This window comes from Ziziphus jujuba, chromosome 8 (assembly GCF_031755915.1).
Source record: "Ziziphus jujuba cultivar Dongzao chromosome 8, ASM3175591v1".
Taxonomy (NCBI): Eukaryota; Viridiplantae; Streptophyta; class Magnoliopsida; order Rosales; family Rhamnaceae; genus Ziziphus; species Ziziphus jujuba.
Window position 1 is genome coordinate 23356058 of NC_083386.1, and position 144179 is coordinate 23500236.

General features: G+C 33.2%; 2 protein-coding genes and 1 long non-coding RNA gene across 6 annotated transcripts; all 3 read left to right on the forward strand.

Annotated features, from left to right (window-relative positions):
• The first annotated feature begins 18696 nt into the window (after positions 1 to 18696).
• On the forward strand, positions 18697 to 92311 carry LOC112491241 (ankyrin repeat-containing protein NPR4). The gene is made up of 4 exons (XM_060820036.1): positions 18697 to 18777; positions 89698 to 89859; positions 90108 to 90547; positions 91674 to 92311. Exons 1-4 carry the CDS (start codon positions 18765 to 18767, stop codon positions 92283 to 92285), a joined length of 1227 nt encoding a protein of 408 aa, XP_060676019.1. The 5' UTR covers positions 18697 to 18764; the 3' UTR covers positions 92286 to 92311.
• Positions 67706 to 72164, forward strand: LOC125421254 (uncharacterized). Of its 4 annotated transcripts, XR_009640198.1 has the most exons (6): positions 67706 to 68233; positions 68560 to 68633; positions 70055 to 70232; positions 70514 to 70750; positions 71145 to 71216; positions 71525 to 72164. It is a non-coding gene; the product is annotated as an uncharacterized LOC125421254 (long non-coding RNA). The 4 variants fall into 4 exon arrangements; XR_009640200.1 differs by lacking the exon at positions 71145 to 71216 and having other exon boundaries at positions 67709 to 68233; positions 70028 to 70232; XR_009640199.1 differs by lacking the exon at positions 71145 to 71216 and having other exon boundaries at positions 67710 to 68233; positions 70034 to 70232.
• A 20858-nt stretch (positions 92312 to 113169) lies between the features above and the next one.
• Positions 113170 to 123123, forward strand: LOC107414105 (ankyrin repeat-containing protein NPR4). Its single transcript, XM_060819865.1, has 5 exons — positions 113170 to 113398; positions 119409 to 119714; positions 120552 to 120713; positions 120962 to 121401; positions 122512 to 123123. The coding sequence occupies exons 1-5, from the start codon at positions 113170 to 113172 to the stop codon at positions 123121 to 123123; spliced, it is 1749 nt and encodes a 582-aa protein (XP_060675848.1).
• Positions 123124 to 144179: the final 21056 nt, after the last annotated feature.

Genomic DNA, 144179 nt, shown 5'->3' on the forward strand with positions numbered 1-144179 from the left:
CTATTCACTCCGTTGGAAATGTTCCCATTTTAAAACATTTTCACAAAACCCGATATTCGTACCTCCCGAAAACCAAGGGATCAAACCATTTGATAAACAATAACTAATACCCCAATATATAATTAAAATGTAATAAATTATAATAAATAATTTTTGAACACCTTTGGGGTTTGAAACTTTATCTGAAAATTACACCTGACGCACCACACCATATACCAGTGATGCCCTTCGATACCCAGCGTCCCGAGCACCGACTGGCGGGGAGATTAAAGAGAGAAACTTGCAAACGGCACTTCGGCGTCCCGACAGTACCGCTGCTGAAACCATCATCCCGGCCAAGGGAGGGGCAGCTGTGGCCAATATCAAACTTGCCTGCCCAGTCCAATGGCAACCACGGGAGAAATAATACTTGCGTGCTAAACCACATAATACTTGCGCGCTACCACGTGTCCATACACCAGAACACCAATACTGTATGAGTGCGTCTAAAATAATTATTATTAATCAACCGTACCGTTTTCCAAAATTACTGTGGGAAATATATCAAAATTTCACACTTACTATCCCACATATTTTTATTTAACAAATCGGTACGAAAACATCGATAACAAATAAAACCATACCTTTTCTCGTAATACGAGATTCAACAATTGAAATACTGCGAGCAAAATTTATAAAATTAAACCACCAACTTAAACAAATATTTTCATAAAGTACTTAACCCAATTATGCCCGAAAATAATACTTAAAACCACGTACGATTATTACCGAAATATACTTTGCTCATGCATAATAAATAAATTAAACCACAATAAAACCATAACCAAATTGTACCACATGAGCATAATTTAAATACCAATTAAACATAATTAATTGCCCAAAAATGATATAAAATCCAGACACAATCAATTACTGAAAATACTTGCTCATGTGTAATAAATACCATTTAATCACAATAAAATAATAATCGGGAATTTCTTAATGACCCCAAAATTTCATTTAGCACTAATGGGTAAATATATATATAAAATAATATTTTTCCCGATTATATTTAAAATACTCCACATGAGCACCAATTACAAATATCAATTTAATACCACATAAATACAATTAATTACCCCAAAAACATTTTCAAAGGTGGGTCACTCACTTGGAGTACGCAATTAAACCATGATCCACCATGGGATCAATTCCACGACTCACCGATGCTCCTAGAACACAATTCACACACAGTTAAATAAATTAATATTTTAATCGGGTAAATAATACCCCGTACCCGGGGGATCAAACACAAACGTTATCCAAACTTGACAAATTATATACCGAATCGAAGCTTGAGCGACGAGGATTACCAATCCGGTCTCCATCGACCCCAATTCCGCCGGAGGTGGCCGGAAAGTTTTGGCCGGTTTTCAATTCCTCGTATCTCGCAAACCGCTTCGAATTTTCGAGATTGGAGGCCATATTTGGACTCAAAGGGGTCGAAAATGGTGGAATAGAGGTATGAGTCGGGCTGGGTTGGTCGGAAATGGCGGGAATCGCCGGAAAAACGTAACCGGCCGCCGCCGACTTCACCGGCCCGATCTGGGCGCGTTCGGCGGCGACTGGCCGGGAAATTTGAAGGCTGAGGTTGCGAGGAGATGGACTACACCGGTGGCCGGCGCGTGTGGCATTCCGGCGACTGAAATCCGGCCAATGGTCGGTCAAACAGAGAGAGGGAGAGAGTCAAAGGAGAGAGAGAGAGGGAACAGTCTGTGCGTGTTTCTTTTTGTCTCTGTCGGGCTCGGGGAAGAAGAAGGGAAGGAAAGGAAAAGGAAAAGAGGAGGGTGTTTTCCCACGTGGGGAAAAGAAAAGAAAAAGAAAAAGAAAAGAAAAAGGAAAAGAAAAAGAAAAAGGAAAAAGGAAAAGGAAAAAGGAAAAATAAAAATAATTAAATAAATAAATAAAAAATTATTATTTAAAATAATAATAAAAATAATTTGATATTACACATGGTTGACATGTGGCTTCTCAACATGGTGACACATGGTCACCTTCATTAAGTCACACGTGGCACATCGTTACGCGTTTAAAAATAATATTAAAATAATATGGTGTTTGAAAAACTTTACAGGTCCATAACTTTCAAACCACATGTCCAAATCGGACGTGCCGCTAGTCTACAGACTCATATCGACGAGCACTTCACAACCATGCATGAGTCAACGCTCAACCTTGCATGAATAAAAAGTCAACTCCAGCACCCCTTGGACAGTTTTGACCTCAACTTGTTTTGCTCATAACTTTCAAACCGTAGCTCAGTTTTGAACGTGCTACTAGTCTACGAACTCGTGCCAACGTGTACTTCGTAATGGTACCTCAGTCAACCTAGAATTCCAATTGGGTCAAAAAGTCAAATTTTGACTCCTTCGGTCAACGGTCAATAGTCAACCTCGGTCGAAGTGCAAAAATTCCGACATGGTACGAGACGGGGTGTTACAGGGGGGGGAAGAGAGAGAAAGAGGGGAGGAGAGAGAGAGAGAGAGAGAGAGAGAGAGAGAGAGAGAGGAGAGACCACCACCACGGGCCACCGTTGTTTCTTCCATTTCGGCCACCATTTTTGTACACGCACCACCCCACCACCTATGCATAATCATTTTCGGCCAGCCCACCAAATCCCACGGCCAGCCGACCACTGACGCGCTCGGATCGAGGCTTTTTCGGGCGGCGGCCCCGATTGCTTCAAACCCAGATTTCTTCCTATCCCGGTATCCATTTGCCTCATTGCTGGTCCCATCCGTTCACCCATCCTCCGATCTACATTTCCTCCAAAAATCACAGTCAGTGGCCACCGGATGCACCGCCGGCAGTGATGGTTTCCGGTGACCACGGCGGCTCGTCGGGAAACTGATTTTCGGCGAGTTTCCAGTTGCACCACCCATCTTCTCCCACTAATTTTGACCTCCTGAATCCAAATCTAGTGTCCAATTTCCCAAATTCTTAACAGATTGTGAGAATCGAGGGCCTAAAATCTGAGAGCTTTCCTGCGAGATTCCGGCCGCCATGGGTCCGATCAGTAAGACCAGATCCATGGGTTCGATTCGGTATATCATTCATAAATTTTTGTTGTCGTTTGTGTTAGCTTTCCCGGGTACCCGTTTGTCAATTATCCGATTAAAATATTAATATATTTGTTTTGATGTAATGTTGATATTTTAGGTGCACATGTGGGTAGTGGAGTTAATCCTGTGGAGAATTTTGATTGACACGCATGCTCGAGGTGAGTGATCCACCTTCAAACTTAATTTTCGGGTGTTAAATTATATTTATTTTGTGATAATTAAATGTTTGGATTTAATATTTTATATGTTAAATATTTACCAAAATTATATTTGAAATTTTGAAGGCACAATTTGAATAAACTGAAATGTATATGTGCATTTAAGTATATTTTGAATTTTGAGGAATTGAAGGAATATTTATTTTAGATTATTGTTGATTTCATTGATGGATTTATTATGTATTTGAAAGTGTATATTTATGAGAAATTTGATTATTATGGATTTTATGAGGTTTAAATGACATATATGATTCAAATTGGTTTTTAAAGATTTGAGGAAGAAATATTGATTTAAATTATTATGTTTCAAAAATATTTATGCCATTGGAAAATTTGTATATTTAAATTGGTGGAATTAAGAGTTGATGGAATTTATGCGATGGATTTATGATGATAATTTTAAAAGGAATGTGAAAATTTATGGGTTTAAATGGATAAAATAAATCCGGTAGTATTTCATACATATATTAATTTTATGATTTATGAGTTTTTAAATACACCCACACGTACTGGTGTTCTGTATATATGGATATGATTAGTGCGCACATGGATATGATTAGCTCGCAAGTGGGTGTGAGGAGCGCACAGGTGATTTATGGGTTGGCCTGTAGTTGCTATCGGACCGAGGGTCGGCAAGTTAATATCGGCCATAGCCATCCCCCCCCCCAATGATCAGGATGCCTGTTTGCAGCGGTGGGTGGGATGCCACGTGATTGTATGCCAGTTTCTCTCTTTAACCTCCTGTCTGACGGTGCTTGGGACGCTGGGTACCGTTGGCGCCATTGGTATATAATGTATGCATCAAATAGTTTTCACAACATGATTTTCAAATATGAAATATTTTAAAATATTATTTTAATAAAAATGTATTTAATATTGTTTTATTAATTATTTAAATTTAAAGCTTTACACAATTTTTATGAAAATATTTTTTTCGAATTTATTATTCAAATTGTTTTGGTATTTTGAAATCAATTCTAATATATCATATTTTCTTTCATTTAATTTTATTCTTACCATTTATTTTGATTTAATTATTCCTTTACTTAATTGTTCAATTAATTGATTTATTCTAATTAATTAATTATTTCCTAAATTGTCTTAATATAAGTTTCATTGATAATTTTGCATTATTTGTTATGATATGTTATTAATCTTTTAGTAATTGTTATAAAAGTTTATTTTCATTTCTATTATTATTTCCATTTTAATTTTGAATTCTTAATTTGTTGTGTTTTATTTGTAAATTATTTGATTAATTATTTTCTGAATCTTGGGGCATAAAATATCGGGTTTTGTGAAAACATTTTAAAAATAGAACATTTCCAACTGAGTGACTGTGAGGGTTTTGAGAGAAATTTTTTTTTCAACTATTATTACTAAACCATTTATGTATTTATTTATTTAATCATTATTTGTTTATTTACTTATTACTAAATTACTTAATTATTAGTAATTAGTAGACTAGATCGTTCACTGATATGATTAGCATATGATATTTTTAAATTTCATTCTCTTAGGCTTAGGTGGTAGACATTGTTCGATCAGGGCGAGCTCAATAGTTTGATCGTTCCTGGAAATCCGAGAAGTCTTCTTTTATTGATTTCTTGTTATGTAATTTTCTTTCTACTCTGTTGTATTAATTATCATATTTAGAACTTTATTAACGCTCTGTGTACTATGTTGGATGTATTATTTAATTGATTATGCACTGATTCCCTGTTATTCATTTGAAGTGCTGCAAATTTATGAAATTAAATTGTAATAAGGTGGTGTATATAAAAGTGTGTTTTCAGTGTAGGGAATTTGTGGTAAGTCCAACCCTTAGGGGAGGTTCTGTTAGATTTTCCATTGAAAGATCCGGTAGGGTTTCCCTGGGATCAGGACTTGTCTAGGGTTCCGGTGAAGGATCTTGGACGGGTCTTAACATATATATTATACAATATACCCAAAATATTTTAAAATGATATAACCACTCATAGTACTATAGATGCTCACTCCTGCTCCCCTGCAGGACCGGCTTCAGACTCAACATGAGTATTTGTAATATAATAAAATATTTTTTATACTCCAATAACTAAAATAAAGACATTTTTATGAACCAAATGTCTTAAAATAATTTATACCACTCTAAAATTACATAAATTAGACACCGAGCGGTCCAATTATACTGTGTATTCTTGGAACCCGATACCCAAAATTGGGGCTTTTCACCTAAAAACTAATCTTTCAAAATTGAACCATCTAATGGATCCTAATAATTTCTAATTTTACTAATCCAACTTCAATTTTGTCCAAACACAGTTTGAATTTATCCGGTATTTAACTAATTGATCCAAAAATAGAAAAATTATCAAACGACCTCCAAAATTCACAAACTTTATATCAATGGAAAGCCCAAGAGATAAGCAATGCAATGGTGTACTCACCTCGGTTCTCGAAGTGTCACTGATGGCTGAAAAACTTATTGCAATACTCGGTCAAAGTCCACATTGATGTATATCTCAAACGATGAGGAATCTTGGTAAATGGACCACGGAAATGAGTTCCAATGGTCCAAAAATGGTGGGCAAAGTGTATGGATTGATTTGAAATGGCTGAAAAAGGGGCAGATGGCAGGAAAATGTCAAACGACCACTGCCGGCTTCAAATGGTCGATTTCGGCCCGTCGGCCAGTTGTTTGGCTTGAAACTTGGCTTGCGACGTCTTCTCGAGGTGGATAACAAGGATGGCTAGTGTGCGCATCAAGATGGTGGTTGGATTTGGACAAAATGGCGATGACCCAATTGGGTTTAAAACAGGTTTGAAACGATCCGATTCGACTCCATGGATCTAAAGAGAAATTTCTTGAGTTTGGGGGACAAAATGGATATTTTGTAACTTTTTTTTTCTATTGGGCACGCTTTCCAATATTTATATAGAGCCTTGGGTCACTAACAGATGAAAATCTGAAACTAGTTTGGACATTGATATAAAACTGATATTTTGAAACTTCACAGAACCATAACTCAGAATTTGGTGTGTTGCCAGTTTATGAACTCTGATCGACGAGCTCTACACAATAGTATATCGGTCAAACAAAAAATTTTAACCATAGAAAAAGTCAAATTTGGACCCACATACTATTTACTTGGTCAAACTTAGTCAAACTTGTACGACAGGGATATTTTGGTACGGGTTGTTACATTAAGCCACATCAGATCTTCTAACCAAATACCTTAAATTTAATGAACTAAATATGCAAAAGACCATATTGGGTGTATGGATAAAACTGTAAATTTATGTTGGATTTTTTTTAATCATATACTAAAAGGTTTAATTAGACATGAAATTGTAAATTTAGTACTACATTAGTTTTTTTGTTTTTTTTTTTTTTGGATGGCAAGGAATTCCAAATCAGTTTATTGTTTGAAGAAACAATGGTTTTACTACTAAACCAAGGACTACCATATTGGATTTTGTAACAAATTATCCATGTAGAATATGATTAATTTAAATTATTTTATAGGGATAAATGCATTTTAATACCCTTTATAATCACAAATATTTCAATTGAGCCTTCTAAAATCAATTTTGACACATTGATACCTTCTATTTGAAAAATTATTTCAATGTGATCTAATTGCATTAAATTTAATGGATTCCGTCAAACTGGGATCACGTGCACCTCACGTGACCCCTCAAAAATCATTTTTTATTGTTTTTTAAATTTCATTTGTTTGTTTTGTGGGAGTAAAAGATAAAAGAGACTTTAATACCATCTAAAATCACTAATTTCATTTTTGGTCTCTAAAATCAATTTTCTCACATTGATAAACAATATTAGATATTTAATAAAATTTAAGAGTTAAAAAAAAAATAGATGCTGATAAAATTTTAAAAACACGATAAAAAGACAAGATAGTAAAAAACAATTTGATAGCATCAAAAAAATACAAAAGGCTCAAAAAAAAAATAAGAGTCCAAAAAAATACTAGATGGCAAAAAATTTTTGAAAGCATGATAAGAAATATTAGATATTAAAAGAAATTTCAAAAGTCTAATTAAAATATCAGATGTTCAAGTATCCAATATTTTTTTACTATACGATTTTTTCCATACTTTTAGATTTTGTTTTAACATCTAATTTATTTAGTTTGGGTTCTTGGTACTTTTTTTTTTTTTTAATATCTAGTATTCTTTGTAATTTTTTTGGCTTTCAAAATTGTTTAGATAACTGATACTTTTATGAAGCTCTTGAAATTTTTTGAATATGTGATATTTTTTTATTTTACTCTTTTTTTTTTACTCTTAAATTTTTTTAAATATCTGGTTTTTTTTTTTTTTAAGACTGTCAATTTTTTTTTTTTTTACTATCTATATTTCTGTCGTGTTCTTAAAATTTTTTTAGCATCTAAATTTTTTTAGCTCTTAAATTTTGTAAAATCTAATATTTTTTATCAATGTGAAAAAATCGATTTTAGAGATCCAAAATGAAATTCGGTGATTTTAGAAGGTACTAAAGTGTTTTTTTCTTTTACTCCTACAAAATAAACAAATGAAATTTAAAAAATAATAAAAAATAATTTTTGAGGGGTCACGTGAGGTGCACGTGACCTCAATTTGACGGAATCTGTTAAATTTAATGCAATTGGATTACATTGAAATAATTTTTCAAATAGAAAGTATGAATGTGTCAAAATTGATTTTAGAAGACTCAATTGAAACATTTGTTATTATAAAGGGTATTGAAATGCATTTATCCCTATTTTATATGTCCAAACTTCGTAGAAATCAAAGTAGTTTTAGGGGTATTGATGCCTTAGTTCCTCCTCATCCTCAGCCAGAATTGAATTGAAGCTCTATATTTCCGCTCTTTAATATGATGGAGCAAAAGCAAATGATAGCCATATACCTAATGGACTGACCACATGTTGCGCGTGCTCATAAAGATATATATGATTTTGGTCTGGTGAATAATATTACTAGTCTTATCTTAAGCAACATTGACTTGGTGGAATATTAAATGGGTAAAAGGAGAAAATGCATAAAACCGTTCCGCATATAGTATACACAATTTATTATTTACTTATTTAATTCTAATTGAAATATGTTGCAAAAAAAAAAAAATGAAATAAATTGAACAGAGATAAGCAAATATGAGGGAAGAAAAAGAAACATAAAGATATAAAAATAGCGCTAAAAAAAAAACTCACAGAAAATGATAGTTCCCAAATTCAGTCCTTGAAAGCTTCATTAATTAATGTTTAATGTTCGACAATAGTCTAAACCCATTTTAGTTGAAAGGTTAAAGCCCTAAACTTTGTTTCCTGCCAACATGTTAAAAAGGTGGAAAGTGGCAATTTAGTAACAAACATAAAAACGATGGGGAACAGTTTTGAGTGATGACGTCTTGGTTTTTACAAAGTAGTGGGATACATGTAGCTTATTTAATGGAAACAGCTATTGTGCAACAGAACGTAAAACTAGAGTTTATTTAGCACTCCTCAAAAACTTTACCCCTTTTTTTTTTTTTCCCTCTTTCTTATAAATATCATATTTCCACGGGTTCACGGCGTGAATTGCTGATTCTAGCTACTACTATTACTCATGATCAGGTTAGCAATTCTAGCAAATATCTAAAAAAATCTAAAATGATAGGTAGCAATATTTCACATATGCTATAAATTTTATATAAAATTTAAGAAAGTTATATACAAAGGACAGTGATTCTTACATACAAAGGACAGTGATTCTCTAAGTCCATTATTAAATAAAGATTCAAAAGAAAAGAAATATACAAGATTTTAATCTATCAATATAAAGCGTTTCTATTTACACGAATAAAATATCTTTTTTCATTCCAAAATTATTAAAAAGTCCCTTAACCTTTTTTTTTTTTCTTTTCAGGGTTTTATGATGGTTGACGTGTTCTTCACTGTGTAGTAGGAGGAAAGGAGCAAAATTCCGATTAAAATCCACATAACTGGTCTTTATTAGTGGAATAGGTGCATTGATTAGGTTATGTTTGCAGGAAGTTTCTTTGTTCTTCATTTTTATTTATTTATTATTATAATTATTATCTTCCAAAAGAAAGTCTTTCTTTCCCTTAGTCCACACTCACCTTATCATGGTGTGGAGCCAGCCTTACCTTCCGGTATGGGGGACACAAATGGGGCAGTGGATTTGAATATTTGTGAATTTTGAATTTGGGAACTCTTACTTGTTGAATAAATTAATATTTGTGGGCTTGGCATAATCAATTACTTACTTACAGGGTTTATTTATGCCATTAATGAGACTGGCTTATTTTATTATTTTGTAGTAGGGCCCTTGGTCACACACTCTCTATAAGACTCCAGTTGGCCCATTGGACTGGAGGACCAACTCTCTTTATAAGCCCATTGACTTATCCATATTTTTCCTAGTATAATTATATAATCAAATTATTATTATTTTATGTGTGTCAAAAATTAATGGATAAGTGTGACTTGCAGAGACTATAAAAGGTCTAGGGCAAGCAAACAAACATATGCCATACGGTATTTTGATATTAGGGTTTTCAGAAAGCTGAGAGTGGTTTGAGAGTAGTGTGTCCATAGGCATTACTTTACGTTGTTTCTATTTTGCAGGATTAAAGATATAATTTATCAATGGCTACGTTTGGAGGTTAGTAATTTATGATTTATGGAATTTACTATGCATATTTAGATCCATAAAATTTCTAACAATTGGTATCAGAGCATGGTTAATATGCATAATAAATTTCATTGAGATTAGTCTTTGTTGTATCTACGATGATCGAATTGAACTGTATATGGCCATTGAATGATATGTGGGATTCAAATATATGTTCTTTATTTTATTTTATTTTTTTTTCTTTCTGCGTGCATGGATCTGAGAAGCTATGATCTTGATGTGTGAAGAAACATAATACATGTCTGATTGTTATTTGTAAAACAACAAAAAAAAAAAAAACAAGAAATTGTGATGCGAAACTAGAGGTAATCGGGTTTTGAATCAAATTTGTGCAAAGTATATAAACCTTGTTTTAGTTCGAATTAAGACCTGGGCATGGTGGAAAATTGTTTTTCGATGTGTTTTGTATTGTTTAAAAAACTCGAATTGGACCTGAAAAGCCTTAAAAAAAAAATTATAATAATAATAAAAAAAATGAAAAAAAAAATAAAAATTGGAGAAACCGTGGCCGAAACATTGGGTGTTTATTTTTCTGCGTTTTGAGCCAAATTGATATGGGGCAAAACTTTCTCAAGAGGAGAGGAATCAAAAGGCATCTATTTTACTCAAAAATTTTTTGGAATTTCTTGTGATTACACGGTTGTTTATTTTTGAGTTTTGGCCGATTATAATCTTAAGTTTGGGTGTTTGTTTTAAGCTCTCCTTTAGTCAAATTGATACTTTAAAATTGTTGCCCATACCGAAAGGAGAAGAATGGCACCGGTATTGTATAAAATGCTGGTCGGAATGGTATTTTACAGGCGGGTTTGTCAACCGGGTCATGTGACCCGTTAACCAGGAAACCGGGTCGTCCTTGACCCGGCTGAAGGAAGAAGAAGGCTGACGTCAGCAGCCATCTTGCTGACGTCAGCAACCCGAAATTAAAAAAAAAAAATTTATTTGTTTTGTTTTTTATTTATTTATTTGTTGATGATTTATTTATTTATCTATTGTTTATTGTTAATAATTAAAAAAAAAACCTTTATTTTATTTTATTTGATATATCTTTATATCATTTTATCACTTATTTATTGTTGATTATTTATTCATCTATTGTTTTATTATTATTTTAAAAAAAATGTTATTTCTTTATTTATTTATTTGTTTATTGGTAATTAGTTCATTTGTTTATTTGTTTAATTATTTTATTCTAAATTTATTGAATCAAATTAAATATCTATATTTGGAGAATTGGATTGTGTTAGCTTTCCCTAAAGAGGCTTTGTGCCTAGTTGGTATAGTAGTGTGGAATTTTAAGTACTCACCTGTCGTGAGATTTATTTTGTCTGCATTATGTATACCAATATAATGTATGTTGGCATAGTAGATGGGATGTTTTATATTTGCCTATTTCATGAAATTGCCAATATGTTATTTTTCTCCCACTTATTAACCAGGGTCTATACGGGTAACTAGGCTACCCTGTCGGTAGTTTTAGTTGCTTAGTATGACGCCTGGAATGGCAGTGGAAGTTAATTAAATGCCATGTATTGCAGGTTCTGAGTTGCCCTGTCGGTGATTCAGTTCAATGCATTTGATTGTGGTTATTTGGTTGACTGTCCCTGGCCCGCATAAGGGTATCTTTAGTGCTACAAAGACCCTAGCGATATTGATATTTTATGGTTTGTGTTAAGGAGCTGGAAAATAGTTGTTGTTTTATATATATTAAATGCTTTGTTGTATTTACTATTTTTACGGTTAGTAGCACCCTGAATGTTCTGCCTATAACTGTCATGATGAAATTGGATGTGATAAATTATTAGAAGTGAAAAAAAAAAGGGCCTTGGTTATGAATTTGACATTTATGAAGTTGGATTTGCCTTTGGAGATAGATTCACCCAAGATACCAACTAATGATAGTAGTGCAGTAATTAGGAAACTTTATGAGGATTGGAAGCATTTTAATAAGTGCTGCATGATGATGATGGAGAATCATATGGATGAATTAATTTATACAAGTGTTCCAAAAAAGTGGAAACTGCAAAGGAACTTCTTGAAAAGATAGAAAAGAAATTTATCAAGTTTGATATGAATAAGAAAGTATTATTATTTGGACCTTTTAAATAATACTTAGTATGATGATGCTTATCAGATAGGAGAAATAAAATAGTACTTCAATGGAATGTGCAATGAAGTTGGACACAAGAAGATAGAGTGTTGGAATTTAAAGGGAAAGCAAGAGAAGAAAGATAATATTTTAATGATTGTTGCTTCTAAACGTCCAAGAGTTAATGATAATTCCTCAATGTTGTGGCATAACCATTTGGGACATATTTCTAGGCACAGAATGGAAAGGTTAGTAAAGGATGGAATACTTCCTAATCTTGATTTCTCTGATCTATCGACTTGTGTTGAATGTGTGAAAGGAAAATTAACTTCTAAGGTTAGAAAAGATAAGATAGCTAGATGTGGAGATGTTTTGGAGTTAATCCATACTGACATATATGGACCTTTTACACCAACTGCTTTGGGTGGTTATAGATATTTTATTACCTTCATTGACGATTACTCTCGTTATGGACATGTTGAGCTTATTCGTGAGAAGTCAGATTCTTTAGTTGCCTTTAAAGAGTTTAAGGTAAAGATGGAGCTTCAAAAGACTAAGAAGATAAAAGTTGTAAGGTCTGATAGAGGTGGTGAGTTTTATGGTAGATATGATGAGACTGGAAGGAACCCAGGGCCTTTTGCTATTTATTTGGGTGAGTGTGGCATTGATGCTCAATATACAATGCCTGGTAATGGTATAGCTGAGAGAAGGAATATGACTTTGTTGGATATGGTGCGGTCTATGTTGGCAAATTCTAGGTTGCCAGATTATTTGTGGGAAGAGGCTTTAAGGATGGCTGCTTATATTTTGAATCAAGTTCCAACTAAATCTGTTCCTAAGACTTCTTTTTGAGTTGTGGTCAGGGAGAAAGCCTAATTTGTACCATTTTCGAATATGGGATTGCAAAGCTAAAGTAAGGATTTATAATCCCCAAGTTAAGAAGTTGGATCCTAAAACCATTAGTGGATATTTTGTTGGCTATTGTATAGGATCTAGGGGTTCCAGATTTTTTTGTCCATCTCACACCACCAGAATTGTGGAATCAGATAGAGGTGTTTATTTTGAAGATGATTTTGGGTTTGATGATAGTAATGGTCCAATGGAGTCTCAATTTAAAGAAGAAAATATATACATTCCCAGTATAGTTGTTCCTGATAGAGATATTGTTGATCCAGTAGTTGATCAGAATGAACTCATTGTTGAAGAGCAGGATATTCCAGCTATTGTAGATGCTGATGTGCCTTTGAGGAGGTCACAAAGGACTAGGAGATAAGCTATTCCTGATGACTATGAGGTTTACTTGCAGGAGCATGAGTTTGACATAAGTGATGATTCAGATCCAGTAACTTATGAGGAGGCCACAAGCAGTTCAAACTCAAATTTTTTGTTGGATGCAATGGAAGATGAAATGGAATCCATGGCATCAAATGGTGTTTGGGATTTGATTGAGTTACCAAAGAGTAGCAAGTCTATAGGATGCAAATGGGTTTTTTTAAGACTAAAAAAAGGACTCCAATGGTCAAGTGGAGAGGTATAAGGCTAGACTTGTAGCTAAAGGGTTTAGCCAGAAGGAAGGAATTGATTATACAGAGACTTTCTCTCCTGTATCCACGAAGGATTCTTTTAGAATCATTATGGCGATTGTGGCGTATTATGATCTGAAGGATTCTTTTAGAATCATTATGGCGATTGTGGTGCATTATGATCTGGAGTTGCATCAGATGGATGTCAAAACTGCTTTTCTGAATGGTGATTTATATGAAGATATATATATATGGTTCAACCAGTTGGTTTCCAACAAACGGGGAATGGTAATTTGGTTTGTAAGCTTAAGAAATCTATTTATGGTCTTAAATAAGCTTCAAGACAATGGTATCTTAAGTTTGAAGAGGTTGTCATCCAAAATGGCTTTAAGGAGAATATTGTTGATAGATGCATATATAAAAAAGGTCAGTGGGAGCAGTTTTATATTTCTGGTGCTGTATGTTGATGACATACTTTTGGCTACTAATGACACTGACCTGTTGGCTGAGACAAAGCAGATGTTGTGCAACCATTTTGATATGAAAGATCTTGGAGATGCTTCTTTTGTTTTGGGCATCAAGATTGTTCGAGATAGAACTAATTATGTGTTGCAATTGTCTCAAAGAGCCTATATTGATAGAATCCTTAAGAGATTTGATATGTATAATTGTTCTCCTGGAAGTGTGCTGGTCACAAAGGGTGAAAGATTTTCTAAGGATCAATGTCCCAAGAATGATAGAGAAAGGATGGCAATGAAGAATGTTCGCTATTCTTCAGCAGTAGGTAGTTTGATATATGCTCAAGTATGTACACGGCCTGATATAGCTTTTGCTGTGGGTGTGCTTGGTAGATTTATGAGCAATCCTGGTCCTATTCATTACCAAGCAGTTAAGAAGGTCTTTAGGTATCTTCAGGGTACTAAAGATCATATGTTGACATATCGTCGCACCAACTCTCTTGAAGTAGTAGGTTATAGTGATGCAGACTATAAAGGTTGTGTGGATGATAAGAAATCTACCACTGGTTATATATTTATCATAGCAGGAGGTGCTGTGTCTTGGCGGAGTGCCAAGCAGTCAGTGACAGCATCCTCGACTATGGAGGCAGAATATGTGGCGTGTTATGAGGCAACCCGTCATGCAGTTTGGCTACGGAATTTTATCCGTGATTTAGGAGTAGTTGACTCCATTGAGAGGCCTATTATGATGTATTGTAATAATACTGCAGCGGTGTCTTTCTCCAATAATTTAAAAGGTACTCCTGGTGTGAAGTACATTGATGTGAAATATTTTGTAGTAAAGGAGAAAGTTGAAGAGGGCCTCATTACTGTTGTTCACACGCCGACTTATAGCATGGTGGCAGATCCACTGACCAAGGTTTTACCGGTAGGCATATTTGAGGAGCATGTGTCCCGTATGGGATTGTTAGGTAGTTGAGACTGCTGTGGGTCATTGGGAGTTTGTTATGTTTTCTGTAGTAATATCCATGTTGAGAATTATTTATTTCTTTGAATATTTTAATACATTGATGTATGTGGATCATTATTTATTTATGAGATGATTTATTATACATATTATTGCTCCTTGTATTTACAGGCCTGTTGAGACTATTAGTCTATGTATATGTGTATGTTGATCCACAGGTGCCATGGTGAATCCCTACTACCTAGTTTAGGTATATTGATGTATCCTGTCGATACACAATGTGCTCAAATGAAATGGTATTTGTGTGTTGGGGGATTGCACATGGTTAGGTAAATCTCTACTACCTAGACTGAGTTTATGGCATGCAAAGTACTCGGTTGAAATGGTATAATGTTTTGGGAGATTTACTGAGAGAATCTCTACTGCCTAGTCTAGTATATTGTTGTGCCCTGTCGGTATACTATATATTTGGATGAAATGGCATTATGGTTCGGGAGATTCTATAGTAAGTGAGTTTGGATTTTATATGATGATGATTATGCAGTCCAAGTGGGAGAATGTTGAATAAATTAATATTTGTGGACTTGGCATAATCAATTACTCACTTACAGGGCCTATTTATGCCATTAATGGGACTGGCTTATTTTATTATTTTGTAGTAGGGCCCTTGGTCACACACTCTCTATAAGACTCCAGTTGGCCCATTGGACTGGAGGACCAACTCTCTTTATAAGCCCATTGACTTATCCATATTTTTCCTAGTATAATTATATTATCAAATTATTATTATTTTATGTGTGTCAAAAATTAATGGATAAGTGTGACTTGCAGAGACTATAAAAGGTCTAGGGCAAGCAAACAAACATGTGCCATACGGTATTTTGATATTAGGGTTTTCAGAAAGCTAAGAGTGGTTTGAGAGTAGTGAGTCCATAGGCACTACTTTACGTTGTTTCTATTTTGCAGGATTAAAGATCTAATTTATCAATGGCTGCGTTTGGAAGTTAGTAATTTATGATTTATGGAATTTACTATGCATATTTAGATCCATAAAATTTCTAACACTACTACCCCACCTCTCCAATGAAAATTTTCAATTACTGGTGTTCTGAGATTCTCACAAAGAGGTGCGGCCCTATTATTTTTTATTTTTTTGTAAATTAAAAGGGGGTAGTGCTTCGAAAGTATCAAAAATTTGCTTCCACTCCTATTCCAAAAGTAGCCACCATGGCCATAAGGAAAGAGAGCTTATAGCAATATGTAATTTTTTAAATAATAATAATAATAATAAAGGAAATCTTAATAATTTAATAACAAAAGCAGTGGGAATAAATTCGTACCCTTCAGAAAGAATCTTCCATGGAAAAATTGTAACCTCGCTTAAGAAAATATATTGGAATTCTATTTTTTTTTAATTTTAATTTTAATTTGATTGAATAGTGTGCCTATGCTATGCGATATGCTATGTTTCGGAATATATGCGAACCTGAATGAATACGATGGGATAGAAACATTTAAAAAAAAAAAATGTACTTCAATTTGTGGGTAAGTGAAGACCGATGAAGCAAGACAGTATCATTACCTCACAATTTCTTGGATTTAATATTCATTTAATATTTTATCAACATACAAGTTAAAAAAAGCCAAAAATTCATCAACATATATATCTCTTGACAACGATCTTTTTTCAGATTATGATCGTTGTGATACGAACCTAGTACGATCTGCTCCTAAATCCGTAATAAAGATTGATTTAGACCTTCTAATTACAAGTTATCAATGGAAGACCTTGATCCGTGACCAATCTTTGAGGTAAGAACATTGGTATGGTGAAAACGCCATAATAAGATGCAGAATAACGTATTGATAAGTCAAATTTGAACTCCATAAGCAAAGCTTGAAAAAGTTTGATATAGTTATTAAAGAATCAAGAGAATCACTCTCACTTTGAATCAAAATTGTAATCTGATTTTTATTCATGACTTTTGTGCCTTTAAATAAGCAAAATAAATTACAAAGCTTTCCTAAATTTGCTAAAAATAATGATGAACTAATAATGGACGAAAATTAGGATTAGAAAACCTAATTTTAATAGGTTTAGGAAATCTAATTTGGTTAGATTTAGGAAACCTAATTTAGCTTCTAGTTTCCTAATTTGAATGGCCTTTAATTCTTTGACCAATTCAACTCTAATAAAATTACAACAGTAAATTAAAATCCTAATAAACTAAAATAGGAAAGTATATAGGCAACATGTCAAAATCAAATCAAGACATAAATAAAAATTAATGTTTTCCTAATCATAACCATATGATGCTACGTCATCATCCATGTCATCAAAATGTGCCACATCACAGTGTTGTAGAAGTCCATGCATTAAGCTCTCTTTCACGTCGGCATCCACCATTCCAATTATATGGACAAATTTTAGTTCATTTTCAGTAATGAACTTGCTTTCTTGGGTTGTAAACACCTTCTGGATTAAACCATTTAGTGCCTTTTTAAATCTCTTTGCTCGTGCTCTGGTTATGGGTCTTGTAGAGATTTGAAGTGGATCTGGACTCCATCTTGGGATGCTCCTAGTCATGTCCTCATCACGTTGTGAAGGTAATAATAGTGCAAGAACATTAGCTATCCCCGTTATATGTTCGTGTCATTATTTACAGATCTAGTAGTTAATTAACTTAAATTTGTCATCCCATTTACAGCTATATATATATATATATATATCAGTAGACAATATTGTTATTTTCTTTTTCTTTTTTTAATAAATTTTTTGCTAGAGATGAATTTTCATAAATAATATTCCATTGCTCTGTGTGTGTATGATTTATTTTTTCCCCTGTACTAACAGTTGCAGGATGAAAACAATTACTAGCTCAAAAGTTTGAAGAATCCAAGACTTTTCGACAAATAAACAATTAGCAATTATGAAATCTCTTGCTCTTATACTAACATTTAACAAATTGATTTTTGCATCTATGTTTTTCATTTTCTATTCTCAAAAGGAATATTACACATATTAATTAATAATTTTAGACTTTCATTTCAGGGGTACATAAAACAAGGAAAATCAAAGGAAGCCGCAAAAGGTAAGTTGCGTGAATATTTTATACCGCTAAAGTTGCATTCTTGTTTTCATGGTTAGGTTTATCTATTTTTTTTTCCCCCCAGCTATCTTCAGCAAGCTATAGCTACCTAGTAGAAATATATTGGCGCAAATATACAATTTTGATATGTTGGAAAATAGATACATCTTAATTATGTTGAAACCTATTTATACATATGCATATACAGCCGCTGATACTCGTATCGAGCTCTACGTGGCAGCACTGAAAGGCGATTGGAAAGCAGCTGAGAAGATTGAAAATGATATTAACAGAGTGATTACAGAGAAAGGGGAAACAACTCTTCATATTGCTGCTCTAGCAAGAAAAGAGCAGTTTGTGAGAAAGTTGGTCAGTAAGCTGAACAAAGAAGAATTGGAAAAGAATAATAAAATTGGTAACAGTGCTTTATGCTATGCTGCTGCCTCTGGAAATGTGGAAATTGCCAAGCTTATGGTCAAAGCTGGGAATGAAAAGTTGCTCACTCCAGATAGTGGAAAAAACCCCTTGCCATGGCTGCTACCATCGAACACAGTCAAATCGTGAGGTATGTTTTTGACAAAACCAATAATATTCAATATTGGGAAGAAGAAGAACAAGCTGAGCTGTTCACCACTTGTATCGGCATGGGTTTATATGGTAAAATTTATTTTTTAGTTTACTTTTTCCAACTTTACTTTCCTCATTTGTCTTTGAATGTTTTTACTGTATACATCTTTTGTTAACTTTTACATCCTTTATATAAAATATGAAACAAGGAAGTAATTAAAACAGGTTGACACACAATAGCATGTTCTGTTTTCTGGCATATGGAAAAAGTATAACTAGTGCAAGACTAGTGTTTCTTGAATATAAAATTTAAAAAGAAAAAAAACAAATGGGTCTCCATATTGAATTTATGGAAGAACATATTGAGGATGCTTCCAAAATATATATATATATATATATTCATGTGTATTGATTTTTAGCTGTCAGGTTGGCCTCCCAGGCCAACCAATTGCTTGTACTTTGTTTTGTATCGCTCTATGCCTTCTTTGAATTAATTTCTTCCTTCTCCCAAAAAAAACAAAAAAATCGTTGTTGTGAACTTGTGATTGTCATGACCCATCCAAAATTTTTCATCGGAACCCTAGACAAACTCTGATCCTAGGAAAATCCTACCGGATCTTCCAATGGAAAATCCGGCAAAACCTTCCCCAAGGGTTGGACTTAGCACAAACTTCCTGCACTGAAAACACACTTCTATATACACCACCTTATTCCTCCCACCTTACTACAATTTAATTCTATAAATTTGCAGCACTTCAAATGAATAACAGGAAATCAGTGCATAATTAATAAATAAATGTCCAAGACAGTATATAGAGCTCTATCGAGATACAATTAAATATGAAATTTAATACAACAAAGGATAAAAGGAACAATACAAGATAGTGAAGAAAAGTAAGTAAGGCTCCTTGAACTTTTAGCAACAAACAAGACATCAAACTCGCCTCCGGACGATTAACGTCTACTAACCTAGGTCTAGAGGAACGGAATTTAAAAACATGAGATGCTAATTATCTCAGTAAGTGACCCTAACTACAACACAATCATGATGATAATAATAATAATAATAATAATAATAATAATAATAATAATAATACGATAAAATGAACTTGATTCATTAATAATAATAAATAATCAAATAAATAATAAATAATTGAAATATTATTTTCTTTCAAAACCCTCACAGTTCACTCAGTTGGAAAAGTTTTCCTTTTAAAATATTATCACAAAATCCAATAATTGTACCCCAAAAATCAAAGAATAATTAATTAAATAAATTATAAATAAAATACATTAAATTAAAGATCTAGAATGTATAATAAGAAACAAGAATAATTTTAATAAAAGTTATTAAATTGTACACAAAATGTCATAAATAAAATAAGCAAAATCACAATAAAATTTACATTAAAAATAATTAAAGAAATATCAAACTAAACGGAATGCAATAATTTAGAATGCACATAAATACAAATATTAATTTAGAACTCAATATATATATTGAAAACATTTTAAAAATTCAATAATTAAATTTAGAATAAGACATCACTAGATAAAATAAATAAAATCATAAATAAACTTGTATTAAAGAAATTTGGCATAAAACAAAAATAAATTCAATATATAAAATCATGATACACAGCGTCCCGAGCACCATCTGGCGGGGGATTAAAAACAAAAACTTGCATACGGTTGCTTCGGCATCCCGACAACACCGCTGCTTAAACCGTCATCCCGGCCATGGAGGGAGGCAGCTTATGTGCACTATATAAAACTTGCCTGCCCTCGGTCCGATGGCAACTCACGGGAGATATTACAACTTGCGCGTTCATCAGTACTGTATGAGTGCGTCTAAAATCAATTACTAAATTTATTAAAATACCAAGTTTTTCCAAAATTCACCGTGGGAATTATACAATTTTTCAAATTCACAATCCCATATTTTTCTTTAATCCTCATCATAAATCCATCACTTTAAAATCCATCAATTTCAAATCCATCCATTTAAATATAACAATTTTCAACACCATGAAAACCTGATCCATAAATAATCAAACGTTTAAATACGGATTTTGAACTCAATACTTTAATACAATTATTTTTCTCAAAATCTTAAAATCAATTTATATCAAAATCACATAAATTTCATATTTGCTTAAATCCACATAAGTACATTTATTATACACAATTAATTCCATAATATAAATTTAACAATAATCGGTCATAATTTAAATCCATAACTTCTTTAAAACCAAATATATGAATTCCATGCAATATATGCTTAAATCAATAAACTTTTGGCATCATAAATTCAAAAATAAATTTAATAACAACTTAAAACATAATTTATTTAAAAACCCAAAATATAATTTTTGATGCAATACATGCACTAAGTCAACATAAATCATCATCATCATCAGCTCAAATAACAATCTCTTCAATAGTAAACATATATAGCACATTTTTCATAAATTCAATTAGCACCATATATATATATATATATATATATTTATCTATATATATATACATATATATATATATATATATTTTCACAATCCCAAAATATAGTTCGATGACATTACATATATTAATTAATCATAATTTGGCATTATAAATTTTAAATATCAATTCCTCTCAATATCAACATGTTTATTTTCCATAATTTCAAATAACACAAAATATATAATTTTTAATAGTCCCTAAAATAGTTTTGAAGGTGGGTCACTCACCTCGAGCACATAATTATACCAAGATCCTCCATAGGATCAATTCCATAATTCATACGTACTCCTAAAGCATCAACAATACACAAACCGATTAAAATAATATTTTAATCAGATAAATTATACACAATTATCCAGAGGATTTAACACAAACGTTAACCAAAATTCACAAATGAGATGCCTATAGAAAGCTAATAAGATGAGGAACACATTTCTAACCTCCATTGACCACAAACCCATTGGTGGTGGCCAGAATTTGACCAGGAAGCTTCGGCCGAGCTCCTCCTCCTCATATCTCACAATCCGCTTTGAAATTGAACAAAAGGAGGCCATTTTTGAGATCATAGGACCCAAAATAAGGGAGATAGAGTATAAATTTGGACTAAACACGTCAGAAAATGGAAAAATCGTCGGAAATGGAATTTGTGCCGCCGCCGGCTTTACCCGCCGATCTAGGTGCGTCGCCGGTAGGCCAGCCACCCAACTTCGCAGTCAAGCTCACCGGCGACTGGGCTTCAACGGTGGCCGGTGCATGTGGCCTTTTGGCGGTCGGAAATGGAGAAACCAAGGTGGGGCCGAGAGGGAGGAGGAGAGAAGGAAGAAGAAGAAGAGGGAAGAAAAAGATCGTGGGGCATTTTCCCATGTGGGGGAGAAAAAAAAGAAGAGAAAAAGAAAATAAAAAAAAAGAAATTAATAAATATATAGATAATAATATAAGATAAAATAATATAGCATTTAATCATGGTTGACATGTGGCATTTTTTTGTTGTGACACATGGCACATTTCAAAATGTTACACATGGTGCAAACTGTTCACACGTTTAAAAATAATATTAAAATAATACAGTATTTGAAAAAATTTTGTAGGTTCATAACTTTTCATCGAAATGTCCAAATCAGGCGTACTGCTAGTCTATGGACTCGTATCAACAAGTACTTTACAACCGTACATGGGTCAAAGCTCATTTCTACAACAATAAAAAGTCAACTTGGGCACCCTCGGACAATTTGGATCTCAACTTGTTTTGCCTATAACTTTCAAACCGTAACTCCGTTTTTATCGTGCTACTAGTCTACGAACTCGGATCGATGTGTACTTTACGATGGTGTCTCGGTCAACCTAAAATTCTTACCGAGTCAAAAAAATCAAAGTTTGACTCTTCTTTGTCAACGACGATCAAACCCAATCAACTTTGATTCACTTGAGAAATTTCAGGCATATTTCAGGGCGGGATATTACAGTGATAGTATAAATAAAAAACGACACATTTTGGATGTAATTAAAACAATTGCATGGATCCCTCTCCTTCAATTGTTTTAAACCAAATTAATTCAATCATGCATGCATGCAAGATTAATTATATATAAGTTGAATCTGGCCAACATTCATGTTGCATAAGATAATTATAATTGTATCTGAATTTTCTCTTTGGTATTTTTTTTTTCAATTACTTTCTTTGGTAAATTGAAATATGCAGATCTCACTTACTTTCTTAATTTATCATGTAAGTCCACATTTAATTCAATATAATTATATACTTAGTAATTAAATACATAATTAATTAATTAATTACTATATTAATTCTCAATGAAAATGCTTTGTGATAAAAAGAACAACTAACTATATTAATTCTATATGTAATAATTAACTATAATAATTATAAAGTTATTTATATTAACTATGTTTATATTAATTATATTAATTACATAGTTAATTCACTACATTAATTCTCAATGGAAAAGGTTTAAAGCTGCCGCATTTGGGAAAATCAAGGCAGTATTCACAAGCATTAGACTTAATCAAAACGCTTTGTGATTATTGCTTGAATAATTCTGATGAAGAGAACCAAAGCTCGACTATGGAAGTTGCAAATCTACTATTTGATGCGGCTGAAGCAGGGAATGTGGATTTTTTAATCAAACTAATGCACTTCAACCCTGACCTACTGTGGGTCCAAGATACTGAAAGAGGAACTATCTTTCATGTGGCAGTTGAGAATCGTCACGAGGACATCTTCAATTTGCTATTTGAGTTGGGTGCAATTAAGGATTTTATTGCAACACATATTCCTAGCAATGACAATAACTTGCTTCATTTTGCTGCAAAATTATCAGCTCAAAAGAAGCTCAACAGTGTAAGCGGAGCAGCTCTTCAGATGCACCGAGAGCTTTTGTGGTATAAGGTACGTAAACAAACATCAATATATATGGTCTGGCGGTTTCTATTTCTTAATTAATATATATTCAAAACATGTTCTGGATATAAAATAAGTGTAAAATGTTGAAAGTGTATTATTAATTAATGATTTAAAATTAAAATTTTAATTACACAAATGAGGATTTATAATATTTGTTAAGAATTATGTTATATATATATATATATATATCTTTAATTGAATATAAAAACCGAAATGCCTAGAATTCTTTTAATAAAAATATTTATATTATATTAACCAAAATGGCTTATTTTGCCTTTTTTATTTTTTTTTTCATTTTTTCGATTAAATGTTTTGTTTTGTTTTGTTTTCTTGTCCTTTTTTTTTATTGTGTTTTAAGATATTTTTTTAAAGGCTGTGTTAATAGTATAATTAAACATTTTAGTCTTTTTTAGTTTTAAGTTTTACATTTCCTTTTAGTTGATTCTAATAAAAAAGCAGTATTTATTCTTTTAGCAAAAGACTATATTCTAATAAATTTATTCTAGCTTATTTTTTAAGTTTTCAATATTAATAGGCTAAAATTCTTTACTGGATAAATTTCAAATGCATGGTTGATTGGACTAGCATTGGCACAGATGGAATAGATGATGGTTAATGAGTATGATAGAAAATTTTATAAATATTGTATTTATCTCTTATAGTTCTAAGATAAAATATATATATATATATATATATCTCTTATAGTTTTATTATCCTTTTTTTCACAAAAGTGTCTTATGGCTTGATTTTTCTTATTTGTAGATAACTAAAAAAAGTAATTGACACTATCATAACGTGGCCATGGCAAATATATATATATATATACATATCTCTATACATATATATATACATATATATGTATTGAAATATGATCCCTACATAAATATTAATGTGCCAAGTACCATGATAACATTAATAGCTTTCTAGTATGCAATTAAAAGTCCCTATACAAACTCGCTCCACCCAATACCCACAAAAATAAAGGGTTGACGATATTTAGCCCTTCTTTGTCAAGTTTTTTCTTATCTACCCTTTGCTTCCTATTTTGCCCCTAATAAAAACAAAAATTACTTTACTTTCCTTTTCTCATTCTCAAAGCCGACAATTCCGAGTCTCTGCACCTCTGCTTTCCTTTCTTTCTTTTTGCCTGAGAAAACCCACAAATAATCCCATTAAAAATCCTGTTCGACCTCTTTTTTCCTTTCCTCCGTGAAAAAGCATCCCTCCGTGAAAAATCAAATTTATGTCTTTTTGATTTTTTCTGTGTGAATTCTTAGCTAATATTGCTGTATCGGTGGCCTTGATATGTAATTGGTGCTTTGTAGGATAATTTGCAAGTTTCAAATTTATATGCTGGTTCCGACAATGTAGAGCTCAAAGGCCTCAAATAATTGCTGAGTTGAATTATTTCTTAAGGCATTGTATCTGCAAGTTGCAAGTGTATATATTCTTTTCTCAAAGAAGCCGTTCCTGGTGTTTTTAGAATCCGCCGGCTACTCTCAAGAAGATGTGCTCCTTCAGAAGCCCAAAGCTGGGGTATATATAGGTTCAAATCATTCTTAATCAGAATGCTTAAATCACCCTTGAATCAGGCTTTCTAATCTAGATTTGGATGTGGGTTAATATCAGTTACTGAGTAGTATAATGCTTGCAGCTCCTGAAGCCTACTTTCACAATTATATGTGATAGAGATTCAAAATGCTTCCTTTGATAAAGATTCAAAATACTTCCTTCTATTGATTTGTGGAACCCATAGCATCAAAGATACACTAACAGCAACTAGTGGTGCAGTGGTACCTTTCCTCTCTTTTATTTTGCATGATGGTGGGATAAGAAATTTGGTTCTGGTTTTTGCATATTGTGGGATGGTTGTTGCTGCTCATTGGATTGCTAAGCTCAACACTCCATTCTTGCTTAAGGCTCTCAATGACTATCCTGACTACAAAGTTAAGGTAAACAACATTTATTTTATCTAAGAAATAAGTTAATTTCTTATTCAATTGCATATGATCTTGTTTCTCATTATGATTAATATATGTTTGTAAGTCTAATACTATAAGAATGTTGTCTGAAATTTCACATGCTTAGGCTTGATTGGGTTGCCCCCTTTATAAAAGGTTACATGAGTGTAGAAAGATATATCTATTGTCATTTAGCACACAATACTTGCTTTGTAATGCATTCATGTAAGGTTTTGTCTGAAAAATAATTATTTTAAGGTTTTATGTCATATGTACCAAGTTGTTACATAGAAAAATACATTTAGATGGCTGCATAAAAAGTTTCTATGGGCTATATGTAAATGAAACTAGTTCTGTAGATTGACTTCCTTTAAATGTTCTAGGCTTCTAGGATCACTTAGTGTACAAAGGACACCAAATATTCTTGTACAAAAGAGAACAAATATTTGCTATAGATTTGTGGGGTGCATTCCAGGGCCAGGGATATGGAGAATTTAATGACATTAGATCCATTACTGTTATGGTCGATTATATTGTTCCAGCGGTTCTTCAGCAACTTGACGTGCTGAAATACAGTTCAAAGCTTGCCAAATTGATTGTGGCTAATAAAGAAATAGATTCAGGCAGTGAGGAGGAAGTTAAGCTATGGACTTGCTCCATCTATGCTGTGGAGAGGATTAAGGAGTTGATCAGTAAAAAATCAGGGAAGCAGATGTTGCTGAATTCCTTTGACATTTCTAGCAATTTAGTACTTGTATATTTCCTTTTGGTATTTCAATGATTTTCACTCTTTTTTTTTTCGATCAGTCTATGTCCTTCTATTTTTTTTTTTCTTTTCCTTTTTTTTTTCTCCAATAGTATATATAATCTTTCTCTCTGTTTTCTCAGTGTTTTCCCGTTATTTTTTATTTATTTATTTATTTATCTAATTGTTTTAATCATGTGACTTTTGTATTCAGGTGCTTAGTGTGGAGTTAGACCTTTGGCTTTGGTCTTTTGGCATTCAATTTCCATCTCTCCAACACCACCGAACACTTTCAACATATTACTGAGCTCACCATATCTGATGGTGTCCTTCTTAATTTATGCTTCTAACTGTAAGATTATAGGAACTAGCATAGTAAGTTTTGGGGCGAAGTCATTAGACAGATGTGTCCATAAATTCCTCGCATCTATTTTTCTTTTTGCATGGTTGTAGCTTTTCTTAATTTTGAGAAGTACTACTAATATTAGCCTTGAGTTGATGAACCAAAAACTTATTGTTTTAAAAATTGAACATTTGATATGTTGCTATTACCTATTTTGAGATATCTGTCACTTATATTTTTCTATTCGCTGTAAAAAATTAGTGGCTTTGTAATGTCGCAGCAGGTGCCATAGCTTTTCATGTTATTTATAATTTATGTTTAACAACTCTATATGTACCTTGAACCTTTAGATTATATTTCAAAACACCTGCTTATAGGCTTTAAATTCACTAAACATTTGATATTATACAGAATTACATGTAGTAGCAACGAATTAATTGTTTTTGTACGTGGATTGGATTAATATACATTAATTCAAATAACAAAGTAAAAAAAAAAAAAAAAAAAGGCATTGGAAGAAGTGAAAAAATGACAAATTAACTTCATTACCGATGGGCAATCGATATTACCGATGGAAAAAGTCAGTAATCCAATTAATTCTTTTACTACTTGATAGAAAATTTACCAACGGATCAACGGTAATTGTCAGTTGTCAATTTTTTCAATTGATTGCCGTAGGTTTCATCGGTAACTACCGAAGGCCCTACGATAATCAAATTTTTGTGCCAATTTGAGAATTTTTTCAGAACTTTTGGGGTTTTTTCTTCTTAGGATTATTGAAGAATGTATATTTTTCTTGTTGTTGCATTTAACACACATTAGGGGACTTATGGGGGCCAAAAATTGGTAAAATGTGATTACCATAGGGGTTTCGGTAATTACTGATGAAACCTACGGTAATTTTTCCAGAAATTACAAATTGATTACCGTAGGTTTCATCGGTAATTACCCAAGATCCTACGATAATAAAATTTTTGTGCCAATTTGAGAACTTTTTCAGAACTTTTGGGATTTTTTTCTCCTTAGGATCATTGAAGAATGTATATTTTGCATGTTGTTGCATTTAGCACACATTAGGGGACTTGTGGAGGCCAAAAAACTGGTAAAATATGATTACCATAGGGGTTTCGATAATTACTGATGAAACCTATGGTAATTTTTCAAGCAAGGACAAATTGATTACCGTAGGTTTCATCGGTAATTACCGAAGGCCCTATGGTAATCAAATTTTTGTGCCAATTTGATAACTTTTTCAGAACTTTTGGGGTTTTTTCTCGTTAGGATCATTGAAGAATGTATATTTTGCATGTTGTTGCATTTAACACACATTAGGAGACTTGTGGCAGCAAAACAATTGGTAAAATGTGATTACCATAGGGATTTTGGTAGTTACTGATGAAACCTACAATAATTTTTCCAACAACTACAAATTGATTCTCTAGGTTTCATCGGTAATTACCGAAGGCCTTATGGTAATCAAAATTTTATGCCAATTTGAGAACTTTTTCAGAACTTTTGGGGTTTTTTCTCCTTAAGATCATTAAAGAATGTATATTTTGCATGTTGTTGCATTTAACACACATTAGGGGACTTGTGGGGTGGAAAAAATTAGTAAAATGTGATTACCATAAAGGTTTCGGTAATTACCGATGCAACCTACGGTAATTTTTTCAGCAACTATAAATTGAATGTTTTCACTTATTAATGTCGTTTTTGGCCCAATACGCACCAAAATAGGTGGGTAAGGATATCTACCCACTCCGCCTCAATATTTTTTCAATTTACCCTCTAGTACCAATTTGCCCTCAAAAAAATAAAAAAAAATTACTTTGTTTTTCCTCTCTTCTTCTTCTGAGAAATCTCACAATTCCATTGACAAAAACCTTTCCACACCTTTACTTTCTTTGTCCCTTTTTCTATGAAGAAACCCCATAAACTCATTAAAAAAGAAAAAAAAAACTTCTGCTTCACCTCTGCTTTATTTTCCTCCATGAAAAAGCATTCCTTATTTCTCCTTACATACATATGACAGGATGTTTCTGCAAAATAATAATTCAAACATCATCATCCTTTTCCCCTTCTCTCTTATATCAACTTATGGAAGCCCATCTTGATCCAAAATGCTTCAATACACTAGCCATTTTAATGCTCTAAATTGGTTACCCACAAATCATGGTGTTTCACTTTTTTAATTGTGATATTATCACCTTCAGATCTCACGCCGTCTACTACTCTGCCACACCCCTATACTCATAAACCGTCGGTAATCCATATTAGGAATCCATGTGCTTGCTGGAAAAATTACTGACGGTTTCATCAGTAATTACCGATATCTCATCGGTAATTTCAATTTGACCATTTTGTCAAAGCAAATCACCACAATTCAATCCGACAACTTCAATAATGTGTGTTTCCACCATGAACAAGCTAAATCTAACTTTATTAATGATCCTCAACCAAATAATCCACCATGAACAAGTTTTGCAAACCTTTTGTGGATTCTTTTACTCACAATCATTAATAAAGTTATATTTAGCATGTTCTTTGTGGAAACACATATTATCGACGTCGGCGAATTAAATTGTGGTGATTTGCTTTGAAAAAGCAGGACAAATAGAAATTACCAATGTGCCATCAGTATTACCAATGGTTTCCATCGGTGGTTATTCGAGCAACTACATGGAGACCTATATTGGGTTACCGATGGTTTTCATTGGTAATACTAATGGCGCATCGATAATTGTCAATTCTCAAATTTTTTAGTTTAAATCACCACACTTCAATACAAATACAATGATAATGTATATGTGGACGAAAAAAATGCTTAATACAACTTTATGTAAAAGTTTAATATAATTATTAAGATTAGATAACACAAAAAGTGTGCAAATAAAATTGAGTTATGGAGTGGGTATGGAGGTATTTTTAGGGTCTGGACAAGGTGCTAGAGAGGCCATCCCAGCCCTAATCTAACACGTTTTGTTGCCATTCCTATTTTCACATTGATACCAAGATCAATTACCATAATATCTTTAAAAAAATTTAACCCAAAAAATCATCAAATTTTAGCAGAGCCGAACCAACCAAGAAAGATAAAACAATGAAAGCCTTAAGAGAAAAAGATACTTGCATTGATGCAATATATTGAGCCACAAATTGCAAGACATAGAGTAAATAGCAATAGCATATTTAAATACATTATAAATTCACAAGCTTCAAGTTCTTCGAGTCTCTTGGCAATTAAAAGCTTATTGCTAAAAGAACAAACCAACAAGGTGACTATGGAATTACAAGTCCATGCTTCTTTACTTTTCCTAAGCATCCATCTGCAAAATCAAATACAGAATTTGCTTGAATGACGAATATATTTGAAATGCTTAAATGAAGTACGATATTTTACTACAATATTTTTTGCAAGAACAAGCTCCAGATGGCCCAAGCACAGCATATTAGCATGATAATACAACAAAGGATGAGAAAAATTTTCAGCTGGCAAACTTAGAAGTGAAGAATAAAATTGTCTTCTAAATTAAATTCAAAGGACAAGTCATAACCCAATAGACTATAGGCAACTTGATAAAATTTAAATGAAAATGCCACTTAAAAAGTCATTAATAATGATTACCATAGCATCTATTCATATTATAAACCTTTTTCCTTCATGTAGCATAAATATTAAATTAACTATATATGGTGTGTTCGAGTTAAAGTTAAATGAATATATTAGCAAGAATTGGTGAAATTATTTGACTAGGGTAGTTCTTAAATACAGGGTGCTTATTGAAGTTTTCTTTTCTTTTTTTGGTATATGGGAGCTTATTCAATTTTCCTGGGGGAAAAACAAGCAAAACATTCTCATGAATACTACCAACTCTGCGAGCAACAAGATAATGCAAATGACAAAAGTAAATCATATAAAAGAAAACAAAGTAAAGGAGTATGACAACCATCATTAAGTCCAGATGTTTATTTGATGCAGCATTTCATTTGCTTTTATGGCCTAATAACCATGTTTAGCAGTTTTCACCACAGTACATCAAGTCTTTCCAATCTTTATATATTTGTGTATGACAAAATAGAACCATAGTAGGAAGTATGTGCCACTTTCTCAAGATTTTGATTTCGAAGTTGAATCATGTTGTCTTCTTTTATTCAAATTTAACAAACATAAACCCCATCCTATCTTCTAGATTTTAGGTCATAGTTTGAAGCTTATCAAGATATCCGAACCACTAGGTGATAATCATAAAGTTAACTTAAAACATTCTTTTAAGTTTAAAATATTTAGGCATTCTTCATGTACATGAACAGCATATGGTTGGATAAATTACTTAGGTTACAGATGAAGACATCATTTTTACTATTTCTCAAGCTTGTAATCTAAAATCTAGCTGCTGCATTATACTATCTTAAGTTACTTACTCTTAATCAATTAGCTTTTCAATTAACACACTAAAAAAATATACTCATTGCCAACAACCATAATTTAAGAAGTACACAAATAAATCTAAAGATTACAATTACAAAACCATAAATGAAAGACAACTGGTAGCAAATAAAGAACCTCAAACACCACATGCTTTAGATGTTAATGGTCAATGGTAAAGAGCAAACCACAATTTTACCTAAACCTTACATAGATCTAACAATTGCACTAATGTGGAGCAATATTACAAATAGAATATATGAATGTTAAACTTATATGAGCAATTGCACAACCTAAATTTATGTCAAAAGCTTATTTGAATAACTTGCCTGAACCAAATCCTTTTCGTCTATGAGTCCCTTGATAGTTCCACCTTTGACCAATAGCTTAAACAATATCTACATATCATTCAAGGATAAATTTAGAAATAAACAGTATCATAAGCTGTCAAAAAGGACAAAATTATCTACCACAGCAAAAAATAAATAAATAAATAAAAATAAAAATTAAGGGCTTTCTTTCTTCCTATAAGTAAATGAACTAAAATAGTAGTACACCCCAGAAAGACATTTTTCAAACATAACACCCATTAACAGATGTCTAAATGGCCCATTTACATAGCATTAGCATCAGATGACTTGGGTAGTGTTACTATTTTGATAAATCCCCAGTGCTTATACTACACGAACGGATAGATAGAAAATTTTTATAATGATAAATTATTAAAGACTAAAGCTAGCTTTTTAAGTCCAATAAGAAACAAAAAGATAGAAAATATTTGGGGAAAGTATAGACTAGTGAACCAACCACTTCCAAACACTGCAGATAAAATATTCAATTCAATGAAACAATTGAGAATATGAAGATAGCATATTGTATATATTGTAAGCATTTAACAAGCAAATGTCTACCTCTTTACCAATTTTCCCACTAATTATACCGGCTTGTATTGAAGCTATCAACTCAGCCAACTTGAGGCGTCAGCTTAATCTCACCAATAGTCAACTTTTCATTTTTCATATAGGCAGCAATATCACCCATAATCCAGTTGGCAGCCGATTTCACATCTGCTCCCTTTGCAATGGTAGCATCAAAATACTTTGCAACCTAAACATTCATTTATCAACAATCCATTTCAGACCATTATGTAAAGAACATGCTATTGAAACATTATAACGTAGTTATTATTTGAATATCAGCGTATACGCTTGGATGTCTCTTTGGAGTCAGATTTAAGTGAATGCCTAAAAGCACAGTATTATAGGATCGATATTCAAGAAATAAATTGTCAGGACCCCGTCTAAAATTCCTCACCGGAACCCTAGACAAGCCTTGATCCCAGGAAAATCCTACCGGACTTTCCAATGGAAAATCCGCCAGAACCTCCCCTAAGGGTTAGACTTACCACAAATTTCCTGCACTGAAAACATACTTCTATATACATCCCCTTATTCCTCTCACATTACTACAATTTAATTCCACAAATTTACAGCACTCCAAAATAATAACAGGGAATTAATGCAGTATTTAATAAAATGTATCCAATATAGTATACAGAGCATTATACAAATAAATATGGAATTAATACAATATCAGATAAAGAAGCAATACAAGATGAAGAGAAAAAAAAGGGAGGAAATGCTTCTTGGACTTTCGGTAATGAACTGAGACGTCGAGTTCGCCCCCGGACAATTAACGTCGACTAACCTGGACCTAAGGGAATGGAATTTAAAAATATGAGATGCTAATCATCTCGGTGAGTAACCCAATCTAATATACAATTATAATAGTAATAATAATTATAGTACACTTGATTAATTAAGAATAAATAAATAATTAATTAATAATTAATTGGAAATAATATTTTCTCTCAAAATCCTCACCATTCACTCCGTTGGAAAAGTTCCCTTTTTAAAACATTTTCACAAAATCCAATATTTTATTCCCCCAAAACCAAGAAAACAATTAGTCAACTAAATATCAAATAAAGTATAATAGATCAAGGATCCAAAAGTTATAATGAAAATAAAATAGAAATAGAATAAAAATAATTTTGTAATAATTACTAAATGATTGATAAATGTCATAAACAAATAATACAAAAATATTAATGAGACTTACATTAAGACAATTCAGGAAATAATTACATAATTAGAATAAATTAATTAATTGAACAATTAAATAAAGGAATAATTAAACCAAATTAAAACCTCGATTTAAAATAAATGGTAAGAACATAGTAAGATCTCTTTAAAATCATCAAATCAATGTAAATAGTAAAATCAAGATAAAATGCATTGTTAAAACATTAATATAAATAGGTAATTAAAAACATAATAAAATCCCATAAAATTTGTATTAAAATCCCCAATTGAAATAAATAATAAAAACAACATTAAACACATTCTAATTTAAATATAATTTCAAAATATTTATTTTAAAATCCATGTTCTGAAAACCATTTGATGCACCTACTATATACTAGTGGAGCCAACGGTATCCAGCGTCCTGAAGTACCGCCACACAGGAGGTTAAAGAGAGAAACCGGCATACGGTCGCATGGTGTCCCACCGCGCCGCTGCAAACAGGCTTCCCGGCCATGGAAGGGCGGCCTACTCTTATCCGATCGCAACCACAGGACAATCCCATAAATCACCTGTGCGCTACTCACACCCACCTATGCGCTAATCATATCCATGTGTGCACTAATCACATCCATATACACATAACACCAGTAGGTGTATGGTGCATAAAAAAAAAAAAAAATCATAAAATCAATATATTTATTTTTAAATTTCAAAATCTTATAAATACCACCAGGTTTATTTTATCCAATTAAATTCGTAAATTTTCCACAATTCCTTTATAAATCATTGTCATAAATCCATCGCACAATTTCCATCAATTTCAAATCCATCAACTTCCAAATGCATCAATTGTCCAATCCACAATATTCAAATGCGTAAGCATAATTTTTAAAATAATATCCTTAAATCCTTAAAATTCAAGATAGGCATAATTTCATTAAAATCCCACAAAATTTTCAAAATTCATAAATCCATATAAATGCATTTTTATTGATTGAAATAAACTCATAATAATTTCAACAATAAATCAATAATATTAAAAGTCATAATTTCTTTAAATATCAATTTTCATAAAATGAATTTCCATAATTTATCAAAATCAAAATATGATTTAATGCACATATACATTTCAATTTATTCAAATTGTGCCATAAAAATTTCAAATATAATTTTGCTAAATATTTAACACATAATGATTAAATCCAAATATTTAATTATCACAAAATAAATATAATTTAACACCTGAAATTAATTTGAAGGTGGCTTACTCACCTTGAGCACGCAATTAACCCAAGATCCTCCATGGGATCAATTCCACGACGCACACGTACTCCTAGAACAACAATATTGCACAACTCAAATAAATTAATATTTTATTCAGGTAAATAATACCCGGTACTCAGGGGGTTTAACACAAACTTTAACCAAAATTCATGAGTAATATACCGAAATGAAGCTTATGGAATGAGGATCGCAGATTAAGGCTTACCTCCCGGAGATCGGACCCGTGGTGGCCGGAATCTCACTGGAAGCTCTTGGAATTCAAGTCCTCGATTCTCTCAATCCGTCACGAATTGGAGGAAAACAACCTCGGATTTGGGTTCAGAGGGTCGAAATTAGTGGGAAAGGATGGGCGGTGCAACTGGAAACTCGCCGGAAAGTTGATTTCCCGACGAGCCGCTGTGGTCACCGGAATCCGCCACCTCCGGCGGCGCGTCCGGTGGCCACTGGCCGTGATTTTTGGTGGGAAGGTAGATCGGGGAATGGTGACTCAATGGGACCGGCGGTGAGGCAAACGGAGGTCGGAATAAAGAGAAATCTGGGTTTGAATTAATCGGTGCCCGCCGAAAAAAGTCTCTATCCGAGTGCGTCGACGGTCGGTTGGCCTTGATTTTTGGCTGACCGGCCGGTTTTCAGATAGGCGTCAAGGTGGGGTGGGGCGTGTACTATTCTGGTGGCCAGAAATGGGTGAACAGCCATTGGCCGATTGGGTGTCTCTCTCTAGCTCTCTCTCTCTCTCTCTCTCCTCCTTCTCTCTTTCTCTCTCCTCCTCCGGCTCACATGTTTTGGCCAAAATAAAAGCCACCCGTGGGTGACACTGTTTACTCACGGGATTGCTGAAAATACGACACGTGGCACACACTGTTCACTCAAGTCAAAATATATTAAAATATTACGATATTCGAAAAACTTTGCATGTCCATAACTTTTTAACCAGATGTCCAATTTAAGCATGCCGCTAGTCTATGAACTCATATCGATGAGTACTTCACAACCATGCATGAGTCAAACCTCAACTTTGCATGAACAAAAAGTCAACTCTGGCATCTCTATGACAGTTTGGATCTCAACTTATTTTGCTCATAACTTTCAAACTGTAGCTCCGTTTTCAATGTGCTACTAGTCTATGGACTCATGACAACGTGTACTTTTTAATCGTACCTCGATCAATGTGAAACTTCATCAGGAACAAAAAGTCAACATTTAACCCCTTCTCGGTCAATGACCATCAAACCTGGTCAATCTTGGTAAAATTTTAGAAATTTCCAATGTACTTTGGGATGGGATGCTACATAAATCAACACTAGAATAGATGTCATGAGATTCTAATAGGCTTAAAATGTCCTGCTAAGGGTTATCGACTCATAATCATTTAGTTAAATGCGTTTGGCTATTAAAGGACCATGGATGCATTATATTGTATTCAGAATTGACATATATTTTTAGAAGGAAAAGAATTAAAAAGTGATATAAAAGCTGTTACATTCTTTCTTCAAACATAACATTAGAAAAGATGAACTATAATGAGTTGTAAACTACAGAATGATATGATTTTCATCATACAGCATTAAACATAGAAAAGCGATGACTGATTGACTATTGAACTTTGATCACAGAAAATATATAAATTAAAAAAACTGCTTGAAATGCAAATCTTACCAAATATAAAGATTACCTTCTGTAACTCATTGCTCAGTGAGAGATTTTACCAGATTCAGCATCATTTTTAGTCTCGTAAATTCGAATTCAGAGCGTGCATCATAAATCGGCAACGGTGCTGATGAATTTGATCTTTTAAATGATACACTTAGTTGCTGAGAAAATGTGGGAAAAGCAAAATTTTAATAACCGCTTCTAATTCCATTTAGGATCCACATGGGAAAGAAACCAAAAAAAAAAAAAAAAATTCGAGAAAACAAAATGAAAATTGGATGAGGTTGTTGATTTAGTTGTTTGAATGAGAAGTAAAGGAATGTGAAAAATGGTGAGAAGAAGAAGAAGCAGAGGAGCAAGAAGGAGCAAGGAGTTTGTTGTAGACTTGCTCGCCGACCAGGTAGATGTCGAAGGTGGCGACTTCGAGGGCCAAGACCAGGAAGGGCATGGTGGAGCTTATTGCTAAGCCTGGGATGCTTCCTCCACTAGTCCCTTTCTCCTGAAGAACTCTCCAGTAGCTGCTTCGCCATTCTCTCTTACTTTTTCTTCCTCTTTTCTTTGTGCTCCATTCAAGAGAAAAGTAGCTCTTTCCTTCGTGATCCCGAATAGCAATTTATGTTGATTTTTCATTTTTATATTTGAAGGGTAATCTAAGAATATTGAAAAATAAAAGTGTAAAATAAAAAATATGAAAAAAAGATGGGTATATTTCATTAGAGGCTTTCAAAGAAGGGTATTCGGCCAAATTCTCCAAATAAAAAATGTGGTGGAGTGTATAAGGAAACAGACATGCTAAGACAGCTAATCTAATTGAAATTCAATACGGTACTGCTTTGACTTATATAACAACAAAACCGTCCAACACTTTTTACATTGTTAAATTTACATAAAATGAAATCCCTAGTACTGATCAATATTACTTTCCTAATTAATCTCTCTTGAATTAATTTTAATTACAGGAAGTAGAAAAGATTGTACCAACTCCATACAGAGACTTGCCTAATTCAAAAGGAGCAACCCCACGTGCTTTATTTGAAAAAGAACATAAAGAATTGAAAGCGAAAGGTGAGAAGTGGATGAAGGACATAGCGGCTTCATCAGTGTTGGTTGCTACACTTGTTGCAACAGTAATGTTCACAGCAGCAGTTAGTGTCCCTGGTGGATTCAATAACGATAATGGAGTTCCAATTCTTCTAAATAAAAGGCCTAAGCTATTTGTGATTTTCACAATATCAGATACAGTAGGGCTATTCTCCTCCACAGCTTCTACTCTGATATTCTTGTCCATCCATACCTCTCGCTATGCTGATGATGATTTCCTTAAGTTCGTACCATTTATGTTGATGTTCGGAATTACTACGCTTTTCATAGCCCTAACAGCCATGATGATCACCTTTTCTGCCACCTTTCTCCTTTATTATCATCACCATGGGTTGGCTTTCATTTCTGTCGTTGTGGGTTGTGTTCCTCTTTTTTACCTTTTGTTAATTTTTCTTCTTTTAGTTGATCTTTTGCATGCAATTCGTGGTCCTAGGTTTCTGTTTAAGCCACGAAAGCATATATTTCACTAGCTAGTAATTGTCTACTTATCATGATATGTTGTAACTATTTGAAGATGAACTCTATATCTGGAATAAATTCTTGAGGTTTAAAAATAATGGCACTCACTTTATTCTTCATATTTTTGCATGGGGTTCATTTTGCCTGTGCATTTTCTTTTATATTTGCAAAATGTTTTATTCTGTACTCCTATATTTCATACTTGCACCATTATTTGCATATGGTATATGGTACCATTCTTATCTTTCATATAAAGCGCGAGTCATATTATTGGATCTAGTAGGGGTGTAAAACAAAGCCAATTGTCCCCAAATAGGAGCCCATTGTGAAAAATATGAGCCCACAAAATTTCCTCTCACGGTCTCCGGCACGATGGGGCCTTGCTCGCACCAAGAGTCAAAGACCCTGCCCAATTGGATAATGTGTTCCTAATTATTACTTTTTTGGACATAGAATTAATTTCAAATATATACCTTTTTATTCAAATAACCAATAAAAATTAATAATGTTTTTATATGTTTTTTTAATTCACGTAAAGTTTTATTAATTTTTATTTTAGCTAAAAGAAAAATATATTATAAAATTTGTTTTTTTAATAAAATTACTAGAAGGTCTAGTCGAGGACTAAAGCCCAAGTCCTACTACGAGGTGGGTTAATAGAATTGATCCAGTCCATCTTTCGCATTAAGTGATCATCCTCGGCCATATTACCCCTTAAAAATGATTTTTTATTTTATTTTGGGGGGTCAACCCTTAACTATTATTTGTAAATGCAATGAAGGAATTGAAGAACACGTATACCAAGTTTATTTGTATCCATTTACATAACTTTGGAGAACAATTTACGTACATCAATGCCATGAATATCTACAACCGAAATCAAAATTTATGAATCCATTTCCAAATATGTGGTTAGCATTATGCAATTTTAAATTATATATATACATATATATATATATATATAGCAATATAAAAGAAAATCCCAAAGTATTTTACCCAATCCAACATTTATTTAAAGAACAAGATATATAATATAGTTTCTTACATGGTGGGAGAGATCAAATTACAAGCTAGGTTTATTACAAGATATTATTTGATATATTATGCAATCACCTAGGTGAAATAAACGTTTACATGATTGGAATAGAAATCTTGAATCACGTATAGACTGGAATAGATCCACTAACAATGGAAAAATTATTAACGAGTAAATAACAGGAATTCAACCTAGAATAACATATATGATCACTGACTCTCCATGATGATAATATTGAAGATCAATTACTGAAAATGCTTCCACTAAGGCCACCATTGAGATGAAAAGTGCTGTGATTCCGATCAACAACTTTATGCAAACAATGAAATATTTTTCTGCATAACGAGTGGTGAGGATGGACCAGACGATCAACACTGAAGCTGTGGAGGAGAATATTGATATTGCATTTGATGTCAAGAAATCTTTAACTGATCTTATTCCTGTTTGCCTCATATTCTTTAGAGCTCATAGGTCTTAAAATCATCCCCCTGATTGCTCATTGATTATGACCTTTTTTATCTTACATTTTTCAAAACTCACGGATCTTACGTTGATCTTTTGCTTGAAAAGTAGTGTCTTTGCCATTAAATTGCCTTGGCTTATATATCTTATCATTTCTTACATTGTATCCTTTTAAATTCATAGGTCTTGCCATTATCCCCTTCATCGCTCACTGATTTTAACCTTATTTTATTTCACATTCTTCAAAACTCATGGATCTTAATCTTTTGCTTGAAAAGCGGTGTCTTTTGCCACCAAATTGCCTTAATACAATTATTTGCATTTTTAGTCCTTTAATTTTAAGGTGTTTGGTGGCACTTCTATGGCGGTTTTGTCCCTTGATTATGGTATTTGTTACATTTCTCTTATCTTGGAATTTTTGGCAATTAATAATTTTTTTAAATGTGTAATTTATTGTATAGAAGTATTTTTAAACTCCAATTATATGTAAAACAAAAATAAGTGCCAAAAAAAAAGTTTCAAAATAATAGAAATGCAAGTGTGCAACAAACATCATAGACGGACAAAATTGTCAAGAAAAAAGAAACTCGAGGTTAGAAGTGTCATACAACTTAGTTTTTTTTTTTTTTTTTTGGTCTTTTTGTCTTTTTTTTATTTTGTTTTTATTTATTTATTTATTTTTTGGTTTAATTTTTTTAAGAAATAGATGAATATATTAAGGATAAGAGTATATCAATATCCGTTAAGTCTTTAAGCCACATCAGGGCTTCTAACCATATGCCTTAAATTTAATGAACTAAATATGCAAAAAACCATATTGGGTGTAGAGATAAAACTGTAAATTTAGAGATGAAACTGTTGGATTTTTTAAAATCATCTAAGAAAAGGTTTAGACATGAAATTGTAAATTTAGTACTACATTAGTTTTTTTTTTTCTTTTCTTTTTTTTCCTTTTTTTATTTTTTTGGTTTTGTTTTTTGGATGGAGGGGAACTCCAAATCAGATTATTGTTTGAAGAAACAATGGTTTTACTACTAAACCAGGGACTACCATATTGGATTTTGAAACAAATTATCCATGCAGAATATGATTAATTTAAATTATTCTATATGTCCAAACTTTGTAGAAATCAAAGTAGTTTTAGGGTTATTGATGCCTTAGTTCTTCCTCATCCGCAGCCAGAATTGAATTGAAGCTCTATTTTTCCGCTCTCTAATATGATGGAGCAAAAGCAAATGACAGCCATGTACCTAGCGGACTAACCACATGTTGCGCGTGCACATACAGATATACATATGATTATGATCTGGTGAATAATATTACTAGTCTTATCTTAAGCAACATTGACTTGGTGGAATATTAAATGGGTAAAAGGAGAAAATGCATAAAACCGTTCCGCATATAGTATACACAATTTATTATTTACTTATTTAATTCTAATCAAAATATGTTGCAAAAAATATAATTGAAATAAATTGAACAGAGATAAGCAAAATATTAGGGAGGAAAAAGAAATATAAATATATAAAAATAGTGCTAAAAAAACTCACAGAAAATGGTAGTTCCCAAATTCAGTCCTTGAAAGCTTCACTAATTAATGTGTAATGTTCGACAAAAGTCTAAACCCATTAGTTGAAAGGTTAAAACCCTAAAATTTGTTTCTGCCAACATGTTGGCAATTTAGTAACCAAACAAAGCCAATAAAGCACCTGTATTGCTGGCAAAAGGATGAGAGAAGGAGAAAGTAGTTCCATATCCTGTTAAAGATATTCCAGATGTAGAGACAGATCCAAAGCCATTTGATCGAGATCGAGTATAAAAATGATGGGGAACAGTGTTGAGTGATCACATCTTGGTTTTTACCAAAGTAGTGAGATACATGTAACTTATTTAATGGAAACAGCTATTGTGCAACAGAATGTAAATTAGAGTGTAACTAGCTCTCCTCAAAAACTTTACCCTTTTTTTTTTTCCCCCTCCTTTTTATAAATATCATATTTCCACTGGTTCACAGCGTGAATTGCTGATTCTAGCTACTACTATTGTTCATGATAAGGTTAGCAATTCTAGATAGGTGGCCATATTTAACATATGCTATAAATTTTTTATTTAATAAAATTAGAAATTTCTGATTTAATAAATAGAAATTTTGTGACTAACGAATTCTTTAAAGTTTTGATAAAAAGGCATAGAATCTCATAATGCCGAGGATTGTGCTCGAAACGATATATATACAGACTATGTGAATATAGAATATATGTATGGATATAGGAAATCATCATATTCTAAGATAGCGCCGGTAGAAGATCCTATGACCTCAAATGTCAAAGGTTGAGATATATATATATATATATACTATGCGAATATAGAATATATGTATGGATATAGGAAATCATCATATTTAAGATAGCTCCGGTAGAAGATCCTATGACCTCAAATGTCTAAGGTTGTGCTCAAAACGACGTCATGCTGGCTGCCAACAAAAGATTTTATCATAGCCAGTAGTCTGCCTTCAGTCTTTGCACTATTTGCAAATTTTTGTTGATGGAGGGAGTTGATGGTTTCATATTTCTGGTTTTTAATGAAGGTTTTCGATGGTTTCGTATTTTTGGTGATAAGGGAGCTGGTGGTTATAGGAAAAAAAAAATGAAAAAATCGTTTGCCACAAATTTAAAGAGAGAAACCGGCATACAGTCGCGTGATGTCCCACCGCGCCGCTGTTGATAGTCATCCTGACCATGGAAGGGTGTCAGGACTCGTCCAAGACCGAGGACCAGAACCTTGGATAAGCCCTGATCCCAGAGAACACCACTGAATCTTCCAATGGAAAATCCGACAGCATTTACCATAAGGGAAGGATTTACCACAAAATTTACTTGCACAAAGTTACATTCCTATATGATACCACCTTATCCCTCCTACCTTACTACAATAATTTCCACAGTGGCAGCACTTCAATAACAATTTATATAAAACACATAAGTATATATACGCAATAGGAATAATCAACTAAATAAACAACCAATTATATCTTTAATTATTCACGTCCGCCCACACCACCCACTGATTGTCGTACATTTCAAATACATTTCAAATATTGTGTTACAACATACACCCATGCGTAATATAAGAAGAAAAGTAAAACAATCATCACATCAACAACAATAATAATAATAGCAATCGTTTTCATGATAAAAAAAAATAATATTAATATCATCTGTCATATTTACTCGAAGGTAATCATTAGTCCAAGAACTATCACATAATCACAGCTGTCCCAAGGACTATCTTGCTTGCCCAAAGGCTACCACTTATCCAATAACTATTATACTTGCCCAATGGCTATCTTTCTTATCCGTAGGTTGTGATACTTATCCGGATATATCATATGATAATAATAATAATAATATAAATAATAAAAATAATAAAAATAATGGCAATAATAATAATAATAATAATCATAATGATGATGATAATATTAGTAATAATGAATATAATTGTAAACATAATTCTGATAAATAATAATTGTAATATTAATAATAAGAATAATATTAATAATAGTAATGACAATAAAAACAATTAAGTATAATGTTAGAAAATCATATTATGAATAGATAGAATAATACGAGATCAAATAATAATTTAAAATTCAAAAAAAATATTATCAAATATACACTCGTATTAGGGGTACAAACGATACCCTCCAACATGTTGTACAATCCATGATTCCAGCTGTCGCCAGCACCCTACTACCAATACAGTCCGGGGTGGTTGCCTAGATTGGCCATCCAATCCCCGGGACTCGTAAGCAACATAGTTACGAGACTAGCTCTTCATGGACCACATCGGATTGCTGTCCCCGTACGGTGTGATACATACAAATATAATATATATACATATACAAAAGATAATTGATGCACATACTATATACCAATGGTGTCCTACGGTGCCTAGCGTCCCAAAGCACCATCTGACTGGGAGGTTAAAGAGAGAAACTGGCATACAGTCTCATGGCGTCCCACCGGACCGCTGCTTAAACCGTCATCCTAGCCATGGAGGGGGACGGCTATGGCCAATATCAGACTTGCCTGCCCTTGGTCCGATGGCAACTCAAGAGAGACATTACAACCTGCGCGCTAATCACATACACATTCACCTGTGCTCTAATCACACCCACAACTACAGAATACCGGTATATGTATGGTGCATCGAAAGCCGATAAAAATATTTTAGAATATTATATATTTTTTAAATATAATATAATATTATAAAATTTGAATTTTTATATGATACACTTAAATTATGCACTTTTATCAAATTCACAAAATTTCATGCATAAATAAATAATTAATCACATAAATATAGTTTCGATCACAATAATTCAATATAGTCAATTCCTCAAACCTTCAAATTAATTCATACTAAATGTCAATAGAACCACATACAATTCCACAAATAATGAAGTATATAAAGATACATGTTATTCGCTATCATAACTTCACAGTAACCTCACAGTAAAATTAACAATAACGTAACAGCAGTTTAAAATCTACAGCTTTCCAAATTTAAAAAACATTAATTCAACCCATATTTATGCAATTCAACATAATTGGACATCATCAATATAAATAGCAATTATTTAAACATCAAACATACATTTTTCAGATTATCACATTAAAATAATATTATTTTATCCAAAAATGGCATCTTTCAAAATACTCAATCACAATTCACAAATAAGGTACCAAATCGAAGCTTATAACGAGAACATCAAGAATATACCTTCAATTTCCCCCCCCCCCCCCGCCACCTGAGATGGCCGGAATCCCATCGGGGAGTCACGGCCGATTTTGAACTCCACAATATCCCACAAACGAGCAAGGTTTAAGCCAATTTGAGCTTGGAAATGGACTCAAAGGGTTCAAATTGGTGGGAAAGGACTGGCTGCACGGCCGATAGCCGCTGGAAAACCAGCCAACGGGGAGGAAGCCGACCACCAGCGTTATGCGTCGATCCCGGCTCGTTAGCCACTCCACTGGCCGGAGATTGAGTGGCTGAGGTCGTGCCATTGTGGGGCTCCGGTCTATCCAGTGCGTGAGGCCTGCTGCCATCAGCATAGTGGTCAATCGGTCTGAGATGAGGGAGGAGGAAAGTGGACACGTCGGGGGGAAAAGGAAGGAAGAGAAGGAAGAAGAAAAGAGAAGAAAAGAGGAAAAAAAAAAGAGGAGGGTGTTTTTCCCAGGTGGGGAAAGAAATAAAAATAAAGAAAAAGAAAAAAGAGAATTAAAAATAAATAAATAAATAATATTAAAATAATAACATTTTATCATAATAATATAATATATAAAATAATAACAAAAATAATATAATATAACATTTACTTGTGGTTGACAGGTGGCATTTTCTCATTGTGATACACGGCACCATTAACTAAGTTACATGTGGCATATACTGTTCACATGTTTAAAAATAATATTAAAATAATACGGTATTTGAAAAAACTTTGTAAATCCATAACTTTAAAACCACATATCCAAATCGGGCGTGCCACTAGTCTACAAACTCGTATCAATGAGCACTTCACAACCATGTATGAGTCAAAACTCAATTTCACAAAAATAAAAAGTTAACTCGGACACCCGCGGACAATTTGGACATCAATTTGTTTTGCTCATAACTTTCAAACCGTAGCTCCGTTTTCGACTTGCTACAGTCTACGGACTCATGTCAATGTGTATTTCATAAAGGTGCCTCAATCAACCGAGAATTCTAACCGAGTCAAAAAGTTAAAGTTTGATCCTTCTCGGTCAACGATGGTCAAACCCAGTCAACCTTGATCAACATGAAAAAATTCCAGCGTACTTCAGGGCAGGGTGTTACAAGTGGGGCAGCTGATGCTTACTGTATATTATACCATGTATACCCTCGGTCCGATAGCAACCACATGACAACTCTATAAATAAACTTGCGCGCTAATCATACCCACATGTGCGCTAATCACATCCATAACTACAGAACACCGGTACGTGTATAATGCATCTAAAAACTTTAATTTTTATAGTATTATTATTAAAATAATGAGTCTCGATGAAATAAGATAAAATCAAGTTTATGATTAAATTAATTAGTTAATGCATAAATATATTTTTTGGAAATAATAAATTTTAACTAAATATTTTTCTTCGAATCCATGAAATCAATTTTCACCAAAACAATATAAAAATTCATACATAATTAAAATCACATAAATATATTATTTATGCATCAAAATTTCGACATTTAAATCAACAATAATTTTAATAAATTAAACCATAATTTCATAAAATTAATCTTTTCCACAATAATTCAATTACATAAATAAATAAATAATTAAATACATAAACATATTTCTTTATCACAGTAATTTAATATAATTAATTCCTCAAACCTTCATATTATTTCAAACCAAATATCATTAGAATCACATATCATTTCACATATAATTAACTATATAAAGATACATTTTATTAGATGTCATAACCTCACAGTAAAATAAACAATAATTTAACAGCAGTTTAAATTTTACGACTTCCCAACTTTTTGAAAACATTAATTCAAGACCACATTTATTCAGTTCAACATAATTTAGCATCTTCAATATAGATAACAATTATTTAAATATTAAACAGACATATTTTTCAGACTAACACATTAAAATAATAATATTTTATTCAAAAATAGCATCTTTCAAAATACTCTACCATAGTTTGCAAATAAGGTATCTATGGAAAGCTAATGAGACAATGAACACATTTCTAACCTCCATTGGCCACAACCTTGCCAGTGGTGGCCGAAATTTGATTGGGAAGTTCCGGCCGAGCTCCCTCTCCACATTTCTCACAAATGGCTCAGAATTGAGCAAATGGAGGTCATTTTTGGAACCAGGGGGTCGAAATCCAAGGGGGAGGACCAGCCACATGACCGATGGCCGTCGAAAAACTGGTCAACCAAGACCATGCCGACCGCGGGCTTTGGGTGCCGATCTCGGAGCGTCTGTCAGCCAATTGACAGGCGATTTTGGTGCCTAAGCTTGCCCAGCCGTGGGCCACCACACCATTCGACACTTGTGGCCGTGCGACGGCTGGAAAAGATGCAAATAGAGCGCGAGAGAGAGAGAGAGAGAGAGAGAGAGAGAGACCAATGGGAGGGAGAGAGGAAGAGAGAAGACGAAGAAAGAAGAAGAAGAAGGAAGGAAGAAGAAAAGAAAGAATACATGGGTATTTTCCCACATGGGGATGGGGTGGGGGTGTAGAGAAAATAAAAAGAAAAGAAAATAAATAAACAAAATAATATTAATATATTAGTAACAAAATAATATAATATTTAATTATGGTTGACATGTGGCACTTTTATGATGTTACCCGTGGCGCATCCCATTTGGTGGCACGTGGCACAAATCAAATACTCTTTGAATACTCCACTACCCGATAAAATTAGTCTCGAGAAAAATAGGTATAAATTTACAGACTCGCAACTTTTCAATCGTAAGTCCGATTTAAGCATGCCGCCAGTCCATGAACTCATATTAATAAGTACTTTACAACCATACATGAGTCAAAGCTAGATTTCACAAAATAAAAAGTCAAACTCGACATCCTCGGACAGTTTAGACCATAACTTGTTTTACTTATAACTTTCAAACCGTAGCTCCGTTTTCGATATGCCATTAGTCTCCAGACTCGGAGTGATGCATATTTTGTAATGATACCTCAATCAACCTGGAATTCTATCCAAATCAAAAAGTTGATGTTTGACCCCTCTTGGTCAATGGCGGTCAAACTCGATCAACCTCAGTCAACGTGAGAAAATTCCGGCATACTTCGAGACGGGATGTTACAATCAAGGTCTTGACATTGCAAGTGTAGGTAATACATTGATATCCTCTTTAACTTGTCCTAGTGATATTTTGTTGTTGAAGAATGTTCTTGTTGTGCCCTCTATCGTAAAGAACTTGTTGAGTATATCACAACTGGTGTGTGACAACAATGTTATGATGGAATTTGATGCCAACAATTGCTTTATTAAGGACAAACAAATGGGACTAGTGGTTCTTCAAGGAATGCTTGAAGATGGACTTTACATGCTGCAGATACCTTATAAACAAGTACAGCAAGGTGTTAGAACGTGCTTGGAATCTCAGCAAGTTGTTTACAACAATGTTAATACAAGCTTAGTAAAGAATAAAGCAATGTGTGTGCTATCTAGAACCATTTCTTCTTTACAAAAAGAGTGTAATTCATTTCTTGATTCTGAAAATTGTACTACTAGTGTCTGTATAAGTTCAGATGGTAACAAGGTTTCAGATGTGTCAGTTTCTTCAAAGAGTGTTTTGTCTGGTTCAACTAAGAAGAGTATTGCTCTTGATATACTACATCAACATTTAGGACATGCTTCAATGGCTGTTATAAATAAAGTTTTATCTTTGTAGAAGCCAAATTTGTCTACAAATAAAAGTTCCACTTTTTGACAGGATCCACCCCGAGAACTCTCCCAGGATCTCTCGGATGGCTCCGCCTAGTGAAGTCCCATTGAACAATCCTTAGAGAATATCCAATGGAACCTCACCTTAAAACGTGGACAACAAACACAAGCGATAACAATAATACCTCAATATGTATATAAAAAAAATAAATCCACAACAACGTAAAGTCCACAACCGGCCTACTGTACTACAGGCCATAACTACATGCATAAGTACTATGGTCTCTACTGAGTCCCATATCTAAAATCAGAGTATTCTAAGAGTATCAACGAAGTCCAGGAGTACAAATAAATAATAAATAAATCGAGAAGATAACAGTAGATAAAGGAAAGATAAATACGGCTGCTGTTGTGGAAGGAACAAAAGGATACGCTATGCGTGAGGTAGACTGCTACTAGCTACCTGGGCCTAGGGGAATGAATTTAAAACAAATAAAATGTGAGATAAAGAAATCTCAGTGAGTGGCATAGTATAATAGAAAAATAATAATATATTTCTGAAAAATCTTTCTTTTAAGACCTCTCATTCTACTTGTTTGAAAAGTTCCCAATTTAAAAATCATTTCACAAAACCTAAACTTGTACCCCAATTTAATATCATAAAAATCGATGCTTAAAAGTGTGAATGAACGATCATCGTAATATTATGAAATGTCTCAAATCAAGATATAAATATTTGAGCAAAAAATATAATAAACACAGTTCCACCAAATAAATATGAAAATGCAGAAATCACCACAATATTTGTAAATCAACAATATTTACAAACGTATACAATGTACCATATGATGTACCAATCTGTAAACCGTGGGACACACCCACCTCACGATCCTCAATATACAAATGGTGTCGTGGAAATAACAAATAACCATCGGAACGTATCCAACCTCACAGTCCGTGGCAATAATATCCTGTGGGCTAAGCCCAACCTCACAGTACCGTGGCAATAAAAATAAACCCGACCTCACGGTCCGTGGCAATAATATTCTATGGGCTTAGCCCAACCTCACAATACCGTGGCAGTAATAACCTATGGAAACATCCCAACCTCACGGTCCGTGGCAATAATATCCTGTAGGCTGAACTCAACCTCATTGTACAGTGGCGAAACCCAGCGCGCTGTAATATAATATAATATAATACTGATCCAAGATAATAGCATTACATGGTACATCAATTTAAAAATAACCGATACAGTATCCTTAAAACAATCTTGTAATATCTCAAATACTTTTCCAAACAATACTGTATCATGAGTCCTTATTTAATTTCCAAATTTATCTGCTTATTTAAATATTCCAAAAATTTCAAATCATCATTTCATATAAAACCAGAAATACCATCATGAAACATATTCAATTTTAAGCATATAAAATTTTAAAATACTTGAACATGCTAAAAATCATATAATTTTCAATCTGCTTTCTCAAATCAATTATTTTCCAAAGTGATTTAAAACCTCAATTCATGTATCAAAATATTTAAATACCACAAGTTCATTCATGAACTCATTAGAATTGCCAAATGCTTAAAATAATGACAAAAGTTATATAAAATGATAACATATATATGTAAAAGCAGATCCTCATATATCCATAAAATGAACATTCAAATCAAATGATAGGTATAAGTAAAATACTCAAACCACATATATATTATACTATACACCCAAAACATTTTTTAAATTATAACCACTTACAGTACTGTAGATGCTCATGTTTGCTCCTCTACAGGATCGCCTCCAGGCTCAACTAGAGTGTCTGTAATTAATAACATAACTCTCAAGCTCCAATTAACTAAGCCAAAGTCACTTGTACAACTCAAATGCCTTAATATCAATTATGGTACAATAAAACTACATAAATTGGATATCGAACAGTCAAATTATACTGCGTACCCTTAAGACCCAGTACCCAAAATTGGGAATTTTTATCTGAAGCCTAATCTTTCAAAATTGAACCTCCCTATGGGTCCTAATAATATCCAATTTCACTAATCCAACTCCAATTCTAACCAATTTGACCAATTTTGTCCAAACACAGTCCCAACTTATTCGAAAATTAACTAATTGACTCAAAAATGGAAAAATTATCAAACGACCTCCAAAATTCACAAACTTTATATTGACGAAAAGCCCAAGAGACAAGGAACTCATCAGTATACTCACCTTGGTCCAAAGTTTCCTCCGGTGGCCCAAAACACAGTTGAAGCATCGGCCGAACTTCCCTTTGTCGGATGTTTCAAACGGTGAGGAATCTGGACAAAATAATCATGAAAATGAGCTCAGAGGGGTCAAAAATAGTGGAACAGGTGTATGGATTGGCCTGAAACGGCCAAAAAATGAGAAAATCCGTCGACCCACCTCGCCGACCGCCACGGACTTCGCCAGCCCGATTTGGGCGAGTCCGGCCGCCACTCGTCGTGAAATTTCATGGCTGAGCTCACCTCCAAGTGAACTTTCTACTTGGCTGGTGCGTGAAAGTGGTAGTTGGCTAGAAATGGGCAAAATGGTGGTGACTCGGTTCGGCGGTAAACGGGTCAAAACGACCTAGTCCGAACCCACGGATCTGGGGGGAGAATATCTCAGGTTTTATAGATGAAATTGGTATTTTGGGCTTTGTTTCCTATTTGGAATGCTTACCAAGGCTTCTATAGAGCCTAAGGTCACTAATAGATAAAAACTGGGGACTGATCTGGATACTGATATAAAACTTATGCTAAAAATTTCTCAGAACCATAACTTTTTATCCGTAACTCAGAATTTGACGTGCTACCACTATATAAACTCGTATCAACGAGCTACTCAATGGTATCTCAGCCAAACAAAAAATATTGGCTATCAAAAATGTCAACTTGGACCCCATATTGTTTACTTGGTCAAACTTAGTCAACTTGCTCAAACTTGTTTAATCATGTGTATTTTTGGTACGAGGTGTTACACTTTTTGTGAAGCTTGTCAATTTGGAAAGGCTCATCTGTGTCATTTTCCAATATCTGATTCTAAAGCTTCAGCTCTTCTTAAATTGATACATACTGATGTATGGGGGTCTGCTGCAACAATTTCAAAAGAAGGATATAGATACTATATTCACTTCATTGATGACTTTTCTAGATATACTTGGATCTATCCAATGACAGTAAAATCTGAGACTTTACCTATTTTCAAGCAATTTCACGCAATGGTTGAAAGGATGTTTAACACAAAGATAAAGATATTATAGTCAGACTGGGGAGGAGAGTATCAAACCTTTCTTCCATATTTGAAAGGTTGTGGTATTAATTTCACACACACCTATCCTTACATGCATCAAAAAAATTGACGAGCTGAGAGAAAACACAGGCACATTGTTGAAGTAGGGCTGTGTTTTCTTGCACAAGCTCATATGCCTTTATTCTACTGGTGGGAAGCCTTTACTTCAGCTATCTATGTAATTAATAGACTACCAATAATAGTTCTTAATTATAGAAGTCCCTATCAGTTGCTGTTTAAAAGGGTTCCTAATTATGATTTTCTAAAAGTCTTTGGAAGTGCTTGTTATCCCTATCTAAGGCCTTTTCAATCACATAAGTTTCAATTTCATATTGAAAAATGTATTTTATTGGATATAGTGCAGATCATAAGGGATATAAGTGCATGAATTTAGCTGGGAAAATTTACATTGCTCGAAGTGTCAATTTCAATGAAAAAGACTTTCCTTTTTCTACTAGTTTTTTGCAAAGTACTCTTAAAAGATCAACTAAAGTGCAGAATCAAAATTTTTCTACTACTCCCTTGATGTTACTCAAGTCTCAATCTCCTAATACTATTCTAAATATATTGTTAACAAATGCTGGTCAACATTTCAATGTATCTAATTATGTGGATACTACAAATCAGGAATATCAAGTTACTACTGGAGATAATTTGCCTATTCAACCAAAAAACTTCTCCACTGAATCAAGTACAATTAATCCTTAAGATACAAGTCTTGAAATTGTTGTGCCTGCAATGCCTTTAGACATATCAGTTGGAAATAGAACTGTCAACTTAATGCCTACTTCAAGTCATCCTATGCAAACTAGGTTTAAGAATGGCATTTTCTATCAGGACTCGTCCAAGATCCCTCACAGGAACCCTAGACAAGCTCTGATCCCAAGAAAACCCTGCCGGACCCTCTAATGGAAAATCCGACAGAATCTCCCCTAAGGGTTGGACTTACCACAAATTCCTTGTACTGAAAACACACTTCTATATACACCACTTTATTCCTCCCACTTACTACAATTTAATTCCACAAATTTACACCACTTCAAATGAATAACAGAAAATCAGTGCATAATTGATAATAAACATCCAAGACAGTATACAAAGCTTTACCACGATACGATTTAATTTGAAAGTTATACAACAAAGGATGGAAAGAAATATTACAAATAGAAATAAATGAAAAGAAAAAGAACTCTTTGAAACATGACAACAACGAAGGTCAAGCTCGCTTCGGACGAACGTCTACCAATCCTTGCACCTAAAGAAATGGATTTAAAAATATGAGATGCCAATCATCTCAGTGAGTGACCTTATCTATTATACAATTATAATAGTAATAATAATCATAATACATTTGATTAATTAAGAATAAATAAATAAATAGATAATAATTAATTGAAAATAATATTTTTCCTCAAAACCTTCACCATTCACTCCATTGGAAATGTTTTCTTTTTAAAACATTTTCACAAAACCCAATATTTTATGCCCCAAAAATCAAGAAATAATTAATTAGATAAATAATAAAATAATCCAAATACAAATAAAATATAATAAAATAAATTTAAAATACTTGCACTAAAGGAATGTACATAAAAATGAAATTCAATATATAATTCAAAAAATTTGATTTAATAAATCAAAATAAGCAGTGTCAAAAACATAATTTAAATAATTACAAATAATCATGTAAAATAAGTGGTAAAAATATTATAAGATTCATTTTGACATATTCAATCAATCTATATAATAAAAATATGACAAGATGCATTTTAAAACGTTCATTTTAAAATAACTAATACAAAATATGAATGAATACATTTTAAAAAATACTAAACGGAAATAGGTGGTAAAACAAATTAAATACGTTTAATTTAAATACGGCTTTCAAACTTTAAGATTTGAAATTTATATCTGAAAAAATAATATTAGACGCACCACATTATATACCAGTGATGCCCTACGATACCCACTGTCCCAAGCACCATCCGGCGGGAGGTTAAATAGAGAAATTTGCATATGGTCACTTCGGCATCCTGACAGCGACGCTACTTAAACAGTCATCTCGGCCATGGAGGGGGACAGTTATGGCCAATATCAAACTTGCCTACCCTCGATTCGATGACAACTCACGAGAGACATTACACCCTGCGTGCTTATCCACATATTCAGTATAGAACACCAGTACTGTATGAGTGCGTATAAAATCAATTATTAAATTTACTATTAAAATACCAAGTTTTCCAAAAATTTACATGGGAATTATACCATTTTTCAAATTCACAATCCCATATTTTTCTTAAATATCACCAGTATAAATCCATCGATAATATATAATTTTTCCCATATCATAAAATCAACCAATATTTCAAGTGCATAAATATATATTTTGAGAGCACCATAACTTAAACCAATATTTTTTTTGAAATCTTTAAAATCAAATCATGCCAAAAATAATGTTAAAACCACATGAAATTCATACATCCTTAAAATCATATAAACGCATTTATCATGCATCATAAAATCAACATCAAACTCAACAATAATTTATTAAAAACCTTAAACTATAATTCCTTTAAAATCTCAAATATATTTTTGGCCACAACACATATATTAAAACAATCATAAATTGGCATTGTAAAATTAAATGGAAAATCCTTCAAATATTAAATGTATATTAAAATTCACATAAAAACATTTCTAATTACACCATATTCCAACAATAAAATTTAACAATTATTAACAAAATCCCATATCCATAAAATTCTTGAAATCAAAATATTTCTTGATGCACAAATAATTATAATTCATTCAATTTTGGCATCAAAATTCCAAATATAAATTTACTAAATATTCAACACATAAAACATATTCTTCAAATAACCAATTAACACAAAATATATATATTTTAACACCCCAAAATAATTTTGAAGGTGGGTCACTCACCTCGAGCACGCGTATCAATCGAGATCCTCTGCAGGATCAACTCCATTACCCACATGTGCACCTAAAATATCAACATTACCAACAATCAGATATATTAATATTTTAATCGGATAATTCACAAAGGGATACCAGGGGAGCGAACACAAACGACAACCAAAATTTATGAATGATATACCGAATCAAAGCTTGTGAAATGAGGATTACGGATCTAGTCTTACTTTCGGGAGATCGAATCCATGGTAGCCGGAATCTCACCGAAAATCTCTCAGATTTTAGGCCCTTGATTCGCACAATCCGTTAAGAATTGAGGAAAGTGGACATCGGATTTGGGTTCAGAGGGTCAGAATTAGTGGGGAAGGGTAGGAGATGTCGTCGGAAACTCACCAGAGATGGGTTTTCTGGCAAGCCGCTGTGGTCACCGGATTATGCCACCATTGGCAGCCATTGGCCGTGAAAATTGGTGGAGAGGTAGATCTGGTGATGAGTAATCCAACGGAATAGGCAGTGAGGCAAACAGAGTCTGGTTTGGGAGGAATCTACAATGGAAGGTAGTGGCACCGTTGCCGGAAATCACCCCGATCCAGACGCATCAGCGGTTGGTTGGCCGTGAAATTTTAGGGGTTGGTCAGTTTTCAGGTGGGCTTGAAGGTGGTCCGACGCGTGTACTATTCTGGTGGTCGGACAGTGGTCGGATGGTGGTGGCTGGTGGTGGTTTCTCTCAACTCACTCTCTCTCCTCTTTCACCCTCCTCCCTCCCATGCCCCACCACCCATTTTGGCTAATTAAAATGCCACCCGTGGGTACCACTGTGCACTCATGGGATTGGCTGAAAACTTGACATGTGGCGACACTATTTACATGCACACAAATTAATGAATAGTAACCACTGTCTCGGAGAAACTTTTCGGGTCCGCAACTTTCAAATCACATGTCCAAATTAGGCATGCCACTAGTCTACGAACTCATATCAACGAGTACTTTACAACTATACATGAGCCAAAGCTCAATTCTACAAGAATAAAAAGCCAGCTTCGGCACCTTCGGATAGTTCGGACCTCGACTTGTTTTGCTCATAACTTTCAAACTGTAGATCTGTTTTCGACATGCTACTAGTCTAGGGACTTATGTCGATGTGTACTTCGCAACGGTTCCTTGGTCAACCTAGAATTTTATCAGAATCAAAAAGTCAAAGTTGAACCCTCTCGGTCAATATCAGTCAAACCCGATCAACCTCGGTCAATGTGCAAAAATTCCGGTATAATTTGGGATGGGGTGTTAAATTTTCAAGCATAAGGTGTTCTTTACTAACCAGCAAATAGCTAATTTGGAGGACACAGAACCTGCTATGGTTCAAGAAGCGTTAGCTAATCCAAAATGGAAAGCTGCTATGAACCAAGAGTTTGAAGCTCTAGTTAAAAATCACACTTGGTCTTTGGTTCTTTACTGTCCTGGAATGGATCTAGTTAGTCATAAATGGGTTTTTTGAGTTAAAAGGAATGCTGATACAACTGTTCAATGGTATAAAGTAAGACTGGTTGCAAAAGGCTTTCACCAACAACCAGACTTTGACTTCAATGAAACTTTCAGTCCAGTTATTAAGCCAACAACAATTAGATTGGTTCTCAGCCTTGCAATTTCACAAGGATGGGAGGTAAGACATTTAGATTTCAATAATGTTTTTCTTAATTAAGACTTGCAAGAAACTATTTATCTCTCACAACCTCAAGGATTTGAAGATAAGGTATTGCTATAACAGCGCAGACCACCCTCATGAGATATTGTCTGCTTTGGAAGATAGGTGGTCAGCCCAATCCTATCCCTCATGGTTTTATGTTTCCTGTCAGGAAGGCCTCTCTGGGGAAGGCCTTTCTGGGAAAGGCCTTTCAAGGGAAAGGTATCCATACCCTCTTATAAGGCATGCTTCTTTCCCCTTTCCAACCGATGTGGGATCTCACAATACACCCCCCTTGGGACCCAGCGTCTTCACTGGCACACCGATCCGGGTACCGGTTCTGATACCAACTGTAACAGCCCAGACCATCTGCATGAAATATTGTCCGCTTTGGAAGCTAGGTGGTGAGCCCAACCCTGCCCCTCACGATTTTATGGTCTTTGTCAGGAAGGCCTCTCTGGGCTCCTTTGGGGAAGGCCTCTCAACACCCTCTTATAAGGTGTGTTTCGTTCCCCTTTCCAACCAATGAGGGATCTCACACTTGCCAACGCATGTTTGTAAGCTTCATATGCCTTGTATGGCCTTAAACAAGCTCCACAAGCTTAGTATGATAAACTAAAAGGGGCCTATTGAGTAAAGGATTTACTAGGCCCTACTGAGTAAAGGATTTACTAACACTGTACCAGATTCTTCTCTCTTTGTTTTGAAGACACAATTTACATATATCCTAGTTTTGGTCCATGTAGATGATATTATTGTGAGTGGCTCAAATAGGGATGTAATCAAGCAATTGATTATTGATTTACATTCACAGTTTTCTTTAAAAGACTTGGGTGCCTTAAGCTTCTTTCTTGGTATAGAAGTAAAAAGAAGTGAAAAGGTATGTTGTTGACACAAACAAAGTATATAAATGATTTGCTTAGGAAAACTAAAATGGATAGAGCTAGAGCATCACCATCACCTACGATCTTGAGTAAACCTCTGTTGTTAACTAAATGTGATATTATGCATAATCTCGACATGTATAGAAGCACTATTGGAGCTCTACAGTACCTTACAATTACTAAAACAGACATTTGTTTTGTTGTAAAAAAATTGAGTTAGTTTGTACAAGCACTAACACTATTACATTGGGAAGCTTGTAAACGTTTATTAAGGTACCTGAAAGGGACTACATCTCATGGCTTGCTCATAAAATTAGCAATGAAATTTGCTGTTCATGGTCTTTCAGACTTAGATTGGGCAAGTGATAGAAATGATAGAAGGTCAACAAGTGGATATGGCATTTTTGTTGGTTCAAACCTTATCTCATGGAGGTCTAAAAAGCAACCTGTTGTGGCTCGTTCGAGCACTGAGGCTGAATACAAGGCTTTAGCTCACATCACTTCTAAATTATGTTGGTTATAGAATTTGGTCAAAGAACTTCAACTAGAGTTACCTAAGCCAGTGATTTGGACATATAGCCTTAGTGCAGCAACTTTGGCTGAGAACCTTGTATAGCATCAGAGAACAAAGTACATTGAAATCGATATGCACTTTGTAAGAGATAAAGTAATGGATAAAACTATTGAAGTCAGGTATATGCCAACTAACGAGCAAATAGCTGATGTGTTTACCAAAGCTGTGGGAACCTCTAGATTTCTCTTTTTGAAAACAAATTAGGGGTTGTCAATGTTGCTTAAGTTGAGTGTTCAAGGGGGAATTTACTTCACGTTTTTAGTTGAATGCTCAAAGGGAATTTTTCAGGTGTTTATGCTCAGAGAAATTTTTTGCTATTTTCCTGACTTCTTCTGTTGCAAACTAGTTGTTCATTCTTTGAATATATCATATATCTACTTCTGGTTTTCTAGCTGCTGTTGCTCTACTCTCAAGGAGTTCTACTACTAATTTTTCTGGCTGCTGGTGCTCTACTCTCAAGAAGTTCTCTGTTGGTCTAGTTTGCTCAAGCTAAATGTCTCTAGTGACATGTTAATTTCAAACTCATATTTTGCTCAAACACAATTTCACAAAATAAGAGTTTGAGGGGGAATCTTGATGAAAAATGACGTGTCATTATTAGTTAGTTTGTTTTTGTTTTGTTTTTAGTCCAGGTCAGCAACTGAGATGTTAGTTTGATTATGTATTAGTATAAATAGCAATCACGTGTAATAAGACTTTCAATGGAAACAATTTATTGAATATTCTAGAAAAGCCAGTTCACGTTTCTCTCTTCATTTTCTCTCTTGTTCTTGTATCTTCCTTTATTTTCTTTTATTTTCTTTCTATCCAAACACTACTTTACAAAGTCTAAACCCATTTTAGTTGAAAGGTTAAAACCCTAAAATTTGTTTCCGCCAACATGTTAAAAAGGTAGAAAGTGGCAATTTAGTAACAAACATAAAAATGATGGGGAATAGTTTTGAGTGATGACTTCTTGGTTTTTACCAAAGTAGTGGGATACATGTAACTTATTTAATGGAAACAGCTATTGTGCAACATAATGTAAATTAGAGTGTAACTAGCACTCCTAAAAAACTTTATCCTTTGTGATTTAAAAAATTCTATAATGATAGGTGGCAATCTTTAACATATGCTCTAAATTTTTTATTTAATAAAATTAGAAATTGCGTATTTAATAAATGGAAATCTCGCGACCAAAGAATTCTTTAAAGTTTTGATAGAAAGGCATAGAATCTCATAATGCCGAGGATTGTGCTCAAAACGATATATATATATATATATATACTATGCGAATATAGAATATATGTATCGATATAGGAAATCATCATATTCTAAGATAGCTCAGGTAGAAGATCCTATGACCTCAAATGTCTCAGGTTGTGCTACGTCATGCTGGCTGCCAACAAAAGATTCTATCATAGCCAGTAGTATGCCTTCAGTCTTTGCAATGGAAGTTCTTTGTACTTGCATATATTGATAAACCATCAATCAGTGGGAAAAATTTCAAGTACTACCGAAGTACCAGACTCAGAACTCGTTCAAATCACTTTACGCCACGTGGGATTACTTTCTATATCAGATAAAACTCTCCTCTACCTTACTGCCAGCTACTGCACTATTCTCTCTTGCACCAAAAAAAAAAAAAAAAACAAAAAAACAAAAAAACAAAGGAAAAAACCAGACCTTCAATCTTGGTAAAATTTGAACCACGGCCCCACGGGTTTAAGTCATTTGTCCACAAAATTGAAAAATAAATATAATCAGATGAACCCATAATGGACAAGGGAAAAAAAAAAAAAAAAAAAAAAAAGAAGAAGAAAAAAACCAAAATTGAAATTTAAAAATCTCTAAACTTTGTTCTTTAGGCTTAACTAATTATGAAATTTGGGATCTTTGTTTGTTATTATTATTTATTTTGGTAAAAAATCATGCTCAATCCTAGTAATCAGAGACACAACTTTAGTAATGCTGAAAGATAAGCCCAGATTTTTGAGCAAGTTGCCGAAGAGAAAGAGCAAGAAAGAGCACTATTTGCAAATTTTTGTTGATGGAGGGAGTTGATATATCAGGTTTCATATTTCTGGTTTTTCATGAAGGTTTTCGATGCTTTCATATTTTTGGTGATAAGGGAGTTGGTGGTTACAGGGAAAAAAAAAAAAAAAAAAAAATCGTTTGCCACAAATTTGTTTGTTGCCGAAAGAGAAGCAGAGGGAGAGAAGAAAGAGGAGAGAGAAAGAGCCAGTTTTGAAAAAGATGAGAGATAGCTTATATGTTATCTTATATGGAAAGTAATTTTCCACATGGCATAACATGATTTGATAGAGTTCTGAATCCTGGGTACTCCAGGAGTACTTAAAAGTTTTCTCAATCTCAATCACTGAAGAATTAGTGTGTTCGTGTGGATGCGTGAACCAATGTGCTCCCCAGAATCGGCAACTGCAGGGGGTGGATTCAAAAATGTTGGTGAAGGGCCGAACAAGATTGCTATTTATTTATTTATTTATTATTATTATTATTATTATTTTTTCAACGAAGCCAGTTCCTACATATGCCATTACTATTAGGCGGATTTGGAGCATATTAATTTATGTAAAGAGAAAATATTATAATAAATGAAGGAGATTATGCTCCACGCTATTATATATATTATATATGCTCCACGCTTATATATATATATGTAATTGGAAATAAGAAAATGATGGCCTTGATACTTAGTTGTCTTTGCTATTGGTTTGTTGTCTATATCAAGATCGAGAGTAGGGGGAGGGGGTGGATTCGGAACTTACTGATCCGCTGAGATCTCCGAATATCAAATTTAAATTTTAAATTTTAAACTAATTACATATAATAAGTTAGAAATATTTATCTTAGATTTTTTTTTAATATAACAAAAAAAAAGAAAAACATATTACAAAATTTATTTAGATACAAATTAACATTATTAGCAAACTTAAAAAAATTATAGATAAATAAAAAAAAGCCTTAAAATTCTATTAAGAAAAAATATAATGTTTTTTTGGTGGAAAGACCAAAATATAATATTGAATGCAAATTTAAAAATCAATCAAATATATATGAAATAGGTTATGAAAAGTTTAATATAAATATGGACTAAAATTAAAATTAAATGTGCAATATAAAAATACAAATTAATTATCTATTCTATTATAAGATATCAAATATGATATTATAAATTATCTTTATGACAAATAAATGATTTATATAAGTATAAATGTTAAATTTAAAGAGACAATATATTATGTTTTAGATTTTGTAATTTTTTTTTTTTTGAGAGGGCCAATTATATCTTTTTTTTTCAAAAATTATTGGGGATAAATATATATATATATATATATAATAAAAAAATGCTAATTATCTTTCTGGTAAATAATTATTAATAAAATTTATATGCCAGATGATATTTTAAATGGCTATCATAATTTTATATTGGACACTACCATCATTATGGGTTAATCGGAAGATTTTATTTATTTATTTTTTCTTTTCTTGTGAAATTGGGTTAATCAGAGTATCGGGCGGGTTTTATTTGGGGCTGTAGAAATGAGTTCTGTATGTTTGCAAAGTAAATAAATAATTCATTGGAATATTGCCAAACTGTTCGTTGTTAAAAAACATTCTACCTATTGAGAATTCGGTTCTGAAGACATTGAACAGAATTTATTGATTTTGACATAGTTGAATTTTTATTTTTTGATGAAAATCTTTACACAAATAAAAAGAGAATGTAAAATAAAGTCTCCTTCTCTTAAATATATTATATTTTTTTAACAATAATTAAATTAGCCTTGTAAGTGATTCAAAATTATAAATACTTCAAATACTAACATATAAGTCATGATTTTCCTATTGGGACTACCCAGTTGAGAAAGGTTAAAATTTTAAAATTTAATATAAATGATCATTTATTATCTTTTGAATCGCTTTGAAAATTAAAACTTTAAAATACATAAATAATTTATTGCATTCATATTCAATTCATATATAAAATTTTAATATTTCATTAAATTTATATCAGATTATTAATTTATTTTTTAATCATAGATTTTAAAATAATTAAAAACTAATAAAAAAGGCTTAATACTAAAATCATCAAATAAATTTGATGCCTATTTGGCTTAGATGATAGGAGCTTTTTTTAAATATAATATAATAAATATTATCTTAGATGAAGTGGCAATTCATATCAATTATATCCTGTAATATAGTAAGACCTGTAATTTTACAATTCGAACATTTTAGTGGTTGTCCTTGCAGTGATAGTGTTTACACTTCTTCTATGAGATTCTGATTAAGTCATCCAATTTTATATCCAAATATATATATATATATATATATTTTGAAATTAGGGTATCTTGTTGAACTTTTATGGGGAAAACCAGCTTCTCTGTCAGCCACCTTTAAATTTAATTTAGTTAAATACACAGATTACATTCCTTGTGGGGGAATTATATGGCAAGAACTCCACTTGAATTTAAAATTCTGACTTTGATATATTATTAAACAATTCTGTTGTTTTGTGAGTCAAACAGATCAGAGCTAGTTAGACAGATCAAAAACCATAATCAAAAGTAGTAAATTTGATTAATGCTTAAGCATTAATTCCCTTAGACATTAAATATTCGAATGGTATATTTATAATTTGTTTTTTTGAGAATAGTATCTTCATAATTTTATATATATTGCTTTTGCCTTGGGCCCTGGCGAATTTTCGACCTTTCCAGCTCTAAGAATCAATGGCTGAAGTTTGTGACCGTTAATCCCCCATCCTCAATATCAGGTAAAAAACGAAAAAACATGTTGTCGAAATGTTGACGAAATTGCTAACGTCCTCGCAATTTGGAAAGGCTGATTCCAGTTTTATATATTGATGAGGAAGAGCGCACTAATCCAGTTTGGGTCAACTGTAAATCCATGTTAAATAATGAAACCTGTCATTTGCTTCTAAAAGATGAAGCACATAGAATAAATCCAAGCCAAAATAGAAATTCTTTGTGTGCATATTTGGTTTGTATGAGCTATGGTGGAATTTTAGAGTTAAATTCTTTTTGGTAAAGATTTTGCTCCTACTTTTATTTCTATCTGCTTCTTTAGAAGTGTATTTTGAAAAAATCAATCTTTATTTACTTTGATTAAAATTTATTTTAAAAGTTTGAAGCATTTTCAAAAAAATTTCCAATTGACATTTTCAGTTTTTAAGTTTTAAAAGTTGTTTAAAAGTTACTTCTAACTTTTCTAAAGTTATGCCAAATAGTTCTTTAGCTGCGTAGCTAGCTATGATTATTGGAAATTCGTTGGCTTGGTCTTCTAGAGTATATATACATATACATGTATATTAATTGGAGGTTAATTGCCTTGCTCGCATGTCTAGAGCATATATACATATATATTAATTGGCTTGGACTTCTAGATCTTCAATAATATATAAACATATATAAGTACGTTTATAAATTAGATTTCCTTTGCTTGTACATTATTATACGAGGAGGAGCAGCTCCATCATATTAGATCATCAAAAATCCTATAAATATATATATATATATATATATATATGTATATATGTAGCTCTGTTATGATCCATACTGCCATATAAAAATTATCTATATATTATATATATATAATTAATTTGGAGGGGGATAGTTTTAGCTTATCTTGGAGAGCAACTGATTTTGGTACTAAAAATATGGAACGCAAATGTTGATAATTTAATTGGTTATCTTTATAGATTAACTTATTCTCTCACACAAGATTTGTAGTTTAAAAATAAATAAATAAAAGGGTTATTATATATATGTAAAACCAAACGGACCACAAATTTTACAGATGATACCTTGATTAATAGATTAAAAACTAAAAACTTAGTTGGGAATGTAACAATCTTAAGTAGTTGCCGCATTATCAATTTCTAGAATATTATATATGCAAACATATAGGAATGATATGGTAAGATAATTATGGGGAAGAATTATAAAGAACAGCATTTGCAACCATCAAATTTGCAAGATTTTTGTGATTTGGCAGGCTGTGGATGGTTGTCCTTCTTAGTCCATCTCTATAAGTTTTTTACCATATCAAAATCGTATAAATACATATGTGTGTATATATATTATATGATTTTTTTTTTTTTCCAATGTAGAAATCCTGCACAAATTTTGTCTGAGACAATGAATATTCTTAAAAGGATATGCGTATAGTTACGGTACATAAATCTATATATGTGTATGTGTATATAGGTAATCGTAATATTTCTGGAGTCTGGACCATTTCTTCTGCTTTAAATAGGCCACAAGCAGGAGGAAGAAAACCTCATAACATGGCTGACAAAACTAGAGAACAATCAGCAGATAGAAAACTAGAAGCTGAGTTACGTGGTGATACTCCTCCTATAGATGTTTCTAAGGATAAAAAAATCGAAAAGAAGAAGAAACATGCAAAGGCTGAAGATGAACTCCGCGGTACTAATAATCAACCTGCAGGTTCCTCCAGCTCGTCTGGTCCTACTAGAAAACCTGCTGCTTCATCCTGTTCATCTGCTAGGCAGGGTGAGACCTCAAATTACAGAAAGTAAATGGCTTTTCATTTCGCTGAATGGTTATATATTGTGTGCTATCGTGTTTTCCTTCAACTGTGGCCGTGATCGTACAAAAAATGCTGATTTTGTGGTCATCATTGAGGTTAACCATGTTATACATGATTATCGTCATTAAGTGATAAGACACTTAAAAATTATATCTTTTGCGTGATCAAGGAAGAATTGCCAGCACAAACTGGAAAATATGTTTGATACTCTGTGATTATGGTAAAAAAGTTAATTCGGTTCGTCCGACTTAGAATGGGGGTAGGTTGGTACGTATCAAAATGATGGAAAATTTTGTACGGTGTGGCGTTATTTTTCCATTTGTAATAATCACACTATGTTTTCACCACCATGGTGACACGTATAATATGATGATTTCGTGTTCTATATATTTTAAAGTTTGTCTTCTATTATATATTGTAATTTAATAAGCTTGATTATGTTCAATATATAACTAAATATTTACTCATGAAATATACTCTTCGGCATGCTAAGGGAAAAATAATCACATAAACTTCTGGGAAAGCAATCACAATCAACTAGAATCCAAAATTTCACAGTTCTATATGTTGATTCTATATAATACTGGGAAAATATTAAATCATCAAAAAATGGGTAAACTAACCCCTTTTTTTTTTTGGGTTGATACTGAGGTTGAGCTAAGATTGATCGATACTTTTTGTTCATTAATTATTGTCCTTTTTACCATTAAGTCTACATATATATGGTGCATGCATACATGCATGCATGGCACCCAAAAAGTGGGTTATTACCTGGAAGTGAAGAGTAATTTTTAAGTCGTAAATATCTATTTTTACTTTGCATAGTTAGTCTTATACTATCTATGATGAGAATGCTAATTATCTATTATTAACTTTAACTATATCAAAAACATATTTATATATATATATATATATGACCAACTTCATGTCAAGTCCATAAGTTTAAGACTTAATATGGACCAACATCCCGTAAAATATTGCAAGATGAAATTTTCTCTTGCAATACGTTTCGAGACATTGGTCCGCATTATTTCTTGAATTAAAGGACTTGACTTGAGCCGAACTGTATAGATATACATATATATATATATATATATATGTCATTGGGTTAACGAAATTATCAACACATTACTCACGTAAAGCTGTTTAACGAAAACGTTTTGTCCATGACGATCTAATCTGAAGGTCTGTCATCTGAGTCCTCTCGGGGACTTCTCACCTCCCTGAATCTTTTTCTTTCCACCCCATCTGCGTGTTGTGGGTTTGGTTTGGTGTTTCGCACTACTTCTGCTGTTTCCTTTCCTCAGTCGTTGTCTATGATGGAGCAAAGCCATAGCAGTTTGCCCCCCCTCCATGAAACTCTCAGATCCCTCTCGCTGCAACCAAAAACTGACCCAGGAGAACTGGTAAGCAAGAACATTTTAGTGGGGAAAATTTTATCTTAGCTTCCGCTCTTTCACTATTGGGGAAATTACTGCCAGAACATGGAACCTGAGGGGTAAGGTTCGTATAGAGAAGCTTTGAAGATATTATTTTCAAATTTTCCTTTGAGTTATTGGAAGAAAAGGAGAAGATCTTCAAAAGCAGGCCTTGGACTTTTAATGGAGCTCATCTCATCCTTAAGGAGTGGCCCAACTCATTAGCTCTATCAGAGATCTCTTTTCAATTCTCTAGTTTCACAGTTCAAATCCATGGTCTTCGCACAATGTTCCTCCATAAAGATACAGCAAGGCTGATAGGAGAACGATTGGGAAAAGTTCTCAGTGAATCAATCAACAGGAAGAATGTGGTGGCACAGCGTTACTTACGGCTAAGAGTGGATATTGACACTGATAATCCTATCCCGACGGGTTTCTTCTTGGAAAGATTAGAAGGGGAGGAGTCTTGGATACAATTTAAGTTTGAAAGATTAGGGGACTTCTGTTACAAATGTGGAAGGCTTTCACATGTTACTGGTAAATGTCCTTTTGAGAAACCGGCAATGATCGTTACGAGCACAGGAGTGGAGGCCCGTCTGTATGGCCCGTGGCTGAGATCGGAAATACCAGGGAGCTTACTCTGTGTCAATCCTCCGGCGGATGTCAGAGACCACGCGCAGATAGGTAACAGAGCCAATCTTTTTGGCTCTAGGGGAGCTGTGGTTCCCAATAACTTCTGGCTGGAGGATACACTCCACCAAAAGTTAGCGGAGCTTGAGGCAACAGAGGATGGTAGTAGCAGCCAAAGTCAGAAGTGGCGGGAGACAGAGTTCGAAAATATCAGAGCAATATGCCCAGAAATCGAAGCATTAAGACTCACCTTGCGGAGACACGAGATGAATTTTGAAAAAGAGCTACGGAAGTCGGTTCTGCAAAAGAGTAGAAACCGCAACTATAATATTTTGGGCCTGGCCGAATGGGCCACCAACATTATTAAGGTCATTGCAACCTCAAAAGCACAAGAGAGAAGAGAGTTGGGCCCAACAGACCCAGATTTACTTGAAACCCTCGGGCTGGGCCCACCATCAGTCATCAAAGCCTCAGGGAGAATGCCTACTTCACACAAGAAAATGATCCTTTAGCGACGAAATTTTTATCGGCGAATTAATTTATTGTCACTAAAGACATCATTACCGGCAAAACAATTCCTCGATAAAAACTACATTTTTGGCGATGAAAAAATAAAATCGCCGGTAAATGTTATATTTTTACCGACGAAAACACAATTTTGCCGGTAGTGGATTGACTTTTACCGACGACTCCTTAATATTGTCGGTAAAAATTAACTATTTGCCAACGAAATAAAAATTTGTCGGCAAAAGTTATAGATTTTGCCGACAACTTCAAATATTGTCGGTAAGAAGGAAACAATTACCGACGAAATTGAAATTAGTTGGCAAAAGTTATACCTTTTAGTGACACTCTGAAATTTTCTCGGCAAAAGGTTTGAATGGAGTAATTGGGAAACTGGGACGAGAAATTCAAATCAAAATGAATATTGCTGGTGTAAAAATAATAATATTAATTTATTGGCAACTTGGCAATGCCTTTTTCTTTTTTCTTTTTTTTTTTTCACCTCTTTTCTACTCTATGTCCCACACTTTTTTAAAAAAAGTCTGTTTTATTTTTATTTTTTATTTTTTATCTAACAAAAAAAAGTCTCAAAATTTGCACAATTATTTTTTATTTTGAATGATTAATTGGGGTATAGAAACATTTTCTTAAAGCACAGTACATTTTTAATCATTTTCACTGTAGAAAAGATCTAATTTTGAGAACTATTTCCTCCTTTCAATATTTAACCATGTTTAATGTTCTATGTGAAAGACTATTGTAGAGGTTTTGTTATTATATATTTTGGTAGTTACGATGGTGTGGTATAATTATATATGGATTAATTCAATCACTAATATATATATATATATTTTTAATTTTTATATGTATAGGTTTCTCGTTGTTATGGGGATTATTATTCATTGGCAGCAGATAATGAAGAGCTTCAAGAAAGAAGCAGGGAATTGAAGCACCTTATTAAATTTCACGTTCTCAGTGAAAGAAGCAGCTTATTTGGGTAGTGATTTTTAGATAATATTTATCAGGATGTTAATCTTGAAGGCACCTGCAATTAATTACTGATTTTGTTTGTATGTTGTAAGAAATATGGATATGTCATGTCTTGGATCGTAGCTGTATCAATTTTTTTCCCCCTAAAATACAAAGCTGAAGATGATATTGATATTAATTTTATATTTAAAATATGTGAATCATATGATATTCTTGAATTAACTCTCTTTTTTCTTTGATTTATATCTGGGATTGACGGTGGCAAATTCTAAGGAAAAGAATATAAAGTCATTTCAACAAATAGCAGTAAAATATTGTTGTTAAGTTTATATTTAAAATTAGGATATAAATTATAATATGTTTTTTGGAAGAGGCCAGATGGCATACGTAAATATATTGGTAGTATAAAAAAAAAAAATTTTAGTCATTTTTTTTTTTGGTAATATTATTAATTTATTCAGTCAATTGACTTTTTATATCTCTAATATTAACTACTTCTTCTTTTTATTTATTTATTTTATTATGATTTAAACTCGAAATCTCACACATAAAAAAGATTTAAAATTTAGGGGAAAAAAAAAGTGATATATATTATATATTTTTAATTGTTTGAAACTTTAGCCGATGAAATATATTTTCCTCGGAAAAATTTCTATTGTCGAGAAATTGATAAGATTTGACGGTAAATACTTGGTTCTTTTGGCCAGAATTTTAACACATCCGTCGGCAATAGAAAAAAAATTGTCGTGCCTCCCGTCCCGCCTCAAAGTCCCGCCAATCATAACGTGGAAAAATAATTGAAATACAATTAATTTCACCCATTATTTTTCTCTCCATCTCCTTTGCATCTCCTTCTCCTTTCTCTTTTTTTTTCTTTTTTTTTTTTTTCTGTCAAAATCATTTTCCAAAGGTTGCATTTCCGTTGCAAACCCACGTTCTTCCCTTAAAAACCAGCTGCTCTCTGCATCTCCATAGGTTGAAGCAAACCCATTTTCTTCTTCGAATCTCACTTTGAATATCTCTTCAATTTCTCTTTGATTTTCTTTTTCTTTCTTTTATTTTTGCAAGTGGTGGTCGCCGATCGATCTGCTGGTTGCCTTTCTGCAGGTTGGAGTTGTTCTTTTTTTTTTTTTTGGGATATTGCTTTGAGCCCGTTCTGTCTGGTGATGTAGATATGATGATATCCAATTTAGTTATTTATTTTTTTCACTTTTTGTTCAAAGGAAGAGTGCTTGCTCCAAATCTGTTAATTTGTGGGATGGGAATCAGTAAGAATAGAGGGTGACCCCCCCCCCCCCCCCCCCCCCCCCCCCCCCGACAGAACTAGTAATGTTTCAGCTATTTCACATTGGAGATAAAATAAATTTATGTAGTGACATCTTCATGATTTGATCGTTTTGCGGTTTGTTGTCTAATTATACTTTGGTGCACAGATGTTTCCCTTCTTGTTAAGTAGAGTTTGCTGTGAAGCCTGTGGAAATCTTAAGCAGAGTTTCTTGTTGCCGTGGTAAGTTATTAATATGCAAACAATTCTATCTACTTGTGGGTCGTCTGTCGCAGTTTGCAAACCTTGTTAGATTTGCACAAATTGTTTCGGTCAATTACATGGATTTAAAGTCCGGAATTATGGAATATGTGCATGATTTTTGTTATTTAGTAATATTATAATTACATTGAGCATGTTTATTAAAGACTCAATTGGCCAATGAATGGTTTCAATATGTGTTTCTATTTCATGCTAAATTTGTGTGGTCACTATAATTATTCTGTCAATAAACGATGGGAGTGTTTTTCTGGAGATGGCTCCAAATTATGCTATTTTCGTGGAATGTCCAGGAGGACTTAAGAAAATTTCTGTAAGTCATATTAGCATATTTTATCTTGTCATGCTTGGTTGATAAAGGAATCCAGAAGTTGTTTCATGAAACCTCTAGGATTTCCACTTTACCTCATGCTATAGGTTGTAGTAGTTCATTAATTTATTTAATTTCCAAATGGAAATTCAGAAGTTTCAATTGTAGCTCGATTCATGTGTGGTTCATGCTAATTTTAATCTAATTCCTTTGTGGTAATTACATAGGTCTTCCCGACTTTATGCACACTTATGACTATATATTTTGCTAATGAGGTTCCACTTTGTTGCTTGATTGTTAGAGGATTTACAAGAAAATGGTCTGAAAAGTCAAAGTTTCAAACCAGATATGGCAGTTACATGCAGCAAGCGCCAATGGGAGAGTGATTTAGATTTAAAGCATTTGAACTCAAGAGTCCTAAGAATGATCAGAATCATGATTGTAATGATGGTCCTGGAGTTGTATTACTGAATTTGTTGACTAGTTTAAGGCATTTACCACCCGCAGTGATGCATTCTGTTCTCATTGTAATGGCGTTAAGTTAGTTAGGTGGCATTATGATTATCCATTAGTAGCCTTTCCTAGTTCCTACAATTATTGAGTCCTTTTGAATGAAACCTCGAGCCAGTTGCTTGGTTATAAGTAGTAGCTTTATTTGGTGTTTTCTGATTGCTGTTTTGTGTTGTTTCTTATGTTATTTGAGTTAATACTTTTACTGGTGTGGTCCTGGTTTTATGTTCTTTCTTTTCGATATGGATTGGATTGGATTGGCAGAGGAATGCAATAAGGGCTGCCGTTTATGGAGAGAAGGTGGATGAATTTCTGGATGTTTTCGATGCATGTTTCAAACTATTATTTTGAAATGTTCTTTTACAGTCCTTCGGTCAGTTTTATACCTTTCTGTGTTGTAGATTATTTTCTGTACAATAAAATGATTTTTCTTTCCAGAATTGGCCAATCTTATGTGTGTCCATGTTTTTATTTGGTACATTATTTGTTTATGTTATGTCTTGTGTATGCTGTCAAAATCACTAATGGTTTTCTTAAGAAAAAGCTTAAATGCTTGTGATTTCAGTATAATGGGGGTCCAGAACTTTCCAATAGTGACTACTGCATGGATTGCCTCATTGATGGAGCCTGCAATTTGGTCTCTGCTGATAGCTATAGGGATTGCAGAACAGTAATGAAACAAATTGCCAAAGATGTACTGCAGAGAGCTGTCCAGATGGGTCGTATAATGTTTCTAAGGCATGGTATGATAAATACTTTTATTGCTCTAAATTCTCCAACATTTCCTCGCATCCTCATGCTGGGAAATTGTTGATTGTGTTACTCTTTCCATTGTATGAACCAAAAATAAAGTGGTTCATCTTCATTGAACCTTTTTGGATTCTCTTATCCTCATATCTGTTTCCATCTCTTTCTTATTTAATTTCAAATGTAAAGGTGCTCCCCTCATTCTTTAAAAATTGGAGTGATAGCATATTTCCAGTGCACATATTTTATATTGATGCTAATTAATTCATGTTTGTAGGTTGCAACAGTGGCTTAAAAGAAAAATACTTGATGCTCCCACTGAAGCTGATGCTGGGCCAACAGCTTCAATTAGGTGTCCTCATGGTGAACTTATGCCTGAGCAAGATGTGGGAGCTAAGCGGTTGCTTGTTCCTGAGGCTCAGTGGCTCTTCCTTTACGAAGATGCTTTTGCTGTAAAACCTGATGATGATTTGGGTTGTTGGATAGCATCGTTGGTTCACTGAAGTGTGAAAAGGTACTTGCTTATCTGCCTGGCACTTCTTTTATATAAATCTTGTTCTTGAATCTCTGGTAAAGATTCATCGATGTTTTCTATGAATTTAATTCATTTAATGATGTTTAGTAATTGTTACTTGTCATTAGCTTAAATGAAATTGGATTCCATGCAATTGTATGTTGAGTTTTGGGAAGTTAGCACTGGTGTTGTAAGATATCAAGACCTATGTTTTAACACTGGTTTCAATACAAAATAATGTGGACCACTGTTTCAAATCTTATACTCATGTATTAGAACTAAGCCAAAGATATGGGCATCATTAGCCTATTCCTTTACCTCTACAATGTTCACGACTTTCTGCACTTGTCTCTTTATCTTGTAAGTATACCTATGTGATTATGTTTTCCTACAGCATTCACGACTGTTAGAAAGGCCTCCTGATCTGGTTTGCAAACATGGTTCCATTTTCCAAAAGTCTTCTACTGTAAGTACAAAAAAGAAATCTTCCATTTTCCAAAAGTCTTCTACTGTAACTACAAAAAAGAAATCTAAGTAGCCTGATGAAGTTGCAGCTAGTTTTGAGTTAAACACTATGTGCAATCCTTTTAATCACTTATTGCTTTTATATTTATGTTGGTCCGTCTGTTTGAAAATGACAATAATAGTTGTAGTATCAGATAAGTAATTTAAAATTTTAAACAACTGTATCAGGAAGCAAATTTATTCATATATGCTTGTAATATTGTCCTGATGCCACAAATTTGTCCTTTATGTTTTCTTATGAATTTTCAGCCAGATGGGTTAACAATCATCACTGAGATTGATTGGAAATGCTTCTATGAAGAATGGGATGGTGTCAAGGATAAAGGCATATCTGCTGAGATTGAGTTTAGTAATACTGGAGGAAGTAATTTTGTTGGGTCCTCTGAAGACATACCAATTTCTGAGGAGGATATGGGTGCTCTTGATGAAGTTAATAATGAAGCTGAGTCTAGACAACTTCACATTAGGACTTGTCCAGAGGTACTGGAACTTTATTTATTTATCTATTTAATGTTAAAAGCTTGTGCACATCAACCACTATTCATATTGATTATCTTTTGCCTTAGGACCTTTTGTTAGTAACAATGTTGAAATAAAAAAACTATTGTGCTGATTTGTATTATTGGAAAATGCGATTTGTATAGGATTTGAAAAGAGATATCTAAGTTAAGAAATGTTAATATGATGTATTATATATTTGAAGAAGAAATGAAAAGAGAGATAGAGATAAAAGATTATGGGTATCACTACCTCTTTTATAATTCTGAAGTTTGGAACTTGTTGGTCATGTTTACATAATCTACATTCTTCATGATGAACTGATATGCCAGGAACATGTGGTGGATATTTTATATTTATACTATGAGGAGTACAAAATTTCCCAAATAAATGTACGTTTGTTTGTTATTTATGTGTATCATTTATAGTCAGTTTGTCTACTATCTATGTGTATTATTCACGTATGAGGATCAATGTTGGTTGATTTTTGTAAGCTTCGTATGTTGAAGATGGTATGACTTTTTTTTTTTTCTTTTCTGTTGAGCTTATACATATAAATCCGTGAAAGTTGAAAGAAAAACATTTTATTTAAATTTCTTCATCAAACATGGCGTTTTAATTATGCTAGATGTGCCAAGTTTGCATTGGAGAATGAAAAGGAAGACATTTACCATCAAAATAACTATTTTGCTAGTAAAAAGTCTATTGCCGAGAAAGCAAATTTGTCACTAAAAGTTAAATATTTTCTGTCCAATGTTTATTTGTCCCAAAAAATCTTGTTGCCAAACAAAGCAATTTTGTCGCTAAAAAAGCCTTTGCCGACAAGTTTTACTTTTGATGGCAAATAACTTATTAATGACAAAATATTTGGTCACTAATTAAATTTTCAAAACATAAACAATAGTTTTCCAGGCGACCTTTTTTGTCACCAATATCTTTTACAGACAATTTTATATTTGATGGAAATAGGTTTTCGCGAGAAAAATAAATTTTTGTCACAAAAGTATTAGCCGGGAAAAATTAAAAATTTGTCTATAAATACAATTGCAGACGAGGCATAGGCGACGAAATTGCTGACGAATTTATTTTCTTCGGTAAATGTTTTACTGACAATTTTTTTGTTTTTGCCAACAAAAACGTTTTGTCGGTAAAAGGTAAATTTCTTGTAGTGTTTCTAGAGAAAAGGTTAGTCTTACTTTAATCCAAAAACGCCCAACCCAAGTTAATTTCTTTGGACCCCCAAAAAGCTACTTAAGAATAGAGGAGCCCACGATTTTGGAAAGCTCAGACATAATAGAAACTATCTGCGCTAGAGATGCCTTTGATTCTTTCTCTCCCAAAGAAGCAAAAGTAGCTAGGATTGAGGAAGATACAACTCCGGTTGATCACGAAGAAGAAACAGCTGACACCACTATTGATTACCACCATGAAACGCCTAGGAGAAGGAGAAGCAATTAGAACCAAGAAGGAGGTCTCAGACGGATTGGTCTTGGAAGAGGGAGGCCCGACAAAGAGCACTACGCATAGCACAAAATCACCAAACCAGAGAGGAGGAGGCAAGCACTTCGTCGAGGCAGAAATTGGATTTTCAATAGACCAAGGAGGCAGGCCTTTTCATGCCCCCCCCCCCCCCCCAAGCCTTGAAGATTATTTCTTGGAACTGTAGGGACTAAGGTAATCCAAAGGTTACAAATGCTTTAAGGAACTTTGTCAGAACTCACAATCAGTCTTGTGTTTTTCTCTATGAGACAAAAAGGAGTAGAAGCCGTCTGGAACGCGTTTGTAGAAGCTTAGATTTTAATAATGCTGAGATTATTGAAGCTAAGGGCAGTGCCAGAGGATTATGTTTGATGTGGACAGATGATTGCAACATTAAAATTTCATGGAGCAATGAGAGAATTATTTGTGGATATGTATTGGATGAAGAAAGTTTTGTTAGTTGGTGCTTCTTGGCTTGTTATGGCCCTCCCTATAACTATAAGAAAAAGTGTTTTTGGAATCAACTTGCTGCTGTTGTTAATAAGCTGGAAAGACCTTGGATGATGTTTGAAGACCTTAATGAGGTTGTAGATAGTTCAGAAAAATTTGGGGGTTGGCAAATATGGAGAAGGAAACTTTATCTAGGAAGTGGATGAATATGACCTTGGCTTTATTGGTGAAAAATTCACTTGGGATAACAGGCAAAATGGCCAAGCTCTAATTAGAGAAAAACTTAATAGGGCAGTGGTTAACAGAGATTGGCTCTCAAGTAACCCAACGGCTATTGTGGAACACTTACATTTTGAGGTGTTTAATCACTGCCCCATTCTCATTGGGACGGAAGGTGAAGAGAAGAAATTGAGGAGACCGTTCAGATTTCTAAAGGCTTGGACTACAGACAGGTCAAGTGCCTTTGTGGTCAATAAAGCTTGGAATGCAGACTATCAGCAAGGAATGGATTGCCATAAATTGAAAAGAAGCCTTACAGAAACCTCTAAGGCTCTAAGGATTTGGAACAATGAAATTTTTGGATTTGCCAACAAGGAAATTCAGAAACGAAAAAAGTGAGCTGAAAGCACTACAACAGAAGGAAGACAGAGACTTAGCCAAAGAAGGTTCGATATTGGATGAGCTTAGGGTGCATAGAGGGTGCATAGAGCCAGATGGGAATCTATTCTAAGACAAAAATCTAGAGAAATCTGGCTCAAAGAAGGAGATAGAAACACTAATTTCTTTCATACTAGTCTGATGAATAGGAGACGGAGAAATAATATTCACGCTATTAAAGATGTCAAAGGTTTGATATTCGATTATGATCAGATCAGAGAACACTTTATTCACCAATTCAAAGACCTCTACAAATTAGATTTCCCTCAAATCACTGAGGACATGAACGTCTTAGGCCGAAATCTCATATCCCAGGAAGAAAATTTGGAGTTGATGAGAATTCCAACTATCGAAGAAATCAAAGATGCCATGTGGAATCTCCATCCTTTGAAGAACCTTGGCCCAAATGGGTTTTCAGGCATTTTCTTTAGGTGTTACTGGAGGACAGTGTAGGATAAAGTGGTGAAATTCACCCAGGAATGTTTCCGATTGAAGAGGATCCCTCACTCAGTGAATGAAACCTTCTGCGTACTAATCCCGAAAATCACACAGCCTTAGACTTTCAACCACTTCAGACCAATCAGCTTATGTAATTTCGTTTACAAAATTGTTACGAAGATTTTAGCAGGGAGATTAAGTAGCGTGATTGAGATCATCTCCCAAACCAAGGTGCTTTTGTCAAAGGGAGATGGATAGCGGAAAGTACCGTTATTGCTCAAGAAATAGTGCATAAAATTCAGAATCACATATGCAAGAAAGACTTAATGGTGGTCAAAATTGACCTGAAAAAGGCTTATGATAGACTCGAATGGAACTTTATCCATAAAGCCCTTAAAGTGTGGGGTTTCTCTACTGATCTCAGATGGTTAATTCGAAGCTGTGTCAGCTCAGTGCACTTCTCCCTTCTGCTTAATGGAAGTCTCTATGGCTCTTTCAAACCTAAAAAGAGCCTCAGATAAGGGGATCCCTTATCTCCTATCCTCTTCATTTTTTGTTTTGAAATTTTATCCAGGTTGCTGTCGAAGGAAGAGGAACAGGGTAGTTTTCACAACATCAAGGTGGCCCAAAACGCCCCAGCCATCTCACACCTAATGTATGCTGATGATCTCCTAATTACCTGCAATGCTGATCCTCAAAATGCAACCATTTTTGATAAATGCCTAAAAAAGTTCTGTGGCTGGTCAGGTCAGATGGTCAATGGACAAAGATCTAATATTTTCTTCTCTAAATCCACTTCCCGGCAGGACAGGAAGGCAGTAAAAGAGATCTTAGATTTCAAGGATATGGGACCCAAAGCCATCTACTTGGGTAACTCTTTTATTTTTGGGAGGAATAAGACAAAGGAATTATATAACATCAAGGAAAGGATTAAGAGCATAATAGAAGGTTGGAATAAGCACCTGTTATTAAAGGTGGAAAAGGTAACTCTAATTAAGTCTGTAGTTTAAGCAATTCCAAACTACACGATGACTACTTTTTTACTACCTACAAGTTTCTGTGAGGATCTTGATACTCTAGTTTGTAAATTTTGGTGGGAGTCCAAATCAAACTCTTCAGGCTTCTTTCCTTTAAAGGCTTGGAAGGACATTTGCAAGCCAAAGGATAGGGGTGGTTTGAGCTTTAGAAGATTCAAAGACATGAACATGGCTTTACTTGCGAAGCTCGGATGGAAACTGGCAAGGGATGAGGACTGTCTATGGACTAGACTGCTGAAAGCTAAATACCTCCGGAACGAAACTTTCTTCGGTTACATGCTTAAGAAAAGGACCTCTTGGGTCTGGCAAGGTCTGGTGAGAACTAGGAAAATTATCCTGAAAGAAGCATGTTTCAGGATTGGTGATGGATCTGAAATTGACATATGGAAGGACCCCTAGCTTCCAGACTTATCCGACAAAAGTCCTATGGCTAAGGAAGGAGTTAACACTTCTGTATGGCGAAGAGTCCATGAACTTTAGGATGAGAGGACCGGTTTGTAGAAGGAAGATGAAATTCGGCATATATGCAAAGAAGAATCGGTGGAAGCTATTCTAAAGTTGACATGACCACGAGTCCACTGCAGAGACAGACTTAGGTGGATGGGGAGCAAAGATGGGAAGTTTTCAGTCAAAAGCTGCTTTGAGCTTATGTTCGAAGAGGAACAAGGCAACAAAAGAGCTAAATTGTGGAGAAAGCTTTGGAATTTAAAAATTCACGAGCATCTTAGGCTTTTCCTTTAGAGAGTGATATCAAATGTCATTCCCACAAGAGAGGTGTAACCGAAGAGAATAAATTTAAGGGAACACTATTGTGTGTGGTGTGAAGCTGAGGAGGAAATTGCTTTTCACATTTTCAAAGAATGCCACTTCATAAAGAGTCTTGCTTTTGCAAGTAAATGAGGATGCAAGCTTGAGGCCTGGAAGATGAATAGTATCTGTGAGCTGGTTGAATTCTGTGTCAACCCCCAAGGCAGATTTTCACTCACAGATTTTGGATAAAAGAACAATCTCTATTTTCCTATCTTCTTTGCTGTACTTTGTTTGGTCATGCAGAAATGCAAGGATTTTCTCAATGCTAGACCCTTTTCATGTTCTAGTGCACCATTTCAATTGTTTTGTTAATGATTTTCTAGTTCCTTTAAAGGTGAATGAAGGGCAAAATTAGAAGACTAAAGAACTTTGGACTGCTCCCGTTAAAGGAAGGTGGAAGGTTAATACAGATGCGGCGTTCAGCAATGGTCAAGCTGGCCTAGCCTACATTGTTAGAGATTGGAAAGGGGAGGTCATTTCTCTAGCCTCCATTCTGGTATCTTGTGGATCCCCCTTTGAAGCTGAGATGAAGGCTGTAACCTAGGCAATAGAAGTGGCAAAACAAAGGAACTGGAACCTTAGGTATGATTTGATCCACCTCCGTAGTGTTTTTGGATAGAGCAATTGGAAGATTTCTTGGAACCCTCGAAGCTCCAACTGTGTGGCTGGCTTGGTAGCCAAGAAAGCTCTGTATGTTGGTGTGTTATTTGATCCTTGTTTATGTAATTTTGACACCCTTCCAAGGGATGTTTTGGACTGTTTGGTTGTTGATAAACTTGGAAGTGGTCCCTCTTTGTAGCTCCCTCCTACCTCGGAGGTTTTTTGTGCTTTCAGCAATGAATTATTATTCACCAAAAGAAAAAAAAAATATATATATATATATATATATATCATTGGGTTAATGGATTGGGTTAATTCCATATTGGTACCCTTAACTTATAAGGCTGTTTGGCTTGTCACATTGAATTGGATTGTAAGCATAGGATTGGAGTGTATTGGATAGAATAGTCTAATACTAATATTATCACTTATTCGGACCATCAACAAAAGTTGGATGGAATTATAAAATATATTATTTTTTTAATTTTAAATTATTGTAATACAAATTTAAAATAAAATCAATCAAAAATTGTTTTTGGACGTAGCCAATCTCCATGTAATTTCCATGAATTTGTTTTGATTGGTCACCACCAATCAGCGTTGGTCAACAATCAATCAATGATGATCGACGTCAGTTAATAACGGGTCAAATCAATCAACATGCGATCAACTATTTCTAATGAAATAGTCCCACCAACTAAACCCATGCTTTTCAATGAGATTAATTAATCCAATTGATTAAAATTTAAATGCATAAAGTAGGTGTAAGAACTCATCCCAATAAATGCTTGAAATTTTAAATTTTTGACTGGGTTTGACTAAATTGACAATTTATGGGTCCCAAGTTTGATTTTTTGTAAATAATTGAACTTTTCATTCATGCGTGGATGCTTTAATCATCAATATATATATTTGCTTTGCTTGAATAATCATTAATATATCTATTTTTCAACAAAGTTTCCAATTTTGAATGCCATAAAATCTCAAATTGCATGTCAGTAATAGTTAGAAATTCTAATTGCTCCCTAAAGCATATGTACATGTATATATTTTCATTTTGGACTCTCATATACTAACTTCTGGGGCAGCAAGTATGTACAGGCCTAGTCACCCAAAATATGCATATGTACCGGCCCAATTGCGAATAAGACACATGTATTCAAATTTACATTTATTAACAAGCATTTCAGTCTCACACCAGCAAGTAGGGTTGTTAATTGTGTCCCTAAACGTGGGAGGAAAGCCGCCGAATGTGCATATGTTGAAGGTCCAAGATATGCCAGTGCGGTTGTAAATCTAGCGGATAGACAAAGGCTTAAGAGATTCTCTTCTCATAAAATCTTCAAAAATTATGAGTGTGTATATATATGTATACATATTGAGTTTTGATTTAGTATCATGTAAGATGTTATATCATAAAATTAGATAGGGGTAAAAAAAAAAAAAAATCTATATATATAATTTAAATCTTTTTTTTTTTTTTAAAATTCAATATTATTTAAACATCATATAAAAATTTAATTAATTTTCATTTCATTTTTCCTTGTTAGATTTTTAGTATTAAAAATAATGAATTATATTTTAAATTAATATGAGCATTTATGATTTAAAAGTGAACTAACCAATATGATTTAAAAAAATTTTTAAAAAATATTCTAGCTAACCAATAATAAAAGTGAACTAGCTAATTAATTAAATCATTACTATATATTAGATATACGGAAATTCTATGGTGAGAACGGTCCGCATGAGGACCGCAGTTAATGATGGTTTTTTATAGTATTAACGATGATTTTTTAGAAAATCGTCACCAATACTATGAAAAATCATCATCAATACTGTGGTCCGCATGAGGACCGCCCGCACTATAGACGGACTGATTAGATATATACATATATATATATATATATATATATATATACACGGAAATTCTATGGTGAGGACGGTCCGCATGAGGACCGCAGTATTAGTGATGGTTTTTCATAGTATTAACGATGGTTTTTTAGAAAATCGTCACCAATACTATGAAAAACCGTCACCAATACTGTGATCCGCATGATGACCGTCCGCATCATAGACGGATTGTATATATATATATATATCTACCTATGCCCGGTTTATGAGCTTGATGTGGCATTGAATATATATATATATATATATCTACCTATGCCCGGTTTATGAGCTTGATGTGGCATTGAATTGATTTTTTTTTTTTTTTGCTGCAACAATTCACTCGCCGCAAGAATTATGGTTATGCTTATATATTTACATATTTATTTGATGGCCATTAATAATTCCTTCGAATACTCAGCATCTATTTATTTGAAGAATAGATTCTTTTACTTGTTCTACTTGGTATTGCCCTGAGTTATTTGAAGCCAATGATTTACAAAGTCCAGGAACATTTAGTCATATTCGATTGGAAGCAAAAGTTGGGTATTATTTAATGCTCACTATTCCACCAAGTTTTCATGAGAGGTTCAAGCCGACAAAAGGAGGATTGGGTAAACATGTGGAGACGAGACTTGCCAAGAACATTCACCACTAATAAAGTGTGGTGAAAAATCAAATGAAAAGAATTCAATAGGAAAAATAGGAGAGATAATTAATTGTTTTAAAATATTATTATGTTTATATCGGACATTGCTAGATAAATGAAAGAATAATTTTTGTTATTCAAAAAAGATTTGAATTAAAGAAAGTGTTTTCTTCTTTGTAATATTACATATAAAAAGTACAAAATACGGTTTATTTTTAATTATGTTTTATTTCTATTTTTATATTCAAAATATGTTTTTAATATTCAATTTAGAAATTTCATATTTCATATTATTTTTAATAAGAATTTAAAAAATATTATGGAAAAATTTATTCTTTTAAAATTGGTTATTTAAAGTTTTAAAATTTAAAGGTAGTAACTGATAGTTTAAAACTTTTACATTTAACTTTTTTTTTTTTGGCGTAATACGTTTACATTTAATTTTAATAACAGGTAAAATAAACTTTTCATTGGTCAACTATGGTCAAATCCTTAGATTTAACCCGGTTGCCCGTATTTTAATAGTTTCTTTAAGCTAAAGGAATTTGATGATAAATATTTAAAAGTATTAGCTTTAAATATAAGAAGATAAAATTTAAGAGGTCTAAATAAAATTTAACCTAACATATATAGGGCAAATTTCTTTTAAATTTCCTGGTTTTGTTATAATTATATTTAAATTTTATGATTTTAAAAAATCATCATTAATTTTTTTTTTTTTTTGCTTTTCTATATTTGTTAAGAGAAAATAATTTATCAAAAATTTCAATTAGTTTTTACAAATAAACCATAAAAAAATTAAAAATTTATATTTTATAATTTAATAAATAATATTATAAAAATATAATTATGACATTAAAATGATATAATTAAATGCCAAAAACTAACTATGAGTTTAAATAATAATTTTTTAGAAATGTGAAATCTAACTACAATCATCTAGAAGAATCTAAAATGAAATTTTAACAGTAAATATATTTCCTTATTTTTGACCAAATTTGTAGTCTTTCAACAATGGAGTCCTTTTATATGTCATTCATGGGCCATTATTAATAATCACTTGTGGTGAATGAAAAGACATATGCCATCCAGTACGCCCAAAAAGTACCTTCTATTTTTTTATATTTGCAAGAGTATCCAACAGTTTACTTGTACAATAATTTAATGTAGACATGGATTGAGGAGGACCGTAGATTGAGGAAGGGCCTCCATGGATCTTCCTTCCAATTCCAAGTTGATGATGTTTTTTCTTCTTAGTATAATAATCAATTTGTTTACTTAAAACAATAAATAAATAAAATTAGACGTGGATTGGGGGGTTGAACCTAAATTTCCGATCTAACTGCTTTCATCACACATAGTAATGATTGAAAATTTTATATAAAATTTAAAAAAATTATATACAATGGACAATGATTCTCTAAGTCCATTATTAAATAGAGATTCAAAGGAAAATAAAAATACAATATCTTAATCTATCAGATATAAAGCGATTATATTTACACGAATAAAATATTTTTTTCTATTCCAAAATTATTAAAAAGTCTCTCAATCTTTCTTTTTTTTTTTTTCAGGGTTTTATGTTGGTTGACGTCTTCTTCACTGTATGGTAGGAGGAAAGGAGCAAAATTCCGATTAAAATCCACATAACTGGTCTTTATTAGTGGAATAGGTGCATTGATTAGGTTATGTTTGCAGGAAGTTTCTTTGTTCTTCATTTTTATTTATTTATTATTATAATTATTATCTTCCAAGAGAAAGTCTTTCTTTCCCTTAGTCCACACTCACCTTATCATGGTATGGAGCCAGCCTCACCTTACGGTATGGGGAACATAAATGGGGTAGTGGATTTTGAATATTTGTGATTTTGAATTTGGGAACTCCTACTACCCCACCCCTCCAATGAAAATTTTCAATTACTGGTGTTCCGACATTCTCACAAAGAGGTGCGGCCCTATTATTTTTTATTTTTTTGTAAATTAAAAGGGGGTAGTGCTTCGAAAGTATCAAAAATTTGCTTCCACTCCTATTCCAAGAGTAGCCATCATGGCCAGAAGGAAAGAGAGCTTATAGCAATTTGTAATTTTTTAAATAATAATAATAATAAAAGAAATTTTAATAATTTAATAACAAAAGCAGTGGGAATAAATTCGTACCCTTCAGAAAGAATCTTCCATGGAAAAATTGTAACCTCGCTTAAGAAAATATATTGGAATTCTATTTTTTTTTTTAAAATTTTTATTTGATTGAATAGTGTGCCTATGCTATGCTATATGCTATGTTTCGGAATATATGCGAACCTGAATGAATACGATGGGATAGAAACCTTTTAAAAAAAAAAAAAAATGTACTTCAATGGGTGGGTAAGTGAAGACCGATGAAGAAAGAGAGTATCATTACCTCGCAATTTCTTGGATTTAATATTCATTTAATATTTTATCAACATACAAGTTAAAAAAAGCCAAAAATTCATCAACATATATACAGCTTGACAACGATCCTTTTTCTGATTATGATCGTTGTGAAGGTAATAATAGTGCAAGAACATTAGCTATCCCCGTTATATGTTCGTGTCATTATTTACAGATCTAGTCGTTAATTAACTTAAATTTGTCATCCCATTTACAACTGTATATATATTTATATATCAGTAGACAATATTGTTATTTTCTTTTTTTTTTTAACTAATTTTTTGCTAGAGATGAATTTTCATAAATAATATCCCTGTGCTCTGTGTGTGTGTGATTTATTTTTTTCCCCTGTACTAACAGGATGAAAACAATTACTAGCTCAAAAGTTTGAAGAATCCAAGACTTTTCGACAAATAAACAATTAGCAATTATGAAATCTCTTGCTCTTATACTAACATTTAACAAATTGATTTTTACATCTATGCATTTCATTTTCTATTCTCAAAAGGAATATTACACATTAATTAATAATTTTAGACTTTCATTTCAGGGGTACATAAAATAAGGAAAATCAATGGAAGCCGCAAAAGGTAAGTTGCGTGAATATTTTATACGCCAAAGTTGCATTCTTGTTTTCATGGTCAGGTTTATCTTTTTTTTTTTTCACAGCTATCTTCAGCAAGCTATAGCTACCTAGTAGAAATATATTGGCGTAAATATACAGTTTCGATATGTTTAAAAATAGATACATCTTAATTATGTTGGAACCTATTTATGTATATGCATATACAGCAGCTAACACTCGTATCGAGCTCTACGTGGCAGCACTGAAAGGCGATTGGAAAGCAGCCGAAAAGGTTGAAAATGATATTAATAGAGTGATTACAGAGAAAGGGGAAACGACTCTCCATATTGCTGCTCTAGCAAGAAAAGAGCAGTTTGTGAGAAAGTTGGTCAGTAAGCTGAACAAAGAAGACTTGGAAAAAAATAACAAAATTGGTAACAATGCTCTATGCTATGCCGCTGCCTCTGGAAATGTGGAAATTGCCAAGCTTATGGTCAAAGCTGGGAATGAAAAGTTGGTAAATCCAGATAGTGGTAAAAAACCCCTTTCCATGGCTGCTGCCAACGAACACGGTCAAATGGTGAGGTATCTTTTTCACAAAACCAATAATATTCAATATTGGGAAGAAGAAGAACAAGCTGAGCTGTTCACCACTGTTGAAGTATATTAGTTAGAGTTAGTGACGTGGCAATGTTGGTTAATAAAACAGTTGTTTGTTTTGGCAAGTTGTCAAGTTGTTAGTACAGGTCAGCAGTTGTTAGTTATACTACCTGTATTAATAGTGTTTTCATGTGTATTTTTCTTTAGTGAAAATCAATTACAGTTTTACAATTCTGTTATTCTTTCTTTCTATCTTTCTCTCTTCTTTCCTTCGACATTTTCTTTTATTTTCCTTCTATCCAAACACAACATTTACATGGTATCAGAGCGAGATTGACGATCCAGTAAAAAAAAAATGGAAAATCCAGGAGTTTCGAACGTCATGAACTCGTTTACAAGTCTGATTTCTGATAAGAATGAAAATTCTTTGGTTACAGTATCTCCATTTTCTAGTAGCATTCTGAAGCTTAACAGTGAAAATTTCTTGGTGTGGAAGTCACAAATTCTTCCTATATTACGAGGTCACAAGCTTGATAAGTTTGTACTGACTGATGAGCCAGAGTTCATGCAAGTATTTGTGTTTAGTGATGCAGAGGTTAATGATCACAGTTTGTCTAAGTTTTCTGTTGAACAGCAAGTTTGGATTTTGCAAGATCAGCTACTGCTAGGCTGGTTGACTACTGCAATTGAAGTTGAAGAGCTTGCAGATCTAGTAGGATTGAAAACCTCAAGACGTTTGTGGATCACAATTGAGGAAACTTACTCTTGTCATTCTGAGGTTTTTATGTTGCAACTTCGAAATGAGTTACAGACAACCAAGAAAGGCTCAATGAAAATTCTAGATTATTGCAAAAAGATGAAGAAAATTGCTGACAAGATGTGTTCTGGTGGTTTTCTGGTCTCTGAGAAGGAATTAGTTATGTGCATCTTGAATGGCTTAGGGCCTGAATTTGAAACAGTTCGTGTAAACTACACTAGTAGACCTCCTTTACCTAGTCTTCAAGAGGTAAAGCATTTTCTCTCTCATTATGAAACAACTATTGAACAGAATAATACTGTGGCTATGTTTCATTCTGCAAATCTGGTGTCTGCTTTCAATAATCAGTTGAATTTAGGCTCTAGTAATACTCTACCATCATCATCTACTACCTTGAATACTTCTAATCATGCTAACTCATCCATTCATAAAGATTATAGTACTGGAAAGTCTGGTTTTTATGAACGAGGAAGTTTTGAAGATTTTCGTGGTAGAGGTTACTATGGAAGAGGTAGAGGTAGAGGTCGAAACCATAGGAATTGGAGACCACAGTGTCAAATCTGTGGGATTGTTGGTCATCTGGCTAGTGTGTGTTACTACAGAGATTCAAATTCTGGAAATTCTGTTTTTCAAGGAATTCATGGACATAACTATGCACCTAATTCTGTTGGCTATAATGCTCAGTTCTCACAGTTGAATAATCCAGCAATGCTAAGTTCTTCTGTCTTTAATGGTTCTGGTTTAATAACTCGACCTATTGTTCCAACACACAATGGTGGCTTACCTATAAGTGCAGCTGGGTATAATTCTCTTGTTTCTTATCCACGAATGGTCACTAGAGAATTTCAGAGTGGGAATGGACAGATTATTCCTCATCAGAATTTTCACAATTCAGATATTAAGTCTGTTGGAAGTGAATTTTCAGGACAAGCTTCTGCTAATGTTGTCACCACACCAGTTTTGGTTGGAGATCCAAATTGGTATTTGGATAGTGGTGCAACTAATCATGTTGTTGCAGATGGTGGTAATCTTATACACCAGGTTGATTACAGTGGCAACAACAAGCTTTTAGTTGGCAATGGTCAAAGTCTTGACATTGCTAGTGTAGGTAATACACTGATTCCCTCTCTCACTTGTCCCAATTATGTTTTGTTGCTGCAAAATGTTCTTGTTGTTCCAACAATAGCAAAAAATTTGTTGAGTATATCAAAATTGGTATGTGACAACAATATAATAGTTGAATTTGATAAACATAATTGCTTCATTAAGGACAAACAGATGGGGAAGGTGGTGCTTCACGGATTACTTGAAGATGGACTTTACAAATTACAAATACCTTACAAGGACACAAGTCAAGATGCTGGGACTCTCCTTGGATCAAAGTCTACTGCCTTTAAGGAAACTGGTAGCTGCTTAGTAATGAATAAGGCAATGTGTGTACTATCTGGTGCTGTCTCATCTATACAAAAAGAGTGTCTTGTATCAAAAGATTGTCATTCTTCAGAAATTCATACAAATTGTACTACATATAGACCTGCTGGTGTGAGTTTACCTCTTTTTGATTCTACTAAGGAGTCAAATGTATCAGATTCCTCACAAACTGGTCAGTTGTGTTTGAATACTAGTTGTATTGATTTTGATGTACTGCACCAAAGGTTAGGACATGCTTCAGAGGCTGTCATAAACAAAGTGTTGTCTTTGTATAAACCAGATTTGCATATAAATAAAAGTTTAGCTTTTTGTGAAGCTTGTCAGCTTGGAAAAAATCATCTCTGTCATTTTTCCTTGTCAAACTCGAAAGCTTCAGCTCCTCTTGAACTGGTACACACTGATGTTTGGGGACCTGCTGCAACAGTTTCTACAGAAGGGTATCGATATTATATACACTTCATTGATGACTACTCCAGGTTTACTTGGATTTATCCCATGACAGTAAAATCAGAAGCTTTATCTATTTTTAAGCATTTTCATGTCATGGTGGAAAGGTTGTTTGATACAAAACTTAAGGTGGTTCAGTCAGATTGGGGTGGTGAATACAGATGTTTTCTTCCTTACTTACAACAGGTTGGTATAAAGTTCAGGCATTCATGCCCTTACATGCATCAGCAAAATGGTAGAGCTGAGAGAAAACACAGACACATTGTTGAGGTTGGTCTGTCTTTTCTTGCTCAAGCACACATGCCACTTCTATACTGGTGGGAAGCTTTTACTTCAGCAGTTTATGTAATTAACAGGCTTCCAACTGCCATTCTTGATTTTCACAGTCCTTTTGAATTGCTATTTAAGAAAGTACCTGACTATGATTTTCTAAAGGTTTTTGGAAGTGCTTGTTTTCCTTTCCTCAGACCTTTTCAGAATCACAAGTTTCAATTTCATACTGAGAAATGTGTGTTCATTGGTTACAGTGATGATCATAAAGGTTACAAATGCATGTCTTCTTCTGGCAAGATTTACATTGCTCGAAGTGTAAATTTTAATGAAAAGGAGTTTCCTTTTTCTACTGGTTTCTTACAAACTAGTTCAGCAGATAAGTCTAAGCTTCACAAAACTCAGGTTTCAACAGCTCCTCTAGTCCTTATCAAATCATTGCCACAACATTGTGCTTCAGACTCAAATTTATCAACTAGAAGTTCCAGCTCAGTCAGCTTAAATAACTCTCCAACTCTGACTTCAGGAAATCATAATCAGTCTGACATACGTTTGGAATCTGAGTTGCCTATGGACCCTTTAGAGACTTCAACAACACTGTCAAATGTGAATCAAAATCCATCTCAGAAAACTATTTCAACTCATCCTATGCAAACACGATCTAAGAGTGGAGTTTTCAAACCCAAAGTGTTTGCTCTTACTCAACAAGCTGCAGATTCAGTTGATGTTGAACCAGTTAGTGTTACTGATGCTTTAACAAATCCAAGGTGGAAAGCAGCAATGGATCAGGAATATGGAGCACTTGTCAAAAACAACACTTGGTCTTTGGTTCCCTATCATTCTGGAATGAATCTCATTGGTCACAAATGGATTTTTCGAGTAAAAAGAAATGCTGATGGAACTGTTCAGAGGTACAAGGCAAGGCTTGTTGCAAAAGGGTTTCATCAACAACCTGGCTTTGACTTCAATGAAACTTTTAGTCCAGTGATAAAGCCTACCACTATAAGATTAGTGCTTAGTCTTGCTATTTCACACAACTGGGAGGTAAGACAACTAGACTTTAATAATGCATTTCTTAATGGTGATCTTCAAGAAACAGTTTATCTCACTCAACCACAAGGATATGAGGATAAACAATTTCCAACACATGTGTGTCAGCTTCATAAGGCTTTATACGGCCTTAAACAAGCACCACGTGCTTGGTTTGAAAAATTGAAGGGTGCTCTCCTAAGCAAGGGTTTTGTTAATACAGTTTCTGACTCCTCTTTGTTTGTTTTGAAGACCAAAATTGCATATACTTTAGTTTTGGTATATGTAGATGACATTATTGTCACTGGTTCTAATGGAGTAGCAATTAAGCAACTTATCTCAGATTTGAATTCTCAATTTTCTCTTAAAGACTTGGGACACTTGAGTTACTTTCTTGGTATTGAAGCTACAAGAAACAGTAAGGGTATGCTGTTAACCCAGACAAAATATATACTTGATTTGCTTAAAAAGACTAAAATGGATGGAGCTAGGCCCTCACCATCACCGATGGTTTCTAATAAGCCTTTATCTCTAGAAGAGGGAGATATTTTGTCAAATCCTGAGTTGTATCGGAGTACCATTGGTGCTCTTCAATATCTTACATTGACCAGACCTGATATTAGTTTTACAGTGAATAAACTCAGTCAATTTGTGCAAGCTCCAACATCTTTACATTGGGATGCTTGTAAACGATTGTTAAGATACTTAAAAGGCACTGCAACACATGGCTTGTTCATCAAGTCAACAATGAAACTTGCTGTTCATGGATTTTCAGACTCAGATTGGGCAAGTGATCGAACAGACAGAAGATCAACAAGTGGTTATGGAATTTTTCTAGGTTCAAATCTTATTTCATGGAGGTCCAAGAAGCAGCAAGTTGTAGCTCGTTCAAGCACTGAGGCAGAGTATAGAGCCCTGGCTCACATCACCTCAGAACTATGTTGGTTACAAAACTTGATCAAGGAGCTGGAACTTCAGTTACCAATTCCTATAGTTTGGACTGACAGTCTTAGTGCAGCAGCTTTAGCAGAAAATCCAGTTCTACATCAAAGGACCAAACATATTGAGATAGATATGCATTTTGTCAGGGATAAAGTCTTGGAAAAATCTCTCCAAATTCGATATGTGCCTACTCGAGATCAGGTTGCTGATGTGTTTACAAAGAGTTTAGGAACTTCCAGGTTTCTCTATCTAAAGAATAAGCTTGGAGTTGTTCAGACTACTTAATTCGAGTATTTTGGAGTTTCAATTCATTCTCTGACTTACTTAACACTCAGAAAAACACTCAGCAAAAAGGGAGTTTTTCTGCAACATGGTTCACTTCTTATGTGCTGCAACTTCTGCTGATTTACTATTTTTCAAACTCCCATTTTGTTTCATCTGGTTTAACAAAATACGAGTTTGAGGGGGAATGTTGAAGTATATTAGTTAGAGTTAGTGACGTGGCAATGTTGGTTAATAAAACAGTTGTTTGTTTTGGCAAGTTGTCAAGTTGTTAGTACAGGTCAGCAGTTGTTAGTTATACTACCTGTATTAATAGTGTTTTCACGTGTATTTTTCTTTAGTGAAAATCAATTACAGTTTTACAATTCTGTTATTCTTTCTTTCTATCTTTCTCTCTTCTTTCCTTCGACATTTTCTTTTATTTTCCTTCTATCCAAACACAACTTTTACAACCACCTGTATCGGCATGGGGTATATGGTAAACTTTATTTTTAAATTTACTTTTTCCGACTTTACTTTCCTCATTTGTCTTTTGAATATTTTTGCTGTATACATCTTTTGTTAACTTTTACATTCTTTATACAAAATATGAAACAAAGAAGTAATTAAAACAGGTTACGCACAATAGCATGTTCTGTTTTCTGCTATATGGAAAAATTATAGCTAGTGCAAGACTAGTGTTTCTTGAATATAAAATTTAAAGAGGAAAAAAAAAATATATATATATATATATTCGATCCGCATATTGAATTGATGGAAGAACATACTGAGGATGCTTCCAAAATATATATATATTCATGTGTATTGATTTTTAGTTGTCAGGTTGGCAATTGCTCGTACTCTGTTTTTGTATGGCTTTATGAATTCTTTGAATTAATTTCTTCCTTCTCCAAAATAATAATAATAATAAAATAAAATAAAAAATCAATCGTTGTTGTGAACTTGTGATAGGATAAATAAAAAACGACACATTTCGGATATAATTAAAACAATTGCATGGATCTCCCTCCTTCAATTATATTAAACCAAATTAATTCAATCATGCATGCATGCAAGATTAATTATATATAAGTTGAATCTGGCCAACATTCATGTGGCACAAGATAATTATAATTGTATCTGAATTTTTTCTTTGGTATTTTTTTTTCAATTACTTTCTTTGGTAAATTGAAATATGCAGATTTGGCTATAGACATGCTAAAGAGCAACCCAGGACTAGCTAAGGTTAGAAACAAATATGATGAAACAGGATTGACTGTGTTAGCACGAACACCTCTAACTTTTGTTGGTAATGATGAGAGTCAATCAGCTGGACTACTCAAGAGTTTTCTTAATTTATCATGTAAGTCCACATTTAATTCAATCTAATTATATATTTAATAATTAAATACAGAATTAATTAATTAATTACTTTATTAATTCTCAGTGAAAATGCTTTGTGATAAAAAGAATAATTAACTATATCAATTCTATATTTAATAATTAACTATATTAATTATAAAGTTATTTATTAAAAGAATATTAACTATATTTTATATTAATTATATTAATTACATAGTTAATTAACTATATTAATTCTCAATGAAAAAGGTTTAAAGCTGCCGCATTTAGGAAAATCAAGGCAGTATTCTCAAGCGTTAGACTTAGTCAAAATGCTTTGTGATTATTGCTTGAATAATTCTGATGAAGAGAACCAAAGCTCAACTGCGGAAGTTGCAAATCTACTATTTGATGCGGCTGAAGCAGGGAATGTGGATATTTTAATCAAACTAATGCACTTCAACCCTGACCTACTGTGGGTCAAAGATACTGAAAGAGGAACTATCTTTCACGTGGCGGTTGAGAATCGTCACGAGGACATATTCAATTTGCTATTTGAGTTGGGTGCAATTAAGGATTTTATTGCAAAACATATTCCTAGCAATGACAATAACTTGCTTCATTTTGCTGCAAAATTACCACCTCAAAAGAAGCTCAACACTGTAAGCGGTGCAGCTCTTCAGATGCACCGAGAGCTTTTGTGGTACAAGGTACGTACATAAACATCAATATATATGGTCTGGCAGCTTCTATTTCTTAATTAATATATATTCAAAACATGTTCTGCATATAAAATCAGTGTAAAATGTTGAAAGTGTATTATTAATTTAATGATTTAAAATTAAAATTTTAATTAGACAAATGAGGATTTATAATATTTGTTAAGAATTATGTTATATATATCTATATCTGTAATTGAATATAAAAAGCGACATACCTAGAATTCTTTTCATAAAAATATTTATATTCTATTAATCAATATGGCTTATTGTGCCCTTTTTTTTTTCATTTTTTCGATTAAATGTCTTGTTTTGTTTTGTTTTCTTGTCCTTTCTTATCGTGTTTTAAGATTTTTTTTTTTAAAGGTTGTGTTAATAATAGTATAATTAAACATTCTAGTCTTTTTAAGTTTTAAGTTTTACATTTCCTTTTAGTTGATTCTAATAAAAAAACAGTGTTTATTTTTTAACAAATGACTACACTTTATTCTAATAAATTTATTGTAGCTTATTTTTTAAGTTTTCAATATTAATAGGCTAAAATTCTTTACTGGATAAATTTCAAATGCACATGGTTGATTGGACTAGCATTGGCGCAGATGGAATAGATGATGGTTAATGAGTATGATAGAAAATTTTATAAATATAGTATTTATCTCTTATACTTTTATTATTCTTTTTTTCACAAAAGTGTCTTATAGCTTGATTTTTCTTGTTTGTAGATAACTGAAAAAAGTAATTGACACTATTATAACGTGGCCATGGCAAATATATATATATATATATATATAGATATATATCTTGAATATGTTCCCTACATAAATATTAATGTGCCAAGTACCATGATAACATTAATAGCTTTCTAGTATGCAATTAAAAGTCCCTATATAAACTCGCTCCATTTGTACACAAAGATAAAAAAATGTGGTGGAGTGTATAAGGAAACAGACATGCTAAGACAGCTAATCTAATTAAAATTCAATATGGCACTGCTTTGACTCATATAACTACAAAACCATCCAAAACTTTTTCCATTGTTGAATTTACATAAAATGAAATCGCTATTGATCCATATTGCTTTCCTAATTAATCTCTCTTGAATTAATTTTTATTACAGGAAGTAGAAAAGATTGTACCAACTCCATACAGAGACTTGCCTAATTCAAAAGGAGAAACCCCACGTGCTTTATTTGAAAAAGAACATAAAGAATTGAAAGCGAAAGGTGAGAAGTGGATGAAGGACATAGCAGCTTCATCTATGTTGGTTGCTACACTTGTTGCGACAGTAATGTTCACAGCCGCAATTAGTGTCCCTGGTGGATTCAATACCGATAATGGAGTTCCAATTCTTCTAGATAAAAAGCCTAAGCTATTTCTGATTTTCACAATATCAGATACAGTAGGGCTATTCTCCTCCACAGCTTCTACTCTGATATTCTTGTCCATCCATACCTCTCGCTATGCTGATGATGATTTCCTTAAGTTCGTACCATTTATGTTGATGTTCGGAGTTACTACGCTTTTCATAGCCCTAACAGCCATGACGATCACTTTTTCTGCCACCTTTCTTCTTTATTATCATCACCATGGATTTGCTTTCATTTCTGTCATTGTGGGTTCTGTTCCTCTTCTTTACCTTTTATTAATTTTTCCTCTTTTAGTTGATCTTCTGCATGCAATTCGTGGTCCTAGGTTTCTGTTTAAGCCAGGAAAACATCTATTTCACTAGCTAGTAATTGTCTACTTATCATGATATGTCGTAACTATATTTCATATTTGAACTCTATATATGGAATAAGTTCTCGAGGTTTAAAAAATAATGGCACTCACGTTATTCTTCATATTTTTGCATGGTGTTCATTTTGCCTGTGCATTTTCTTTTATATTTGCAAAATGTTTTATTCTCTGCTCCTATATTTCATACTTGCACCATTATTTGCATATGGTATATGATACCATCCCTATTTTTGATATAAAGCGCGAGTCATATTTTTGGATCTAGTAGGGGTGCAAAACAAAGCCCATTGTCCTTAAATAGGAACCCATTGCGTAAAATATGAGCCCGCAAAATTACCTCTCACGGTCTCCGGCACGATGGGGCCTTACTTGCACCAAGACCCTGCCCAATTGTATAATGTGTTCCTGATTATTACTTTTTTGGACATATAATTTCAAATATATACCTATTTATTCAAATAACCAATAAAAATTAATGATGTTTTTATATGTTTTTTAATTCATGTAAATTTTTATAAATTTTAATTTTCGCAAAAAGGAAAAGATATTATTAAATTTGTTTTGTTTTTTTTAATAAACATACTAGAATGTCTAGTTGAGGACTAAAGTCCGATTCGAGGTAGGTTTAATAGAAATTGATCCAGTCCATCTTTCGCATTTGGTGATTATCCTGGGCCATATTACCCCTCAAAAATGAATTTTTTGTTTTGGGTCAACCCTTAACTATTATTTGTAAATGCAACGAAGGAATTGAAGAACACATAAGCCAAGTTTATTTGTATCCGTTTACATAACTTTGAAAAACAATTTATGTGCATCAATGCCATGAATATCTACAACTGAAATCAAAATTTATGAATCCATTTCCAAATATGTGGTTAGCATTATGCAGTTTTAAATTATATATATATATAAATATATATGTATTGCAACATAAAAGAAAATCCCAAAGTATTTTGCCCAATCCAGCATTTATTTAAATAACAACTTACATGGTGGGAGAGATCAAATTACAAGCTAGGTTTATTACAAGATATTATTTGATATATTATGCAATCTCCTAGGTGAAATAAACGTTTACATGATTGGAATAGAAATCTTGAATCACGTATAGACTGGATTATATCCACTAAAAATGGAAACATTATTAACGAGTAAATAACAGGAATACAACCTAGAATACTATATATGATGACTTACTCTCCATGATGATAATATAGAAGATTAATTACTAAAAATGCTTCCACTAAGGCCACCTTTGAGATGAAAAGTGCTGTGATTCCGATCAACAACTTTATGCAAACAATGAAATATTTTTCTGCATAACGAGTGGTGAGGATGGACCAGAAGATCAACACTGAGCTGTGGAGCAGAATATTGATATTGCATTTGATGTCAAGAAATCTTTAATTGATCTTATTCCTTTTTGCCTCATATTCTTTAGAGCTCATAGGTATTAAAATCATCCCCTTTGCTCATTGATTTTGACCTTTTCTTTATCTTACATTTTTCAAAACTCACAGATCTTACATTGATCTTTTGCTTTAAAAGTAGTGTCTTTGCCACTAAATTGCCTTGGCTTATATATCTTATCACTTCTAACCTCGTATCTTTTAAAACTTATAGGTTTTGCCATTATCCCCCTCATCGCTCACTGATTTTTATCCTTTTTTATTTCACATTATTCAAAACTCATGGATCTTAATCTTTTGCTTGAAAAGCAGTGTCTTTTGCCACGGAATTGCCTTCATACAATTATTTGCATTTTTAATCCTTTAATTTTAAGGTGTTTGGCACTTGTATGGCGGTTTTGTCCCTTGACTATGGTATTTGTTACATATCTCTTATCTTGGAATTTTATGGCAATTAATAATTTTTTTAAATGTGTAATTTATTGTATAAAAGTATTTTAAACTCCAATTATATATAAAACAAAAATAAGTGCCAAAAAAAGAAGAAGAAAAGTTTCAAAATAAGAGAAATGCAAGTGTGCAACAAACATCATAGACGGACAAAATTGTCAAGAAAAAAGAAACTCGAGGTTAGAAGTGTCATACAACTTAAATTTTTCTTTTTTGGGTCTTTTTTTTATTTTGTTTTCATTTATTTATTTATTTTTGGTTTGATTTTTTTAAAGAAATGGATGAATATATCAAGGATAAGAGTATATCAATATCCATTAAGTCTTCAAGTGACAGGACTCACCCCGGGAACAGTCCTAGGATCTTCCAAGTGGTCTCGTCTAGTGAAGTCCCATTGGACAATCCCTAAAAAAATATCTAATGGAACCTCACTTAAAACGTAGACAACTGAACACATGCATTATCAATAATACCTTAATATACATATAAATAAAACCATAACAACACAAAAGTCCACAACCGACCTATTGTATCACAGGCCATAACAACACATGTATATAATATGGTCTCTATTGAGTCCAATAATTAGATCAGAGCATTATAAAAGTATTTGGAAAGTTTAGAAGTACAAATAAGCAATAAATAAGTTAAAAAAAAAAAAGATAGATAAGGAAAGATAGATATTGCTGCTGCTATGGAAAGGATGAAGTGATAAGCGATGCACGAGGCAAGACTTGTCAGGGTCCAAAATTCCTCATTGGAACCCTAGACAAGCCCTGATCCTAAGGAAACCCTACCCGACCCTCGAATGGAAAATCCGGCAGAACTTCTCCTAAGGGTTGGACTTACCACAAATTTTCTGCACTGAAAACACACTTCTATATACATCCCCTTATTCCTCCTACATTACTACAATATAATTCCACAAATTTACAGCACTCCAAATGAATAACAGTAAATCAGTGCATAATTAATAACTAAATGTCCAATACAGTATATAGAGCATTATATAAATAAATATGAACTTTATTCAATGTCAGATAAAGAAGCAATACAAGATGAAGAGGAAAAAAGGGAAGAAATGCTTCTTGGACTTTCGGCAATGAACTGAGACGTCAGGCTTGCCCCGGACGATCAACGTCTCCCAACCTGGACCTAGGAGAATGGAATTTAAAAATATGAGATGCTAATCATCTCAGTGAGTGATCCTATCTACTGTATAATATGAAGCAACGATAATTATGGCACACTTGATTAATTAGGAATAAATAAGTAATTAAATAATAATTAATTGAAAATAATATTTTCTCTCAAAACCCTCACCATTCTCTCCGTTGGAAAAGTTTTCCTTTTAAAACATTTTCACAAAACCCGTTATTTGTATTCCCCGAAAATCAAGAAATAAGTAGTTAACTAAATATCAAATAAAAAATAATAAATCAAACATCCAAAATTTATAATGGAAATAAAATAGGAATAGAAATAAAAATAATTTCGTAATAATTACTAAATAATTAATAAATGTCATAAACAAATAATACGAAAATATTAATGAAACTTACATTAAGACAATTTAGGAAATAATAAAATAATTAGAATTAATTAATTAATTGAACAATTAAATAAAGGAATAATTAAACCAAATTAAAACCTCCATTTAACATAAATGGTAAAAACATAGTAAAATCGCTTTAAAATCATCAAATCAATATAAATAGTGAAATAAATCATTTAATTAATAAAAGATATACTTAAATCAATTTAATCATCTATTTGAAGTAAATGATAAAACTACAAAAGAATTTATTTGAAAACCCCAATCCATTTAAAGATACTCTTTAAAAACATTATTATTTGGAAATAATATCGAAAGCTACTTGACGCACCACACTATATACCAGTGATGTCCCACAATACCCAGCGTCCCTAGTACCGTGTAACGGGAGGTTAAAGACAGAAACTTGCATACGGTCGCTTCGGCGTCCCGACAGCATCGCTGCTTAAACCGTCATCCCAGCCACGGAGGGGGGGCGGCTTATGTGCACTATATAAAACTTTCCTACCCTCGGTCCAGTGGCAACTCACGGGAGACATTATAACTTGCGTGCTCATCTACATATACAGTACAGAACACCAGTACTGTATGAGTGCGTCTAAAACCAGTTATTAAATTTATTATTAAAATACCAAATTTTCCAAAATTCACCGTGGGAATTATACCACTTTTCAAATTCACCATCCCACATTTTTTTCTTTAATATCACCAGCATGAATACTTCGATAATATATAATTTTCTCATATCACAAAATCCGTCAATACAATTATTTAATTTTCAAACCCATCAACTTTCATTTCCATCAACTCAAATATACAATTTTCCAATGGCATAAATATTTTTGAAACATAATTCTTTAAAACAATACTTGTCTCCAATCCTCAAAATCCATTTAAATCAACAAATCCATAAAACCACATTAATTTCATATATAATTAATTCATATAATTGTGCACAATAATTGAATAATAACCATAGCAATAATTAAAATAAATCAAACCACAATTTCTTTAAATTCCCAAATATATTCTTTTGGCACCAAAACATATATTAAAAACATTATAATTTAGCAATACAATTTATATGGAAATTCTCTTAATATCAAATACATAAAACATATTTACCAAATATTTAATTATGAAATATTCCAACAATGAAATTTAATAATAATTACCAAAATCTCAAATTCCTTAAAACCAAAATATTTTATAATGCACAAATATTTAATTCCATTCAATTTTGGCACCAAAATTTCAAATATAAATTTACTACATATTAAACATATTTTTCAAACAGCCACTTTACACAAAATATATATGTTTTAACATCCCAAATTAATTCTGAAGATGGGTCACTCACCTGGAACACGCAATTAATCCAAGATCCTTCATGGGATCAATTCCACGATACACACATGCTTTAGAACAACAATTTACACACAGTCAAATAAAATAATATTTTATTCGGATAAATAATACCCGGTACCTAGGGGGTTAAACACAAACATTAACCAAAATTGACGAGTAATATACCGAATCGAAACTTGAGTGACGAGGATTACGAATCTGGTCTTACTTCCCGGAGATCGGACCAGTGGTGGCCGGAATCTCGCCGGAAAGCTCTCGGCCTTTAGAGTCTCGATTCTCCCAAACCGTTGTGAATTGGAGGAAAAGGACACCGGATTTGAATTCAGGGGGTCGGAATTAGTGGGAGGGACTGGCGGTACAACTAGGTACTCGCCGGAACTGGACTTTCCGGCGAGCCACCGAATCCCACCGAAAAACGTCACCGCCAGTGGCACGTCCGGTGGCTGGTGGCCGAGATTTTTTAGGGGTTTTGTAGATCGAGGGGAGAGGGTTCCAACGGGACCGGCGGTGAGGCAAACGGAGGCCGGAATTGGGAGAAATCTGGGTTTGAAGATTTTCAACCCCTCGCTGGAAAATACTCCGATCCCGGTGGGCTGGCCGCAAATGAGAAGGTGGTGAGGGGTGGCTGGCGCGTGTGGCCTGAAAATGGCTAGAAATGGGTCAAACGGCGGTGGCCGGTGGTGGAGGGGAAAAATGGCCGTCGACGGAAAACGCTCTGATCCTGGCACGTTACCGGCCGGTTGGCCGTGAGATTTGGGTGGCCGGTCGGAATTGAGGAGGCGGAGGCAGTGGGGTGGCCGGACGATGGCCAACCGGTGGTGGCCGATTTTTCTCCCCCTCTCTTTCTCTCTCCTCCCCCCTCTTTTCACACCGGTTTAAGGCCACCATGGGTGGCACTGTTCACCCATGTGGACCTCTAAGATGTCGACATGTGGCATCACTGTTCATGTACTGTATATAATTGGAAAGTAGAATAAAATATTGCGGTAATTGGAAAACTTTGCATGTCCATAACTTTTTAACCGTACGTCCAAAATTTGGCGTGCCATTAGTCTGTGGACTTGTATCGATGAGCACTTTACAACCATATATGAGTCAAAGCTCATTTCCCCATAAATAAAAAGTCAACTCGGGCACCCTTGGACAGTTTGGATCCCAACTTGTTTTGCTCATAACTTTCAAACTGTAACTCCGTTTTCGACCTGCTACTAGTCTACGAACTCGTGCCAACTATACTTCGTAATGATACCTCAGTCAATCTAGAATTCCATCCGAGTCAAAAAGTCAACTTTTGACCCATTCGGTCAACGGTCAACGGTCAACCTCGGTGAAAGTTGGAAAATTTCCATTGTACTTTGGGACGGGATGTTACAGACTGCTACTAACTACCTGGACCTAGGGGAACGAATTTAAAACAAATAAAATATGAGATAAAAAAAATCTCAGTGAGTGGCATAATATAATAAAAAAATAAAAATTTATATCCGTAAAACTTTTTCTCAAGACCTTTTGTTTTACTCATTTAAAAAGTTCTCCATTTAAAAATCATTTTGTAAAACCCAAATTTGTACCCCAATTTAATATCATAAATTGATGCTCAAAGGTATAAGGTGAACGATCAGTATAATATTGCAAAATATCTTAATCAAGATATAAGTAGTGAGCATAAAATATTATAAACACAATTTCACGAAATAATTATGAAAGTGTAGTAATAACCAGCATATTTGAAAACCAACAATATACACAAAATATATACAATGTACCATACGATATACCAAACTATAAACCATGGGATACACCTACCTTATGACTCTCAATATATGAAAGGAATCCTGGAAATAATAAACTGTCGAGACATACCCAACCTCACGGTCCGTGGCAATTATAAACTGTCGGGTGAAACCAACTTCACAGTCCGTGACAATAATAAACCGTCCGGATAAACCCAACCTCAAGGCCCGTGGCAATAATAAACCATTGGGATAAATCCAACTCCACGGTATTGTGGCAAATCGTGCGCTATAATATAATACTGATCCAAGACACTAGTAATATAAGGTACATCAATTAAGAATAATTAATACAGTATCCTTAAAACAATCTTGTAAGATCATGTATATTTTTCCAAATGATACTGTATCATAAATCATAATTTAATATTTCAATTGAACTGCTTATTTAAACATTTCAAAATTTTCAAATCATCATTTCATGCTTAAACCAGAAATATCACAGTGAAATATATTTACCATAAACCAATTTTAAGCACATAAAATTATAAAATATTTGAACATTTTTAAAATCATATAAATTTTCAATCTGCTTTCTTAAATTAGTTATTTTCCGAAATGATTTAGAACCTCAATTCAAATATCAAGATATTTAGATACCATAAATTCATTTATGAATTCATTAGAATTGAAAACCGTTTAAAATATTGTTAAACATCATATAAAATGATAACACATATAAATAAAATCAAATAATATATATGCATAAACAAAAAATTTCAATCAAATAGTATATACATAAAATATTTGAAGCACATATATACTATACTATGTATCCAAAATATTTTAAAATCATATAACCACTCATAGCATTATAGATGCTCACTCCTGCTCCCCTGCAGAACCGACTTAAGACTCAACATGAGTATCTGTAATATAATAAAATATTTTTTAGACTCCAATAACTAAAATAAAGATATTTTTATGAACTAAATATCTTAAAATAATTTATATCACTCTAAAATTACATAAATTGGACACTGAACGGTCCAATTATACTGCATACTCTTACGATCCGATATCCAAAATTAGAGTTTTTCACCCAAAGACTAATCTTTCAATATTGAACTATCTAATAGGTCCTAATAATTTCTAATTTCACTAATCCAACTTCAATTTTGTCTAATTTGACCAATTTTGTCCAAACACAATATGAATTTATCCGGTATTTAACTAATTGACCCAAAAATAGAAAAATTATCAAACGACCTCCAAAATTCACAAATTTTATATCAATGGAAAGCCCAAGAGATAAGGAATGCAATGGTATACTCACCTCGGTCCAAAAGTGTCACTGATGGTTGAAAAACTTATCGCAATACTCGGCCAAAGTCCACGTTGATGTATCTCTCAAACGGTGAGGAATCTTTGTAAATGGACCACAGAAATGAGTTTCAAGGATCCAAAAATAGTGAACAAAGTGTATGGATTGGCCTGAAATGGCCAAGAAAAGGTCAAACGGTAGGAAAATGTCAAACAGTCGATTCCGGCCCGTCGATCGGCTGTTTGGCTTGAAATTTGGCTGGCGATGTCTTCTCAAGGTGGGTAACAAGGATGGCTGGTGTAACACCCCGTCCCAAACTACATCAGAATTCTTGCACGTTGACCGAGGTTGACCGAGTGGGTCAAAAAGTTGATTTTTTGTTCTGGGTGAAATTTCTAGTTGACCGTGGTATCGTAGCGAAGTACATGATACTACGAGTTCATAGACTAGTAGCACATCTGAATCAGAGTTACCGTTTAAAAGTTATGGGCAAAATAAGTCGAGATCCAAAATGTCCAAAGGTGCCGGGAGTTGACTTTTTATGGTTGTAGAATTTTGTTTTGACTTTTATATGGTTGTAAAGTACTCATTGATACTAGTTCATAGACTAGTGGCACGCTTAAATTGGACATCTGGTTAAAAAGTTATGGACTCGCAAAATTTTTCGTATATCGTATTATTTTATATTATTTTATTAGTGTTTAAAATTGGAGGCCACGCATCACGCCCTCAGCCAATCCCGTGAGTGCACAGTGGCACCCATGGGATGGATTCTTATTGGCTCAACCCACGTGGGAGTCGTGTGAAGAGAGAGGGGAGGAGAGAGAGAGAGAGAGAGAGAGAGAGAGAGAGAGAGAGAGAGAGCTAGAGAAAGAAACCTAACCGGCCACCGCCGATTAGCCCTTTCTGGCCACCCTTTCCATACACGTGCCACCCCACCTTGAATCCCACTTGAAAACCGACTGGCCAGCCAAAAATCGCGGCCAATCGACTGCCGATGCGCTCGGATCGAGACTTTTTTCGGCTGCGGTGCCGATTTCTTCAAACCCAAATTTCTCCCTATTCTGCCTTCTGTTTGCCTCACCGCCGGTCTCGTTGAGTCACCCATTTCCTGATCTACCTTCCCACCAAAAATCACAACCAGTGGCCACCAGACGCGCCGCCGGCGGTGACGGGTTCCCGTGACCACGACGGCTTGCCAGGAAATCAACTTTCCGGCGAGTTTTCAGCTATCCCGCCCATCCTTTCCCACTAATTCCGACCCTCTGAACCCAAATCCGGTGTCCATTTTCCTCAATTTTTAACGGATTGTGAGAATCGAGGGTCTAAAATTTGAGAGTTTTCCGGTGAGATTCCGGCCATCTCGGGTCCGATTTCCGGGAAGTAAGACTATATTTATAATCTTTGTTACACAAGCTTCGATTCGGTATATTACTCGTAAATTTTGGTTGTCGTTTGTGTTCGTTCCCCGGGTACCCATTTGGGAGTTATCCGATTAAAATATTAAAATAATTAGTTGTGTATTGTGGATATTTTAGGTGCACGTGTGGGTAGTGGAGTTGATCCTGCAGAAGATCTCGATTGATACACGTGCTTGAGGTGAGTGACCCATCTTTAAAACTATTTTGGGGTGATTAATTATATTTATCCTATGTTAATTTAATATTTAGAAATATGCTCATGTGGTGGAATTTAATTATAATTGTGGTAAAATTTTATTTTATATATATATATATATATATGCTTATTGATGCTAAATGAAAATTTGGTTTATTAAGAATTCTTGATTATTATTATTGTGATTTAATTGTATTTATTATGCCTGAGCAAGGTGTTTTCATTTAATTAATTGTATTTGGATTTTAATATTATTTTTGGGCATGATTTGATTTTAAATATTTCAAAGAAAATATTGGGTTAAATTTAGTGGTTTCAAATTATATAATTATGCCATTGGAATATTATTTGATTGATTTTATGATTTGGGAAAAAATTATTTGTATATTATTATCTGTGGATTTATGCTGGAAATATTAAGGAAAAATATGGGAATGTGAGTTTGAAAAATGGTATAATTTCCACAGTGAATTTTGGAAAAAATTGTGTATTTTAATAATAAAATTGGTTATTTGTTTTAGACACACTCATACAGTACTGGTGTTCTGTACTGTATATGTGGATGAGCGCACAAGTTATAATATCTTCAGTAAGTTGTCATCGGACCGAGAGCAGACAAGTTTTATATAGTACACATAAGCCGCCCCCCTCCATGGCCGAGTTGACGGTTTAAGCAGCGGTGCTGTCGGGACGCCAAAGCGATCGTATGCAAGTTTCTCTCTTTAACCTCCTATCAGACGATGCTCGGGATGCTGGGTATCGTAGGGCATCACTGGTATATAGTGTGGTGTGTCAAGTATTATTTTCCAGATATAAATTTCAAATTCTAAATGTTTTAAAATCGTATTTAAATTAAATGTATTCAATTTGTTTTATCATCTATTTATAATTATTTAAATTATATTTTTGACATTGTTTATTTTAGTTTATTAAATCAAATTTTATGAATTATATATTGAATTTTTCTTTTATGTTATATTTCTTTAATGCAAGTATTCTAAATTTATTTTATTATATTTCATTACATTTTATTCGTATTTGGATTATTTAATAATTTATTAAATTAATTATTCATTGATTTTTGGGGCATAAAAGATTGGGTTTTGCGAATGGTGAGGGTTTTGAGAGAAATATTATCTTCAATTAATTATTATTTATTTACTTATTTATTCTTAATTAACCAAATGTACTATAATTATCGTTGCTTTATAATTGTACAGTAGATAGGGTCACTCACTGAAATGATTAGCATCTCATATTTTTAAATTCCGTTCCCCTAGGTACAAGGATTGGTAGACGTTCTTTCGGAGCGAGCTTAATCTTCGTCGCTATCGTATTTCGAGAAGTTCTCTTTATCTTCATTTATTTCTATTGTAATATTTCTTTCATCCTTATTGTATAATTTCTATACTTAATGGTACTTTATAAAGCTATGTATACTGTCTTGGACATTTGTTTACAAATTATGCAGTGATTTCCTATTATTCATTTGAAGTGCTGTGAATTTGTAGAAGTAAATTGTAGTAATATGGGAGGAATAAGGTGGTGTATATAGAAGTGTATTTTCAATACAGGAAAATTTTGGTAAGTCCAACCCTTGGGGGAGGTTCTGCCGAATTTTCCATTGGAGGACCCGGTAGGGTTTCTCTAGGATCAGGGTTTGTCTAGGGTTCCGGTGAAAAATTTTGAACGGGTCCTGACAGCTGGCGCATGCATCAAGATGGTAGTTGGATTTGGACAAAACGGAGTTTAAAACGGGTTCGAAATGATCCAGATCGGATCCATGGATCTGAAGAGAAATTTCTCGGGTTTGGGGGATAAAATGGATATTTTGTATCTTTTTTTCATTTGACACGCTTTCCAATATTTATATAGAGCCTTGGGTCATTAACAGATGAAAATCTGGGGCTGGTTTGAAAAGTGATATAAAACTGATATTTGAAACTTCGTAGAACCATAACTTTTTATCCGTAACTCAGAATTTAGCGCGCCGCTAGTTTATGAACTCATATCGACGAGCTCTACACAATGGTATATCAGTCAAACAAAAAATTTTAGCCATAGAAAAAGTAAACTTTGGACCCACATACTTTTAAGTTGGTCAAATTTAGTCAAACTTATACAACAGGGATATTTTAGTACGGGTTGTTACATTAAGCCACATCAGAGCTTCTAACCAAATACCTTAAATTTAATGAACTAAATATGCAAAAAACCATATTGGGTGTATGGATAAAACTATAAATTTAGAGATGAAACTGTTGGATTTTTTTTAATCATATAATAAAAGGTTTAATTTAGTACTACATTATTATTATTATTATTTTTTTGGATGGCGGCGAACTCGAAATCAGTTTCTTGTTTGAAGAAACAATGGTTTTGCTACTAAACCAGGGACTACCATATTGGATTTTGAAACAAATTATCCATGTAGAATATGATTAATTTAAATTGTTTTATACGTCCAAACTTTGTAGAAATCAAAGTAGTTTTAGGGGTATTGATGCCTTAGTTCCTCATCCGCAGCCAGAATTGAATTGAAGCTCTATTTTTACGCTCTCTAATATGATGGAGCAAAAGCAAATGATAGCCATATACCTAATGGACTGACCACATGTTGCGCGTGCACATACAGATATATATGATTTTGATCTGGTGAATAATATTACTAGTCTTATCTTAAGCAACATTGACTTGGTAGAAAATTAAACAGGTAAAAGGAGAAAATGCATAAAACCGTACCGCATATAGTATACACAATTTATTATTTACTTATTTAATTCTAATTGAAATATGTTGCAAAAAAATATAATTGAAATAAATTGAACAGAGATAAGCAAATATGAGGGAAGAAAAAGAAACATAAAGATATAAAAATAGTGCTAAAAAAAAAAAACTCACAGAAAATGGTAGTTCCCAAATTCAGTCCTTGAAGGCTTCATTAATTAATGTTTAATGTTCGACAAAAGTCTAAACCCATTTTAGTTGAAAGGTTAAAGCCCTAAAATTTGTTTCCTGCCAACATGTTAAAAGGGTAGAAAGTGGCAATTTAGTAACAAACATAAAAATGATGGGGAACAGTTTTGAGTGATGACGTCTTGGTTTTTACCAAAGTAGTGGGATACATGTAGCTTATTTAATGGAAACAGCTATTGTGCAACAGAATGTAAATTAGAGTGTAATTAGCACTCCTCAAAAACTTTACCATTTTTTATTTTTTCCCTCGTTTTTATAAATATCATATTTCCACTGGTTCACGGCGTGAATTGCTGATTCTAGCTACCACTATTACTCATGATCAGGTTAGCAATTCTAGCAAATATCTAAAAAAATCTAAAATGATAGGTGGCAATATTTTACATATGCTATAAATTTTTGATTCAATAAAATTAGAAATTCCTGATTTAATAAATAGAAATTTCGTGACTAAAGAATTCTTTAAAGAAAGGCATAGAATCTCATAATGCCGAGGATTGTCCTCAAAACGATATACATATATATATACTATGCGAATATAGAACATATGTATGGATATAGGAAATCATCATATTCTAAGATAGCTCCGGTAGAAGATCCTATGACCTCAAATGTCAAGGGTTGTGCTCAAAACGATATATATATATATATACTATGCGAATATAGAATATATGTATCGATATAGAAATCATCATATTCTAAGATAGCTCCGGTAGAAGATCCTATGACCTCAAATGTCTAAGGTTGTGCTCAAAACGACGTCATGCTGGCTGCCAATAAAAGATTCTATCATAGCCAGTAGTCTGCCTTCAGTCTTTGCAATGGAAGTTCTTTGTGCTTGTGTTCTTGTTCTGTTTTGATAAAATGTTCCATTGCATATATTGATAAAACATCAATCAGTGGGAAAAATTTCAAGTACTCCCGAGGTACCAGACTCAGAACTCGTTCAAATCATTTTATGCCACGTGGGATTACTTTCCATATCTGATAACTCTCTCCTCTACCTTACTACCAGTTACCTGCACTATTCTCTCTTAGTAATTTCTGTTTTCACATTGCCAGATCATCACAATAGATGGAGGAGGTCATGTGGCTTATCACGTGCTTGTAATTGGTTATTAGTTTGTTAGCTTTAGTTTTACGTTGGGTAGTAGAACCTTGTTTCACTTTGACTATAAATAATGTCATATCAGACTCTTGTAAAGTAAGCTTCTGCAGTATTACCAAATAGAAAATTCTGGAAACTTTCTAGTCTTTCTCTTCTACTTTCCTATCTACTTTCTTGCTCTTTCTCTTCCTTTCCTGCATTTTCTTTCTTCTCACTCTTGCACCGAAAAAAAAAAAAAAAAAACCCAAAGTAGAAAACCAGACCTTCAATCTTGGCCAAATTCGAACCAAGGCCCCACGGGTTTAAGTCGTTTGTCCACAGAATTAATAAATAAATATAATCAGATGAACCCAAAATGGGGGGAAAAAAAAAAAAAAAAAAAGAAGAAGAAAAAAAACCAAAATTGAAACAGAAAAATCTCTAAGCTTGTCCTTTAGGCTTAACTAATTATGAAATTTGGGATCTTTATCTATTATTATTATTTTTTTTTGGGTAAAAAATCATGCTCAATCCTAGTAATCAGAGACACAACTTTAGTAATGCTGAAAGATAAGTCCAGATTTTTGAGCGAGTTGCCGAAGAGAAAGAGCAAGAAAGAGCTCTAATTGCAAATTTTTGTTGATGGAGGGAATTGATGGTTTCATATTTCTGGTGTTTAATGAAGGTTTTCAATGGTTTCATATTTTTGGTGATAAGGGAGTTGCTGGTTACAGGGAAAAAAAAAATAAATAAATAAAACATATCGTTTGCCACAAATTTGTTTGTTGCCGAAAGAGAAGAAGAGGGAGAGAAGAAAGAGGAGAGAGAAAGAGCCAGTTTTGAAAAAGATGAGAGATAGCATATACGTTATCTGATATGGAAAGTAATTTTCCACATGGCATAACATGATTTGATAGAGTTCTGAATCATGGCTACTTCAGTACTTAAAAGTTTTCTCAATCTCAATCACTGAAGAATTAGTGTGTTCGTGCGGATGCGTGAACCAATTTGCTCTCCAGAATCGGCAACTACAGGGGGTGGATTCAAAAATGTTGGTGAAGGGCCGAACAAGATTGCTATTTATTTATTTATTATTATTATTATTATTATTTTTTCAACGAAGCCAGTTCCTAGTTGTTCATTCTTTGAATATATCATAGAGAAATTTTTTGCTATTTTCCTGACTTCTTCTGTTGCAAACTAGTTGTTCATTCTTTGGATATATCATATATCTACTTCTGGTTTTCTGGCTGCTGTTGCTCTACTTTCAAGGAGTTCTACTACTAATTTTTCTGGCTGCTGGTGCTCTACTCTCAAGAAGTTCTCTGTTGGTCTAGTTTGCTCAAGCTAAATGTCTCTAGTGACATGTTAATTTCAAACTCATATTTTGCTCAAACACAATTTCACAAAATAAGAGTTTGAGGGGCAATGTTGATGAAAAATGACGTGTCATTATTAGTTAGTTTGTTTTTGTTTTGTTTTTAGTCCAGGTCAGCAACTGAGGTGTTAGTTTGATTATGTATTAGTATAAATAGCAATCACGTGTAATAAGACTTTCAATGGAAACAATTTATTGAATATTCTAGAAAAGCCAGTTCACGTTTCTCTCTTCATTTTCTCTCTTGTTCTTGTATCTTCCTTTATTTTCTTTCATTTTCTTTCTATCCAAACACTACTTTACAAAGTCTAAACCCATTTTAGTTGAAAGGTTAAAACCCTAAAATTTGTTTCCGCCAACATGTTAAAAAGGTAGAAAGTGGCAATTTAGTAACAAACATAAAAATGATGGGGAATAGTTTTGAGTGATGACTTCTTGGTTTTTACCAAAGTAGTGGGATACATGTAACTTATTTAATGGAAACAGCTATTGTGCAACAGAATGTAAATTAGAGTGTAACTAGCACTCCTAAAAAACTTTATCCTTTGTGATTTAAAAAATTCTATAATGATAGGTGGCAATCTTTAACATATGCTCTAAATTTTTGATTTAATAAAATTAGAAATTGCGTATTTAATAAATGGAAATCTCGCGACCAAAGAATTCTTTAAAGTTTTGATAGAAAGGCATAGAATCTCATAATGCCGAGGATTGTGCTCAAAACTATATATATATATATATATATATATATATATATGTATATATATACTATGCGAATATAGAATATATGTATTGATATAGGAAATCATCATATTCTAAGATAGCTCAGGTAGAAGATCCTATGACCTCAAATGTCTAAGGTTGTGCTACGTCATGCTGGCTGCCAACAAAAGATTCTATCATAGCCAGTAGTATGCCTTCAGTCTTTGCAATGGAAGTTCTTTGTACTTGCATATATTGATAAACCATCAATCAGTGGGAAAAATTTCAAGTACTACCGAAGTACCAGACTCAGAACTCGTTCAAATCACTTTACGCCACGTGGGATTACTTTCTATATCAGATAAAACTCTCCTCTACCTTACTGCCAGCTACTGCACTATTCTCTCTTGCACCAAAAAAAAAAAAAAAAAAAAAAAAAAAAAAAAAAAAAAAAAAACACAAAAACACAAAAACAAAAAAACAAAGGAAAAAACCAGACCTTCAATCTTGGTAAAATTTGAACCACGGCCCCACGGGTTTAAGTCATTTTTCCACAAAATTGAAAAATAAATATAATCAGATGAACCCATAATGGACAAGGAAAAAAAAAAAAAAAAAAAAAAAAGAAGAAAAAAACCAAAATTGAAATTTAAAAATCTCTAAACTTGTTCTTTGGGCTTAACTAATTATGAAATTTGGGATCTTTGTTTGTTATTATTATTTATTTTGGTAAAAAATCATGCTCAATCCTAGTAATCAGAGACACAACTTTAGTAATGCTGAAAGATAAGCCCAGATTTTTGAGCAAGTTGCCGAAGAGAAAGAGCAAGAAAGAGCACTATTTGCAAATTTTTGTTGATGGAGGGAGTTGATATATCAGATTTCATATTTCTGGTTTTTCATGAAGGTTTTCGATGCTTTCATATTTTTGGTGATAAGGGAGTTGGTGCTTACAGGGAAAAAAAAATCGTTTGCCACAAATTTGTTTGTTGCCGAAAGAGAAGCAGAGGGAGAGAAGAAAGAGGAGAGAGAAAGAGCCAGTTTTGAAAAAGATGAGAGATAGCTTATATGTTATCTTATATGGAAAGTAATTTTCCACATGGCATAACATGATTTGATAGAGTTCTGAATCCTGGGTACTCCAGGAGTACTTAAAAGTTTTCTCAATCTCAATCACTGAAGAATTAGTGTGTTCGTGTGGATGCGTGAACCAATGTGCTCCCCAGAATCGGCAACTGCAGGGGGTGGATTCAAAAATGTTGGTGAAGGGCCGAACAAGATTGCTATTTATTTATTATTATTATTATTATTATTTTTCAACGAAGCCAGTTCCTACATATGCCATTACTATTAGGCGGATTTGGAGCATATTAATTTATGTAAAGAGAAAAATATTATAATAAATGATCCAGATTATGCTCCACGCTATTATATATATTACATATGCTCCACGCTTTTATATATATATATATATATATGTAATTGGAAATAATAAAATGATGGCCTTGATACTTAGTTGTCTTTGCTATGGGTTTGTTGTCTATATCAAGATCGAGAGTAGGGGGAGGGGGTTGATTCGGAACCTACTGATCCGCTGAGATCTCCGAATATCAATTTTAAATTTTAAATTTTAAACTAATTACATATAATAAGTTAGAAATATTTATCTTAGATTTTTTTTTAATATAACAAAAAAAAAAACATATTAACAATTTATTTAGATACAAATTAACATTATTAGCAAATTTAAAAAAAATTATAGATAAATAAAAAAAACCTTAAAATTCTATTAAGACAAAAAATAATGTTTTTTTGGTGGAAAGACCAAAATATAATATTGAATGCAAATTTAAATGTCAATCAAATATATATGAAATAGGTTATGAAAAGTTTAATATAAATATGAACTAAAATTAAAATTAAATGTGCAATATAAAACTACAAATTAAATATCTATTCTATTATAAGATATCAAATATGATATTATAAATTATCTTTATGACAAATAAATGATTTATATAAGGATAAACGTTAAATTTAAAGTGACAATATATTATGTTTTAGATTTTGTAATTTTTTTTGAGAGGACCTATTATATCTTTTTTTTTTCAAAAATTATTGGGGATAAATATATATATATATATATATAATAGAAAAATATTATTTATGATTCTGATAAATAATTATCAATAAAATTTATATGCCAGATGATATTTTAAATGCCTACCATAATTTTATATTGGGCACTACCATCATTGTGGGTTAATCGGAAGATTTTATTTATTTATTTTTTCTTTTCTTGTGAAATTGGGTTAATCAGAGTATTGGGTGGGTTTTATTTGGGCTGTAGAATTGAATTCCATATGTTTGCAAAGTAAATAAATAATTCATTGGAATATTGCCAAACTGTTCGTTGTTAAAAAACATTCTACCTATTGAGAATTCAGTTCTGAAGACATTGAACAGAATTTATTGATTTTGACATAATTGAATTTTTATTTTTTGATGAGAATCTTTACACAAATAAAAAGAGAATGTAAAATATATTTTTACTTCTATTACTGATGTTAAAAGAGAAAATTCGTTGACATGTTTCTCAGAGCGGTTGAATAATCTTAGATGAAATAATTGAAGAAGTCAAAAGTTTATTCGAACTACATAAGCTTTAGCACAATTTGAGCAAGTTAGGTTGGTTTTAATTTTAAGAAAACATCCCTCGAAAAAACAAATAAATAAAGTCTCCTTCTCTTAAATATATTAAATTTTTTTAACAATAATTAAATTAGCCTTTTAAGTGATTCAAAATTATAAATACTTCAGATACTAACATATAAGTCATGATTTTCCTATTGGGACTATCCAGTTGAGAAAGGTTAAAATTTTAAAATTTAATATAAATTATCATTTGAATCGCTTTGAAAATTAAAACTTTAAAATACATAAATAATTTATTGCATCCATATTTAATTCATATATAAAATTTTAATATTTTATTAAATTTATATCATATCATTAATTTATTTTTCAATCGTAGATTTTAAAATAGTTAAAAACTAATAAAAAATGTCTAATATTAAAATCATCAAATAAATTTGATGCATATTTGGCTTAGATTGTAGAAGTTTTTTTAAATTATAATATAATAAATATTATCTTAGATGAAATGGCAATTCATATCAATTATATCCTGTAATATAGTAAGACCTGTAATTTTACAATTCGAACATTTTAGTGGGACAACCCAGTGAGAGTGTTTACACTTCTTCTATGAGATTCTGATTTACGTCATCCAATTATATATCCAAATATATATATATATATATATATAAATATTGAAATTAGGGTATCTTGTTGAACTTTTATGGGGAAAACCAGCTTCTCTGTCAGCCACCTTTAAATTTAATTTAGTTAAATACACAGATTACATTCCTTGTGGGGGAATTATATGGCAAGAACTCCACTTGACTTTAAAATTCTGACTTTGATATATTATTAAACAATTCTGTTGTTTTCTGAGTCAAGCAGATCAGAGCTAGTTAGACAGATCAAAATCCATAATCAAAAGTAGTAAATTTGATTAATGCTTAAGCATTAATTCCCTTAGACATTAAATATTTAAATGGTATATTTATAATTTGATTTTTTGAGGATAGTATCTTTATAATTTTATATATATTGCTTTTGTCTTGGACCCTGGCGAATTTTCGACCTTTCCAGCTCTAAGAATCAATGGCTGAAGTTTGTGACCGTTAATCCCCCATTCTCAATATCAGGTAAAAAACAAAAAAAAACATGTTGTCGAAATGTTGACGAAATTGCTAACATCCACGCAATTTGGAAAGGCTGATTCCAGTTTTATATATTGATGAGGAAGAGCGCACTAATCCAGTTTGGGTCAACAATAAATCCATGTTAAATAATGAAACCTGTCATTTGCTTCTTAAAGCACATAGAATAAATCAAAGCCAAAATAGAAATTCTTTGTGTGCATATCTGGTTTGTATGAGCTATGTTGGAATTTTAGGGTTGAATTTTTTTGGGTAAAGCTTTTGCTCCTACTTTTATTTCTATCTGCTTCTTTAGAAGTGTATTTTGAAAAAATCAATCTTTATTTACTTTGATTAAAATTTATTTTAAAAGTTTGAAGCATTTTCAAAAAATTATCCAATTGACATTTTCAGTTTTTAAATTTTAAAAGTTGCTTAAAAGTTACTTCTAACTTTTCTAAAGTTATGCCAAATAGTTCTTTAGCTACGTAGCTAGCTATGATTATTGGAAATTCGTTGGCTTGGTCTTCTAGAATATATATACATATACATGTATATTAATCGGAGATTAATTGGCTTGCTCGCACGTCTAGAACATATATACATATATATTAATTGGCTTGGTCTTCTAGATCTTCAATAATATATAAACATATATAAGTATGTTTATAAATTAGATTTCCTTTTCTTGTACATTATTATACGAGGAGGAGCAGCTCCATCATATTAGATACAAAAATCCTATAAATATAAATATATATATATATATATATCTATATATATATGTATATATTTAGCTCTGTTATGATCCATACTGCCATATAAAAATTATCTATATATATATATATATAATTAATTTGGAGGGGGATAGTTTTAGCTTATCTTGGAAAGCAACTGATTTTGGTACTAAAAATATGGAACGCAAATGTTGATAATTTAATTGGTTATCTTTATAGATTGACTTACTCTCTCACACGAGATTTGTAGTTTAAAAATAAATAAATAAAAGGGTTTTCTATATATGTAAAACCAAACGGACCACAAATTTTTTAGGTGATACCTTGATTAATAGATTAAAAACTAAAAACTTAGTTGGGAATTTATCGATTTCTAGAATATTATATATGTATATAGGAATGATATGGTAAGATAATTATTGGGAAGAATTATAAAGGACAGCATTTATAATTATTAAATTTGCAAGATTTTTGTGATTTGGCACGCTGTGGATGGTTGTCCTTCGTAGTCCATCTCTATAATTTTTTTACCATATTGAAACCGTATAAATACATATGTGTGTATATATATATATTATAATTTTTTTTTCCCCCTATGTACAAATCCTACACAAATTTTGTCTGAGATAATGAATAAGGGTATGCGTACAGTTATGGTACATATATCTATATATGTGTATGTGTATATAGGTAATCGTAACATTTCTGGAGTCTGGACCATTTCTTCTGCTTTAAATAGGCCACAAGCAGGAGGAAGATAACCTCATAACATGGCTGACAAAACTAGCGAACAATCAGCAGATAGAAAACTAGAAGCTGAGTTACGTGGTGATACTCCTCCTATAGATGTTTCTAAGGATAAAAAAATCGAAAAGAAGAAGAAACATGCAAAGGCTGAAGATGAACTCCGCGGTACTAATAATCAACCTGCAGGTTCCTCCAGCTCGTCTGGTCCTACTAGAAAACCTGTTGCTTCATCCTGTTCATCTGCTAGGCAGGGTGAGACCTCAAATTATAGAAAGTAAATGGCTTTTGATTTCGTTGAATGGTTATATATTGTGTGCTATCGTGTTTTCCTTCAACTGTGGCCGTGATCATAAAAAAAATGCTGATTTTGTGTTCCCCTTTGAGGTTAACCATGTTATCCATGGTTATCGTAATTAAGTGATAAGATTATATCTTTTGCGTGATCAAGGAAGAATTATCAGCACAAACTGGAAAATTTGTTTTATACTCTGTGATTATGGTAAAAAAGTTAATTCGGTTCGTCCGACTTAGTATGGGGGTTGGTTGTACGAATCAAAATGATGGAAAGTTTTGTATGGTGTGGCATTATTTTCCATTTGTAGTAATCACACTATGTTTTCATCACCACCATGGTGACACTTATAATATGATGAAGATTTCGTGTTCTATATAGTTTAAAGTTTGTCTTCTATTATATATTGTAATTTAATAAGCTTGATTATGTTCAATATATAACTAACTATTTACTCATGAAATATACTCTATGCTAAGGGAAAAATAATCACATAAAATGCTGGGAAAGCAATCACAATCAACTAGAATCCAAAATTTCACAGTTCTATATGTTGATTCTATATGGTACTGGGAAAATATTAAATCATAAAAAAATGGGTAAACTAACCCTTTTTTTTTTTTTTTTTTTTTTTTTTTTTTTTTTTGCGTTGATACTGAGGTTGAACTAAGATTGATCGATACTTTTTGTTCATTAATTATTGTCTTTTTTACCATTAAGTCTACATATATATGGCGCATGCATACATGCATGCATGGCACCCAAAAAGTGGGTTATTACTTGGAAGTGAAGAGTAATTTTTAAGTCGTAAATATCTATCTTTACTTTTCATAGTTAGTCTCATAATATCTATGATGAGAATGCTAATTATCTATTATTAACTTTAAATATCAAATACATATATATATATATATATATATATGACCAACTTCATGTCAAGTCCATAAGTTTAAGACTTAATATTGACAAACATCCCGTTAAATGTAGCAGGACGAAATTTTCTCTTGCAACATGTTTTGAAACATTGATTCGCATTATGTCTTGAATTAAAGGATTTGACTTGAGCTGAACTGTATAGATATACATACATATATATATATATATATCATTGGGTTAATTCCATATTGGTACCCTTACCTTATAAGGCTGTTTGGATTGTCGCATTGAATTGGATTGTGAGCATAGGATTGGAGTGTATTGGATAGGATAGTCTAATACTACAACTATCACTGGTTTGGAACATTAACAAAGTTGGACTGGATTATAAAATATATTGTTTTTTAATTTTAAATTATTGTAATACAAATTTAAAATAAAATCAATCAAAAATTTGTTTTCATTGGTCAACACCAAATCAACGTTGGTCAACATCAGTTAATGACTGGTCAAATCGATCAACATGCGATCAACTATATATTTCTAATGAAATAGTCCCACCATCTAAACCCATGCTTTTCAGTGGGATTAATTAATCCAATTGATTAAAATTTAAAAGGATAGAGTAGATGTAACAATCCGTCCCACTAAATGCTTGAAATTTTAAAGTTTTGAGGAGTTTGACTAAATTGACAATTTATAGGTCCCAAATTTAATTTTTTGTAAATAATAGGACTTTTCATTCATGCGTGGATGCTTTAATCATCAATACATATATTTGCTTTGCTTGAATAATCATCAATATATCTATTTATCAGCAAAGTTTCCAATTTTGAATGCCATAAAATCTCAAATTGCATGTCAGTAATAGTTAGAAATTCTAATTGCTTCCTAAAGCATATGTACATGTAGATATTTTCATTTTGGACTCTCATACAATAACTTCTGGAGCAGCAAGTATGTACAGGCCCAGTCACCCAAAATATGTATATGTACCGGCCCAATTACGAATAAGACATTCAAATTTAAATGTATTAATAAGCATTTCAGTCTCACACCAGCAAGTAGGGCTGTTAATTATATCCCTAATGCGGGAGGAAAGCCGAATGTGCATATGTTGAAGGTCCAAGATATGCCAGTGCAGTTGCAAATCTAGCGGATAGACAAAGGCTTAAGAGATTCTCTTCTCATAGAATCTTCAAAAATGATGAGCGTGTGTATATATGTATACATATTGAGTTTTGATTTAGTATCATGGAAGATATTGTTATATCATATAAAATTAGATCGGGGTAAGAAAACATATATATATATATATATAATTTAAATTTTTTTCTTTAGAAAATTCAATATTATTTCAACATTATATGAAAATTTAATTAATTTCCATTAAATGATTTATTTTTCTTTATTAGATTTTTTGTACTAAAAAACAAGAATAAAAAAATATTTTAAATTAATATGAGCATTTATGATTTGTTTTCTAGCTAACCTATAATAAAAGTGAACTAGCTAGTTAATTAAATCATTACTATATATTATATATCTATATATATATATATATATCTAGGTTCACCCGGTTTATGAGCTTGATGTGGCATTGAATTGATTTTTTTTGGTGCAGCAATTCACTCTCCGCAAGAATTATGGTTATGCCTGAGTAATTTGAAACCAGTGATTTACAAAGTCCAGGAACATTTAGTCATATTCGATTGGAAGCAAAAGTTGGGTATTATTTAATGCTCACTATTCCACCAATTTTCAGGAGAGGTTCAAGCCGACAAAAGGAGGATTGGGTAAACATGTGGAGAAGAGACTTGCCAAGAACATTCACCACTAATAAAGTGTGGAGAAAAATCAAATGAAAAGAATTCAATAGGAAAAATAGGAGAGATAATTAATTGTTTTAAAATATTATTATATTTATATTGGACATTGCTAGATAAATGAAAGAATAATTTTTGTTATTGAAAAAAGATTTGAATTAGAATAATTTTTGTTATTGAAAAAAGATTTGAATTAAAGAAAGTGTTTTCTTCTTTGTAATTTATATATAAAAAGTACAAAATATGGTTTATTTTTAATTATGTTTTATTTCTATTTTTTATATTCAAAATATGTTTTTAATATTCAATTTAGAAATTTCATATTTCATATTATTTTTAATAAGAATTTAAAAAATATTATGGAAAAAATTATTCTTTTAAAATTGGTTATTTAAAGTTTTAAAATTTAAAGGGGGTAACTGATAGTTTAAAACTTTTACATTTAACTTTTTTTTTTTTTTTTGGTGTAATACCTTTACATTTAATTTTAAAAACAGGTAAAATCAACTTTTCATTGGTCAACTATGGTCAAATCTTTAGATTTAACCTTACAAGTTAAAATTATCGGTTGCCTGTATTTTAATAGTTTCTTTAAGCTAAAGGAATTTGATGATAAATATTTAAAAGTATTATATTTAAATATAAGAAGATAAAATTTAAGAGGTCTAAATAAAATTTAACCTAACATATATAGGGCAAATTTCTTTTAAATTTCCTTGTTTTGTTATAATTATATTTAAATTTTATGATTTTAAAAAATCATCATTAATTTTTTTTATTTTTTATTTTTGCTTTTCTATATTTGTTAAGAGAAACTAATTTATCAATTTTTCCAATTAGTTTTTACAAATAAAACCATAAAAAAATTAAAAATTTATATTTTATAATTTAATAATATTATAAAAATATAATTATGACATTAAAATGATATAATTAAATGCCAAAAACTAACTATGAGTTTAAATAATAATTTTTTAGAAATGTGAAATCTAACTACAATCATCTAGAAGAATCTAAAATGAAATTTTAACAGTAAATATATTTCCTTATTTTTGACTAAATTTGTAGTCTTTCAACAATGGAGTCCTTTTATATGTCATTCATGGGTCATTATTAATAATCACTTGTGGTGAATGAAAAGATATATGCCATCCAGTACGCCCAAAAAGTACCTTCTATTTTTTTATATTTGCAAGAGTATCCAACAGTTTACTTGTACAATAATTTAATGTAGACATGGATTGAGGAGGACCGTAGATTGAGGAAGGGCCGCCATGGATCTTCCTTCCAATTCCAAGTTGATGATGTTTTTTCTTCATAGTATAATAATCAAGTTGTTTACTTAAAACAATAAATAAATAAAATTAGACGTGGATTGGGGGGTTGAACCAAAATTTCCGATCTAACTGCTTTCATCACACATAGTAATGATTGAAAATTTTATATAAAATTTAAAAAAGTTATATACAATGGACAATGATTCTCTAAGTCCATTATTAAATAGAGATTCAAAGAAAAATAAAAATACAATATCTTAATCTATCAGATATAAAGCGTTTATATTTACATGAATAAAATATTTTTTTCCATTCCAAAATTATTAAAAAGTCCCTCAATCTTTTTTTTTTTTTTTTTTTCAGGGTTTTATGTTGGTTGACGTCTTCTTCACTGTGTGGTAGGAGGAAAGGAGCAAAATTCCGATTAAAATCCACATAACTGGCTTTATTAGTGGAATAGGTGCATTGATTAGGTTATGTTTGCAGGAAGTTTCTTTGTTCTTCATTTTTATTTATTTATTATTATAATTATTATCTTCCAAGAGAAAGTCTTTCTTTCCCTTAGTCCACACTCACCTTATCATGGTATGGAGCCAGCCTCACCTTACGGTATGGGGGACATAAATGGGGTAGTGGATTTTGAATATTTGTGATTTTGAATTTGGGAACTCCTACTACCCCACCCCTCCAATGAAAATTTTCAATTACTGGTGTTCCGACATTCTCACAAAGAGGTGCGGCCCTATTATTTTTTATTTTTTTGTAAATTAAAAGGGGGTAGTGCTTCGAAAGTATCAAAAATTTGCTTCCACTCCTATTCCAAGAGTAGCCATCATGGCCAGAAGGAAAGAGAGCTTATAGCAATTTGTAATTTTTTAAATAATAATAATAATAAAAGAAATTTTAATAATTTAATAACAAAAGCAGTGGGAATAAATTCGTACCCTTCAGAAAGAATCTTCCATGGAAAAATTGTAACCTCGCTTAAGAAAATATATTGGAATTCTATTTTTTTTTTTAAAATTTTTATTTGATTGAATAGTGTGCCTATGCTATGCTATATGCTATGTTTCGGAATATATGCGAACCTGAATGAATACGATGGGATAGAAACCTTTTAAAAAAAAAAAAAAATGTACTTCAATGGGTGGGTAAGTGAAGACCGATGAAGAAAGAGAGTATCATTACCTCGCAATTTCTTGGATTTAATATTCATTTAATATTTTATCAACATACAAGTTAAAAAAAGCCAAAAATTCATCAACATATATACAGCTTGACAACGATCCTTTTTCTGATTATGATCGTTGTGAAGGTAATAATAGTGCAAGAACATTAGCTATCCCCGTTATATGTTCGTGTCATTATTTACAGATCTAGTCGTTAATTAACTTAAATTTGTCATCCCATTTACAACTGTATATATATTTATATATCAGTAGACAATATTGTTATTTTCTTTTTTTTTTTAACTAATTTTTTGCTAGAGATGAATTTTCATAAATAATATCCCTGTGCTCTGTGTGTGTGTGATTTATTTTTTTCCCCTGTACTAACAGGATGAAAACAATTACTAGCTCAAAAGTTTGAAGAATCCAAGACTTTTCGACAAATAAACAATTAGCAATTATGAAATCTCTTGCTCTTATACTAACATTTAACAAATTGATTTTTACATCTATGCATTTCATTTTCTATTCTCAAAAGGAATATTACACATTAATTAATAATTTTAGACTTTCATTTCAGGGGTACATAAAATAAGGAAAATCAATGGAAGCCGCAAAAGGTAAGTTGCGTGAATATTTTATACGCCAAAGTTGCATTCTTGTTTTCATGGTCAGGTTTATCTTTTTTTTTTTTCACAGCTATCTTCAGCAAGCTATAGCTACCTAGTAGAAATATATTGGCGTAAATATACAGTTTCGATATGTTTAAAAATAGATACATCTTAATTATGTTGGAACCTATTTATGTATATGCATATACAGCAGCTAACACTCGTATCGAGCTCTACGTGGCAGCACTGAAAGGCGATTGGAAAGCAGCCGAAAAGGTTGAAAATGATATTAATAGAGTGATTACAGAGAAAGGGGAAACGACTCTCCATATTGCTGCTCTAGCAAGAAAAGAGCAGTTTGTGAGAAAGTTGGTCAGTAAGCTGAACAAAGAAGACTTGGAAAAAAATAACAAAATTGGTAACAATGCTCTATGCTATGCCGCTGCCTCTGGAAATGTGGAAATTGCCAAGCTTATGGTCAAAGCTGGGAATGAAAAGTTGGTAAATCCAGATAGTGGTAAAAAACCCCTTTCCATGGCTGCTGCCAACGAACACGGTCAAATGGTGAGGTATCTTTTTCACAAAACCAATAATATTCAATATTGGGAAGAAGAAGAACAAGCTGAGCTGTTCACCACCTGTATCGGCATGGGGTATATGGTAAACTTTATTTTTAAATTTACTTTTTCCGACTTTACTTTCCTCATTTGTCTTTTGAATATTTTTGCTGTATACATCTTTTGTTAACTTTTACATTCTTTATACAAAATATGAAACAAAGAAGTAATTAAAACAGGTTACGCACAATAGCATGTTCTGTTTTCTGCTATATGGAAAAATTATAGCTAGTGCAAGACTAGTGTTTCTTGAATATAAAATTTAAAGAGGAAAAAATATATATATATATATTCGATCCGCATATTGAATTGATGGAAGAACATACTGAGGATGCTTCCAAAATATATATATTCATGTGTATTGATTTTTAGTTGTCAGGTTGGCAATTGCTCGTACTCTGTTTTTGTATGGCTTTATGAATTCTTTGAATTAATTTCTTCCTTCTCCAAAATAATAATAATAATAAAATAAAATAAAAAATCAATCGTTGTTGTGAACTTGTGATAGGATAAATAAAAAACGACACATTTCGGATATAATTAAAACAATTGCATGGATCCCCCTCCTTCAATTATATTAAACCAAATTAATTCAATCATGCATGCATGCAAGATTAATTATATATAAGTTGAATCTGGCCAACATTCATGTGGCACAAGATAATTATAATTGTATCTGAATTTTTTCTTTGGTATTTTTTTTTCAATTACTTTCTTTGGTAAATTGAAATATGCAGATTTGGCTATAGACATGCTAAAGAGCAACCCAGGACTAGCTAAGGTTAGAAACAAATATGATGAAACAGGATTGACTGTGTTAGCACGAACACCTCTAACTTTTGTTGGTAATGATGAGAGTCAATCAGCTGGACTACTCAAGAGTTTTCTTAATTTATCATGTAAGTCCACATTTAATTCAATCTAATTATATATTTAATAATTAAATACAGAATTAATTAATTAATTACTTTATTAATTCTCAGTGAAAATGCTTTGTGATAAAAAGAATAATTAACTATATCAATTCTATATTTAATAATTAACTATATTAATTATAAAGTTATTTATTAAAAGAATATTAACTATATTTTATATTAATTATATTAATTACATAGTTAATTAACTATATTAATTCTGAATGAAAAAGGTTTAAAGCTGCCGCATTTAGGAAAATCAAGGCAGTATTCTCAAGCGTTAGACTTAGTCAAAATGCTTTGTGATTATTGCTTGAATAATTCTGATGAAGAGAACCAAAGCTCAACTGCGGAAGTTGCAAATCTACTATTTGATGCGGCTGAAGCAGGGAATGTGGATATTTTAATCAAACTAATGCACTTCAACCCTGACCTACTGTGGGTCAAAGATACTGAAAGAGGAACTATCTTTCACGTGGCGGTTGAGAATCGTCACGAGGACATATTCAATTTGCTATTTGAGTTGGGTGCAATTAAGGATTTTATTGCAAAACATATTCCTAGCAATGACAATAACTTGCTTCATTTTGCTGCTAAATTACTACCTCAAAAGAAGCTCAACACTGTAAGTGGAGCAGCTCTTCAGATGCATCGAGAGCTTTTGTGGTACAAGGTACGTACACAAACATCAATATATGGTCTGACAGGTTTCTATTTCTTAATTATAATATGTTCAAAATATTTTCTAATACAAAATAAAGTGTAAAATGTTGAAAATGTATTATCAATTAATAATTTAAAATTAAAATTCTAATTAAATAAATGAATACTTATAACATTTGTCAAAAACCATATTATAAATATATCTATATCTATAATTATATATAGAAAGCGAAACGCCTAGAATTCTTTTAATAAAAATATATTAACCAAAATGGTTTATTGTGCTCTTTTTTTTTTTTCATGTTTTAGATTGAATATTTTGTTTTGTTTTGTCTTATTTTCTTGTCCTTTTTTATTGTGTTTTAAGATATTTTTTTTTTTTTAGAGGTTGCGTAACAAGTATAATTAAACATTTTAGTTTTCTTTTAGTTTTAAGTTTCACATTTCCTTTTAGTTGATTCTAATAAAAAACAGTGTTTATTTTTTTTAACAAATGACTACTTTATTCTTATCAATTTATTGTAGCTTATTTTTTAAGTTTTCAATTTTTACTAGAAAAAAAATATTTAATAGGCTAAAATTCTTTACTGGATAAATTTCCAAATGCATGGTTGATTGGACTAGCATCGGCGCAAATGAGTACGATACAAAAATTTTTAAATATTGTATTATCTCTTATAGTTCTATATATATAAAAAAATCTCTTATAGTTTTATTTTACACTTTTTTTTTTCTTTTAACAAAAGTCTCTTATAGTTTGATTTTTCTTATTTGTATTTAACTAAAAAAAAAAAAGTAATCGACACTATTATAACGTGGCCATGGCAAATATATATATATATATATATAGAAATATGTTCCCAACATAAAATATTAATGTGCCAAGTACTATGATGATAACATTAATAGCTTTTCAATATGCAATTAAAAGTTCCTATATATATATATAAGCTCGCTCCATTTGTACACAAAAATAAAAATGTGGTGGAGTGGATAAGGAAACAGACATGCTAAGACAGCTAATCTAATTAAAGTTTAATATGGCACTGCTTTGACTCATATAACTACTGATCAATATTAATTTCCTAATTAATCTCTCTTGAATTAATTTTTATTGCAGGAAGTAGAAAAGATTGTACCAACTCCATACAGAGACTTGCCTAATTCAAATGGCGAAACCCCACGTGCTTTATTTGAAAAAGAACATAAAGAATTGAAAGCGAAAGGTGAGAAGTGGATGAAGGACATAGCAGCTTCATCAATGTTGGTATCTACAATTGTTGCGACAGTAATGTTCACAGCTGCAATTAGTGTCCCTGGTGGATTTAATAACAATAATGGAGTTCCAATTCTTCTAGATAAAAAGCCTAAGCTGTTTGTGATTTTCACAATATCAGATACAATAGGGCTATTCTCCTCCACAGCTTCTACTCTGATATTCTTGTCCATCCATACCTCTCGCTATGCTGATAATGATTTCCTTAAGTTCGTACCATTTATGTTGATGTTTGGAGTTACTACGCTTTTCATAGCCCTAACAGCCATGATGATCACCTTTTCTGCCATATTTCTTCTTTATTATCATCACCATGGATTAGCTTTCATTTATGTCATTGTGTGTTGTGTTCCTCTTCTTTACCTTTTGTTTATTTTTCCTCTTTTATTTGAGCTTTTGCATGCAGTTCGTGGTCCTAGGTTTCTGTTTAAGCCACGAAAACATCTATTTCACTAGCTGGTAATTCTCTACTTATCATATATGTTGTAAGTACTATTTGAAGATGAATTCTATATGTGGAATAAATTCTTGAGGTTTAAAAATAATGGCACTCACTTTATTCTTCATATTTGCATGTTGTTTATTTTGCCTGTGCATTTTCTTTTATATTTGAAAAATGTTGATTCTGTGCTCCTATATTTCATACTTGCACCATTATATGCATATGGTATATTATACCATTTTTATATTTCATATAAAGCGTGAGTCATATTATTGGATCTAGTAGGGGTGTAAAACAAAGCCAATTATCCCTAAATAGAAGCCCATTGTGTAAAAATATGAGCCCGCAAAATTTCTTCTCACATTCTTTGGCACGATGGGGCATTACTTACACCAAGACCCTACCCAATTGGATAATGTGTACCTGATTATTACTTTTTTTGGACATAGAATTAATTTCAAATATATACCTTTTTATTCAAATAACCAGTAAAAATTAATAATGTTTTTAAATGTTTTTTAATTCATGTAAAGTTTTATAAATTTTAATTTTCGCAAAAAGAAAAAGATATTATTATTATTATTATTATTATTTTAAGAAACTTATTAGAATGTCTAGTTGAGGACTAGAGCCCAAGTCCGGCTACGAGGTAGGGTTAATAGAAAGGTTTTTTCGAAAAGTAGCCATCCCGTAAACGGTTTTTTGAAGAATAGCAAATTTTTTTTTTTTTTAAAAAACTAGCCACTTTAGGACAAAAATACCTTTGATAAAATTGAAAATTACGCAATATGTTTTTTTAATCCTTTCCTTCTTCCTTTACACAGCCGTTCATGTTTTGTGCAAGGGTTTCTCTAACAAGCCACAAACACTCTCTGCATCTCATCTCCTCTCACTCTCATTTTTTTGTATTTTCTCATATCTGAAACTAAATTCAGGTAAAAATTTTATCTTTTTTTTTATTAGATGAAACTAAGGAAATATGTGTTTTTTTTTCTTTTTCTTATATTTTTTGTTAGTTTTGGAATTTTCAAGCTTTTTATTTAATATGGGTATGCAAGAAATTAATTTATGAGCTGTTATATGTGAGTTTAAAGATATTTAGGTGGCATATGGTTTGAAAATGGGGGAAAAATTGTGTAAAACTGAAAAATTGGAAAAAACAGTAAAAATGGAGGAAATTTGGTGAAAAAGATTAACTTCTGCCATTTTTCTCTAGTTTGTCAGTTTTCGTAAGTTTTCCGCTAATTGTTTGCTAATTTCTGCCAGTTTTCCGCCAGTAGGAAAAAGCTATATTTGGCCGAAAAAAAAACAGAATCAACTTTTTTAATACAGTTAATATGTTTGTTTAATATTATTCAAATTTTTATATATTTATTGATTTAGTTTAACGTTATTCATTTAATTTTGTACTAAAATGGAAGTTGATGATATTGTAATTGCTGTTTTATACAATTGAACATTGGTACAAAATGATGGTGGTAATTGTCGAAATGGTAAAAATATAATGGTTTCCGTCAGCAAGAGATGCACAAAATCAGAGTTAGAGGATGAGATTTTCAATTCTATTGAGATAGATTGAAATGAATATTTGCTAAAGCTAAAATGGATATATGGACGATGTGCAGAAAAGTTGGATCCTACAGAAATACACTGTGATAGGGATATGAAATGTTTTCTTCAAGAAGTGAGGAATGGAGGGATGACAATGATGCGGCCTCCATTGTATGTTGAGGTGATTTCGAAAGTTGAACATATATCTAGAAATGTTCATCAAACAGCCTTTACTTCAGATAGTGGGAGTAATCTTCATTCTTTTTCTTGTCTTCCAATTGGATTTCGTCTACCACAAGTTTTTGGTACTGAACCTATTCAGGCTACATCTCAGGAAATTATGGTTCAAGAAACTCAGTTTAGAGATCAAGTTGATGTTCGTGGGGCCTAGACATCATTTAACATCCACGAAGGAGTTGATGTTGGAGGTGACTATGCTGAACGGTTTCCTAACGATGAGAAGTATGAGCAGTTGCATAATATTGATCATGATGAGAATTACAATGCAGCAGGGGATGATGTTGATCATAATGATGTAGATTTTGATCATGAATTGCCAGACAATGATAATAATATGCATCCTGAAATGAACAATGAAGGAATTGATGATGTTAGTGTTCATCGTGCTACAGGTGACCACATATCATCTAGCAACATAAGTGGTTCTATGGCCATATTTTCGTCAAAGTTCACTAGCTGTGAGAGCATAGTAGTTGGATAATTATTTCGCAACAAACATGACTTACAGAATAAACTGAGTATCTATTGCATGTGTGAAAATAAAGAGTTCAAGGTGACACGGTCAACTACACAACGATATGAGGTTGTATGCTTGAAAAATACTCGTAAATGGTGACTACGTGCAACCACATTTAAAAATGGAGAAATATTTGTTGTGAGAATTTTTGATAATGTACACAGTTGCTCATTAGATATCGTGCATTGAGAACATAAGCAGGCCAGTAGTCGGGTTATCGAGAATTGTATCAAATCTAAATATGAAGGTATTGCACGTGTTTACAAACCCAAAGAAATTCAACATGATTTTTTGTAGAAATATGGGGTGAATATAAGCTACAACAAAGCATAGAGAGGTAAAGAGTATGCACTTAACAGTGTTAGGGGATCTCCAGAGGAAAATTTTGCTAAGTTGCCTGCCTACTGTTATGAGTTAGTGTTGAAGAACCTTGGAAATTTTACACGTATCAAAACAGACGATAATAACAATTTTGTATATTTCTTTATGGCGATTGGAGCAAGCATTAGGGGATTTAAATCCCACATAAGACCCGTGTTGGCTGTTGATGCAACTACGATGAAACGGAAATACAAAGGGCATATGTATATTGCATCGGGCATGGATAGCAATAAGCAAATATATTCTTTGGCTTTCGACATTGGAGATGGAGAGAATGAGCAAGCATATACATGGTTTTTCCAAAACGTCAAGGATGTCATTGGAGATTTCCCGGATTTGGTGTTTATGAGTGATAGACACCCCACTATTAAAAGGGCATTACGCAAAGTTTTTCCCAATGCATACCATGTGTGACAGCCCAGACCACCCGCATGGAGAATCCTCTTACAACCCAGCTCTCAAGGTTTTAAAAAGTCTCACAAGGGAAAGATATCCACACCCACTTATATGGAGTGTTTCGTTCTCCTTTCCAACTGATATGGGACTTCACAATCCTCCCCCCTTGGGACCCAGCGTCCTCGTTGGCATACCGATCCGGGTCTGACTCTGATACCATCTATGATAGCCCAGACCACCCACATATGATATTGTCCTCCTTGGGCCTGGGGAATCCTCTTACAACCCAGCCCTCAAGGTTTTAAAAGGCCTCGCAAGGGAAAGGTATCCACACCCACTTATATGGAGTGTTTCGTTCCCCTTTCCAACCGATGTGGGATTTCACACCATGCGTTGTGCACATACCATATAAGCAGAAATATTAAAGCAAATGGACATGCAAAAGATGAAACAATAATACAATGTTTCGTGCTCACACCTAGTGCATATTTGGTTGAAGATTTTGAGTTTTATATAGGGCAAATTGAGGCAAAAAACAGTAGGGCTGCTGAGTACATTCAATCATATGACCTTACAAGGTGGGCACGTTCTCTTTCTCCATGTAGAAGGTACACTATCATGACCACCAATATTGCAGAAAGCTTGAATGGTATTTTGCTAGATGCTAGAGAGATGCCACTAGTAGCATTAATTGAATACATACAGGATTTACTGCAAAGGTGGTTTTATGAGCGACGTATGCAGGTGCAAAATTGACGAAGCCTGTGACTGACCATATGGAAGAGCAACTCAAACTACGAAATTTGGAGTCCATCGAACTACGTGTGAAAGCCATTAATATGCATGAATTTCTTATGGAAGGTGGGAGTTTGAGGGGTACAGTTACTCTCCAATCAAAAATATGCTCATGCAAAGTCTTCGATCTTGATCAATATCCTTGTGATCATTGTATTGCCGCTTGCAGAGACAGCAAAATTGCTCCTCATGGCATGTGTTCTCATTACTACACCGCGGATGCAAATCGTGCAGCTTATGCTGACTCCATTTACCCTGTGTTAGATGAAAAACAGTGGCATGCCCCGGATGACGTGGCAAGTCGTATTGTTCTTCCACCAAGATGGACACGTAGGCAAGCCGGTAGGCCAAGGATGCAACGTATACCATCCGAAGGTGAAGATGTTATTGGACGTAGATGTAGCCAATGCGGTAGTGTTGGACATTATAGGCAGAGATGTACGAATCCATTGTCTTATGCTTCGAATTAGAAAGTTTTAATTTAGTGTTATGGTTTAATATGTTTTGATAATTATTTTATATCTTGGATATTATATTTTCTACTCCACGGTGGAAGATTTATTAGCAATCTTTTTTTTTTTGAATTTAATCTCAAATGAAAAGAGGCTTTTTGGAGTTGATTTTAAATCTTTAGTTTACATCTCATTTTATGAAATGTCCAAATGATTTTGAAAAAAAAAACAAATATATATCATTTTTTCTTTTCTTTAAAATGGTTATTGATTTTAAATGTCAATACATTTTTTGTTAAATCCATCTTCATCTTATATAATATTTGTCTCCATTCTCAATTTTTTTACCCCACTATTAACTTAAATAATCTATTAGAAATTGATTTTCCAAGTGGAGGAAATTAGTTTCTGATAGGAGTAAAAATTATTCAACGATTTTCGCTTGGAGGAAATTTTTTCCAAGAGGAGGAAAACGATTTCTGCTTGGAGGAAAAATTTTTCGCCTGGCAGAAAATTATCCATAGGCTTCAATTGATCTCCATATGGGATTTCCGACTGGAGGAAAAATAAGTTTTCTGCCTAGAGGAAATATTTTCCGACAAGCGGAAAATTTTTTAGAATCTGCAATTGAGCTCGTAAGACGTTTATGCATAATAGAATTCTAATAAATAAACATGGCACATTTTCTATAAGGTCAATTAGTTATCCTTACATCAATAACACATCGTTATCTTTGTTAAATGAACATTATAAGCCACCATTATCTTTACAATTAAAAGTCTAATATAATAAAGAATATGCATCTATAAACATGACAAAAGGATAGAAAAATGCATCACCACCCAGCTCATCTGCTTAGTTCTTTGTTGTAAGCCTCATATGCATACTTCCTTCTAAAGAACTCTATGTCATCTTGTGTGAATGTCATTGGTAATCTAGCATGTAAAAACTCGATAGTCTTGAGTGTAAACATGCCACAATCACCACTACAAAAAAACAATTATTATAACACATATTAGTATTATTAGAACCATATTCAATAGTTAATATTTATTCAACAAATATGTACATATTAAGGGGCTTTACCCGTTACTTTGCTGAGGAGAATTTTGTGCCAATTCACATGTAAACTCATCAACGGAGTCTACAAGATCCGTCCGCTGCTCATAAAAGGATACAAACCGCAGTAAATAAGGTAACATAATGCATAATTTCTGGAAATAAATTTCTCCCCTGTTTCGGTTGCCAGCCTTATCTGAGTCATATCCAGTCATACGATGCTCTTTCAAGTCCACGTGCCCTACAAGCCAATGTATGTTGCACTTGTTTAATGGAATCAACAATTGTCAATACATTACAGGATTTCAGTTAGCACAACAAATAAAGGAAGGCACATGAATAAATGAATAGTTAACATTACACAATTTGGACATGTATATTGTACATGATTTACGCATTTTCATGGCTTCGACTCCTTCATTCGAACCCCAATACATATTCTTTCATTGCATATGAGAATTGAAAATTAGATGAATTGGCGAGGAACTTTCTATAACACTCCTCAATGTATACCTACAACAAAATAAATTATTAGTTACCGAAAATCACAATAGCCACATATAGGACACCTGGCCTTTAATACTTCTTTACTTACCCAAAATCCTCCATCTATCACCTCAAAACTATGATAAAAAAACATCAGGGAATCGATTGGCACATACACGAAATAAGTAAGGCAGGACTTCCATATGCTGCATTGAAAGACGAGTTAATTTTAAATTACATCCATGCAGTTGAACGACTATCTATGGAATTTATCAAATTATAAAATAAAAATCTTGATCAAAAAATACTTGCATCATGATTCAGCCACTTCTCACTGGTTATAAGCAACTGGAAAAAGTCTTTACCTACAGACAAAATGTCCATATCAACCTTTGCTGCCCAACCGGACTTCATAAATTGGTCAAAAATTTTTACAAGTCGGGTGGGTACTGGTTTGTATGGGTCAAACTTCAAAGTAGAAGATGCATTGGGTAAAGTGCACTATAGTTTTTTCCGCAAGCCTCCAACACTGTAAGGAGTTGTAATAGCTGCTGCCGCCTTCCTATCTCGCCTCCCAATATCTGTACTTTGCTTAGCAGCTGCTACCTTTCTTGCACGTCTCCAGGCTAGAAACTTTGATAGAGACACTTTCTCGATAATCTTAACACTTGGTCCTGCATCATCTACAACGGATGGACGTGACTGTCTATCAATGGGGGTCGCATCGGGACCAAACTCTTCTTTATTTTCATCCTCTTCAACATCCGCTTCCATCCCATCTCCCAACCCATCAGCACCAACTCCCACTCCTTGGTGCTTCATTAACTTATCAAGCTTGGTCTCCAAACTTGCAAACTCTCTAAGCATGGCGATTCTTATATCCTTAATGTCTTGCCGTACATTAGCCACTTCACCTTCAAGGATAGTTAATCTCTCTTTCAAAGGTATCTAAAAAAAACAGTAATGATTAGTACTTGCAATAATAAAAAAGAAAACATTTATACAATTTATTCAATCCTCATCATGGGATGGAGTTGTTGGAGGTTGGGATGGAGTTGATGGTTTAACACGAACATGAGCAGCAACTCCTATAGTCGATGACTTCCCTCCTTATCTCCCATTCGCCGCCTCCCTCCTTTACCCTTACTTTCCACAGACGCTTGTTTTCGTTTCTTACTTCTTCCACTACTTGTAAGTGGAACACCTTCATCTTTTTCACCATGACTTCCCTGTGGTGGCTTGTCTCGGACAGCAGGTGCAACACTGTATGGAGTAGTATCATGATGTACATCCCATGCAATTTTGCCAATATATGCACGCTCAAATTTAGTTACATTTATTAAGTCATGAATGGGATACTGCAAAAGACGAAAGGGATTATCATCAAGTGATTATTAAGTAATACTAATATTACTACAAATACTGCAAAAGTCTATAAATAATATTATTATGTTGGAATGTATATATATATATATATTTGTACATATAATTGGAAGAACTCATATACTTACATCACAATGATCGAAGAGTTCAGTGGCCTTCTCAAATCTTGGCACTTCTGAAATATGCCAATTAAGAATTCGAGGGAATGCCATGTCCGGCAACTTCTTTCCAAATGCTTGACCCAACAAAGCAATTGTCTCAAAACCCCAAATCTGTCAAACAATAAATTAATAATGAATAAGTAAAGAAATACACACCATAAATACAAGTGTAACAAACTTTAAATAACAGTGTAATAAACTTACCATGAAAGCCAAAGGAAACCCACAAACATTATAACTCTTTGACTTGTTTAAAGCCATGGACTCTCTATGCTCAAAAACACTCTTCAACGATTTAATGGTGGTGGTATATGATAAAGTACCCCATGGATAGTCATTGAAGTACTCTAAATCATCCACCATCTCCAAGTGATTATGGGGTGCGGTGGCCATGCTTTCTTTGCCTAGAAGAACCGTCTCTAGGAAATATAATAAAGCCAACTTCAATCTATCATCGTCTTGACACTGTACGGTCGTGAAAGCTTCGGTTATCTCCGAGTTAGTGGCCTTTCGCTTTCCGCCAAAATACGTGTCACTAATACGTGTAGAGTTGTTTACTCGCCTATTGGGTTTGTAACCAAACCATAGACCTGTAATTATGGTGAAGTCTCTCCGCGTAAATCTAGCACCACGCCCTCCAAAATTGAATACCATAGAATCCTTGTCGTCGCAAACACACTACCTATACAGCATGTTGTTGACGATGTGGCCACTAAATTGTATCTCGTTGGCCTTCAAAAAGTGGCCAAAATAGCTATCCTCGAACTTCTTTATTTGGGCTGGAGTCAGCTTGAACTTAATATTCGACACGGCTTTCCAGAAGTTCGATCTACAATTAACCTTTGCCCTCAATATCTCTGAGTCCCAAAACCTTCGTTGGTAATTTGAATCCATTTATTTGCAAATCAAATACAACAAAGCATAACATATAGAGGAAACATTTTTTTCAACATGAGGAATGTAGCACCCCGTACCAAAAAATATATATGATTAAACAAGTTTGACCAAATTGACTAAGTTTGACCAAGTGAACAATATATGGGTTCAAGTTGACTTTTTCAATAGCCAATATTTTTGGTTTGACTAAGGTACCATTGTGTAGATCTCATCGGTACGAGTTCATAGACTGGCGGCACGCCAAATTCTGAGTTACGGATAAAAAGTTATGGTTCTGAGAAGTTTTCAGCATAAGTTTTAAATCAGTGTTCAAGCCAATCCTTAGTTTTTGTCTGTTAATGAATCAAGGCTTTATATAAGTGTAGGTAAGCATGTCAAACAGGAAACAAAGCTCAAAATACCCATTTCTTCCCCAAAATCCAAGAAATTCTCTCCTCAGACCCATGGGTCCAAACTGGATCGTTTCGACCTATTTACCGTCGAACCGGGTCATCACCGTTTTGCCCATTTCCGGCCAACCACCACTCACACGCGCCAGCCAACTAGAAAGATCACTTGAAGGTGAGCTCAGCTGTAAAATTTCATGGCAAGAAGCGGCCGGACGTGCCCAGATCCGGCCGGCGAAGTTCGTGGTGGCCGGTGAGGTGGGTAGCTGGATTTTTTCATTTCTTGGCCGTTTCAGGCCAACCCATACACCTTTTCTTTCCATGGTTATTTTTTCTAGATTCCTCACCGTTTGAAAGATTCAACAACGGGAAATTCGGCCGATGCTTCAACAGTGTTTTTCGGCCACCGGAGGAAACTTTGGACCAAGGTGAGCATACTGGCACTCGAGTTGAGCCTGGAGGCGATCCTGTAGAGGAGCAGGCATGAGCATCTACAGTACTGTGAGTGGTTATTAGTTTTAAAAATGTTTTGGGTATATAGTATAATATATATATGTGGTTTGAGTATTTTACTTGTACCTATCGTTTGATTTGAATGTTCATTATGGATGCATCTGGATTTGCTTTTACATATATGTGTTATCATTTTATATGACTTTTGTCAATATTTTAAATGTTTGGAAATTCTAATTAGCTCATGAATGAACTTGTGGTATTTAAATATTTTGGTATTTGAATTGAGGTTTTAAATCACTTTGGAAATTAATCTATTTGAGAAGGCATATTAAAAATTATATGATTTTAAGCCTGTTCAAATATTTTATAAATTTTTAGATGCTTAAAATTGGTTTATGGTAAATATATTTCACTGTGGTATTTTCTTATTTTAGTAAGAAATCATGATTTGAAGTTTTTTTGAAATATTTAGACAAGCGGTTGAGCATGAATATTAAATTATGATTTATGATACGGTAAGATACAGTATCGGTTATTTTAAATTGATGTACCGTGTAGTACCAGAGTTTGGTTTAGTATTATATTACAGCGCGCTGGGTTTACCACGGTGCCGTGAGGTTGGTTTCATCCAACGGTTATCTATTATTACCACGGACTGTTAGGTCGGGTTTATCCGACGGTTTATTATTATTATTATCATGGTGCAATGAGGTTGGTTTCATCCAACGGTTATCTATTACTACCATAGACTGTGAGGTCAGATTTATCCGACGGTTTATTATTATTACCACGGTGCCATAAGGTTGGTATCATCCAACGGTTTATTATTGCCACGGACCGTGAGGTTGGGTACGTCCCGACGGTTAATTGATATTTCCACGACACCTGTCGTATATTGAGGGTTGTGAGATGGGTGTCTCCCACAGGTTACAGATTGGTACATCGTTTGGTACATTGTGAACATTTGAACATATTGTTGATTTACAAACATTGTGGTGATTTCTGTATTTTCATATTTATTTGGTGGAACTGTATTTATTATATTTTATGCTCAAATATTTATATCTTCATTTGAGACATTTTATAATATTACAATGATCGTTCATTTTATATCTGAGCATCGATTTTATGATATAGTAAATTGGGATACAAGTTTTGCTTTTGTGAAATGATTTTTAAACGGGAAACTTTTCAAACGAGTGGAACGAGAGGTCTTGAGAGAAAGATTTTTCAGAAATAAATTATTATTTTTCTATTATACTATGCCACTCACTGAGATTTCTTTATCTCACGTTTTATTGTTTTAAATTCGTTCCCCTAAGCCCAAGTAGCTAGTAGCAGTCTACCTCGCGCACAACTTATCATTTTGTTCCTTCCACGATAGCAGCCGTATTTATCTTTTCTTTATCTACTATTATCTTCTGGATTTATTTATTACTTATTTTTAGTACTCCTAGACTTCGTTGATACTCTTAGAATGCTCTGTTTTAGATATGGGACTCAGTAGAGACCATGGTACTTATGCGTGTAGTTATGGCCTGTAGTACAGTAGGCCGGTTGTAGACTTTACGCTGTTGTGGATTTATTTATTTATTTTTTTATATACATATTGAGGTATTATTGTTATCGCTTGTATTTGTTGTCCGCGTTTTAAGATGAGGTTCCATTGGATATTCTCTAGGGATTGTCTAGTGGGACTTCAATAGGCGGGGCCACCTGGGGGATCCTGGGAAGGTTCCCAGGGCGGATCCTATCAGCTTGGTATCAGAGCCAGGTTCTAAATTCCTTGGGGTTGTGCATTGCTGTACAACTCATCCTATATTTTACCTTCCATACCTACCCTTTTGTTGGTTGTTAAATATATTTTGGCTTATTCTATCATATAGAACTTTTTCTTGATGTCATGAGGAGGTAGACATGGTTGCCAGCATGCTATAACTGGAGGTACAAATGCGTCCACTTATTTGGAGCATCTTGTCGAGTGCTTGGCTTGATCACTCGAGAGGAGTGGGTTTATTAGGTATTTTGTTAAGTAGACTTGTAGACTTGGAGCAGTTGCTTGTGATGGCTCCATGGATCCTATGCAATGCCTGGATGAGGACAAGGTCACATCAGTTAGCTTTATGCTAGAAGGAAACTCGAGGAAGTGGTGGACGTATGAAAGGACTAGGAGACATCACCCTTGAACATAGTTTAAGACTGCATTTCACATTGAGCTTTGTTCTCCAACCTTTATTAAGATTAAGAGGTTAAAGTTGAGACACCACTCAAGGTTTAAGATAATGGACAGTGAACAACGATAGCGGCCTTTTTTTTGTTTTTAGAGATCTGCAGTCTGAGGTAGCTTATATGGCAGGTTTCATGATGGGTAGCGCCAGTGGGATGGATCATGCTTTCATTACAAGCAATCGGAACACTTTAAAAATGATTAACCTTATCGAGAATATGGTCATGCTAGAGCTTTACGATCAGGTGCACAATTTCAGCTAATTGATGGGTACAAAGTATATGATACATAAACAGGCCAGACTTCAAGAGATTCTACCAACACTGGACAACGGTCTTCGTCCACAGCCAAAGCCAGAGGTCAGAAGGGATAACAACTTACCAGAGGTAAGGTATATGCTATGATCAATTAGGAGGATCACTCTGATGCTGTGACAGATACATTATCTATGCTAGGTAGTGACGGACATATTTTATTGGCTCAAGGACCACACGCTCTTTTGTTGTACGTGAATAGGCTATACTAGTCGAGATGACTCAAGTTTGTTAGGGGTGTTACCTGAAAAGTTCCACATCCATAGGAGGATTCTTTTAACCTCGTCAGGTGTTTAAGAGTAGTTATCTTCGTTGCATGGAAATTAAGGTTCTTAATATTAGAATCTAGTATAGATAAAGTTTATTTATGCATTTTTGGTGATCTTGTGTAGGACAATTTGCTGAGAATTAAGCGGTGAATTTCATAAGTTGTTTTTGTAGCATCTGCTTTTGGATGATGATTTTAGATCTTAGTTTTGATATTTTGTTTTCTTGAAGATTGAGGGTTTTATATCGATGATGTTTTATGGATCTAAGGTGGTTAATGATGTGATTCCGCCCGAGCCCACTCCACCGACAACCCGCTGGGGTGCTGACCCAATACAAATGAAGGTGGGACCAATCACTAGGGCCCAAGCCAAGAAGTTCAAGGACAATCTTGCTGTATTCATACAAGGAATAAGTCATAGTCAAGAGGGGTTGGCCATATCTAAAGAACCAAGGCCTGTTTTACTCATACAAGCAATAGAAGCCGATACGGACCTGGGTGACGGTTTTGGTACATTTTTGGAGTCCGGGAAGCATGAAATGGTTCCAATGATTTATGGGTTCAATACATATGCCTAATAGGTCATGGAATCAAGTTAAAGCAGCCTCAAATGCAATCAAAAAGGGCTTGTACGGACAGCATCAACAATTTGGCCGAATTTGCTGTATTGCTTGTTGGCTTTACTGTATTTTACTATATTAGCCTTTTCTTATTTTTCCAAGCATGGGCAACGTGTGGGACTTCATATTCAGATTATTTGGCATCCTAAAAAGCATCTAGAAGCTGATTTGGAGCTCAAAGAGGTCAAAGATTGGTCAAAGTCAAATTAGTCAAAAAAGCTAGTATTATAGTTTCCTAATTTTATTCTACTTTTTGTTTTAGGAAACTACCATTACTTTTTAGTTTTTATTTATTTATTTTCTGGACAAATAAGTTTAGGAAAGTTATTATTTTATTATTTTCATTGTAAATTAATTAATTCCTAATTCAGAATAAAGGAATTAATTAATCAAATTTAGTTTAGGAAACTTAGTTTAGGACATATTAGAATTCGGTCAAGTTTCCTAATTCCTATAGGAGTCCGGTTTTGAATTATTTTTTAGGGTTTATTTTGTTTCTTTCAAGCCTATTTAAAGGCTTATTTTTCAATAATAATACAACTTTGATTAGATTAAGAAAATACTTGTGAGATTAATTATCTCTTTGTTCTTTGAGAACACCTAAAACACCATTAGAGAATTGGTTGTTTTAGCTTGACTTATCAATAGGTTTTCCATCCCCTATTGTGGCGTCTACATTATACCAAGGTTTCTAACCACAGGTTGGTTAGGGGTTGAGGTCCATTCCATTAGAACTTGAACTTAATTAAAGATCCGGGCTAATATAATACGGGTTTAGGAGCAGGTCGTCCTAGGTTCGTATCATTTGGTATCAGAGCTAAGTTTTGTTCAGGTTTGATCTATCCTTATTTGTTTTATTTGTTTTGTGTTATTCTGCAATTTTAGCATTAGGTTAAGGTTGCATCCATCCCATACATGTTCTGCATCTTATAAAAAAAAAAAAAAATTTCATTCCTAGTTGAATTAGGTTTCCTAGTTTTATCGTATTTTTGTTTCCTAATTTGTTGGTTGTCTTTTATCATTGTACTTGATAATTTTGGTTTTTTTTGATTTTCCTTTGCTGTTTTAGTCTTAGAAATTTGCATTCATATATTCAAAAAAAGAAAAAAAAAGAAAAAAGAAAAAAAAAAAAGTTTGCGGCAACATTAAAAAAAAAAAAAAAAAACTGCTCATTTGTGTTTATTTGGAGGTCACGGGTTTGGTGTTTATTTTGGAGTTGGAATTGCAATTTTGGTAATTATTCTTGCTACTGCAGTTGTTTATGTTCTGTGAGTGAAAAAAAAAAAAAAAAAGAGGTAAAGCCGAATAAAAAAAAAAAAAGAAAAAAGAAAAAAAGAAAAATATTTCAGTTTGTTGTAGTTTGATTTGTTTGCTGGAAATTTGTTGGAGCTGCTGGTTTTTTGATTATTTATTCAATATTTGAGTTGCTGGGAAATTATTTTTTGCTGCTGGATATTTGAATTTTGGGTGTTTAAATTTTTTGGATTAAAATTAGTTAAAGGAATTGATACAAAACTTGAATTACATGAACAACAACCAACACTTTTCTATATTTTTGTTCTCTTTGATTCTTGTTCGTATTTGAATTTCTTTTTCTAGAATTCTATTCTTGAACTCATAATCTACTACCATCTGGTGCAGTTTTCAAAAATTCCAACGTTTTCCCATTATTTTGTGTTTTCTTGTCTAGAAAGCCAAAAAATTAGGATTTGTTGGATTCTTTCGGTATTAACTACTTTTTGCTTACTGTTTGTTGATAAGTTTAATTAAAACATACTAGTGATCTAATTGCTGTTTTGTGGGTGTTTTAATTAGAACTTTAAGATAATTCATTGAGTGGAAAAATGCAAGAGTGTGTGAGCTTAAAAGAGGGTAAAAGCCGAAACTAGTGTGCAAACACGAGTGTCGAGACCTTGTTTGAATGAAACACGTGAGGGAGTGAATATTGTGAGGATTCATTTTATTTTTGCAGTATTTTACTAACATGGCAGATTCTAGAATAAGAAGAGGAGATCCACCTTTGAGGATCAATGAGGAAAAGTCCGTAGCATTCCATGGCAATGCCCGAGCTACCGGGAGTGGAGACCAAGTGGACATGAGAGCTGTTTTGGAGTCAATACAGCGGGTTAGTGCTCAAGTTGAGCATGTGAATCAAAGGATGGGAAGGCTAGAAGTTTCCCAAAGAATTCCGAACACAAGAAATAGGCAAGAATTCCATGGAGGACGAGGCCAAGGACGAGGAGGTCATGAGAGACCGAGAGAGGAATTTAATGACGAGCCATTCGGTGGAGACTTTGAGGAAGGTATGAACAAAACTTTTGCTGTCCAAGATAGAGCTGGCCATGGAAGATATAGGAGGGAAGAAACAGATGACAATCTTAGCAATATCAAGATCAACATCCCACCATTCATGGGAAAAAGTGACCCCGAAGCATATTTGGAGTGGGAAGAAAAAATGGAGATGATATTTGACCGCCATAATTATTCGGAGGCTAAGAAGGTGAAATTGGCAGCAATGGAGTTTGGCCATTATGCACTCCAATGGTGGACCAATGAGCAAAACACCCAAAGGAGAGTTGGTGATGACTTGATTACTACATGGCGACAAATGAAAGGAGCCATGCGGAAGCGATTCGTACCATCACACTATCATAGGTTGCTGCATCAAAGACTTCAATCTTTATCTCAAGGACATGGATCCGTGGAGGATTATTACAAGGAGATGGAGATGCTTATGATGAGATTGAACTTGAATGAAGATAGGGAAGCAACCATGGCAAGGTTTCTTGGTGGTTTGAATTGTGAAATAGCCAATCAACTAGAATTGCAACAATATGTGGAATTGGAGGAGATGTTGCATGTGGCTATTAAATTAGAGCATCAATTTAAGAGGAGGGGTGTACAATCATGGTTTGGAGGTGTTTCCAACAGTGGAAGGTCCAATTCAAGTGGTTGGAGGAACAATCCCATCTATGAAAGCAAGCTAAAGCCGAAAGTCAAAGAAGAAAGTTCAAACTGGCCAAGGAAGGAGACTAGAACCGAATCTGTCCAAGCACCAAAGAATGAGGTAAAATTAGATCCTAAACCTTCTAGGACTCATGATGTTGTGTGTTTTAAGTGCCAAAGAGGAGGACACATTGCTAGCCAATGCCCGAATAGAAGAATCATGGTGTTAAAGGGCAATGACGAGCTAGAATGGAAAAGTGAGGAAAGTGAGGATGAAGCCAAGCAAGAGGAGGAGGACTTGGAGGATGAACCCGAAACCTTGCAAGCATCCAATGCTGAATTAAACTTGCTTTCTAGGAGAGTACTTGCTGCATACAAAGATAAGGATGAAATTCAAAGAGAGAACATCTTCCACACCCGATGTGAAATTCAAGGTAAGATTTGTAGTATGATTATTGATAGTGAAAGTTGTACAAATGTAATTAGTAACATTGTAGTTGATAAATTAGGCTTAACAACTATTAAACATCCAGAACCTTATAGATTACAATGACTTAATGATAGTGGTTAAATAAAAGTGAATAAACAAGTAAAATTTAGTACAGGTAGATATGAGGATGTAGTCTTATGTGATATTGTACCCATGATTGCTGGACATATACTATTAGGTAGGCCATGGCAATTTGATAAAGATGCTAATCATTTTGGTCGAGAAAATAGTATTGTTTTCAGGTTCAAAGGGAAGAAGGTCAAGCTGGAACCATTATCTCCTAAAGAGGTTTACAAAGACCAATTACAAATGCAACAAAGGAGAAAAGCCGAAAAGCTTAAGGAAAAAGCAAGTATGGCACCAACGGCTTCACCATCCTTTCAAGAAGGTAAGAATGAGGTTGCTGATCAAGGTAAGGTTTCTAAGACTCATATTGAGTAGAAAGATCAAGGAAAAATCGAAAGAGAGGGGAAAGAAAGTGGCAAACCCGAGAGCTTGGAGAAGGAAGGGAAATCCGAAGGTTTGCGCCAATCCGAGAGAGAAAAAGAAAAAGAAAGAAAAGAAAGGTCAAGTAGCAACTTGTATTTGAGTTTAGGGGATATTAATAAGGTTATTGAGTGTAAGAAACCTTTGCTGGTCATGATTTACAAAGAAAATTATTTTAATGATCAAACTAACTTTGAAGAACTTGAATTGCCAAGTTCAATGATTTCTCTTTTGAAGGAATTTGGAGATGTCTTCCCAAATGAGATTCCAAGTGGACTACCACCTATTCGAGGGATAGAACATCAAATTTATTTTGTTCCAGGGGCTGCCATACCAAATAGACCAGCTTATAGGAGCAATCTCGAAGAAACAAAAGAGCTGCAAAAACAGGTAAGTGATTTGCTTGATAAAGAATACATTCGTGAGAGTTTAAGCCCATGTGCTGTTCCTGTTTTGTTGGTACCTAAAAAGGATGGTTCTTGGAGAATGTGTGTTGATTGTAGGGCTATAAATAATATTACCATCAAATATAGACATCCCATTCCTAGATTAGATGATATGCTTGATGAGTTGCATGGTGCTTGCATGTTTACAAAAATTGATCTTAGAAGTGGTTATCACCAAATTAGGATGAAAGAAGGTGATGAATGGAAAACCGCATTCAAAACTAAATATGGGCTGTATGAATGGTTAGTTATGCCTTTTGGATTATCCAATGCACCTAGTACCTTCATGAGGCTTATGAATCATGTAATGCGTCCATTTATTGGAAAATTTGTGGTTGTTTATTTTGATGACATTCTAATATATAGCCAAAATTTGGATGACCATGTGGATCAACTTAGGCAAGTTTTGCAAGTTCTTAGAAAGGAAAGATTGTTTGCTAATATTAAAAAATGTGAATTTTGCAAAGAAGAGCTTGTGTTTCTAGGTTTTTTAATAAGTGCTGCAGGAATCAAAGTTGACCAAGCTAAGGTGAAAGCAATTCAAGAGTGGCCGGTTCCTACTTCTATCACCCAAGTGAGGAGCTTTCATGGCTTGGCAAGCTTTTACAGAAGATTTGTCAAGGATTTTAGTACCATAGCAGCACCATTGAATGAAGTTGTCAAGAAGAATGTTGGTTTCAAATGGGGGAAAGTACAAGAAAAATCTTTTAATTTGTTGAAAGAAAAATTGTGTAATGCACCTTTGTTAGTTTTGCCAAATTTTTCTAAGACTTTTGAAATTGAGTGTGATGCTTCGGGTGTAGGTATTGGAGCTGTCTTAATGCAAGAAGGAAGACCCATAGCCTACTTTAGTGAAAAATTAAGTGGAGCTGCCCTAAACTATCCGACTTATGACAAGGAGATGTATGCTTTGGTGAGGGCTTTGGAGACGTGGCAGCATTATCTCATGCCAAAGGAGTTTGTGATTCATACGGATCATGAGTCTTTGAAGCATATCAAAGGTCAAGGAAAGCTCAACCGAAGGCATGCTAAGTGGATTGAATTTATTGAAACATTTCCATATGTGATCCGCTACAAAAAAGGTAAGGAAAATGTGGTTGCCGATGCATTATCCCGAAGGTATGTGCTCTTTTCTACCTTAGATGCTAGATTGCTTGGATTTGAACAATTGAAAGAACTTTATGAGCATGATAGTGACTTTGGAGAAATTTTTAGAACCTGTTTGAAACATGGATTTAATAAATTTTACATATTTGATGGATATTTGTTTAAGGAAAACAAACTTTGCGTGCCTAATTGTAGTATTAGGGAATTATTGGTTCGGGAAGGACATGGGGGTGGTTTAATGGGCCATTTTGGTGTTTTAAAAACTTTATCCTTGCTGCAAGAACATTTTTATTGGCCTAACATGAGGAGAGATGTTGAGAGAATTTGTGAAAGATGTTTGAAGTGCCGAAAAACAAAATCAACATTGAAACCGCATGGATTGTATAAGCCTTTGCCGATCCCTACCTATCCTTGGGTAGATTTGTCTATGGATTTTATTCTTGGGTTGCCTAGGTCAAGGACAGGTAAGGATTCAATATTTGTTATAGTGGATAGGTTTTCTAAGATGACACATTTTATTGCATGTAACAAAACTGATGATGCATCCAATGTTGCTAATTTATTTTTCAAGGAAATTGTGAGATTGCATGGAATGCCAAGAACTATTGTGTCGGATAGGGATGCTAAGTTCTAAAGCTATTTTTGGAAAACATTGTGGGCTAAATTAGGTACTAAGCTTTTATTTTCAACTACTTGGCATCCACAAACTGATGGACAAACCGAAGTGGTAAATAGAACCTTATCTGCATTGTTGAGAGCATTAATTAGTAGAAATTTAAGGACTTGGGAAGAATGTTTGCCACATGTTGAATTTGCATATAATAGGTCTTTACATTCAGCAACTAAATTTACTCCATTTGAAATTGTTTATGGTTTTAATCCTTTGACTCCATTAGATTTAACACCTTTGCCTTTAAGTGAGCGTGCTAATCTAGATGGAAAACAAAAAGCTGATTTTGTAAAGCAGATTCATGAAAAGACCCGCGCAAACATTGAGAGGAGGACCGAGCAATATGCAAGGGTGGCTAATCAAGGCCGAAAATTAATGGTGTTTGAACCTGGAGATTGGGTGTGGCTGCATTTAAGGAAAGAAAGATTTCCCGAAAAAAGGAAATCAAAACTCATGCCGAGGGGTGATGGACCTTTTCAAGCTTTGGAGAGGATAAACGACAATGCCTACAAACTTGATCTACCGGGTGAGTATAATGTTAGTGCCACCTTTAATGTTGCTGATTTAACTCCTTTCGCTGCAGGTGATGATCTTAATTTGAGGACAAATCCTTTTCAAGAGGAGGGGAATGATGTGATTCCGCCCGAGCCCACTCCACCGACAACCCGCTGGGGTGCTGACCCAATACAAATGAAGGTGGGACTGATCACTAGGGCCCAAGCCAAGAAGTTCAAGGACAATCTTGCTGTCTTCATACAAAGAATAAGTCATAGTCAAGAGGGGTTGGCCATATCTAAAGAACCAAGGCCTGTTTTACTCATACAAGCAATAGAAGCCGATACGGATACGGACCCGGGTGACGGTTTTGGTACATTTTTGGAGTTCGGGAAGCATGAAATGGTTCCAATGATTTATGGGTTCAATACATATGCCTAAGAGGTCATGGAATCAAGTTAAAGCAGCCTCAAATGCAATCAAAAAGGGCTTGTACGGACATCATCAACAATTTGGCCGAATTTGCTGTATTGCTTGTTGGCTTTACTGTATTTTACTGTATTAGCCTTTTCTTATTTTTCCAAGCATGGGCAACGTGTGGGACTTCATATTCAGCTTATTTGGCATCCTAAAAACCATCTAGAAGCTGATTTGGAGCTCAAAGAGGTCAAAGATTGGTCAAAGTCAAATTAGTCAAAAAAGCTAGTATTATAGTTTCCTAATTTTATTCTACTTTTTGTTTTAGGAAACTACCATTACTTTTTAGTTTTTATTTATTTATTTTCTGGACAAATAAGTTTAGGAAAGTTATTATTTTATTATTTTCATTGTAAATTAATTAATTCCTAATTCAGAATAAAGGAATTAATTAATCAAATTTAGTTTAAGAAACTTAGTTTAGGACATATTAGAATTCGGTCAAGTTTCCTAATTCCTATAGGATTTTGGTTTTGAATTATTGTTTAGGGTTTATTTTGTTTCTTTCAAGCCTATTTAAAGGCTTATTTTTCAATAATAATACAACTTTGATTAGATTAAGAAAATACTTGTGAGATTAATTATCTCTTTGTTCTTTGAGAACACCTAAAACACCATTAGAGAATTGGTTGTTTTAGCTTGACTTATCAATAGGTTTTCCATCCTCTATTGTGGCGTCTACATTATACCAAGGTTTCTAACCACAGGTTGGTTAGGGGTTGAGGTCCATTCCATTAGAACTTGAACTTAATTAAAGATCCGGGCTAATATAATACGGGTTTAGGAGCAGGTCGTCCTAGGTTCGTATCAGTTAATATTCTTGATGATAACTTAATCTCCTAAGGAATATGATTTTTGGGGCATAACTAGAATATAAGCAAGCAATGAATGTTTTCTTATGGTTTGAGAATCTAGTAACTAGTTTATACTATTTGGTTGTGATATTAGAATTAAGATTTAAATTTCTTTATTGCTCGAGGTATGTATTCTTGGAGTTTGTTTGAAATTGGAAGAATTTGAGGTATCTTCAAGAATGATATTTGAGATGATGAGAGGACTCGGACTTGATCTTTTGGCTTCATATTTCTTGGTGTTGACAATCTTGAGGATTTCTTTTAGGCTTTATAAGCAATCTAAAGCTCTCCATTGGAATAAATATAAGGAACTTTGTTTTATGACTTTGATGAATTTGGTTAAAAGAAAGATGTTTGTCGAGTTAAGGAAATTGGATAATCAATGAGGAACATGGATCTTGTAATTGCAAGTACTAGGAGTGTAATCGGAGGCAAAGAGAATAATTTACATTTTAACTTTGTAACACTAGTATTTGGTTTGAGGAAATTAGATTTAATTTCTAAGCCTTC

Bases quoted from the DNA above. Each gene is read 5' to 3' on its own strand.
- LOC112491241 (XM_060820036.1), top strand. The intron at 89,860-90,107 runs GTAAGTCCACAT...TCAATGAAAAAG, and splicing joins GAGTTTTCTTAATTTATCAT to GTTTAAAGCTGCCGCATTTA. The intron at 90,548-91,673 runs GTACGTACATAA...TTTTTATTACAG, and splicing joins GAGAGCTTTTGTGGTACAAG to GAAGTAGAAAAGATTGTACC.
- LOC107414105 (XM_060819865.1), top strand. From the start codon at position 113,170: ATGGCTGACAAAACTAGCGAACAATCAGCAGATAGAAAACTAGAAGCT. The intron at 113,399-119,408 runs GTGAGACCTCAA...ATGCATATACAG, and splicing joins CTGTTCATCTGCTAGGCAGG to CAGCTAACACTCGTATCGAG. The intron at 121,402-122,511 runs GTACGTACACAA...TTTTTATTGCAG, and splicing joins GAGAGCTTTTGTGGTACAAG to GAAGTAGAAAAGATTGTACC.